This window comes from Rana temporaria, chromosome 3 (assembly GCF_905171775.1).
Source record: "Rana temporaria chromosome 3, aRanTem1.1, whole genome shotgun sequence".
Lineage (NCBI taxonomy): Eukaryota > Metazoa > Chordata > Amphibia > Anura > Ranidae > Rana > Rana temporaria.
The window spans coordinates 373,364,874-373,509,052 of record NC_053491.1 but is presented as its reverse complement, the minus strand read 5'-3'; positions in this window follow the sequence as shown (position 1 = coordinate 373,509,052).

Genomic DNA, 144,179 nt, shown 5'->3' with positions numbered 1-144,179 from the left:
TGGATTACATTTTTTTTTACAAATAAATATCGGAAAAGTGTGGCGTGCATTTGTATTCAGCCCCCCTGAGTCAGTACTTTGTAAAACCACCTTTTGCTGCAATTACAGCTGCAAGTCTTCTTTTTGGGGATGTCTCTACCAGCTTTGCACATCTAGAGATGGACATTTTTGCCCATTCTTCTTTGCAAAATAGCTCAAGCTCTATCAGATTGGATGGATAGTGTCTGTGAACAGCAATTTTCATGTCTTGCCATAGGGTACTGTAATGTTTTCTGGAAGCTATTTATAGTATCCTGCTGTACCTCCAACAGCCATGATCTACTTGCATTGCATAGGGTAGCACAGAGACCCAGTGATGACATCACTGGGTCTAAAATAAAGTATGCAATGAAAATGGTTTTATTTAAAAACTCAACTAGCATGTTGATGAGGGGATTGAGGAGGAATGGGTAAATTTAAGAAATTTAAACAGATTAAACATCAGCTTTAACTATGCCCAGGCAAGAAAAAAATCTGATAATGCAACAGAACTGGGCTGAAGCCCCAGCCATGTTGCCCCCTAAAGCAGCTGCCTCCTCTGCCTGCCCCTTTTCCGGCCCACCTCCCATTCAACAAATCACAAGACAGCATAACCTTGTTTATGAAGCTTGATCCAGCACCGCGTTACTCACCCATACCAAACAGTCCAAGGCTGAGACGAAGCAACAATTTCACTATTATGTCAGTGGATAACCGCCACTTAATACTGATCCCCCTCGTCTAATGTGAGGTCTGTCAGTAACCTGCATCAAATTCCCCGACCCGCCAGGCTGTCTATTACATACATTATAATCACATTACACATGACTGCTGCAAAATTGGAAATGCAAACCATGTGTCGTCGGCTAAATTATCCAAAAATATATGTATTAAAAAAAAATTCCACCAGCCTCAGAAATATGAGCCCGGCAGAAGAGGAGAGTATTAGTAATGTGTTTTTGGTGCTCGGCCGGCGTAATGCAGCCCATCTGGGGTGGAAGGCGATACCAGCAAATGCGCGGTTAATTGTTGCTATTTGCGAAGTGTAAAAACATCGGGTGGGCGTAACGGAATTTTGGTGGCCGAATCATAATATAAAAGAAACTGGCATAGCTGGGGTTAAGGAGAAGAATGTGGGCAACTGTCTGAGGGAGAAGTAGAGGGGAATTGTGATGCTAAAGAAGACCTGTCCCTTTAAAATGGTTTCATGGTTTGACATTAGTTATAACGTTTTTTTATAAACATTATTTGCCATAAATTGCTATTCTCTTTCCATAAAATGTACCCTTCTGACACTTACTCCTCAGTTCATCTGCCACCTGACACTGACACCCCTACAGTTGATTCAACCTAACAGCTGCAGTTCAACTTCTCCACTTATCCCCTTCCTGATATTTCACCTTCAGTCAGGTGAAAAACCTTCTGTGCTACAGCTCCCCCCAGACCCCACCTTTTCTTACCTGGACCCAATCCGATCCAGCGGTGTGCACGAGCGCAGTAGCTCCAGCCGCTGTCTCTCTCCTTATTGGACAAATTGATAGCAGCAGGAGCCACTGGCTCCCTCTGCAGTCAATCAAAGCCAGTAACACTGGAATGGGGGGACAGGGACGAGTCCTGCTGTCTGTGCTAGTGGACATGCAGAAAAAGGGTCGCCCTTGGGACTTTAAATGAGGTGGTCATAGTTTGCCACTGAGTAACAAAAATAGTAACAGTATAAATTTTTTATTAAAATAGATGTACATACATGAATATTACAGCATGGTAGCTCAGCCAATGGATTTGCACATAATAAAAGTTAATTAAAATTGATACAAACGTTATACAATGCAGTATATACAAATGCACGCATTAGAGAACCCGATGCACGTTTCTGTGACACATCTCTTTATCTATTTTAGATACATTCCATCTGCATCCACCCCTGATGAGCGAGCAATGATCTCGCGAAACGTGCGTCGGGTTCTCTGATGCGTGCATTTGTATATACTGCATTGTATAACGTTTGTATCAATTTTAATTACCTTTTATTATGTGCAAATCCATTGGCTGAGCTACCATGCTGTAATATTCATCTATGTACATCTATTTTAATAAAAAATTTATACTGTTACTATTTTTGTTACTCAGTGGCAAACTGTGACCACCTAATTTAAAGTCCCAAGGGCGACTCTTTTTCTGCATATGCATACAGGGATGGAGGTGTATCACCGGTGACAGCAGACCTTTTATCTTTATCTCTGTGCTAGTGGACAGGTGCTCCCAGGGAAAGCAGCACCCGATGAAGAGGAGGAGCCAGGAGCGCTGGCAGGGGACCCCAGAAGAAGAGGATTGGGGCTGCTCTGTGCAAAACGATTACACAGAGCAGGTAAGTATAGGCATGTTTGTTATTTTTGTGAAAATAAAAACAAGGGTTTGCAACCCCTTTAAAAGTCCTTTAAATTCTTTCCTGATTTTGTCTTCTCTACGTATTGTCTGCATTTTTGTGAAATCTTCTCATTTTAAAATGGAAATTCTCCACAAAAAAATGAAAAATTATACGTTGGACCAATAACTGTATATCTGACTCAATCAACCAAAAACGTGTGCAAATTCAGATGCTGAATGTGTTTTAAAAAAGCACTGCATCTTTGGACAGGCATTGGACGGCTGCCCTGTATCTGCCAGAACTGGCACCAGAAAAAGGCTATGTTGCATTTTTTAGCTCCAACCATAAAAAAAAGAAAACTTGTTCTTCAGGTTTAGGGGCCCTTTAAGTTCCAAGTGTAACCGAGGACGTGCAGACATGGCACAACGCAGAGTAAGTGCAGCGAAGGGGCACAGTGTCTGGCAAAGGTTTGGGCTAATGTTGAGCAGCAGGCACAGCATTGCATGTGGGGTGGAGCAGAAGTAAGAGTTAATGTCATAAGGGATGGAGTGGGGTAAGATTTTTTCCATGCCATGCTGGGGCTGTGTGTGTGGTCAGAAGAAGGGAAGGGGGGTGATGTTATTAGAGGAAACATATGCTAAGACTGATTTAAAACACACGAGACCCCATGACCCCTGTAGAGGCACCCTCTCCGAACTGCACCCCCCCAGACTTTGCTACGAGGGGCTCCATCCTGGCAACATCTGCATGTTATTGCTGCCAAAGTCTTGTGGGTGGCCACAGGTGGCAGAACGAGAAAAAAGGAAGGGGGGGTATAATAGAGACAGGAATGGCATGAAACAGGTATGAAGGATTTGAGGTTCAATGCTCGGTGGCACTGGACACAACAATGAACTCATAAACTGGCACTGGGTGCTCAGCCTGTGGGCTGGCTCAGCCATTGCAGGGGCACGACGAGCCCAGAAGACGCCGTTTGTGGGCAGAGTACAGTGGTGTGCTGTGTGTGCCTGAAGGGCGTAGAGGCAGAATGATTATTTGAACAGGTCTGGACCATAAAGAACTGGCTGGGCATAACCCAATGCAGTGAAAATGACAGAGTGGGAGAGACCTGTCTGCCAGTGGGGCCGCTAGCTTGGCTTTGGTCCAACAGAAAGAACCAGCGTCACTAGAGGTGGGCATGGATGTTACCTATGATCATTTTTATAGTGGCCATGTGCATATCGACATAATCTTTCAACCGATCAAAGTGTTGGTGCGAAAAAAAGTATAATCCAGCTTTAAAGGGGTTGTAAAGGTACAATTATTTTCCCTAAATAGCTTCCTTCACCTTAGTGCAGTCCTCCTTCACTTACCTCATCCTTCAATTTTGCTTTTAAATGTCCTTATTTCTTCTGAGAAATCCTCACTTCCTGTTCTTCTGTCTGTAACTACACACAGTAATGCAAGGCTTTCTCCCTGGTGTGGAGTGTCGTGCTCGCCCCCTCCCTTGGACTACAGGAGAGTCAGGACGCTCTACATTGCAGATAGAAAAAGGAGCTGTGTGTTAGTGGGTGACTCTCCCATAGTCCAAGGGAGGGGGCGAGCACGACACTCCACACCAGGGAGAAAGCCTTGCATTACTGTGTGGAGTTACAGACAGAAGAACAGGAAGTGAGGATTTCTCAGAAGAAATAAGGACATTTAAAAGCAAAATGGAAGGATGAGGTAAGTGAAGGAGGACTGCACAGAGGTAAAGGAAGCTATTTAGGAAAAAAAAATGGTACCTTTACAACCCCTTTAAGCAGTTACAGCAAACATTTTAAAGCCCCACGAAAAATTAAAAGTCAGCAGCTACAAATACTGTAGCTGCTGACCTTTACTATTAGGAATCTTACCCGTCCAGGGTTCCCGTGGTGTCGGCACCTTGGGTGCTGCCGCCGCCATTCCTGATAAGGGAGCCTGGCAGTGAAGCCTTTCAGGTTCACAGCTGGTTCCCTACTGCGCATGCGCGAAGCATGCTGCGCTCTATAATTGGCCTGGTGGTGGAGTAAGGAGGAGGGGAGCCAAACTTTTTGAGTGACAGAGCCGCAGCGCCGTCTCCATAAGTGGGGAGGGGGGACCTGTCAAAAACAGGTCCCCATTCCCCCCTGAAAGGTGCCAAATGTGGGGGGGGGGGGGACAGAAAAGCGGAACTTGCACTTTTGAGCAGAACTCTGCTTTAATGTTTTCTTTTGGGATAAAGATTTTACATAAATAAAAAAAGCTGACCATTATAATCACCCCTGTCAGTGGTCAATGGCTTGTCTCAATCCTAACTGCTGCTTCTGCTGGACAGCTTGTTCTGTTGAAAAGTAGAAGACTTACTGGCAGGATCACCAGGTAAAAATGAAAAAGCCTTAAAAAAGAAAACAATTGCAGCCATCACCTCTAAGAAATGGGTAAGCTGCAATATACCGTATTTATCGACGTATACCGCGCACTATTTTGCCCTGATAATCAGGGCAAAATCGTGGGTGCGCGGTATACGCCGATACCCGTTTTCCCGCCACTAGTTTGAATACTGCGACGGCATATACTGAGCGCAGTACACTCGTGTATCTTCGGGCAGTCTCGGCGCCTCTCGCACTGACGTCCTGAGCGTACAGGACGTCAGCGCGAGAGTTGCCGAGCCTGCCCGACGATACACGAGTGTACTGCACTCGGTATATGTCTGCGCAGTATTCAATCTCGGCGCGGGAAACGAGCGGGGAGGACGCGAGGACGCCGCAGAAGGACGCTGGACCCGACGAAGAGGACACCCGAAGCCGCAGACGGACACTGGACCCGACGAGGCCGCCGATGGACGCCGCGCAAGACACCAAAACTGTAAGTACAAAACATCTTTTTTCCACAGGAATTCGGGCAACTTTAGGGGTGCGCGCTATACGCGGGAGCGCGCTATACCCCGATAAATACGGTAATACATTTTAGTTTTTGAGTTAATTTCACTTTAACACAATAGTGTGTTAATCCATGATACAACACGCATAAACATGCATGCATTAACACACGCAGAGGAACGGACAAGTGTGAATGGGCCCTAAGTGTGTGGCCTGAGTTAGACTACACAGGATCCAAATTCTAGGTATCTTTACAGAAATCTTTACTCACAAAATCCCTGAAGACAGTAAGATAATCAAAGAGTAAAATACCTCCTAGCGTTCTGTCCATATTTTGTCTTTCTATAGAGACCTCGCAGCAGGCTCTGCAGGGTCTCCGGAGTGCATGGAATGTGCAAGACCTTAACATATGGAATGGGCTCCATGGATACTTCTAGACTCTGTAAGGATATAATGGGACAGTACGTAAGGAATGTTAGTTATAAAGCTTATTTTTTTCCCATACAGTCTGAGGCCCCGTACTCACGACCAAACATGTCTGCTGAAACTGGTCCGCAGACCAGTTTCAGCAGACATGTTTGGCCGTGTGTTGGCCCGAGCGGACCATTTTCGGGCGGATCGGACAGGTTTCCAGCGGACAACTGTTTCCTGGCATTGCTTTAAAACAGTCCGCTGGAAACCTGTCCGCCCGGACATGTACGGTCGTCTGTACAGACCTACCGTACATGTCCTGCCGCCCGCCATCCCTCGCATGCGTCGAATGACTTCGACGCATGCGTGGAAGCATTTTAAAGGCGGGCCGCCCACGTCGCCGCGTCATTGTCGCGGCGACACCGCGGACACGCCCCGCATATTGTTTACGCGCGGACTTCTGTTCGATGGTGTGTATAGCCATCGAACAGAAGTCCCCGGGCAGTCCCCGGCCAGACATGTCCGATGGAAACGGTCTGCAGACCGTTTTCATCGGACATGTCCTGCCGTGAGTACAAGGCCTTAGAAGGTCAACTCAGGTGTATAAAGTTGCACTTACCATTTCAATTATATCTAAAGGCAAACCAATATTATTATTTCTATTAATAATATTACTATTATTCTTTTTTTTGTTTTTGTTTCAGATAGAGTAGAGAATGGTTAATTGGTTTATATCCTGTCTTGAGACACAAGATTGCTCCTAAAGGAGGAATAGACCCACTTAAACAGTTCTCACGAAACAGGTGTTTTATGTAAGATTAGAACATAATGGCTTAAAGTGAAACTTTGCATTTTCCTTCCCATTCTTCTGACAATGGCCATTTTCACTAAGGCCCCTTTCACAAGGGCTTTCCGATCAGGTCTGTGATCTGATCGGAGCTTCCATTAATGCCTATGGAGAGGCGGATGTCAGCGGTGACATGTCCGCTGACACCTGCTGCTATCCGATCCTGTCTGTGAAATCCAGATGGATGGTGACCCTATTTTCCATTCATCTGGCGAATCGGATGGGATTGGATGAAAACTGACAGGAGTTCCGTTTTCATCCAATCTCCCCATAGAGAAGAGAAGGACTCTAAAGGTCCTTCTCTGCACAGTGAGTGGAGAAGGACCTGTCATCCGCCTGCTTAGCGGGGATGAGCAGATCGATCCCCCGTTCGAGCGGATCGCCCTTGTGAAAGAACCCTAAGGGAGATGAGTTCATCTCTTTTTACTTTGTGGAACTCTGTCTAGAACTCTGGATCTGCCTCCTGAAACATGTGACAAAAAATTCCCTCCCATCTTCCATGTCAGGGTTACATCAACAGTACCTCACTTAACCAGGAAGTAGAAAAGAGTAGTGCCTGTTACACACTACGGGCCAGATTCATAAAAGAGATACGACGGCGTATCTCCTGATACGCCGTCGTATCTCTGAGATACGACTGTCGTATCTATGCGCCCAGGGCAGGACTTAGGGTGGTGGGGGCCCCTGGGCTTGAGTGTTGAAGGGGCCCCCTGGAGCCGAGAATTGGGGGGATCAAAGTTGTTGAGCGGGGGGGGCGAATTGAAGTTGTTGAGCGGGGGGGAGCACATTAAAGTTGTTGAGCGGGGGGGGGGGATTTTTCAGTTGTTGAGGGGGGGAGTGCCTCTCACCTGTGCCAACAGCCGGGGCCACAGACTGTCATTAGCCCGGCTGTCGGCTTTCTTCCCTTCAGCAGCCACAGTCCTCCACACACCACTCCGGTTCCTCCTGCTTCCGTGCTGCCTCCTCTTGCAGTGCGGGAAAATTAATTAAATGCGGGAAGAAGCTGTCTGTGCGGGAAAGTCCCACAGAATCCGTGCGTGTTGGGAGGTATGCGCAGGGCCGCCATCAGGAATTTTGGGGCCCCTTGCACAGCTTAAGGCATGGGCCCCCTGAAGCAGAGAACCTAGGGGGGGTGGGGGTGCTGTCGCCTGAAATTGAGAAGGGTGGGGGCTGCCGCAAATTGAGAAGCCTTTACAAAAAAAAGAAGAAATAAAGAAAAAAACAAATATATATATATATATATATATATATATATATATATATATATATATATATATATATATAAAAAAGGGGGGTAGCCATCCGGGGCCCTGGGGACCTCTGGGCCTTTTAATAAAAAGAAAAAATAAACCTCTGGGCCCTTTAATAATAAAAAAAAAACATTTATAAAAAATACATAAAAAAAGGGAGGTTGCCATCCGGGGCCCTGGGGACCTCTGGGCCCCTGGGAACCTCTGGGCATTTTAATAAAAAATAAAAAAATAAACATTTATAAAAAAAATAAAAAAAGGGGGGTTGCCACATGGGGCCCTGGGGACCTCTGAGCCCTTTAATAAAAAAAAAAAAATATATATATATATATATATATATATACAGTGGGGATCGAAAGTTTGGGCACCCCAGGTAAAAATTTGTATTAATGTGCATAACGAAGCCAAGGAAAGATGGAAAAATCTCCAAAAGGCATCAAATTACAGATTAGACATTCTTATAATATGTCAAAAAAAGTTAGATTTTGTTTCCATCATTTACACTTTCAAAATTACAGAAAACAAAAAAATGGCATCTGCAAAAGTTTGGGCACCCTGCAGAGTTAATATCTTGCACTGCCCCCTTTGGCAAGTATCACAGCTCGTAAACGCTTTTTGTAGCCAGCCAAGAGTCTTTCAATTCTTGTTTGAGGGATCTTTGCCCATTCTTCCTTACAAAAGTCTTTCAGTTCTTTGAGATTTCTGGGCTGTCTGTCACGCATTGCTCTTTTAAGGTCTATCCATAGATTTTCAATTATGTTGAGGTCAGGAGATTGTGAAGGCCATGGCAAAACCTTCAGTTTACGCCTCTTGATGTAATCCCCCATGGATTTTCAGGTGTGTTTAGGATCATTATCCATTTGTAGAAGCCATCCTCTCTTTAACTTCAGCTTTTTCACAGATGGCATCAAGTTACCATCCAAAATTTGCTGAAATTTTATTGAATCCATTTTTCCTTCTACTCGTGAAATTTTCCCTGTGCCACTGGCTGCAATACAACCCCAAAGCATGATTGATCCACCCCCATGCTTCACAGTTGGACAGAGGTTCTTTTCATTAAATTCTGTGCTCTTTCTTCTCCAAACGTCCCTTTGCTCATTCCGGACAAAAAATACTATTTTAACCTCATCGGTCCACAGAACTTGTTTCCAAAATGCATCAGGCCTGTCTATATGTTCATTTGCGAAGTTCAAACGCTGATTTTTGTGGTGAGGACGTAGGAGAGGTTTTCTTCTGATGACTCTTCCATGAAGACCATATTTGTACAAGTATCTCTTTATAGTGGAATAGTGTACCACAACTCCAGTGTCTGCCAGATCTTTCTGGAGGGATCCTGCAGTCAAACGTGGGTTTTGAATTGCTTTTCTCACAATCCTGCGAGCTGTTCTGTCTATTTGTCTTGGTCTTCCAGATCTTGCTTTAACTTCCACTGTTCCTGATGACTGCCATTTATTAACTACATTCCGAACAGAGGATATTGACATCTGAAAACGCTTTGCTATCTTCTTATAGCCTTCTCCAGCTTTGTGAGCGTCAACTTTTTTCAGTTTCAATTTTCTAGACAACTGCTTAGAAGAACCCATGGTGCTGATTGTTGGGGCAAGGTCAGATGAGTCTGGGCATTTAAAACATTTGAGATTGACATCACCTGGTCTTCCCAGACGATGATTGAGAACAATCCATGACACTGGCAGATCTCAGTTTTGCAAAGGGGGTGCAGTGCATGCTATAAATTCTGCAGGGTGCCCAAACTTTTGCAGACGCCATTTTTTTGTTTTCTGTAATTTTGAAAGTGTAAATGATGGAAATAAAATATAACTTTTTTTGACATATTATAAGAATGTCTAATCTGTAATTTGATGCCTTTTGGAGATTTATCCATCTTTCCTTGGCCTCGTTATGCACATTAATACAAATTTCTACCTGGGGTGCCCAAACTTTCGATCCCCACTGTATATAAAAAAATAAAAAAGGTGGGTTGCCATCCGGGGGCCGTGGAGACCCCTGAGCCCTTTAATAATAATAATAATAATAATAATATATATATATATATATATATTATTATTATTATTATTATTAAAGGGCCCAGGGGTCTCCAGGGCCCCGGACGGCAACCCCCCTTTTTTTTATTTATTTTTTGTAAAAAAATGTTTTTTTTATATATATTTTTTATTTTTATATATATATATTATTATATATATAAAAATAAAAAATATATAAAAAAAACATTTTTTTACAAAAAATAAATAAATTAAATAAAAAAAAATAAAAAAAAAAATAAAAAAGGGGGGGTTGCCGTCCAGGGCCCTGGGGGGCTCCGGGCCCCTGGGGACCTCTGGACCCCTAAAAAAAAAAAAAAAAAAAAAAAAAAAAATTTTTTTTTTTTTTTTTTTTTTAGGGGGCCCCCTATTGGGTGGGGCCCCTGGGCTTGAGCCCAGTCAAGCCCAATGGTAAGTCCGGCCCTGTATGCGCCTGATTCATAGAATCAGGTTACGCATAGACCTCCCTAAGATCCGACAGGTGTAAGTGACTTACACCGTCGGATCTTAGGCTGCAATTCTAGGCCGGCCGCTAGGTGGCGATTCCATTGCGGTCGGCGTAGAATATGCAAATGACTAGTTACTCCGATTCACGAACTTACGCTTTGCCGTCGCTGTAAATTTACGTAATTTCCGTAGAGATACGCGGCGTAAAGATAAACATGCCCCCTAGGTGGCCTAGCCAATGTTAAGTATGGCCGTCGTTCCCGCGTCGAGAAATTTTAGGGACGGAGCATGCGCAGTACGTTCGGCGCGGGAACGCGCCAAATTTAAATGGTCCCCGCCCCATTTGAATTAGGCGGGCTTGCGCCGGGCGGATTTACGCTATGCCGCCGCAACTTTGCAGGCAAGTGCTTTGTGAATCAAGCACTTGCCCGTAAAACTTGCGGCGTTGTAACGTAAATGTAATACGTTACGCCGCCGCAGAGTAAGCCGATTCTACCTGAATCAGGCCCTACTATTTTATTTTATTCAACCCAGCAGGTTGAATGAAAACAAACTGACAGCTGCGGTTGGAGCCACTGTACTAAACATTCAACATTAGTACATCGATCCCCCCCTCTGAGCAGTTGTGTTCTGACAGGGGTACCACCATTGGCTGAGAGCGCTCATCGGGAGCCGGTCAGATCCTGTTTTTTCAGCATGCTCGTCTGACAGAAGCTTCTGTTGGACCCTTTGCCATTCACTGGTTAAATGTTTTATTGAACTGACTGATGTCAGCATTCGGGCTGTGTGTACGAGGCTTAATTGTAAGTAAAAGCAAAAAATGTTTATGCGTGGGTGCAGTGTGGTGCGGAGGCAATAACGCTCATACAGTTCAGTCGCAAATAGTGGAACTTGTATTGAAGTAAAGGCAAAACAGTTCACAACAACCCCGGAGGGATGAGACCCAACCAGGAGAACTCACAGATGCCAACAGCGTGTAGCAGAGTAGGTATCAACTGAACTGACAGCTTCTGTCTGGAGGGGCAGAATGTGGCCTGGCTATTCCAACCCCAAACGGGAAGATGTCCAAAGAAATTGCAGAACACTAAGCTTTCCCTACTCGTCTGGAACCTTTCCCTGCCGCTATTACGGTCCCTGACAGACGTGTGACCTATCCCTACACTACCCACACACAAATGCACACTAAATTCAGGGCTCAGGGTACCTAAATAGACTCTGCAACACCCAAGATGGCTGCCAAAGTCACATGGGCAGCCAGCATCCAATCGGATCGCTGCCCTATTGACTTAGGAAACCATAGAGGAACCATGTTGCTCTTGACTTCCTCTGCTATGGTTGAGCGCCACCTGCAGTGGGGTCAACAGACTGCACCTGCCTACATGTTTGAATGTAAGATTATTTCGTAACAACATATAGAGCTATACTGTATGTTGCTTTCATTTTTAGTGAAGGGGTAATAGGTAAAGCTGAAGTTTTACCTGCTTATATTTTGTCTTCCCTGGTTCCCCCTTTCCCTTTCATCAACATGCTAATGAAAATTTGAAATAACATCTTTTCACTTTCATTACATAACTTAGATTAGACCTAGTGATGTCACCATTGTTTTTTTTTCTATGCATTGCAAGCAGATCGTGGCAGATTGGAGGGTCCGCAGGGCACTGATCATATCTTCCTGAAAACAGCACCCTGCCTCAAGGGCCCTTGGACCCGAACCAAGCAATAGGCTGGCTCTTTGGAGGAGTTATGCAAATTAAAAAAATGCCTTGATGGGTGGATGTCAGTCTGGAGGACTGGGCATGCTTAGGCAGCCTGTATTTTTATGCAAACCACCCTAGGTAACACCAATATGTTGTCACCAGAACAGGAATGGAGAGGACAAGGAATTTGTAGAGTTTTTATCTTACTTCCTGTTGTGTGTGTCTAGGACAGGATGTCAAGGGTAATCTCCCCAAAGGGACACAGAAATCAAAGTTTTACATATGTAGCGCCCTGCTCCTGTTGAACAGGCGCTGCTCTAAATTTAGTGGGGGTCTGAGCTGTTATTTGGCTCAGACCAGAGTGATTAAGGGCAATTTAGCCTCTGTTCCAGTCAATGCTGTGCTAAGAGTATCCACCATTGCTCGCCTGGGGGTTTCATTACCACCCCAGGCCAAGGGTGGCAGCAGCAAGGTCAAGGTGTATTGAGTGTCCCCCTCAGCAGCGAATCAGTGGGAGTGGTCGCCCCGCTGTGCATGCTGGGGAGGGGTACTTAAGGGACAGACGCCATTGGTGCGGGGTTCCGTCCGTTCGCGCCTCGTGGCCCGCCTGGCCTGAGGTGCGTGCTCTGAATCCTACTCCCAGGACCACGTTGGCCTGGGGCTGTGGCTTCGTCTGGTGGGCCCAGTTGTCTGGCTGGGGTCTGTACAGCAAAGGTGATCTTGTGCTGTCCATCCTGCTGCAGGAAGCCACTTGATGAAGGAAGCCAGGGGAGGATCTATCCTGGAGAGGGCCATGGAGGAGGCTGGTACCTTGGGAGAAGGCCTGGAAACTTCTACGAAGGATGCACCGTACACCGAGAGGCTTGACAGTGTCACCTGTTGGATCTATAAGTTCTAAAGAAATCAAGCTAAAGAGATCCGGGTGCTGAATCCTGTGGCAGAGGATTCCAGACCAAAGTGTTTCATCAAGAAAGGAAAGTCTGTGGCAGAGACTGTACTTTAGTCCGTGTGCCATCCAGGGCCGGTGCAAGGATTTCTGCCTACACAAGCGAAGCTCCATTTTGGCGCCCCCCCCCAACAGCCACCCACCTCCCTTGCAAAAATGTTTCTTTCAATAATTACCCCCCTTCACATATCCCCCCACACAGTATTGCCCCCCTTCACATATCCCCCCACACAGTAATGCCCCCTCCTTTCACATTTCCCCCCACACAGTATTGCCCCCCCCTTCACGTATCCCCCCACACAGTAATGCCCCCCTTCACATATCCCCCCACACAGTATTGCCCCCCCTTCACATATCCCCCCACACAGTAATGCCCCCCTTCACATATCCCCCCACACAGTATTGCCCCCCCTTCACATATCCCCCCACAGTATTGCCCCCCCTTCACATATCCCCCCACACAGTATTGCCCCCCCTTCACATATCCCCCCACACAGTATTGCCCCCCTTCACATATCCCCCCCACACAGTAATGCCCCCTTTCACATATCCCCCCATCACATACCCCCCACACAGTATTTCCCCATCACACATCCCCCCCCCCCCACACACACACAGCACTACCCCCCCCCACACACAGCACTGCCCCCACACACAGCGCTAATCCCCCCCCCCACACAGCACTGCCCCCCACACACACACACACAGCACTGCCCCACACACACAGCACTGTCCCCCCACAGCGTGTGTGTAGTAAATGTACTTACCTGCTCCTCGCCTCGGTGACTTGGTTCCCTACTTGCAGCAGAAGAAGCAACATGTGACGTTCTCCCTCTCTCTGAGTGCCCTGCAGTGCAATCTGGGAGTTGTAGTCACTGCAGAGCACAGGCACCAGAGGGCCAAGTGAAGTCTGTGTGCCTGTGCTCTGTTGGAGAACTACAACTCCCGCCATGCTCTGGGGCTGCCGTCGCCTTCTTTAGGGGAAAGGCTAGGAGGACGGCGCCGCAGCGGTGGAGCCTGCTATTGGATGCAGGCAGCCTGAGCCGTGCCCACCACCACTATGAATGGTAAAGTCTTGTCCCTCGTCCGCCGCCGCGGACCGGACTCTGCGGCTGTGTGCAGCGCGCCCGCCGCTTGCGAGTCCCACACAACATACACCTCTGCTCCGGACAATAAAAAATAAAAAAAAAGTAATCTTTCCGCCCCATCCCAGGCTGCGGACCTGCCCGCCCCAAGCGGCCGCTTGGTCCGCCTGGTGGTTGCGCCGGCCCTGGTGCCATCTTGGCTTCTGGGCCAGTGAGAGGGACCTATCCGGGTGAGCAATACCCACTCTGGCTAGAGTGGCGACGAGAACTGTTTGCTGGAAACAGGAGTGTTTCTCTACTTTGATTATGCACCTGAACTTACCTACCCTTCCACCCTTCATCCTTCTTTTCTACTGAAGTTCTGCAAAAATAAATCCAAGTAAAGAAGTGCATTGTGTGGCCATTGAAATTCTTCAGACTCTCCTTTTACCCTAGAAAGCGAGAACATAGATGTAACGTGCCACCCAAAAATATAACCAGCAGCTCCTGCAGGGGCGTAGTGCTACACATACTCTCTACCCTCCTCAAATCTTGGACTATAGATTTACTCCACTAAAGTATTTTAAATGTGGCCTCTTTTATAGAATTTATTTTGAAAATAACACAATGCATGTTTACCGTGAATGTTTTTTTTTTTTTTTTAAAGAACAGTTAAAAAAAAGCCAAGACTTTTGGAAGAACATAGAACAACATCCTGTACAATCTGTCCAAGGCAGCTCTCAACACCTAGATGATGGTAATAGTGCGCTGAGTTTATACCTGTCTATAAATAGGATTCCTCCAGGGCACTCGTATGTCATCATTAAGTCATTCTGGACTTAAATATTGTGATGTTCTCTCTTCTAAATGGTGCGTTCAATGTATGCTTTTATAACCTCATTGTATGACACGTGGCTTCCGCTCTAATCCCTTTTCCCTCATCCATAATGTAACGTGCCTTAGTAAACCAGGGTTTAACAGGTACTTTGAGAGTTCTGTCTGATGAATTATTAACAATAACGAAATTATTAAAAATGATGTAAATGCAAATTAAAAAATGCCTTACCACTTGTTATTACACATTGCTTGCTGCTTACACATTGTTTATACTGACCTCTGACTCCTGGCCCTGAATAACTAGGCAGCCCATTTGGCCACGTCCATTTACTTGATATGTACAGTGGGGATCGAAAGTTTGGGCACCCCAGGTAAAAATTTGTAATAATGTGCATAACAAAGCCAAGGAAAAATGGAAAAATCTCCAAAAGGCATCAAATTACAGATTAGACATTCTTATATTATGTCAAAAAATTTTTTTCGATTTTATTTCCATCATTTACACTTTTAAAATTACAGAAAACAAAAAAATGGCGTCTGCAAAAGTTTGAATTTATAGCATGCACTGCCCCCTTTGCAAAGCTGAGACCTGCCAGTGTCATGGATTGTTTTCAATCATCATCTGGGAAGACCAGGTGATGTCAATCTCAAAGGTTTTAAATGCCCAGACTCATCTGACCTTGCCCCAACAATCAGCACCATGGGTTCTTCTAAGCAGTTGTCTAGAAAACTGAAACTGAAAATAGTTGACGCTCACAAAGCTGGAGAAGGCTATAAGAAGATAGCAAAGCGTTTTCAGATGTCAATATCCTCTGTTCGGAATGTAATTAAGAAATGGCAGTCATCAGGAACAGTGGAAGTTAAAGCAAGATCTGGAAGACGTTTGACTGCACGATCCCTCCAGAAAGATCTGGCAGACACTGGAGTTGTGGTACACTATTCCACTATAAAGAGATACTTGTACAAATTTGGTCTTCATGGAAGAGTCATCAGAAGAAAACCTCTTCTACGTCCTCAGCACAAAAATCAGCGTTTGAACTTTGCAAATGAACATATAGACAAGCCTGATGCATTTCGGAAACAAGGTCTGTGGACCGATGAGGTTAAAATATAACTTTTTGGCCGGAATAAGCAAAGGTACGTTTGGAGAAGAAAGGGCACAGAATTAATGAAAAGAACCTCTGTCCAACTGTTAAGCATGGGGGTGGATCAATCATGCGTTGGGGTTGTATTGCAGCCAGTGGCACAGGGAACATTTCACGAGTAGAAGGACAAATGGATTCAATAAAATTTCAGCAAATTTTAGATGGTAACTTGATGCCATCTGTGAAAAAGCTGAAGTTAAAGAGAGGATGGCTTCTACAAATGGATAATGATCCTAAACACATCTCAAAATCCACAGGGGATTACATCAACAGGCGTAAACTGAAGGTTTTGCCATGGCCTTTACAACCTCCTGACTTTTGTAAGGAAGAATGGGCAAAGATACCTCAAACCAGAATTGAAAGACTCTTGGCTGGCTACAAAAAGCGTTTACAAGCTGTGATACTTGCCAAAGGGGGCAGTACAAGATATTAGCTCTGCAGGGTGCCCAAACTTTTGCAGACAACATTTTTTTGTTTTCTGTAATTTTGAAAGTGTAAATGATGGAAATAAAATCTAAATTTTTTTGACGTATTATAAGAATGTCTAATCTGTAATTTGATGCCTTTTGGAGATTTTTCCATCTTTCCTTGGCTTCGTTATACACATTAATACAAATTTTTACCTGGGGTGCCCAAACTTTCGATCCCCACTGTATGTGGATGATCCCATAAACATTTACATGCCTACTGCATAAAAATACAGTCAGCATGCAGATTTTTCTTGTTTTGGTTTACACAGCTCAACTCTATAGACCAAAACGCAGCTGTGTGAATGGGCCCACAGGCCACAGCATACAGTACTGCGGGGTTCAGATCCATATAGAAAGGCATTGTGCATCTAAACACTGCATATTATATGCCTGTGCATAAGCCCTCAGTGTCTGTGTTGATAGCCAGATACCGTGTGCTTTTAGGTGTATTGCATTTGATATCAGATTGAGGGTAGGTTCACATCAGGCGCGGTAGGACTGCATTGCAGACATCGCAAGTCTCCCACGAGGTGCTGGAGTCTCCCGTTCCTCAGCTGCGGCTCCCTTAAACCCGCAAGTACCGCGAAATGTTCCGGCTGCAGGGCTGATCCTGGGCGGGTGCGCATTGTGCTCTGCTGCACTGTTTAATTAGTGGCACCGGCGGCTGGCCGTGCCACACTCGGAACTAATTCTCTGTAGTTTTGCTGCTGATGCCTGCTATTACACCTCCTGACCTCTGGATGCGCCGGCCTGAGCTGTGGACTTGGCTTGGGCTGAGGGAGGCTCTGGCTGACAGTGCTTGGTCTCGCTGCTCCGCCTCTGCACCTCTCCAGAGTCCAGACATGTCCTGACTTGTCCAGGCAGAGCCAGCCGCAGCTTCCAGGACAGGAGACAGCAGCGTTGAGAGCAGAGCAGGAGGGAGCGGCCCGCCCACCGACCAGTCCATTTCATTTACATTGACTCCGCCCCCTTACAGTGCTTCCTGCCTTTGGTTGCTGCTTGGGGAGGGAGCACTACACCGCACATCGGCCAAATAAAGCAGAGCTTCACCCAAAAGGAGAAGGAAAAAAGAAGGAGACTCTTTAGGAAATGGCACTTTTTTTTTGGGGGGGGGGCGATCTGGGTCAAAGTTCTCCTCTCCCCCTCCCTCCCCACAGTCATCTGGGACACATCACAGGGCCTACAAGACTGGGGGACCATTCACAATCTGCAGTGTGGCTTGCACATGCACAGTGGGCACCTGGCTGCAGTGGCGTATCTAGGGTATGGCAGCCATGGCAAGAGCCATGGGAGCCATATAAAGGGGGGCGCTCATGAGCAGGGAGGCCAGCATTAAGGTTCTTCACTAAATTTAAAAGTAGAGCTTTTTAAACTTCTCCCCATTCCCACTTGCTTATTTCCTGGGACCCATCAGGTCAAAATAGGGGCCCAGGAAGTGAGCATCAAGGAGGGACTTTTTCTTAATTTTCGGGCACATGTACATCAGTCTGCCCCACTACTCAATTAGTCCCGGCCAGTGGAGTGATTCTCTGCCCTGTTCCTGCTGAGATGCGAGTGCTTCTGACAAGGTCCACACAGATGGCACACACAGATGGCAGTGGAGAGTCTGTCAGTCTGCAGTTGTCCTGGCTGCTGGAGAAAAGTTGTAGAAGTATACCTCCCAACCCGCACGGATTGAGAGGCACCCCTCCCCCCGCTCAACAACTTCAATCCCAATCTGTGGGGCACCCCCCCGCTCAACAACTAACTTAGACCCACGGCACCCCCCCCCCCCGCCCAACAACTTCGATCCGCCCCCCCGCTCAACAACTTTCGATCCGCGCCCCCCCGCTCAACAACTTCAATCCACCGCACCCCTCATTTTGACTGGCATAAAAGGCACATGCATGGGAGGGAAGACGGCAATGGGGAGCTCCGGGGAGTGGCTGCGGTCACAAAACAGGAGTTGTTAGGCCTGAAGACGCTGAGACTGGAAGCATGTTCTAGGCCTGAGCCGGGTCACAGAGAGTGAGTTACTGTCAGGAGACCTGTTACCGGCCTGTGCTAGGCGCTGTGTGTCATTATTGACGCTTGTCTTCTGCCATCAGATTATCTGTGCAGACCCGAGGAGAATGTGTTCAGGATTGACTTCTCTTTCTTCAAGATCCAGGACCTGGTGACTGGCACTGTGCTCTTTGAGATCTCCAAACCCTGCTCATGTACCTGTCATGGAGGGCACCTTTCCTGGGGCAGGTCTCCTTCATACTTCAAGTAGAACTAGAGTTGATGGATGGAATAACAGAGCATTATTGTTCCCAATTTGACATCCATTTGGGTGCGGGTGGATGTCCTTGAATGAACACTGTCTATGCTCGGGGGCATGTTCCTGCACCTAAACGGATATCAAGGTGAGAGCAGGGGCTGTGTTCATACAACTGCTGTGTCCCAATTGATTCGAATTGGTCTGCCTGCCCGTTGATGTACTGAATATCTGTGTGCATCTCATGTAGTGAAAACACAGCCCTGTACACTTAAAATGTTTTGACAGGGGCACAGTTTCAGTGCTTGCCATAGGCGCCATTTTCACTAGATACCCCTGTGAAGCCGCAAGTTGTCACTGCTGGGTGACCACAATTAGAATGACTGTGATGGGGATTGAAGAGGGATAGAGAAAACAGCTCAGGTGAGGTACTGGATCCTAGGACAGGTGAATGTCTGTTTATTAGTTTTTGTAGCTCCTGACTTTTAGAGCCGGTTCACAGGGGCGACTTAGTCGCCTGACAAGTCGCGCTCCGCTCTGTAATATGGAACCGTTCTAATAGGAGCTACTCAAGTCGCTCGGACTTAGAAAAAGGTTCCTGTACTACTTTGGGACGACTTTAGAGCGACTTGCATTGACTTCAATACAGAAGTCATTTTGCAAGTCGCCTCTGAAGTCGTGGGCAGATTGCCTTGCCGAATCGCTCGGCAAGTCGTGCTGCCCCAGTGTGAACCGGCTCTTACTTAAACACAAATATGACCGGAGTTCCTCTTTAATGAAATGTGACTATGAGGTCATACAAAAAAGTGAACAGTGCAATGCGTCATGATCAGAGCATCGGCATTGCTGTCATTCCATAACACAGTAGCTGGTGTGAATGTATCCTGAAACATTTCGGAGATCATGTAGAATTAATTGACAGGTGTGTTTGAGTTGCAGTTGACCTCCTTCTGACACACCAAGACAAACTTTTACTTAGGCCCGGTTTACACTGGTGCGATGCGGGAACACTGCGAATACACTGAGGCTTCCCGCATCGCACCCGACACGTACGGCAGTTCACACTGCCATTTGCGAACTGCTGGGGAGTATCATATGTTCAGCTCGCGTATTGCACTGCGAACTGACAGTTCGGACATGAATCAGATCGCATATGTGTGAACACACATGCGATACGATTCTGGTCCGAACAGAAAAAAGGGTCCTGCGTGTGTTTGGAACGAATGCGGTGCGATATCAGCCATACTATCTGTATGGCTGATATCGCACCGCACTGACTTAGCATGTAATGTGAACAGCAGTGCGCTGCGAATTACATGCAATGTCTGGCATCACACAAGTGTGAACCAGGCCTAACTCTGGCAATGGAAAGTAAATTTGCACCTATAACCTCTTATATTTACATTGTGCTGCTATAACCTGAGAACTGTCCTGAAATTCTGTGTTAATTTTGGCAGCAAATGTCGATTTAGTTTTAGTCTTATGCCGTGTACACACGATCATTTTTCGGCATGAAAAAAACATTGTTTTTAAAAAATGTCTTTTAAAATGATCGTGTGTGGGCTTCACATCATTTTTCAGGTTCTGAAAAACGACAAAATCTTTTTTCGAACATGCTGCATTTTTTAACGTTGTTTTTCCGGTTGTAAAAAATGATCGCGTGTGGGCTAAAACGACGTGAAAAATCCTTGCATGCTCAGAAGCAAGTTATGAGACGGGAGCGCTCGTTCTGGTAAAACTACCGGTCATAATGGAGTAAGCACATTCATCACGCTGTAACAGACAGAAAAGCGCCAATCGTCTTTTACTAACAGCCCAAAGGCGAATGGAACTTCCCCTTTATAGTGCCGTCGTACGTGTTGTACGTCACCAAGCTTTGCTAGAGCATTTTTTAAAAAGGATGGTGTGTGGGCAATGTTGTTTTAATGATGAAGTTGGAAAAACAATGTTTTTTCTACATGCTGAAAACGTTGTTTTTTTTTCATGCCGAAAAATGATCGTGTGTGTACGCGGCATAAGTCTTGGGATTAAAATAGCATTTTAGTTTTAGCCCCATTTTAGTTTTCTGCAATTGTTTTAGTTTTAGTCGTATTTAGTCAACTAAATCTCCAGTACATTTTTAGTCGACTAAAACTCATTTTAGTCGTCTAAAATATAATGGGCCTGATTCCCAAAAGAGATACGCAGACTTAACTGCTGTTCAGTCTGTGCCTAACTTTGGAAACGATTCTCAAAAGGCTTTTTCCAAAGTTAGGCAGAAAATCTGACATGTGTAAGACACTTACACGGTCAGATCTTAGGATGCAGTACCGCATCCGCCACTGGGGGCATTTCTCATGGAAATGCAGCTTTGAGTATGCAAATGAGGACTTAAGCAGATTCTCAAAGCATTTCATCATTGTGATTTCTGCATAAGTTCCGAATTTGCTTGCGCAAAACTAGGGCTGGTTTTACAATGTGTAAAGTTAGTCACACCTTGTAAAGACCCATTCATGCGACGGCATTTGGTATGCATTCCTGAGGGAGAACTCCACGGCAATTTTTTAATTCAAAACCGGCATGGGTTCCCCCCCCCCAGGAGCATACCAGGCCCTTAGGTCTGGTATGGGTTGTAAGGAGACCCCCCCTACATCGAAAAATCGACGTAGGGGGTCCCCCTACAATCCATACCAGACCCGTATCCAAAGCACGCTACCCGGCCGGTCAGGAATGGGAGTGGGGACGAGCAAGCGCCCCCCCCTCCTGAGCCGTGCCAGGCCGCATGCCCTCAACATGGGGGGGTTGGGTGCTCTGGGGCAGGGGGGCGCACTGCGGGCCCCCCCACCCCAGAGCACCCTGTCCCCATGTTGATGAGGACAGGACCTCTTCCCGACAACCCTTGCCGTTGGTTGTCGGGGTCTGCGGGCGGGGGCTTATCGGAATCTGGGAGTCCCCTCAAATAAGGGGGCCCCCAGATACTGGCCCCCCACCCTAAGTGAATGGATATGGGGTACATCATACCCCTACCCATTCACCTGTAGGCAAAAAGTAAAAGTTATTAAACACACAACACAAGGGTTTTTAAAATAATTTATTATTCTGCTCCGGAGGCACCCCCCTGTCTTCTTTATTAGCTCTATTACCAGGGGGGGCTTCTTCTTCCACTCTCCGGGGGTCTTCTTCCACTCTCCGGGGGGGGTTTCTTCTTCCGCTCTCCGGGGGGGGCTTCTCCGCTCTCCGGGGGTCTTCTTCTATCTTCTCCCCTCTTCCGCTGTTGACTCGGCGAACCCCGGTTCTTCTCCAGCTGTCCGGTGCCTTCTTCTTCAGCGCTGGCTGCCTGCTATCTTTGTGTGTTAGCTCAATTTCTAACAGGCAGCCGGCGCGGTCTTCTGTGACGTCAGGGTCTTCTCTTCTGTTCTTCTCCCCTCTTCCGATGTTGCCTCGTCGCCTCTTGTCGCTGTAATGATGGAAGCGCGCCTTGCATCCCATTTATATAGGCATCACCGTCCCATCATGCTCCGGCAGGTACCCACGTGGTGGGTGCCTACCCACGTGCACCCACCACGTGGGTACCTACCGGAGCATGATGGGACGGTGATGCCTATATAAATGGGATGCAAGGCGCGCTTCCATCATTACAGCGACAAGAGGCGACGAGGCAACATCGGAAGAGGGGAGAAGAACAGAAGAGAAGACCCTGACGTCACAGAAGACCGCGCCGGCTGCCTGTTAGAAATTGAGCTAACACACAAAGATAGCAGGCAGCCAGCGCTGAAGAAGAAGGCACCGGACAGCTGGAGAAGAACCGGGGTTCGCCGAGTCAACAGCGGAAGAGGGGAGAAGATAGAAGAAGACCCCCGGAGAGCGGAGAAGCCCCCCCCGGAGAGCGGAAGAAGAAACCCCCCCCCGGAGAGTGGAAGAAGACCCCCGGAGAGTGGAAGAAGACCCCCGGAGAGTGGAAGAAGAAGCCCCCCCTGGTAATAGAGCTAATAAAGAAGACAGGGGGGTGCCTCCGGAGCAGAATAATAAATTATTTTAAAAACCCTTGTGTTGTGTGTTTAATAACTTTTACTTTTTGCCTACAGGTGAATGGGTAGGGGTACGATATCCATATCCATTCACTTAGGGTGGGGGGCCGGTATCTGGGGGCCCCCTTATTTGAGGGGACTCCCAGATTCCGATAAGCCCCCGCCCGCAGACCCCGACAACCAACGGCAAGGGTTGTCGGGAAGAGGTCCTGTCCTCATCAACATGGGGACAGGGTGCTCTGGGGTGGGGGGGCCCGCAGTGCGCCCCCCTGCCCCAGAGCACCCAACCCCCCCATGTTGAGGGCATGCGGCCTGGCACGGCTCAGGAGGGGGGGGGCGCTCGCTCGTCCCCACTCCCATTCCTGACCGGCCGGGTAGCGTGCTTTGGATACGGGTCTGGTATGGATTGTAGGGGGACCCCCTACGTTGATTTTTCGGCGTAGGGGGGGTCTCCTTACAACCCATACCAGACCTAAGGGCCTGGTATGCTCCTGGGGGGGGGGACCCATGCCGTTTTTTTCTTTGAAAATTGGCATGGAGTCCTCCCTCTCAGGAATGCATGCTGAGCGACGCTGTCATTTTTTTTTATAATTATTTGTTTTCCCGGCGCGTATATTTTTTTTCACCCGTCGCAACTTTAGTGTCCCGTCGCAATTCTCAAAGCCGCCCGGCGTCAATTACGTTCGCGCGATGCACGTCGGGAAAATTACGTCACACGCATGCGCAGTACGGCCGGCGCGGGAGCGTGCCTCATTTAAATTTTAAACGCCCCCCGGAGAGGAGGACCGCCTTGCGACGGCGGCACTTAAGTTACACGGCCTGAAATTTCTAGGTAAGTGCTTTGAAGATCGGGCACTTAGGTAGAGATTTTAAGTCAGTGTAACTTAACTGCTGAAAGTTAAGTTAGGCGGGGCGTTTTTGAGAATCAGGCCCAATGGGTGTAATTAAATTGTAATGCATTCATTAACATTTCTCTACAATTTACAAACGCATTATATACTGCTGGAGTGAAAAATCTCATATGTTATTATTTATGATATTGAGGTATAAACATGCACTACAGAACAGAGTTAATTTTGAAGTAAAAATTCAATTTAGTTTTAGAATTAGTCTTTTGACTAAAATGCCATTTTAGTTTTAGTCCCATTTTAGTCTTTTGACTAAAATGCCATTTTTGTTTTAGTCGTATTTTAGTCATCTCAATTAGTCGTATTTTAGTCGACTAAAATAGTATTCATTTAGTCGACTAAAATGTTTTAGTCAACTAAATTAACACACTGCTGAAATTATCAGTTGTTTGCCTGGATTTTGCCTATATTTCCTGGATTTTGCCTAGAAAGCCTTCAGTGTTGCTACCTCTAGTATTTACAGTATCTAGTATATACAACAAACTAAAAAGATTTTTCATGTGACTTTAAAGTGACTGTAAAGTCTTTTTTTATATTAAAATAATAAATATGTTATACTTTCCTGCTCTGTGCGGTGGATTTGCATAGAGCAGCCCAGATCCTCATCTTCACGGGTCCCTCTTCTATGATCCTGGCCCCTCCCTCCTGCCGAATGCCCCCACAGCATGCAGCTTGTTATGGGGGCACCGAGCTGAGTCACAGTTCCCTGTGTCTATTTAGACATGGAGCTCTGGTTTGGCCCAGCTCCCTCTCTCTCCTGATTGGCCATTAGTCTTTGATTGAGAGCAGCAGGATCCAATGGCACAGCTGCTGTGTCTCAGCCAATCAGGAAAGAGAGTCTCGGACCACTGAGACACTTGTGAACATTGCAGGACAGAGATGGGGCTCAGGTAAGTATTAGGGGGACTGAGGGGGGCTGCTGCACATATAATGCATTAAGATAAAAAGCCTTCTGCCTTTACAACATTTTCATAAAAAGATTTATTGAATAATATACGAAAATCTTTTACATTTTTAAAAACAGCAAGCTGATTTGTAAATAGTACTGTGTATCGGCATACATTCAACATAGCATTCATATAATGCTACGTATAAAAAATCTAGGATGACACCTCCACAGGAAAAGTGGTCCCACAGGGACCAGGAGTCATGTCTGGGATGATTGCTGACTCACACATGTACTGCTCCTCAGTTTGCCCATTGGGGTGCCATGACTTCCCCCCACAACTCCCTAGCCAGACACCTGGCAATAGTTTCCATTTGTAAGTGTTATCTTAGATTGCTATATAGCTAATTTATTTTACAATGGGCAGCTTCTCCTGAAGAAGTGAGATTATTGTCACGAAACATGTTGAGCTAAAGGATGTACCCATCATTATGTTTTGTGAAAAACTTGGAAGAGTGGAATTTTTTTAGATGTTGACTGTATGCTGATACACAGTAGCATTTACAAATCAGCTTGCTGTTTATAAAAATCTCCTTATGTAAACAATTTTCATCTATTGCTCAATAAATCTTTTTATGCAAATGTTGTACCTCACTTAAAGTCCCATGAAAAATGTTTTTTAGCTCTTTCTATATGCAAATAGGAGACGGAGGCATGACATTATAAGGCACCAGCACACATTATTATTTATATAATTATCTATCTAGTACAGTGCATCTGGAAAGTATTCAGAGCGCTTCACTTTTTGCACATTTTGTTATATTACAGCCTTATTCCAAAATGTATTAAATTCATTGTTATCCTCAAAATTCTAAAACAATACCCCATAAAGTATATGGCCTGGAGCTGAGTGAAACTAGGAGGAGGGCCAGCAAGAGGCAGAGTATTAGTGGGTGACTTAGAATGATGCAGTATGCTAAGCAGATTGAAGAGTTCAAGGCAAATGGTGTGTCCTGTAGTGGGTAGAAAAGAGGGGGGAATAGTGTCACAGTTCAGTCAGAGCTCATCACATCATCACACAGTTTTCTCCCACCCTCCCTCCATTGTTTGTTTTGCTTTGGGGGAGCCTCCTACTTTCTCAAGGTGCAGGGGTATTTGTAGTTGGTTTTCGGGTTTTATGTTGTTAGCTTACCTTTCAATTTATTGGTCCTTTTATTTTCTTGTCATAGCAGCAGGCATGGGGTCTATAGGGTCTTTGAAGGCGGTGCTGGTTAAATAGTTGAGGAAAATTGTGGTTTGGCCCATCTGAGGTATGGGTGTCCCTTCCTAACATTGGAAAATTGTGGTTTGGGCCCATATGAGGTATGGGTTTTCCTTCCTAACCGTGGAAAATTGTGGTTTGGGCCAATCTGATGTATGGGTGTTCCTTCCTAACTGTGGAAAATTGTGGTTTGGGCCCATCTGAGGTATGGGTGTCCCTTCCTAACTGTGGAAAATTGTGGGTGGGGCCCGACTGAGGTATGGGTGTCCCTTCCTAACTGTGGAAAATTGTGGGTTGGGCCCATCTAAGGTATGGGTGTCCCTTCCTCATTGTGGAAAATGATGGGTTGGGCCCATCTAAGGTATGGGTGTCCCTTCTTAACTGTGGAAAATTGTGGTTTGGGCCCATCTGAGGTATGGGTGTCCCTTCCTAACTGTGGAAAATGATGGGTTGGGCCCATCTGAGGTATGGGTGTCCCTTCCTAACTGTTGGAAATTGTAGGTTGGGCCCATCTGAGGTATGGGTATCCCTTTCTAGCAATAGGTGGTAACATATACCCTTATTAATTAAGTTGCATCTGGTAATACATAAGTGGTTAATTGTCCCTGATCCACTGTAGTTGCAGCTGGGGGCCTTTGATTGGGTGGCAGATACAACCGTTTAATCGTGAGTATATAGGCTTTCAAAGACCTTAGACCTTATTTTCTTTATTGTCATAGCAGCAGGCAGGGAGGGGGTCTATTGGGTCTTTGAAGGAGGTGCTGGTTAAATAATTGTGGAAAATTGTGAGTTGGACCCATATGAGGTATGGGTGTACCTTACGTGGTAACATTGGGGTGTGTAAACGGCGCTTCTCACCGTATTGCGTTCCATACTGGAACGCATATGGCGACCACGCACTGATGTCATTGCCCGGCGCCGCGTACGTTCCAGCGTGGAGTGCGGAAGTGCCGAGCGAAAATCAACGCTCATTTGTTGCACATGTATCCCTCCTATAAACAGGACAACGTTTATAGTACATGCTGTCCTATTATTGTCGGCCGTAGCCGGACCACGCTACATACAAGCTACTGGCATATCCCCTCAACTGAATAGCAGCGCAACCTGGATCCATGACACCTCTTAGTTACCCACTGCCTCCTTCCACGCTACCGATCTTACTGCTGTGGCTGGGGACACCCTAAGATATCCTGCACCAGGAGACCCTCCATGACAGAATCCCATTGCTGCTACAATACTCTGCGTACTCTCATCCTCTGCAAACGGATAAGTACCATTACTACTATGCTGTTTGGCATTACTTGTTGTGCTTTCAAGTAACAGTTGTGGAATACCTTAAAGGCACAAGCACTCTCAGATCATTTAAGCTAAAGTTACTTCTCTCAAGTAATTGCTAATTGCATACAGTATTTTCATATGCTACGTGCTTGACATTTGTTGTTAATTGTATACGGCTTACACCCTAAAATACTGAACATTTTCACTGTACCTTTTCAACGCTAGGGGTTGAAGTCATGTTGTAATACCTCCACCCTTGGTAGCTCAATGCATTCTTATATGTGAAAGAGATGATGTAGTGAACCCCCAAACTCCTGTTCTCTGATTGGAGTGACGCCTGGGGTCCAGTACTGATATTCACATCGCATAGAGAGCTGCATTGAAATCTTTCCTAACCTGCAGCTGTGGTTCACTCACGTTCACAGTAGTTTGTGACAGGGTGTTAATTAGGTTGTATCTGGTAGTACGTAAGTGGTTAATTGTCCCTGAGCCAGTGAGGTTGTGGCTGGGGGCCTTTGATTGGGTGGCAGATACAACTGGTTAATCGTGAGTATATAGGCCTTCAAAGACCTTAGACCGGGCATAAGCTGAGGTTGGTATATTTGTTATGCATTGACTGTATTATATGCATTAAACTTGTTTTCTTGGGAATGTTGTATTTAATGGTTTGTAATAAAAGTCTGCTATGGACATTCGACTCCAAATAAAATGTGTCGTCTGATCATTTTGGAAGGGGGGTTTAGTCAAGTGCTTAATGTTTTATAGATAATCGGAGCCTCTGCGTTCTGCAGGTCCCTCAGTCATGACAATATGAAAAAAGTTTGTCTGAAATCTTTGCATATTTAGTAAAAGTAAGAAAACAAAAAAAATCACACGTACAAAAGTATTCACAGCCTTTGCCATGACACTCAAAATTGAGCTCCTGTTTCCACTGATCATCCTTGAGATGTTTCTACAACTTGATTGGAGTCCACCTGTGGTAAATTCAGTTTGGACATGATTCGGAAAGCACACAACTGTCTATATAAGGTTCCACAGTTAACAGTGCATGTCAGAGCACAAACCAAGCCATGGCAGGATTGTATGAAGACACAGATCTGGGGAAGGGTAAAAGAAAAATGTCTGCAGCATTGAAGATCCCAATGAGCACAGTAGCCTCCATCATTCACAAATGGAATAAACCACCAGGACTCCTCCTAGAGAGGGACGCCCGGCCAAACTGAGCGATCAGGGAGAAGGGTCTTAGTCAGGGAAGTGACCAAGAACCTAATGGTCACTCTAACAGAGCTACAAGATTTCTCTGTGGAGAGAGAACCTTTAAGAAGAACAACCATCTCTGCAGCACTCTACCAATCAGGCCTGTATAGAAGAGTGGCCAGACGGAAGCACATGACAGTCCACCTAGAGTTTGCCTAAAGGTACCTGAAGGACTCTCAGACCATGAGAAAGAAAATTCTTTGGACTGATAAAACAAAGATTGAACTCTTTGGCCTGAATGGCAAGCGCTATGTCTGGAGGAAACCAGGCACTGCTCATCACCTGCCCAATACCATCCCTACAGTGCAGCATGGTGGTGGCAACATCATGCTGTGGGGATGTTTTTCAGTGGCAGGAACTAGGAGACTAGTCAGGATCAGGGGAAAGATGAATGCAGCAAAGTCCAGAGACATCCAAAAAACGGATCTTTAGTAATTTTTTCATCTTTCCATCTATTAAATTGTCTGCCCTTGTTGTTTTAACTTTGGATAGTAAAACATTTTTTTTCTGCCAGTAAATACCTTATACAGCTCACTTCCTGTTTCTTGTCTGCTCATTAGTCTAGGCTTATGACATCATGCACAACTCTCTCTCTCTCACCCTTGTGAGAGTTTGCCAGCAAAGGAGGGGGGATGAGTCATAACAGGGCAAAGAGAGCTGCAGAGCTGGAGGTGTGCCACTGCCTCTGTGTGTCTGTGCAAATCCAGGAAGTGAACAGACAGCAGCTTTAGCTGCCCACAGTTAAAATGGCTGTAGCCAGACTCAGTGGAGGGAGATTTCTGCAGCATATTTGGCAAGTACAGAATCGCAGTATATATAAAATAATATGCAAAGTGGTTGGAGGGAAGCTTCAGAACGGCAAAGATGCTTTTATTGCAAATTATGTGAGCAGACTGCAGTTCCTCTTTAATGTAAAACCTGCTCCAGAGCTCTCTAGACCTCAGACTGGGGCAAAGGTTCATCTTCCAACAGGAACACGACCCTAAGCACACAGCCAAGATAATAAAGGAGTGGCTACGGGGCAACTCTGTGAATGCTTGAGTGGCCCAAACAGAGCCCAGACTTGAACCTGATTGAACATCTCTGGAGAGATCTGAAAATGAATGTGAACTGACACTCCCCATCCAACCTGATGGAGCTTGAGAGGTCCTGCAAGGAAGAATGAGAGAAACTGACAACAAATAGGCGTGCCAATCTTGTAGCATTATACTCAAAAAGACTTGAGGCTGTAATTGGTGCCAAAAGTGCTTCAACAAAGTATTGAGCAAAGGCTGTGAATACTTATGTACGCAGGATTATTTTTGTTTTTTATTTTTAATAAATTTGAAAAAGATTGTCATATTGTCATTATGGGGTATTGTTTGTAGAATTTTGGGGAAAATAATGAATTTAATCCATCTTGGAATGCATCTTTTGAGAGAGGCATACAGGCAATGGGGTACGAGTGTTCAGTCTTGTCCCCTCATAATAATAGAATGTGGCCAGGCACTAAAAGTTTAGAAATGGAAATTGGGCACCTAGCACTTAAAAATCCCCCTTTTTTTTATCTTCTTCTTGGGGTGGGGGGGACGGGACGGGGAGAAGAGGGCAAAGGTGGAGGAGAGAGTAAAAGATCAGGAGGAGGCAGGATTGACCCATATTGTTGTGTTATGTGTAGTTGTTTATTGTTGTTATTTATGTGTATGAAATGTTGAACCTATTTTAAAATGTGGAATCTTTTTGTATGCTTATCGATAATGTAATGTAAATTATATATGTGTTTTAAAAAATTGAATAAAAACAAATTGAAAACATCTTGGAATAAGGCTGTAACATAACAAAATAAGGAAAAAGTGAAGCGCTGTGAATACTTTCTGGATGCACTGTGGTAATGCAGGCTTGAATAGTTTGCATCTGTACTTAAATGATCACTAAAGGATTTTTTTTTTTTTTTAGCTAAATAGCTTCCTTTACCTTACTGCAGTACTGGTTTCATGTCCTTATTGTTAGTTTTTGCTTTGAAGTAGCTGTAATTCTGCTGTGATCTCCACACTTCCTGCTTGTCTGGCTCCTTATAACCACAGTACCGGGGAGCTTTTCACGGTGGTCTAAGCTGTCATTACTGTGTGTCTAAAACTCCTCAGAACCAATCAGATTCATTTTAAAAACAAAACACTGCCCTGTATTCGTTTGTTTTTGTTCTGTGGGTCTCTTTACTTCACAGAAACATGAAACCAGTTTAAAACCGAAAGTGAAACTAGAGGCACATTATATGATTGAATTTAATCTATTTTAATCATTTTTAAAAGGAATCAGTTAACTTTTATGTCTCTATACCCTGTAAACAGTCATTTCAGCAAAAAAAATTGTTTCCTTTAGTGACCCTTTAAAGCGGAGGTCCGGTTTAAAAAAATAAAAAAGAAAAGTCAGCAGCTACTAGCACTGTAGCTGCTGTCTTTTAATAAGGAGACTTACCTGTCCAGGGTGCCCGCGATGACGGCAGCCGAAGCCGAGCAAACGCTCGGGTCTCGGCTGCCCCGCCGCCATCTCCGGCCGATTCCCTACTGCGCATGTGCGAACCGCGCGGCGCGAACCGCGCGGCACGACGTGAATGGATGATGTCTCCATTCCCCAGGAGGCAGCCGAGGAGCAGAAGAAAGAAGACGAACCAGGAAGTGGCAGATTAGGACAATCTTCCTAGCAACAGGCAATTCAGGTATGTATAAATATATATATATATATATATTTTATATATATTTGTGGGAAAAAAGGACGTCAATTTTGTTTGGGAACCATGTCGCATGACCGCGCAATTGTCAGTGAATGCGACGAAAGTGCCGAATCACACAAAGTGGCCCGGTCATTTGGCAGCCAAATCCTCGGGCTGAAGTGGGTAACATGTGAAGTAATGCACGTTAAAGCACTTTGTGCTAATGCGCCACAAAAGGTGTAAATGTAAACTTACTGCTATATGCTTCAAACTGTACACCAGACTGAATACACATAACACAACATAACATATCTAACTCAAGCATCGGAGGTCATGAGAAAAAGCGGATAATATCTAAAGGAAATAAATTGTGCGAAGGAAGTTTCTAATACAGTGGTTATCTTTGTATACATACAAGAGAGAATAAGCTGATTATAGCATGGCCTTAACATTAGGGAAAGATTAATTGTAACCTTGATGTCAAGAAATGCTGAGAAAGCCCAATGACTAGGCACAAAATTTAATTTTATAAGTGATGTAAATATGGAATTTACAGTCTGTAATAGAGGCGTTCACGTGTTGAATTATTTCATGAAATGCTGTTGTGTAATTTTTTCTTTATAGAAATAATGTAAGAATGATTTATGGAGTATCATCATTTCACCAAGATACAGACACAAGATAGCAATGGAAATCCTTCATTTAAGAAGCCTGCATAGATACATTTCTGACATGTCACAATATACAGCAACAGTCACATTTTAGGAAAGTTCAAACTTTTATCATTACATAGCTATTCCCTGACCTCCAGTCTGTGATTTTTCCCTTGACTGAGATGATTGTCATCATTGTAACTTTGTAGCAAGGGGGAGGTCTGTATCAGGCATTTGTGAACACAGCCAAGAATTGCACAGGCATTGGGATTTACATGATTGTGTCATTTCTGATCTTTCTTTCAAGCGGACCTTCAGTCATTTTTTCAACTTTCCACTTGTTGTTTTAACTTTGGATAGTAAAACATTTTTTTTCTGCCAGTAAATACCTTATACAGCCCACTTCCTGTTTAATTTATGGTCATTAGCCTAGGCTTATGACATCATGCACAACTCTCTCTTTCCAGGAAGGAAGGAAGGAAGGGGGGGATGAGTCATAAGAGGGCCAATCAGAGCTGGAGGTATGCCTTTGTGTGTCTGTGTAAATCCAGGAAGTGAACAGGCAGCAGCTTCAGCTGCCCACAGTTAACCTCCCTGGCGGTATGATTCTTTCAGAAAAAAGGTGCTGAAAGCGGTACCATTATTTGCAAGGAAATTTGGTGATTTGTACTGTAGGCCTGTAATTCTTACGAATAACTCACTTAAATCTGACCAAACAAGAGTCTAGTAGACATCCCAGGTATGACATTTTTTAAAAAACAAAATGATAAATTATAATATAATAAATAATTATAAATAATTATAACAAATAATAATATAATTATAATAAAAATGATTCAATAATGTAATCAAATCAAAATCACTGAAATTTGCTCAGTTGCAGAATTGTCGCTGTCATTACTTTTACATTTTTTTATGACGAATTTCCCCAGAAATCACTATCGCACAATTCTGCAAGTGATTATAATTTATTATCGCTGTTTTCTAGCTGCTCTAAAATCATTTTTGACATAAAGGGACACTTTTGGTTGTTATGGACAATCTACAGTTTGCAGGGAGAAAGAACAGTTTTTATTTTATAAAAGTACATGTAGGGCACTGGGCAGACCACTAGGGACAAGGGGGGTGTGTATTTTTTACATACAGTACTGTAATCTATAAGATTACAGTATACTGTATGTATAGTGTTTGTTTACCTTTTTGAATTTGGCGCCGTTCTCCGCTCCCGTGCGTCGTAACGTCGCAGGGAACGGAGATCGGCGGCACAGGAGGACACTGTGTGAATCGAGTGAGGTCCCGCTTGCTCACACAGCGTGGTGGCATCGCTGGATCCAGGGACAAGGTAAGTAACTTTGTCTGTGGCTGCAGCGAGGCGAGCCCGAGTCTGACTCGGGGTTACCGATCGTAGCCAAAAAATCGGGAACACCGCCAGGGGGGTTAAAATGGTTGCAGCCAGCCCCAGTGGAGGGAGATTACTGCAGCATATTAGGCAAATACAGAATCACAGTATATATAAAATAATATGCAAAGTGGTTGGAGGGAAGCTTCAGAATGGCAAAGAAGTTTTTATTACAAATTATGTGAGCAGACTGCAGTTCCTCTTTAACAAATATTATTTATCTGTAGTGGTGGAATTTTGCAATTCCTTGAATCAATCAAGATTTTTTGCAAGCAATTTTTTAATATAAGATAACCAAAGAATCTCAGTGGGGAAGATCTCGATGCAGATATAAGAAAGAAGGATTTATATATTATAGATTTATTCTAGAAGAATTGGCATGGGAAACATTTAGGCCCCTTTCACACAGGCGGACCGTTTATGGAGCGGCAGATGGAAACACTATTTTCCATCCGTCTGGCGGATCGGATCGGATGAAAACAGACTCTACGGTCCGTTTTCATCCGATCCCCCATAGAGGAGAGCGGAGCTCTGACAGGTCGGTCCCTGCACATTGTGCAGAGACAGGCCTGTCATCTGCCTGCTCAGCGGGGATCGAGAGAGCGATCCCTGCTGAGCAAAACGGAGCCTGTACACGGACATGTCCGTGTGAAAGGGCACATAGAGGGGAATTGATAAACAGTGTCGTAGGTCTTTAGAACTCCAATGCACTAAAAAAAATTGTTGGAGCTTGCAGCTGAAAAATAGGGCTGTGACACTCGGCTTGGTCCGGAGCCGGCTGAGACCATCCAAGTGCCTGCTAAAGTGTGATCAGGCAGCTCTGGCGGAGGCGGTGCCTGAGCATGTCATGTGATGTCATGGTGCAATGGAGCCAAGCAGAGTGGCCAGAGCCTCGTGTGTGTCTGCAAAATGGGGGCAAGGCAGGCTGGGTCCGGGACCGTCAGTGCTGTTTAGACTGGAGTAGACTGGAGGGACCACTTGGCATGGAGAGAGACTGTCACTGTGACTCAGGAGGGAACATGTTGTCTCAGTGAGGTCTCATCATCATCTGTGCTGCTGCACACTGCTGTCAGTGTCAGTGTGAGAGTCAATTTTATGTGTGTGTGCCGCCCATAGTCTAGTTCTAGTTTCTTGCCCTGAGTACTGTCCCTAAGCTACTTACTTACTATATCAAAAGTAATATAAGTGTAGCACTACCCCCGGAGGAGCTGCTGGTATTAACATAAAAATGACTCTGCAAGGGCCCTTTGCAAGAGTCAGCAAATAAAGAAAGAAAATCTAAACTAAAAGTAATATTGTTACGTATAAGTTAGTCTAGGCAGTCTATGCTCGCAAACTCCCCCTAGCGGGCAGTCCTGCAGAACAGCTAATGCAAAGAACCTTTTTGCCAGGCCTGGCTCAAACAGCTCCCAAATGCCTCCTAAGGACAAAGTCTATGTTGCAACCATTGGTGCACTTTTAAATTGTAATCCAAAAGGGTAAAAGAGGGAATAAACTCAGTCAAAAAGGGTATGATGAACACCAATGCTGATGAACTGATCTCCAGTCGGCATCAGTCAACTATGCTGGTATAACTCTCAACTTGTTAGGCCTCTCTGATTCAGTCAGAGATCAAACACGTGGCTCCGGTTTATGGAGTAAAACTAAGTTATACGCTGAAGTGGGATTTGAAGCTTGGGCATGTGCCCTCTCACCCGAGCAGGCCCGATCCGCCTGAGTCCTTCACAAAGACGCGCCAATCAGTCACTGCTCCGCAACACATGGTCTCCGGTATCAGACTCTCCACTGCTACGATCGTCAGCTGGCGAGCTTCTCTGGTCTCCTGGAACACGAGTTGGACACCCTTGGTCTTGCTTCCCTCCTGATGGTTGGTCTTCCGGTGGATCCAGGCCCAGGCTTCAGGCCTAGCAGCTTGGCTGTGGTTCTCTCTACAGCTCCGCAGAGGAGAAGATGCAGGTCCCAAGAGAGCGAAGTCAGTTCCTCCTTGCCCTTAAATAACCTTCCCCATAAGTCTGTGCGCAGGTGTCATGTGCTCCAATAAGGCAGGGCATTGTGGGAAGTATAGTCTGTTCCTACTAAATGTCAATGGAGTCCATATCTCCTGGTGCTTCTGATCCCACAATGCATTGCTTTTAAAAAGATATCAACGTGTATGTACAAATGTAACTGGAGCTCCGGTGGGGATTCAGGCTATCAGTAGTCCATGATAGTGTGACCCCGCTACATAAAGTTGAAGAAGAAAGGAGAACAGCAGATTCAGGTGTGATGGTAGGGGAACAGTCCTGCTCCCAAGCGTAACACTTCTCTGCGCCACTCCTGCCTGAGTGAGTTTAGTGTACCCGGAGAGGCCTCTCTCACTGACCTGGCAGCCGTAGTATCACTCAAACATTTGTAGGATAGAGTCTCTGCCACAGACCCTCCTTAGTGAACTTGAATTTGAGCAAAAGTCTCTGCCACAGACCCTCCTTGGTGAACTTCAGGGAGACACCTCTGCCACAGACCCTCTCTGATTTGTAGTTACGGAGATAATCCTCCTTAGGTGAATTACACCTGGATCTCCTTCAACTTGTCGCCCAGGTTCCGACTGACAGGTGATCAATCCTTTAGTGTCCGGCTACCTTGATCCCCAGTGGTTTGTCGAGGCCCTTTTGAATCGCCAGCCTCTCAATGGCGCTCCTCAGACAGACGGACTCCCCATCGAATAGCAATACAGCTTGGGATCCTCAAAGGTGGGAACCCAGTCGCTCACTGGGTCCCCGCCGCAGTTCAGATGCTCCAACATGGTCCCGGAACCAGGAACACCACGTGGCACGCACACCCTGGCCAGGTAGGCCATATCGCCGGGGGGGCCGTGATGTGGTCACCCTAAAGGTGGGTGCCACACTCGAAGAAGAAGACCCAGAACCAATGGCATCTGCCGCATAAATACCCCTCCCCAGCATGCACAGCAAGGCCAAACCCTCCTGATTGGCTGCTGGGAAAGAGCACCCAAACCTTGACTCCACTGCTGCCACCTGCAGCACCGGGGTTGGAAGAACACCCCAATGCAACCGAATAAGCCCAGAGCACAGCCAAGCTGAGACAGAGACCCTGTTTTGCACATAACAATTTGGATCAGAGTTTAACTACACTCTGATCTCCCTTGAAATTTAACTAGCACCGGTACTATAAAGTACCCAGGCGCTACATAAGAAATATGTTTTTTGCCTTATTGTGTACCTTAAATCATATTGCTAATTGCATATTGTATTTGTTTGTAGCCTAAACACTTTTGCACCTAAAACTGTAATTTTGTAACTTTTGGAAATGCTGGTAAAAACTTGCCTGTGCCAGTAAATTGTAGGTGTTGTGTCAGTAAATTTAAGTCTGGTAGGTTGGCAACACTGTCTTGTGCTATCTATACATATGTGTACTGAAATAAGCACATCCAGCATGAGGTTTCTGACAGGAGTGGGCATTCCAAGGCGGGCTGTTTGCATGCAGCTCACCCCTGATATCACCCACGTGTGATGCTGAGCACCCATGTTTGAAACTGAAATCCAGTGAATGAAAGGGGAGGGCCTAGGGTTGCCACCTTTTCTTCAAGCCAACCCTGAACACGTTAGCAGCCTGGAAGACCTTTGGGTGTCCCAAGGAGAGTAGTAATGCAGTCCTCATAGCCTGCCACAGAAAACAGTGGGTGTGGCCAAATTGCTCTTGCTGACATCATCACCCTGCCCCCCCCCCCCCCCAGTGATGGCGAACCTGCGCCCAGATGGCTGCCCGCAGCTCCCAGACAGATACAAATATGTGTGTGACTATCTTGGTTACTTGAGGAGCCACAGCCTGGTTTGAATAATGTATCCGGCTTTCAGTCCGCCTGAAACCCAGGCACATGATTCAAAACCCGGACTGTCCAGGTGAATCCTGGACAGGTGGCAACCCTAGGTGTGCCAGAGACAGTCTCACTGTGGAAAAAACATCTAGATTATGGTGAATGTCCTTCAGCCAGGAAATGAGGTGGACGCTATCTGACATGCTGCAGCTTCTAATGCACATTGTGACAAGCTTACAGTGTACAGTGAAATCAGAATCAATTTCAGTGCAGGAGAGGAGACTGTACAACTGTGCAAGACAGAAGGGGAGGCTGAAGTACAACTTGGTATATACAGGTGGGTGGACTTTAAAGTTAAGATAAAATTCTGTAATTCAGCTTTAAGGTAGAAAAATAATTGGTTTTGGAAGGTGAAATCCATTCTCTGTTGTGCCCTGCTGTGTGGTCGGCAGCACGGCTTCTGTCAGTTTCATCAACTCATTTAATGGGCAGCAGGAATTTCATTGTGTATGGCGGCTGTTTTATAGCCAGTAGTGGCATCCCAGTTCAGGTTGTTCCTGGAACGATGCTGGCCCAGCTCCAGGTCACTTTCCAGCATTGTCCTGGCATTGTCCTGGTCAGCATAAGCTTTGTAACAAAACCTTCCACAAATCTGCTGCTGAGATCACCGCTAAATGGACTCAGGTGCGGGAGGTTTATTTTGTTACATTTCGAAGGTTTTACTGGGAGTTTAAAGAGCAGAGTGACACTTCATAAAGAGCCATTCTCACTGCTAGAACTATTAGGACTTATTAAACATTAGCAAAACAAACTCTTCAAACCGTTCACTCTGCGCTTTTTAGAGAGTTCAGCTCTGAGTCACCTTTTTGTGTGTACCAGATTTGTTGCTTCAAGCACATGAAAACCCAATCACTTCAATTTTACATAATCTTTAACAAGTTAGACCTCATGTACACTGTTGCTGGTATACGGGCGTTTAGGAGCAGTTGGGTGTTTTTTTTTCAGATGCCCCTGAACTCTCCTCTATGTTATCTTATCACTACATGTACACAGGGTTGTTTATAGTCGTTTCTAGGCAGTTGAGTTTAGAAGCATTTTTTGGAAAGCAAAAAAATGCATTCCGGACGGACGTTCAGAGGCATTTGAAACGGCAAATGCCTGTAACAGCTTGTAAACGATGTAACTTGCGTTTAGAGGCGTTTTGTTTAGAGGCGTTTTTCATGGAGGTAAATTTTTTACTGTTTTAAAAAAAAAACACTCAACGTGGCATGTAAACGTGGCAAAAAGGACGTTTTTAAACATTGGTTACTATATGTCAAGTTAAATCGGAGTCTATGGGAGAAATCAAAAGTGTTAATTTTCAAGGTTAATATGCTAGTTTTTGTCCTAAAAAGTGTTTGGGGACCTGAGTCCTGCCCCAGGGGACATGTATCAATGCTTTTTTTATTTTTTAAAACGGCCGTTTTTTCGGGAGCAGTGAATTTAACAATGCTTAAAATGCAACAATAAAAGTGAAATATTCCTTTACATTTCGTACCTAGGGGAGGGGTGTAAAGTAAGCATGTGAAAAAGTGCTTGTTTCCCGTACTTAGAACTGTCTCTGCACAAAATGACATTCTGAAGGAAAAAAAGTCATTTAAAACCGGACTCGCGGCTATAATGAATTGTCGGCTCCCGGCAATTCAGAGCAAATTCATTCATAAAAGAAAAAAAAAAAGGGTGGGGTCCCCCACAAATTCCATTACCCGGCCCTTTAGGTCTGGTATGGATATTAAGGGGAACCCCGCCGTAAAAAATTACGTGGGATACCCCCCAAATATCCATACCAGGCCCTTCAGGTCTGGTATGGATTTTAAGGGGAACCCCACCCCAAATAAAAAAAAAAATTAGTTCCCCCAAAAATCCACACCAGACCCCTTATCCGAGCACGTAACCTGGCCGGCCACAGAAAAGAGGGGGGGACAGAGTGCGGCCCCCCCCTCCTGAACCATACCAGGCCACATGCCCTCAACATAGGGAGGGTGCTGATGGGGACAAGGGCCTCATCCCCACACCCTGGCCGGTGGTTGTGGGGGTCTGCGGACGGGGGGCTTATCGGAATCTGGAAGACCCCTTTAACAAAGGGGACCCCCAGATCCCGCCCCCCCCTCCTGTGTGAAATGGTAATGGGGTACATTATACCTCTACTATTTTACAAAAAAAAGTGTGAAAAATGTAAAAAAGGACAATAGCCGGTTTTTGACAATTCCTTTATTAATGTCTTCTTTCCGCACTTCTTCTTCTTTTCTGCTTTCATTCGGGTTTCTTCCTCCATCTTCTTCTTCCTCTGCTTCTTTCTTGGGTCTTCTCGTCCGCATCTTGCTTCTTCTTCCCCGGACTATCCGCTTCCAATTGAAATTCCCGCTGTGTGACGCTCCTGTGACCCCGCTCCCCTCTGATGCCACGGGGAAAGTCCCTGTGTGGTACATGTGCGTCAGAGGGGGGCGGGTCACAGGAGTGACACAGCGGGAACTTCAATTGGAAGCGGATCGTCCGGGGAAGAAGAAGCCGTGCAAGAAACCGCTTCCAATTGAATAAACATGGGAGGGGGAGGGGAAACAGGAGGGAGGAAGGGACAAAGTGTAAAAGTGTATCAGCATAAAAAACAGCATAACATTGGGTCTGTAAATGAGACCACAGCTAGTAGTATATACCATGGTCTCTATCCCCAATGCTTATAAAAAAGAGAAGGCATACATAAGGGGAACGGAAAAAGGGGGAGGGGAGGGTAGACGGGAAAGAGAAGGAATGGGAATTGTAGGACTTTAACGTGAAACACACCACCGGAATATAATGGATCAATTAATAGGATAAAATAACATTTATTGGATACAATAGAGCATACCAAACAGTGAACATACATCACAGTAAATAATATACAGAGAATGATAGGCATGATTGGTGAATCAAGAAATACATAATATAACATAATAATACCTATGGTGTAACATAGTATGCATCACTTTATCCAAATGGATATATAGGCTATAAAATAAAGAATAGGTAGACCTAGTCACCAAAACACATGATGGACAAGATCATAGTTAGCAAGATATAAATTAATTGATTCATAATTCCCGGAGATAGAAATCACATGATATGGTAAAATTGCTGTGACATAACATCAGTAAGAGGCTCGACGCGCTTCACAGGGTAAACCTCCACTCATCAGGAGCAAGTATGACCTGGGTATATCTGTAAATATAATAAAATATAATACACAAATTCACTAAATGGTAGTTTAGTGGGTATGACAGAAAGAGGAGGGGGCATATAATATAGTCCCAACACTCTTACCTATGAGTAGATTGACAGTTAAAAATAATAACTGGTAACTGACGATATTGGCATCTAGGGGCTTTGTGGAGAGTAGGATCCCCAAGGGGAACTGAGGTGGTGGCGATGCGGCAGCAACCCGGCAAGAACCACTGATAAATGGACAATAGGTAGAAATGGAATCCCCAGTCAGTAAACATAGTTGTGAGCAATGTGCGTTAGCAGTCCATGAAGTTCCTGCTGTGTGACGCTCCTGTGACCACGCCCCCCTCTGACGCACATGTACCACATGGGGACTTTCTTATGACTTTCCCCATGGCGTAAGAGGGGGGCGGGGTCACAGGAGCGTCACACAGCGGGAACTTCAATTGCAAGCGTATCGTCCAGGGAAGAAGAAGCAAGATGCGGATGAGAAGGCCGACGGAAGGAGAAGAAGATGGAGGAAGAAGCCGGTGCAAGATGGGGACGAGAAGACCCAAGAAAGAAGCAGAGGAAGAAGAAAATGGAGGAAGAAACCTGAATGAAAGCAGAAAAGAAGAAGGTAGAAGAAGAAGCGCGGAAAGAAGACATTAATAAAGGAATTGTCAAAAACCGGCTATTGTTTTTATTTACATTTTTTACACTTTTTTTTGGTGAAATGGTAGAGGTACAATGTACTCCATTACCATTTCACACAGGGGGGGCGGGATCTGGGGGTCCCCCTTGTTAAAGGGGTCTTCCAGATTCCGATAAGCCCCCTACCCGCAGACTCCCACAACCACCGGCCAGGGTTGTGGGGATGAGGCCCTTGTCCCCATCAACATGGGGACAAGGTGCTTTGGGGGGGACCCCAAAGCACAATCCCCATGTTAAGGGCATGTGGCCTGGTACGGTCCAGGAGAGGGGGGCGCTCTCGTCCCCCCCTCTTTTCTGCGGCTGGCCAGGTTGCATGCTCGGATAAGGGGTCTGGTGTGGATTTTTTGGGGGAACTCCACGCCATTTTTTTTTTACATTTGGGGTGGAGTTCCCCTTAAAATCTATACCAGACCTGAAGGGCCTGGTATGGATATTGGGGGAACACTCTAGTATCTTTGACACATAGTGATATGGTACAAATAAAATGAATTCACATGGAACAAGTGATTTGCCCCATAGGTGAGATAAATTATCCCAATGGTTACAAATAATATATAAACCAAAAGTAAAAGGTGAAAAATAAGTCTGTTTTTTAAACACAAAAAAGTGCATCTGATGATATTTGATAGCAGTAAAATATCGTTCTCCTTCTAGCAGATATTGACATCAATGCAAGAAAACCTCAGAATAGTGCATGGATAGACAAGACACCTCCACCTTTCAATCACACTGCCCCTTACCAGAGGGGAAGATCCCAACCAGAGATCTTCTGACGGCAGATGGCTTACTCCCCAGCCAAGGGCTTGTGTGGCAGGATATCCGAGAGCCGAAATTTCTCCCACAGTGGACCAATGATCAGTGTTGTTTAAAACCAATATGGAGAAGGAAAATAGCTGACATAGTGTGAACCCATATAGCAATTTATTGTAAAAAATTAAAATCACACTTACAAAAATGGCCGGCTATATATATTCACAAGTGAATTTTATCTACATTTTTGTAAGTGTGATTTTATTTTTTTACAATACATTTTCAGCGTAAGCTGAAAATGATTCGGGAATTCACGTGCCCTGCTTCAACCGCGCAAAGGCAGCTACGCCGCTTGGTATTTACCAAGATTTTGCCGGCGTAGTGGAGCGGCGTGCGTGAATGACCCAAATTGCCGCACTCGCATGCGCAGTACACAAATAAACCTCCAGCAGGTTTACATGTATTTGCCGGCGTACGCGCTCGTCTTCGGCCCGTAAATGTTAAACAAACACATTTTACTACACTTCGCCACGTAGATCGCCGCCATTACTAGTAAAAAATTAAATAATAATAAAAATGCCATAAATCCATTCCCTATTTTGTAGACGCTATAACATTTGTGCAAACCAATCAATATACGCTCATTTTTTATTTTTCCAAAAAATACATATCGGCCTAAACTGTGGAAGAAATTTATTTTTTCAAAAAGTTTTAAAAATTTTGTTTATAGCGCAAAAATAAAAACCGCAGAGGTGATCAAATACCACAAAAAGAAAGCTCAATTTGTGGGGGAATTTTTTTTTTTCAATTTTGTTAGGGTACAACGACGCACGACCGTGCAATTGTCGGCTAAATTGACACAGTACAGAGTCACAAAAAATGCTCTGGTCAGGAAGAGGGTAAATCCTTCCGGGGCTGAAGTGGTTAATGAACTCACTGCAACACACACAGATAGATACTTCACATCTTTGAGCTGTGTGTATTACAATGCACGTGTGATGGTGTACTTTCAAAATGAGTGGCATCCAACACACTACAGTACACACTATGCTGTGCATGTGTGATAATTCTTGGTAAAATGTGCATTTTACACTATTCTTACGCAGTGCACCAGTGAACAGGCCTTATGGGTAATTTTTCCAAATTAAAATTTGGACACAAAAAGGATGTGTGCACTATTATATCACCAATCCAGATGCCTCCTCCCCACTCTCACCTAGAATTGCCTCTCACACTTTATGTGTCTCCTTCTGCGTCTGCCAGCCAAGGGGAGCATCACTGAACACAATGTTCGGATGTAATGAAAACACCATAGAAATGTTCTTATATTAGAGAAATCTAAATCTATTATTTATGCTTGTTAATCATGGTGGAATATAAATATTAGGAGTATTTTATCTTTCAGAATGACAAATGTCTGTTCTGTTAACATGTGTGTTCTTGATATTTACGGATAACCTATATTTTTTGAAAGGTCTAGCTCAAATGGACCTAGCAGCATGTACAGTATATGTATGAGGGGTGGACAGAGGCCATGCTTCCTCCTGCCTGCAGCAGACTGATGACGTCACCCTAGCTTAGGGTGAGCATTTTATTTAAAAAAGAAAGACAAAAAAAAATACTTTCTTAAAATAAATGATACTGTTACTGTATTTTGGGGCATGTCAGAACATTGATAATACACATTTAGAAAGATACTAGAATGTCTAATCCTGCCTTTTTTACGGCCCCAGAAAAGGTTTTAGGCAGGTGTGAAGAAATGCTGTAAAGTAAGAATGCTTTCAAAAAATCTATATTTTAATTGTTTATATTTATCAATTTACAAAATGCAAAGTGAGAGAACAGAAGAAAAATCTAAATCGAATCAATGATTGGTGTATTGGTGGATTTTGTAGGCTTAAGCCTCGTACACACAATCAGATTTTTGGACAACCGTTTGTCCGTTTTTTTGGTGCATGTTAGTCTCATGTCAAAAGTGAAGAGGTTACTCACCATCACTCGTACGACAGAATACAGCTTTAGAAGTGACATAATGTGTTGACTAGTTTTGTATGTATTCTTTCATTTCTGAGTATGCATAGTTTTTTTCTTACGAAAACAGTACTAATTAAAATGAAAATCGGACGTTGAGTTCACGTACGACAAAAATGTTATAGTCTGCACATCCAGCTTTTGTCTGACGGAAAACTGGAATCGGCTGTCGAAAGCACCATACTAACGATTTGAAAATCGTCAGATCGTTCGTCAGACGAAATTTTACTTCCGATTTTCGTATAGCTTGTATGGGCCTTAAGAGACAGGTGTATGATTAAAACCAGTGGGACCCAGGTTCACCCATCTACTGTGCTGAGAAGTCTGGCCAGAAGTGGGCTTCATGGAAGAAAAGCTCAAATATGACTCAAGTGACTTAAAGCGGAGCTCCACCCTGAATTTAACTTAATGTCAATATTAATAATGGTACAAATCAATGCTAAATCGGATAGTTTTAGATAAAAAAGCTTTCCGGTCTGCAGCCACTCGGGTTTCCGACGGGTTTTCTCTGGTTTCCTGTCCCGCGCTGTGTCTTCTGGGAGCTTGTCTCGTAGCTCCCTAATTATCATATTTGGCCCTGTGAAAGCAAACATTGCGCGACTTCGTGTAGCAGGAAGTGACGCGGATGTAAACAAAGGAAGGAGGGTGGGCGTTTTGAACAATCTCCATTACACAGATCCATTACACAGATAGCTCGTGTGCATGCGCGAGATCGAGCGGTGGATGCTGGGACATCAGCATCCACCGGAACAAGGAAGTGCCGGGCTGTGGGCTTATGCCCACAGTTAAAATGGAGAAGAAACCGGACGGAGGAATATAAGTTTTTATTTGAGACTGTATAGCAGCGGAGCGGCCGGGGGAGACAGGACACGTGAGTTGCACAAATTAGGGTAATTTAACTTTTAAATAGCCATAGCCATTAAGAAAACATTTTTTTTTGGCGTGGGAGATCCGCTTTAACTATGCACCAAAACATAGGAACTGGGGTGGCAGCAGGTGCTCTGGACTGGTGAGTCAAAATGTGAACAATTTGGCTGGAGCAGGAGGCAGTTTGTTTGCGAAGGGCTGGAGAGAGGCACAATAATGAGTGCCTGGAAGCAACAGTATAGCATGGTGGAGGTTCCTTTCTGTTTCAATCGTTTTTATTAATTATTTTGAAAAGAACAAAGAGAAAAGATCACTTGGCAGAGCAGAGAACCTTCCTCACATACTCCGTACATGTAACAGAAGTAGCACACAAGTATGAGGTGAAGAAGGAATGGAAGAAGACCATAACAACTAAGTTAGGTCTTCCATATGGCACCATGGAGATACATAAACTTGTAAAGAAAGGACGGACAAAGACTAACTATAAACTGCATATAAAGTGCAAAGACATCATGAACTATAAGGCAGCCATCTAACTGACCACCTAGCGAATCATATTTATGCAAAACATGAGGATCACAAGTTCAAAACATACTGTAACCACTTTAAATTGGTCTAGGTGGTGATAGAGCCTCTACCCTGTATTGTACGATTTCTAAGGCACTTCCCACTACCAGACACCATAACTATCCCATATGGGGGACCTCATTCCCCCAAATATGTGCAGGAGTATCTAGTTGGGAAAATAAACAAGAAGGCTGCAGAGATATGATGCTAAGATTGACAAGAATCAAAAGAACGAGAGGAAAGTTAGAGAAAGGAAAAGAAGAAAGGGTGGATCCATCCGGGGATCCTCCATCGGTCATCCGTGGAGTCAACTCCGTACATCAGGGACCTGTAGGTAAGCAAGACAGGGGGACCATATTTTATTGAAAAGGGATTGTTTGTCTCGCAGGACACTCAAAATGTTTTCATTCAGCAAGATCCATGCGAGTTTATGTTTCATTAATGCTATGCCTATAACAGGGCTTTTCCACGCAGTCGCGATAGCGATTTTGACCACTAGGAACATAAAGTATATTAACCTCCCTGGCGTTATGATTATGTCTGAAATTTTGTACCAAAAAGCGGTACATTTTTTTGCATGGAAATTTGGCGTTTTATATGGTAGGCCTTCAATTCTTAGGAATAACTCACTTAAATCTGTCCAAACAAGAGTCTAGTAGACATTCCGGGTATGATAAAGTTTGAATCACAAAATCATAAATTATAATATAATAAATAACTACTGTATAAATAATTATTACAAATAATAATATAATTATAGTAAAAATTATTCAATAATGTAATGAAATCAAAAACACTGAAATTTGCACAAATCGCTATCGCTCAATTCTGCAAGTGATTATAATTTATTATCGCTGTTTTCTAGCTGGTCTAAAAGCACTTTTGATGTAAAGGGACACTTTTTGGTTGCTATGGACAATCTCCAGTTTCCAGGCAGAAAGAACAGTTTTTATTATATAAAACTGCATGCAGGACACTGGGCAGACCACTAGGGACAAGGGGTGTGTGTATTTATTTCATACAGTCTACTGTATGTGTATTGTGTTTTTCACTTTTTGAATTTGGCGCCGAACTCCGTCCCCGTGTGTCGTAACGTCGCAGGGAAAGGAGCTCGGCGGCACTCTTAATCGAGCGAGGAGACACAGCGGAGGAGCCCGCACACACAGCGGGGACACATCGCAGGATGCAGGGACAAGGTAAGTAACTTCCCCCTGTATCCTGCAATGTAATCCAGAGTCTGGCTCGGGGATACCGCTTTTGGTATAAAAAATTCACCCCGAGCCTGACTCAGGATTACCGCTAAGGAGGTTAAGGTCGAGGTATGTTGTGGAACATTTTTGACTGGCTGGTGGAGGTTCCTTTCAAGTTTGGTGCTGGATTTCTGCAAATTGAGTTGGAGATTTGGTCAGAATCAATGGTATCTTGGGTGCTGAGAAATACATGCAGATACTTATACATCTTGCCATACCATCAGGGAGGCCCAAAATGTATCCAAAATTTAACATGCAGCCAATATCATTAAGAACTATCTTCAGTGTAAAGAAAAACAAAGATTCCTGGAAGTGATGGTTTGGCCCCCACAGAGCCCTGATTTCAACATCATTGAGTCTGTCTGGGTTTACATGAAGAAACAGAAGTATTTGGTGAAGCATTCATCCACAGAAGATCTGTGGTTAGTTTTTCAAGATGTTTGGAACAACCTACCTGCCGAGTTCCTTCATAAACTGTGTGACAGTGTTCCTAGAAGAATTGATGCTGTTTTGGGGGCAAAAGGAGGTCACACCAAATATTGATTTGATTTGGATTTCTCTACTGTTCGCTTACTTTCCATTTTGTTAACTGATAAAAATAAACTATTAACACTTCTGTTTATGAAAGCAATTTCATTTCCAGCATTTTTTCACACCTGCCTAAAACTTTTGCACAGTACTGTAAGTGGACCTTGTTTCTTCATTGACAGAGAGTCTAACATTAGAAGTGAAAGCAGATTCTAATTTGCTGAATTAATCACAGAACAGATTTGAGCAAATCTCCTCATTACCTGGTGACTGACCCATGTGAGAAACTATCTGCGTAAAACCTTACTGACAGACAGATTCCCGACTGAAAATGAGACAGCCAGGCAATTGGGGTCCAGCAGGGCTTGTGATTGGGAAAATGTGAAAGTAGAACTGTCTGCGATACCCCTAACAGCCTAACAGGCGACACAGAGTCCTGTGTTCAGACACTGAACACGTTTGTGATTTGTATTTTCCGTGACCCCCCTCCAGGCAAACTGCTGGCCTCATCCGCTCGCTCAGTGTTGGCTCGAGTCTTTTCCCATTTGGAAAGATAACATTTGTAGTTTTGAAGGGAGATAATCCTGCATTTAACATTCTGCACACCCAGCAGAACTGCGCCTTTTAAGAATAAGCAAAAACAGTTTTAAACACTGTAACATAACAGAGTTTTTTATGAGTGAGCATAATCAGCATTTTGAATGAAAATAAATGGTTTTATAGAAGCATTATAGATGGACATTTAATGGTGAGGGCGTTAATATTAATCGCTGTAATTACTTCCAGTGTGCTTTGGCCTGGAGCCCTGATTACAGGTCAGGCTCTATGAAACGAAACACAAAAAATACATATCTTCTTGTCTTGTTTTACACCTCTTGTATGTGCTGTTTTTTCGCTGACAACGCTAAGCTACTGCCTCTCAATTAGTTGCAGCGTTGTCAGCCTGCCATGTGAGCTCCTTTAGTTGCCAATTGGAGTTTTTTTTAAACTGTATACAATGAAGCATAATTCCAATTGTACTGAAACATAGATTTAGGCCCGGATTCACAATGGAGTTACTACGGCGTATCTCCGAAAGAGTTGCGTGGTCGTATCTATGCGCCTGATTCATAGAATCAGTTACGCATAGATTTCTATTAGATCCAACCGGCGTAAGTCTCTTACGCCGTCGGATCTTAACTGCATATTTACGCTGGCTGCTAGGGGCGTGTACGCTGATTTACACCTAGAAATATGTAAATCAGCTAGATACGCGAATTCACGAACGTACGCCCGGCCGACGCAGTACAGATACGCCGTTTACATTAGGTTTTTCCCAGCGTAAAGTTACCCCTGCTATATGGTGGCGTACATGCGGCGTACCAATGTTAAGTATGGACGTCGTTCCCGCGTCGAATTTTGAATATTTTACGTCGTTTGTGTAAGTCGTCCGTGAATGGGGCTGGACGTCATTTACGTTCACGTCGAAACCAATACGTCCTTGCGGCGTACTTTGGAGCAATGCACACTGGGATATTGCACGGGCGGCGCAAGCGCCGTTCGTGAAAAACGTCAATCACGGCGGGTCACATAACATTTACATAAAACACGCCCCCCTGTTCCACATTTGAATTAGGCGGGCTTACGCCAGCCTATTTACGCTACGCCGCCGCAACTTACGGAGCAAGTGCTTTGAGAATACAGCACTTGCCCGTCTAAGTTGCGGAGGCGTAGCGTAAATAGGATACGCTACGCCGGAACAAAGATACGCTGATCTACGAGAATCTGGCCCTTAGGCTTTAAATACTGTGTACTTTAATCTGGGCTCATGATAGCCCCTCCCATATGTTTGTTCTTGCCAGGAAATCCAATTTATTCTTATTTGGCGAGCTGGAAATGGGCTTTAAAGCTGGGTCTTTCTTTCAGTCTTACATAGTTGTACAGGCTCTTTTTTTGTTTTGAAATTGCTTACTCTGGGGGGCGTGGCCAGCACGAGCACCGGATGGCAGCCTAGGAGCCAAGCTTCGGAGCGATCAGGGCTAACAACAGCACTCAGGGGACATGATCACCACCAGCATAACTCCCGCACCAGCCCGACACCCTCTGGCACACCACAGTGATGTCTATAAAATGGAAGGATGACAGGTGCCCTCAGAAGCTAACAGCCTTTTTCCTTCAGCTAGCGCGAGGAGGCCGACAAGATGGAGCTGCCACTATGGCCCCTGCCTTCTCCCCTCTTAACTCAGGCCACTACACTGATTTACCCAACAATCAGCCTGTACCTGAAGGAACTTGCAGTGAAAGCTCTTCACCATCCTTTCATCACCTGGTCAATTCTGCGCCAGCCCAGCCAAGGCTAGAATGAGACTGGATGACAGCCTGCAGGACAACAACTTGAGCCATGCTGAAGCTGAGCACACATTACACTCTCCCCACTGCTCCTCCATAGACTCATTCCCTACCAATGATCTGCCTGTGATGGATACACTCTTAAAAGATATGCTCCTCTCACTGCAGAACTCCCTCTATGCTGATTTTGCCTGACCCACAGGTTCAATTAAACTCACTTGTTGAAAGAGTAAACCACATAGAAAACGCAAAGGGAGAAATAACTACCACAATAAATGATTTGGTGGATGCCCATAATGACAACTTGGAGGATAAGCAGTAAATGAAAGCAAAAATTGCAGATCTTGAGGATAGGTCACAGCGGAATAATTTATAGCTGTGGGGAGTCCCAGTTTTCCCTCTACCCGGTGACCTCATGCGCTACGCCAAAGAAATGTTCAGCACTTTACTACCTGAAACAACTGCTCTATACCTGACTGTGACGGTATCGGTATGATATCCCCGTCAAAGATTCCCTTCTTCCATAAGAACATCACCCCAATATTCCACGAGGAGGAATATTCCTGAGATCGCCCATTAAGCCACACATGAGTCCAGGCTTACTGCTTGAACAAGACAGAGTTTAATGTTATAACACACAGCTTATATGTCATTTCCAAAACTGTTACAATGACAAATCTCCGCCCCCTCACACTGGGGCTTCCATACAGATGATTAGGCAGACACGACGGAGCCGATGCTGAAAACACATTTTCTTTAGACAATGACATCAAGGACGCTGATTACTAGTTGTACTGAATACATTAACTAGACCGCTCGACCCCGCATATAGAGAGATAATTACCACAATGGAGCAATCAGAATAATTAACACAAGCCACTTAAACACAGATCTCCTTCACACAACACAATAGATCAATTAACCTTTAGAAATAGTGAGGGGACATTAGCACGTCAATAACCTGTTAGCCGAGGACTGAATCACACAGGGCAAGCAGGGAGAATTAGACTGAGACATATAGGCAATTGCATCACAATGGCCCCCCTTTTTCTCCCTGCTACGGCAAACCCGGTTGGACCTTCCCTGGTCCAGTAGGGTTGACGGGTTTAGAGCTTTTAGTCCGAGGTTAACTCCGTTTGGCGTGACTGACCTCCCTTGGCAACTGCTTCAGACTCAGGTATGCCACCGGGTCGTCAGATCACACGCCGATCAGTCCCCAAGTCTTTGTGCGATCTGCAAAGTCACCAGAAGTCCGTGTGAAGACGGCGAATGGGTCTGTGCGCCGCCATCTAGGTGTCCCGCTATGGGAGGGGCAGGTTATGGCTCTGAAGTGACAGTCACAGGAGATTCATAAAAAGAAAAAGTTATATTTGTTGAAATGCTGTAGCACTGGTGCTCATAGTCCGGGGGGGGGAGGGGAATCAGAGCCCCATAAGGTCAGCCACCCTCTGCTCCCTCCGCACCTGCCAGTTCTCCTCTTTGAGCTTCTCCAGCTCCATCTCCAGTTCATGGAGCCTGGGGGGGTCAGCCTGCTGTGACCTCAGGTGGTTGTTCTCCTCCTCCATGCGGCTTATGCACTCCTCCAGCTCCATGTACTCACGGATCAGCTCCTGCTTGCTCATGTCCTGCAGGCTCTCCACGTGGTCCTTCATCATCAGGAACTGGGTGGTGGTGTAAGGGGCCACCGGTGGGCCCTTGGCGAACATCTCGGCCCGCATCTGGGACGCCCGCTGCGACTCCCTCTCCTCCAGTCGCTTCTTCTCCTCCCAGGTCAGCTTGTTATATGGCTTCCAGGACCTCTTCTTCTTGGGGGGTAGCCGGCGGTGCCTCTTTCTGCCCCGCTCCCTCCAGGGCCCCTCCGGCTCATGGCTGTCGCCCATGACCAGCTGACAATGGTGTTCCCTGTTGTCCGTAATACCAGATTGTACCGTGAGGACTTCGTAAATGGTGTCCAATGGTTCTTCCGGACCCAGCTCCTGGAGATCCCAAGCCGCGTCTACACAATGGGCTGCTGCTGGTGGGCGGTACCCAGGTTGAGACCAATTTGACCTGGTGTTGTCCTTCATGGGGCAATTCTGCTTGAAGTGACCCAGCTGTTTGCACCGGAAGCAGCGTTGTTCGTTGTCCTCCTGGCGTGGATAGCGAGGGCTAGATGTCATCGGTCTGTTAGGCGGTTGGTATCTAGCGGCTGGTGGGTGTGAGGGCGCCGTTGGTCGTGGAGGTTGTACCCGTGGTGTGACCTGGTTTGTCTTGCGAGTATCCGCATATTCATCTGCCAACTTCGCGGCCTCTGGTAGAGTCATGGGCCTGCGATCTCTCACCCAATCTTTGACATCCGTCTGGATGTGATTGTAAAATTGCTCCAGGAGCATTAGTTGCAAAATGTCCTCTGCGGTGGTGGCCTGGCTGCTGTTAACCCAGTTAGAGGCTGACAGGGACAACTGGCATGCCCATTCCGCGTAAGAGTCTTTCGTGGTTTTGCGTGAGTCCCTGAACTTCTGTCGGTGGGACTCTGGGGTTACTGCATAACGAGCCAGGAGCGCTTCTTTAACCCGGGCGTAGCTATGGATATCCTGATCTGGCACGGTCCGGAAAGCATCAGAAGCTTTGCCTGACAGTTTGCCTGACAATATTGCAACCCACTCTCCTCTAGCTATTCGGTGCAGGTTACATTGTCGCTCAAAATCTGCCAGGTAGTTATCAATCTCACAGTCCTTTTCATCAAAAGCTTTAAAAGCGCTAAACGGGATCTTCCTAGTGTCTGCTGTGCTGTACTCACTGTTTGGAGAATGTGCGGCTGCTTGTTGGACTGCTGCCAGTTTTAACTGTAGCTCTGCGTCTCTTATTTGTTTAGCCTTCTGTAGTTCTGCGTCTCTTATTTGTTTAGCCTCCTGTAGTTCTGCGTCTCTTATTTGTTTAGCCTCCTTCGCTAACAGGTCCATCACTTTCAGCACCACATCCGTCGTTGGGTTCGGGCCGAACCATGCTAGCTTCTCTCTTATTAGCTTGTTGGCTGGCGATTCCTCCTCCTGAATCACTGGTGTCTCCATCTCTTGTACTGCTGGCGTTGCTGCAATCCCGTTCTCCTGGTCTATCTCCATTGATTCTGCTATGATGACCCGCTTGGTTTTGTTGCTAGCAATCCTTCCACGAACTTCCAGTAGTTCTTCCAGTGTCTGCTTGGAATCCGGGTGTAAAGGGGAATAGAAGGGAAAATCCCACCAATTGTGACGGTATCGGTATGATATCCCCGTCAAAGATTCCCTTCTTCCATAAGAACATCACCCCAATATTCCACGAGGAGGAATATTCCTGAGATCACCCATTAAGCCACACATGAGTCCAGGCTTACTGCTAGAACAAGACAGAGTTTAATGTTATAACACACAGCTTATATGTCATTTCCAAAACTGTTACAATGACAAATCTCCGCCCCCTCACACTGGGGCTTCCATACAGATGATTAGGCAGACACGACGGAGCCGATGCTGAAAACACATTTTCTTTAGACAATGACATCAAGGACGCTGATTACTAGTTGTACTGAATACATTAACTAGACCGCTCGACCCCGCATATAGAGAGATAATTACCACAATGGAGCAATCAGAATAATTAACACAAGCCACTTAAACACAGATCTCCTTCACACAACACAATAGATCAATTAACCTTTAGAAATAGTGAGGGGACATTAGCACGTCAATAACCTGTTAGCCGAGGACTGAATCACACAGGGCAAGCAGGGAGAATTAGACTGAGACACATAGGCAATTGCATCACACTGACCATTGACCGCATCCATCACCTACCCAAGCCACCGCACCTACCAGAAAACATCCCACGTGATGTTATCATGCGTATCTATTTCTACCACATAAAAGAGCAGATTCTCGCTAGATCCAGATCACTAGGTCAACTTCCAGCTCCCTATGCGAATATCCAAATGTACGCAAATCTCTCCAAATATATCCTAGATATGAGGAGACAACTCACCACCGTGACAAAAGCTTGCCGCAACCATATTTCCTACAAATGGGGCAACCCCACCAAGCTTGTTATTGAAAAAATTGGAGTGTCACATAATGTGACATCTGTGAATAAAGGCAAGACTCTCCTTCACTTCTGGGGCATCATCCCTGAACCACCACCCCAAGAGACCACACATAAGCCTCCTAGGAAAGTATCGCCCCCTGGCACAAAACCTCCACCATACCTCAGGGCAGGAACAGATAATCTAGCGGTGGGTCCCCACACCATCATTAGCATCAACCATAACAGACCTTGGCTCCAGATGATGCCGTTAAGTGCTTTCGTCTTTTCCCCAGTTGGTTATCGACAGTGGTATGGTTAAAGCATATGCCACCACTGTGTTTATTTCTCTTGTTCAGTTACAGTTTTTTCGGACTTTCTTCTCCTTTCTTGAGTTCTTACTGAAGATGTCACACCAATTCGACGTAACGCGTATAGGGGGGTAAGGAGTCGCAGTGGCTACGTCATCCCACGAGCATCTTGTCGTTTCTATGCATTCTGAGCCCGCACTGCTTAAGTGCTACGTTTGTGAGTAATGTTTTAAAGTTTTAATGAGCATATAAACCTTTTTGAAATTCAGAGAGCTGAACTAGATTTTGCCCTTTCTATTCCTATGTGCACCGGACCCCATTGAGGGAATCTGTACTGGCTAGTATCCATCTAATTAGCCGGAGGCAGCACGGACGGAATAGGAGCTCCATGACCAGCTGAGTCGTTTATATCCCTGCTTTTTCTGACCTTCTGGTGAAACAGGGGTCAGAACGTGAGGTGAGAGGCTAGGATATAGTGGTGGAGGAGAACACTTGCATTTTCAACATTCAGGCACTAGTGGTGTGTTGTGCGTTTTTATGCAGAAGACTCTGAGGACTATATTTGTGCATTTGGACTCTTTCTTTTGAGTGTGTGGACTTTATTGCATTGTTGTTCACTATTCCCATTCAGGGAACACGTATTTTTCATTATTGTTTTGGTTCACTATTCCCAGTCAGGGAACACGAATATTTGATTATGCACTCAGTTAATCACTTATTCTCATTTAAGGATTGTTGGGGAGTTATTTTATATTTAGGAAGCACTGTTTTGTTTTGTATATTCTACATGTGAAGTGAACACATTTTCTGTGTGTGCAGCAGCCAGGTGGGAGGGTATTTAAAAAAAATAAAAATAAAAATTATTTTATTTTTTGGGGTGGGATTTTGTTATATTAACCACTACACATATCACTATTTAATAATTAAGGATATTATTATTTGCTAAATGTCATATTCTTGACCTTAACATTGATGGAACGACATGAAATTGGTTGCAACTAACCTATCCTTATGTATGGAATGACACGCAGTGCTGTGTTTTGGCCTAGGCTGTGTCAGGGAAATGGCCATGCCGTGAGCAATTCTGCCAGTAACCATCCTGGTGGCGCCAGACGTGTTTCCGCCAGGCGCATGGGCGCGCGCCAACGCACGTGCACGCCGTGACAATTGTAGGCGCACCCCTCGGCCTATTTAAACCTGCCACTGACACTTCAAGCTTGCTGGATTATCGTCGTGTTCCTGTGCCTGTTTACCTTGAAACCCCTGGCTTGACCTCTGCTTCTGGCTTTACCTGTGTTCCTGATTATCTCCTCGCTCTGACCTTGGCTTGGCTGACTATTCTTCAATCCACTGCCCACTGTTTATGACCCAGCTTGCTCCTGTTTGTTCTTGGACTGTCTGCCGGTATATGACCTCTGGCCTGGCTGCGAACCCTGTTCCTGGTTTATTCTGCAACCGCCTACTCAGCACTTCTTCTTGCACGGCTACTGACATCGCTACCCATCGCACCCCAGCCACGTCCTGCTTACCAGCCTGTTCGCAGAATTACTGACAACCCATGCACCTTTGAGCACCGTATCCCCTGTATCACTCCCAGGGGAGCGCTGCACTCAGCCGCAAGGGGCACCCTCTCTGCCACCCGGCCTCACATCAGAGACTTGACAGGCTGATAAGGCCCAGGCCTAGGGCAGCACTTTGCAGTGGGCGGCAAAACCCCCCCCCCCCCAAAAAGGCACCCACGCCCTCCTACCGACTCCCACACGCAGGGCCACCATCAGAGGAGTAGAGTGCAGTGACATTGCGGGTGTGGTGAGGGCCAGGAAGCAGTTTTAGTAGGAGACATCAAGCCCCCCCCTCCCGGGTAAATCTGTGATTCTTTCTCTTCCTCTGCTGTGGGCAATCATGGGGAGGGAAACAGTGGGCAGGAAGCTGGGCCGTGGCACGGCGAACCCAATTAGAGACACTCTCTCTCTCTCTCTTTGTCTGACAGAAAGGGGAGGGCGCGAGCGGGGGAGATACATAGACAACCTGCAGCTCTCCTTTCCCTGTCACAGCGTTGCTGCCAAGTTCTCTGGCAAATGGAGCAGCAGCTCTGTGACAGGGAGAGGAGAGCTGCGGGCTGTCTGTGTATCTTCCAGAAAAAAGCAGAGGAATTGGGTGTTACAGGAGGAGAAAAAAAGAGTACTGTGATGGGGAAGCCAGACAGGGAGCCACGCTGTACCCGCACCTCCGGAGAGGAAGCCACCCTGTACCTGCACCACCAGAGAGGAAGCCACGCTGTACCCGCACCACCAGAGAGGGAGCCACGCTGTTCCCGTGCCACTGCCAGGGTACAGACATGCTACACTACTGCCTAGAGTCAGCCTGGGGAGCCTAGAGTCAGCCTGGGGAGCCCAGAGTCAGTGAACGTCCAGTCGGAGGATCACTGTGCGGTTTCACTGGGTCTGGTAAGAGGGCCTGTTGGCCATTATCCATTACTTTTCCCAGGGACTGAGCAATTAGGAATTGCATAACCTGATATCCTCTAGGCCAGTGGTTCTCAACCTGGGGGTCGGGACCCCCTCGGGGGTCAAATGATGATTTGCCAGGGGTCACCAGATCCTGGGCTGTTCCTGATGCCCGCACTGTTCACCCAGGAAGGGAGATACGAGGGGGAGGAACAGAGAAAAAGGGAGAGAAAGGAAAAAAATAGAGAGCAAAAAGACAGTTAGAGGGAAAGATGGGGAAAAAAACAAGGAATTAGGATAGAGAGAGATGAAAGGGAAAGAAAGGAGAACAAAGAGGAAGGGTGGTACATCCTAAAATGTACCATAAGGGGTCTTAATACTTTACGAGTGGAAGGCACTCAAGGAGCACTAAATGTCCGGGTTAGGGGCGCAAATTACTTGCCTTGGGTGCTTTCAACTCATGCTATGAAAATAATTTTACTGTTAGGGGTCCCCACAACTTGGGAAATTTTATCAAGGGGTCACGGCACTAGAAGGTTGAGAACCACTGCTCTAGGCCTTATTGACCGCCACAATGAGCTCCAACGATGGGCACTGGGTGACACCAGCCCTAGTGACGCCACTGTCCAGGAGCCTAGTGCCACAAGTTCCCGCACTGAGCTTTGGTAACTGGCCAGACAGGGTTGAGCTAGCATGGGCACCCAGGATATCTGCCACCCACAGTTCCACAAGCAGCGATCAGCTTTCCGTAGCAGCTGACACCTCTCTCCCTACTGTCAGCCACACACACTCCTCGGCTCCAATGTTCTAGTGTACACAGCCAGAAGGAGGCGGCGCCACAGAGGAGGGACACAACTTCAGTGCAAGACCCACGCTGCTTGAAAAAATAGCACGCAGGTCTGTTCCCTGACTCACGCACGCTCTGAAACGCGTTGTGGTCCCCCTCGGCCCCCATCCAGCTGACGTCATACGCCAGCATACAAGATTCCAGCCCAGCAGCATTCCATCACCACGGACACAGTCGGCTCCCCCCGGCTCCGAGCGGCTGCTGATATCTGGTTAGACGATAACATCTCTCGATCCTGGCTCCACTGGTCGTCATTAAAGTTCTACACCAGTATCCCGGACTTCACCATTGCCTTTTATGATGTAAGTGCTGGATACTTTTGATTATAAATATTAAATACAGATTACTCAGAGGCGCTTTTCCTCTTGTTTTTTCTTCTGCTGCTGGTCTGAGGTCTGTGTATAATTTACAGTGGAGGGGGACACAGTAACCGGGAAGGGGGGACAGATAACAGATGCACACATGGAGTGATGGAGAGGGGGTAAGGGGCTATGTGCTGGGTACTTTGGGAGGAGAGAGGATATGTGCTAGTTGGGGGCCTGATCCTCCCCCCACCACTAGCACATGTCCTCTGCCCTCCGAAAGCACCCAGCACATATCCCCTTACCCCCATATAAAAAGCTGCCGCACCCCTCTTTGTCCTCCTCCTGCGCTGTCCCTCTCTGTCCTCCTCCTGCGATGTCTCTCTCTGTCCTAATCCTATACCCATGATGACATGGGTATAGGATACCTAGGCATCACCTTGACCAAGACTAGCAAAGGACTGTTCAAGAAAAATGTTATACCCTTTTAGATTAAAACTCACACGAGACCTAGATAAGTTTGCAAACTTCGAATTCTCCTGGGCTGGTCGCCTTGGGCCTTGTCCTCACGGTCGGACCAAACCGATGTGACTGGTCCGTTGGACCGTTTTCATCGGTTCACCGCTGAAGTGGCCTGATGGTCTGATGTGAGTATACACCATCGTTCCAAAAACCGATCGGGTCAGAACGCGGTGACGTCAAACACACGACGTGCTGAATAAAACAAAGTTCAATGCTTCCAAGCATGCGCCGACTTGATTCTGAGCATGCGCGGGTTTTGAACCGATGCTTTTCTGTACTAACCATCGGTTTGGACCGATCGGGCAGCGGTCCATCGGTTCGGTTTTGAAGCATGTTTTAAAATTTTGGACCGAAGGAAAACAGACCGATGGCCTATACATACGGTCGATTTGGTCCGATGAAACTGAACTTCGGTTCATTCTCATCGGTTTGGTCCAACCGTGTGTACGGGGCCTAACAGCGTTCAAAATGAATCTGCTTCCCCAGAACCTGTATCTCTTTTCTCTCTCCAAAGGATTCTAAATTCATTTATTTGGCAGGAGAAGAAACCCAGAAGTGCACACAACATTCTTATTAAGCACAGATTGGCAGGTGGATCGGGGATGGTGCATATCAGACTACTACTATTCCACAATTTTAGCACAGATGAGAAGCTGGTTTAATCCATCACTGGTGGGCCCTTGAACAATCTATGGTGGAAATTCCTAGCCTTTTGTTGGAAGCAAATCCCTTACAACTTCATTATTCATACCCACCTCAGTCATTAGTCTTCTAATTACAGATATTTACCTTCCAACCCCCCTAATGGACACCAATAGGTCCTTAACTGACTTATATGTTAAAGGTAAACTGAAATCTTTCCCTAGGATGCAGCAGGAGCAACTATTGGCCTCCTCAGACCTATATCAATTTCTACAAATCAGTCACTGTTTAGCCAAACAACCGCATCTCATCCAGAAGATGACAAAAAGGGGATCTCTCTCTTTTACAATCTTCTCAATGAAAACAAATGTTTAAAAACGTCACCCCTTTACCAAATGGGAAAGAGACATTGGCACCCAGTTCAACCAGCTCAGTGCAACATGCTTTTAAATCAATATAAAGAACATCTCTATGGGAACTGACCCCCAAAAAATCCCAAATAGAGATACTTAACCCCACTAAAGTTAATGGAATTTAACTCACACCTCTCGCCTCTCTGTTGGAGAGGATCATGCGGGGAAGATGGTTCCATCTTCCACACTCTACGGAGCTGTCATAAGCTAAGCAACTTCTGGAACGAGACATTCAGCCTCATTTCAGAAATATCTTAAAAGTTCTCCCGATCCTGGTCTAGCTATACCCAATCTTTGTATTTAAAATGTTCCTCCACATTTGCGTACAGTTATAACCTACATCTTATTGGCCGCAGGACTATCAATCACCAGATTATGGAAATCTACCACTTCCACATCACTGCAGATACATGAACAGGAGACAGAGGTCCTGTCTATTTATAATCTGAAGCATAGTAAAGAGAGTTTACTATGTTTCAGTTATGAATTACATTTGGTATGGATCCCTGACACTGTTCATTCAGACAAGAAAGGGGCCAGTAATAGACTTTCAGATTCCCCCTGCTGCAGAAGGTACCAGAAGCCAATTATTGAGGCCCCCTACTGACCCGGGCCCTTGGGAAGTGCCCTAGTGTTTGAATAAACAGTCCACACCTGCTGGGCCTATATTAAGTTAGGGGCCTGGAGCTGCAGTTTCAATAGCCCCTACCTTAATCTGGCCCTGACCCTCCTGGCCACTAGCCATGATCTGCTTGCATTGCACAGAGAAGAACAAAGACTCAGTGATGAGTGATGAGTGAATGCTGTCCAGCGCACGACGATATACGTCAGCACAATGGCACGGCTGCGCAAATGGTCGTACAGGTATGTCCCCTTTAACCACTTGCCTGCAGGGCACTTTCACCCCCTTCCTGCCCATGGCTCTTTTCAGCTTCAGCGCTGTTACACTTTGAATGACAATTGCGCAGTCATGGTTTTTATTTATTGCGCTATAAACAAAAGAAGAGGGACAAGTTTAAAAAAAAACACAATGGGCCAGATTCTTGTAGGAGAGCGTATCTTTAGTTGGGCGTAGCGTATCCTATTTACGCTACGCCGCCGCAACTTAGACAGGCAAGTGTAATATTCACAAAGCACTTGCTCCGTAAGTTGCGGCGGCGTAGCGTAAATCGGCCGGCGTAAGCCCGCCTAATTCAAATGTGGAAGAGGTGGGCGTGTTTTATTAAAATGAGCCGTGACCCCATGCAAATGAAGCGCCGATCGTACGGCGCATGCGCGCGCATGCTCAGTATAACGTTGAATTTACTCTCTAAGATACGCCGGCTCAATGCCTGTGACGTGAACGTAACCTACGCACATCCCCATTCACGTACGACTTACGTAAACGACGTAAAAAGATACTCCTGTTCCGACGTCCATACTTTGCATTGGCTGCGCCTCATATAGCAGGGGTAACTTTACGCCGGACGTAAGCCTAACGTAAACAGCGTAGCGGGCGCAAGTACGTTCGTGAATCGGCGTATCTACCTAATTTACATATTTAACGCGTAAATCTACGGAAGCGCCCCTTGCGGCCAGCGTAAATATGCACCCAAGATACGACGGCGTAGGAGACTTACGCCACGCATATCTTGGCCAAATTCATGCGTAACTGATTCTAAGAATCAGGCTCATAGATACGACGGCTCGCATTCGGACTTACGACGGCGTACGTGGAGATACGTCGTCGTAAGTCCTTTGAGATTCTGGCCCAATATTTTTTACTTTTTGCTATAATAAATATCAATTTTTTTTTTTAACTATTTTTTTCTCAGTTTAGGCCGATATGTATTCTTCTACATATTTTTGGTAAAAAAAAATCGCAATAAGCGTATATTGATTGGTTTGCACAAAAGTTATAGGGTCTACAAAATAGGGGATAGATTTATAGCATTTTTATTATTATTTTTTTTAAAATAGTAATGGCGACGATCATTTTATCGTGACTGCGGTATTGCGGCGGACACATCGGACACTTTTGACAAATTTTTGGGACCATTCGAATTTATACAGCGATCCCTGCTATAAAAATGCATTGATTACTGTATAAATGTGACTGGCAGGGAAGGGGTTAACACTAGGGGGCGATCAAGGGGTTAATGTATTCCCTAGGGAGTGATTCTTACTGTGGGGGGAGGGGAGTGACTGGGGGAGGTGACCGATGGTTGTCACTATGTACAAGGGACACACCATCGGTCCCCTCTCCCTGACAGGACGTGGATCTGTGTGTTTACCACAGTTCTGCTCAGTTACTGGGCAATCGTGGGTGCCCGCCATCATTTGACGGCGGCCGGTGGAGAAGTGGTTAAATAGTGGCATTGTGGGTGCGTGCATGCTGCCGGCGGGGCAGACGCGCGCACCCGCCGCGTGCTCCGTGACCGTGCTTGCGGGACCTGCAGACTCGATTTCCGCCGGTGTCCAGCGATCATGTCACGGATAGGCAGAATGGGGAGATGCCTATGCAAACAAGTCATTTCCCTGCCCTGCCTAGTGACAGGACACTGATCTACTGCTCCCTGAGATTGGGAGCAGTTATCTCTGTCATGTCACTTGTAGCCCAGCCCCCCCACAGTTAGAATCACTCCCTAGGACACACTTAACGCCTTCATCACCCCCTAGTGTTTAACCCCTTCCCTACCAGTGTCATTTACACAGTAATCAGTGCATTTTTATAGCACTGTTCGCTGTATAAATGACAATGGTCTCAAAATAGTGTCAAAAGTGTCCGATGTCTCCCCCATTATGTTGGAGTCCCGATAAAAATTGCAGATCGCCGCCATTACTAAAAAAATAGAGTAATAATAAAAATGCCATAAAACTATCCCCTATTTTGTAGACGCTATAACTTTTGCGCAAACCAATCAATATACGCTTATTGTGATTTTTTTTACCAAAAATATGTAGAAGAATACGTATCGGCCTAAACTGAGGGGAAAATAGTTTTTTTAATATATTTTTGGGGGATATTTTTTATAGCAAAAAGTAAAAAATATTGTTGTTTTTTTTAAATTGACGCTCTTTTTTTGTTTATAGCGCAAAAAAAAAAAAAACGCAGAGACGATCACATACCACTAAAAGAAAGCTCTATTTCTGGGGTAAAATGGACGTCAATTTTGTTTGGGAGCAACGTCGCATGACCGGGCAATTGTCAGTTAAAGCGACGCACTGCCGTATCGCAAAAAATGGCCCGGTCATTGGGCAGCCAAATCTTCCGGGGGTTAAGTGATTAAAATTGAATTAGCATGTTGACGAACCGGGCCTAGCACCAGTTACAGAGTCACAGTAGAAAAGACATATACTGTATAATGATAAGCTTTAAGAAGATAGGGGAACAAAATAACCAATTCACTACCGGGAAAGGGAAGGGTCTCTCATTTTTCAAATATAAATAAAAAGTAGGTAAAAGGAAATGGCTTGGATTGGAAACATTCAACCATACCATCTTTACAAGATCTCTACTTTCACCTTGTTTGGTAGAACAATGGTGGAGATCAGACCTTTGTCATCTCACATCCATAGATTATGGGCCCTTAAAGTAAGGTGACCAGATTTTCAAAATGAAATCCAGGGACATATTTTTTTTTTTTACTAGTAATGGCGGCAATCAGCAACTCTCTGCCCGTCGCCGCCGCCACCCTCCTCACAGCCTGTCAAGTCTTACTCTCCGGGCCCCGGCTACTATTGGGTGGGGAGCGTGGGAATAAATTAGGCATGTGCAAAAGGGAAAAATTTGTTTCGTTTTGTTACGTTTTAATTCGTTATTTAATTAATTTCGTTAAGTTAGATTCGTTACATGTGTTAAATTCGTTTTCGGAATTCGTTCGTTTTCGACCAAATTCAAAAAACCCTGTCAAACTCAAAAATATTTCGACCGGATTCGATAATATTTCAATCGGATTCGAAAATATTTCAACAGAATTCAATAATATTTCATCCGCTATCGTTAATATTTCAACCAAATACGATGATATTTCAAATATTAGAATAGAGTAGAATATTATATATATATATATATATATATATATATATATATATATATATATATATATATAATTATTCTACTCTTCTAATATTTTTCTATTTGAATTTGAGTTCATTCTATATGAATTTCGAATTTCAGAAAATGGAAGATAGATAGAAGAAGCCAGGTCATATTCTATTGTATTCTATTGTATTTGATTACATTCTATTAAATTCCATTCTGTTCTTTACTATTCTTTGATTTTCTTTGATTTTCATTCTATTGTTTTATTATTTTATATTCTATTTTATTGTATTCTTTTTTAGAAATCGATTTATATTTTTTAGATTTTGATTCAAATTTGCTTTCAATTTTCATTCGAATTTGTTTTCGAATCGAATTGTTTTTGAATTCGGTTCGAATAGAATTTGTTTTCTAATTCGATTCGAATTTCGTCCGCGGGTTTTCGATTCGAAAACGTTCGTTCAGATTCGGTTAAATTCGTTAATATTACAATTCGGGAATTCGCATGCATCCGAATGTCCGAATAATGAACAATTCGTCCGAGTTTCGATTCGGAACGAAACGAAATGCACATGCCTAGAATAAATTACTCTGCTTGGGAAGGCTAGGAGATAAGCAAGCAGGCAGGCGGCTGGCCGGGACTTGAGCCAAGGCAGAAGAACATGCGAGCGGAGCTGAATGGGCATGCACCCGAAACTGAAGAATTATTCAGTTTCGGGTGATAATAGAAATAATAGAAATTAAATTCTGCACTGACTGTCTTTGAAATTGCCCCAGCCTCTGTTCAAATCCAATCCGGGGACAAAACCGGGGACAGACTTGGTCCAGGGACAGTGTGCTCAATCCGAGGACTGTCCCCGGAAACCAGGGATGTCTGGTCACCCTACCTTAAAGAATACAGATAAGGGTTCAGTCCCCATTTGCAGCTCAGTGCTGGGATTAACATGTGAGTCTGGCAACCAATTTGTCCCCTACATGTGATCTTATTTTAGTTTGTTATTGTTTGTGTTTATGGTCATTAGAAAGCATCTCGTGACAATAGCTATGACAGCATCTTGTTTCCATTCCATCTTTTGGGCCTTCCGGCTAAAAGGTTTACAGCTTCCCTCACCTCGTAAACTGATCTGCTACTCCCAAGCTTTCTGTGACAGCTACAGAGGAAAAATCATTTGTAGATCTTACAACTTCAGTAAGTTAAAGGAACATTACAATCAAATGAAATAAAAAAAAATGCTTTATACAACCTACCTAGTGGCTATAGTTTGCAATTATCATAAGAAGCTGACAACATAGATGCACAGGGAAAAAGCATTGTCACCCCCATAACAGGAAGTGCCTAAAGAAGGCAGGATCACAAGGTATTCTTTTAATGCAGAAAACAAACAACTAAAAAGGTGACGCTAAACAAAGAGGGGCAGATCCACAAAGATCTGCCCCGGCGCAGCGTATCTAAGATACGCTACGCCGCCGTAACTTACTTTTTTTGGTTTGAATCCTGAAAGAATTTGCGCCGTAAGTTACGGCGTAGTGTATCTCTTGCAGCGTAAGGGCGCGGAATTCAAATTGGGCGGGTAGGGGGCGTGTTTCATTTAAATGAAGCGCGTCCCCGCGCCGAATGAACTGCGCATGCGCCGTCCCTAAATTTTCCGCCGTGCATTGCGCTAAATGACGTCGCAAGGACGTCATTGTTTTGACGTGGACGTAAATTACGTCCATCCTGATTCACGGACGACTTACGCAAACGAAAAAAAAAATTCAAGTTAAACGCGGGAACGACGGCCATACTTAACATAGCAGGTTTAACTATACGCCACCAAATAGCAGGTTTAACCACTTTAGCCCCGGGCCTGTTTTTCAGAGTCGGTGTTTACGAGACAAAACCATTTTTTTTTGCTAGAAAATTACTTAAAACCCCCAAACATTATATATATATTTTTTTCTAACACCCTAGAGAATAAAATGGCAGTCATTGCAATACTTTTTGTCACACCGTATTTGCGCAGCGGTCTTACAAGCGCACTTTTTTTGGAAAAAATTCACTTTTTTAAATTAAAAAATAAGACATTAAATTTGGCCCAATTTTTTTATATATTGTTAAAGATAATGTTACGCCGAGTAAAATGATACCCATCATGTCACGCTTAAAAATTGCGCCCGCTCGTGGCATGGCGTCAAACTTTTACCCTTAAAAATCTTCATAGGCGACGTTTAAAAAATTCTACAGGTTGCATTTTTTGAGTTACAGAGTAGGCCTAAGGCTAAAATTATTGCTCTCGCTCTAACGATCGCGGCGATACCTCACTTGTGTGGTTTGAATACCGTTTTCATATGTCGGCGCTACTCGCGTATACGTTCGCTTCTACGCGCGAGCTCGTCGGGACGGGGCGCTTTAAAACATTTTTTTTTTGCTTTTCGCATTTATTTTTATTTATTTTAGAATTTTTAACACTGAAAAAAAAAAATATCACTTTTATTCCTATTACAAGGAATGTAAACATCCCTTGTAATAGAAAAAAGCATGACAGGTCCTCTTAAATATGAGATCTGGGGTCAAAAAGACCTCAGATCTCATATTTGGGCTTAAATGCAAAAAAAAAAATTGGAAATGTCATTTTTTCAAATGACAAAAAAAAAAAATTTCTTTAAGACGCTGGGCGGGACTGACGTTTTGACGTCACTTCCGCCCAGCAGAGCTATGGGGACGGGCGAAGGAGATTTTTCCTTCAGTCTCGTCCCCGCTCAGCTGCCGGATGGTCGCGATCCCTTCCGCCGCTACCGACGGCTACGGTAAGCGGCGGAGGGCGCGGGAGAGCGGCGGGAGGGGGGCCCCTCTCCCGCCACCGATAACGGCGATCTCGCGGCGAATCCGCCGCGGAGACCGCCATTATCGTTAACACGGCCGCCCACAGAAGAGATGAATATCTCGATTGTGGCAGCAGCTGCTGCCGTTACCGAGAGAATTCATCTCTAAAGTGAGGACGTATAACGACGGTGGGCGGTCTGTAAGTAGTTAACTATACGCCAAAAAAAGCCGACTAGAGACGACATAAAAGAATGCGACAGCCGCTAGTACGTTCGTGGATCGTCGGAAATAGCTAATTTGCATACTCGACGTGGAAAACGACAGGAACGCCACCCAGCGGACGCCGAAGAATTGCATCTTAGATCCGAAGGCGTACGAAGACGTACGCCTGTCGGATCTAACCCAGATGAGGATTCAAAACAAAGATACGACGCGGGAAATTTTTGTGGATCTGCCCCAAAGTTCTTATAACGTGTTAAACTAAAATGTGATCTCAATATGTATTTTTATGCGAGTCCAGAAGGAAAGTCCATATGTTGAAAAAATAAAATAAATATAAAAAAAGGAAAAGATAAAGTCTCTTTTCACTGTGTTAATAATAACAATTCCTCTATCTGGCGATCCCTTGGTGTAAAATTGTTCACTCACCGGAAACCAGGGCTTTTTTTCTCAGACAATAGGTTCAGGAACTCCCCTTTTCCGAGTCACTTGTTTTCTCTGCTCCTACTCACCTCCGAGCAACATCCCTTGGTTCCATCCCCTACCCACCTCCCAGTACCACCCCTTTTAGACAATACAGAACCAAGTATCATTTCGTTGTACTAAGTCAATTGTATGGAATTTGGTTTCCCCTTCAGCCAGCAACAATAGATCCCCCTAACAATGTACCACCCACAACAAAATTCCCCATCAACAGATCTCCGCACAGCCAGCATTAATAGACTCTCTGGCAGCCATCAACAGAAGACCCCTCTCCCAACAGTAGATCTCCTTCAGAAACAACTGACCCCCCAGCAACAATAGGTCCCCACCAGCAACACTAGACCTCCTCAGCAACAATAGACCCCCTGCAAAAATAGATGCCCTCCAGCTAGAAAAGATCCATTAGCAGTGAGCATCAATACCCTACAGCACACCCCAGTACCCATTGACATTACATACAGTCAGTCCAGAAGGTGCCGGAACTGCGTTCCCCCTGCGTTCCCGCTGAAAAAAATCCCTGTCGGAAACAGTTGACCCCTAAATTATATGGAGGTCAAATAGTGCTTCAAACATATGGTATCCACAACCTGGATGTCACCATAACTTTATAGGACCCCGACTGCTCAGGTGTAATTCAAACGCCACTTCTCTCCATCCGGTCAAGCATAAACAACCCAAAGAAAAAAAACTCATAGTATAATAAATGTTATTTTGTCACATCAGATATGCACCTAACAAAATGCACTTACATTTATAAAGTGTCTGCATGCAAACCAATGTGCAAAGAAGTGCTCAACTGTGACAGGTCTTCTTTGTGCAAAACCCTCAGTGTAGAGTGCTCACTCACCAGAAGTATTGGACCTTTAATAAACAGTATAAAGGCCATAATAGCTCTTTAGATTAAATGCTCCACTTCAACTCAGTCTTCTCCTCTATAATTCCCATAATAAGTCAAATAGTGTAGTATTTATTAAAGTAACTTACAAACTTGCTAATTAAAAAAACCCACATTCTTATGGTACCTCTGTGGTACCAACAAAATTAGCCCATGCTATGCATTCTAAGGGCAGTGCTGCCGCTCCACTCACATCAGCCTGCAGTCCAGTTAACGGAAATGTCGACCCAGACATGCTGTCGCCAATTTTGTCATGTAGTATAAAGTCTCCTAGAAGTAGACGGCCATGGAACTTCCTGATGATGCCTATTGGTGAAACACGTTGAGGCGGAGTACACAGTTGTCACTTCCGGTCTTTTATGATGTCACATCCAGGCCAACATTTCCGGGTAACTGGAGCGGATGCCGGCTCTAAAGTGAGCAGAGCGGCAGCACTTCCATAGGACAGGCTGATTTTGTTGGTACCACAACATTTGCTATCATAAGAATGTGAGTTTAATTTAACATATTTCAAGTTTTTAACCACTTTCCACAAAATCACATACCTGTAGGTCATTTTGCTGAAGTGGTTGTACCACAGTGATGCCTACAGCTGATTCAGCGGATTCGGCTATAATCAGGTCTCCGATAGAGAAACCCGGAAGCGACTTCAAGTCTTGCTTACTTGGAAGCCAACAGCGGCAGTTTTAAAAAAATCCCAGATTTTGGCTTTTCGAATACTTTTAAGTGCAGAGGAGAGGTTTGGGGTCTTTTAGACCCCAGATCCCTCCATAAAGAGTACCTGTCACTGCCTTGTCACAAGGGATGTTTACATTCCTTGTGACAGCAATAAAAGTGATCAGAATTTTTTTTTAAAGGGACTGTGTAAATAAAAAAAATATATATATATATGTTTTTAAAGCGCCCCATCCCTCTGTGCTCGCACGCCACAGAAAGCTCATACGTAAGTCACGCCTGCAAATGCAAACAGTGTTCAAATCACACATGTGAGGTATCGCCGCGATCATTAAAGCCAGAGCAATAATTCTACTGCAAGACCTTGTTTGTAACTCTGAATTGGTAACCATTAAAAATGTATAAAGTGTCGCCTATGGAGATTTTTAAGTACCGTAGTTTGTTGCCATTCCAAAGCGTGACATGTTAGGTATCTATTTACTCAGCGTAACATCAACTTTCACATTATACAAAAAAAAGTTTACTAACGTTACTGTTTAGTTTTTTAATTGAAGTGTATTTTTTCCAAACAAATGTGTGTTTGAAAGACCACTGCGCAAATACAGTGTGACAAAAAATATTGCAACGACTGCCATTTTTTTCTATAGTGTCTCCACTAAAAAATATATATAATGTTTGGGGGTTCTAAGTAGTTTTCTAGCAAAAAAATACTGATTTCAACTTGTACACAATTGTCAGAAATAGGCCTGTCTTGAAGTTACTTTAATAAATACTACACTGTGAGGTTTTATATTTGGATTATTTGTGACTGGCTTGGTGATATGAGATGGAATGTGGACTGGCAGACTTCTTATGGGAATTATAGAGTAGAAGACTCCTCTATAGATGAAGGTGAAGGAGAGAAACATTTCACCTAAAGAGCCAATATGGTCTTTATACTGTATACTAAAGGTCCAATAGTTCTGGTGAGTGAGCACTTTACACTGAAGCCCCATACACACTATCAGTTTTCCTTCAGGTTTTTCTCTTCAGGTTTACCAAAACCATCTAATAGGAGGTCAAACCTTAAAAGTTTCAATTTGTATGCAATCAGGCAGGCCCTTGCACTACATGGTTTTGGTAAACTGATAGTGTGCATGGGGCTTGAAGGTTAACTTTTGACAGTTGAGCAGTTCTTTGCACTTTGGTTTGCATGCAGACACTTTGTAAATGTGAGTGCATTTTGTTAGTTGCATGTCTGATGAGTTATACGTTTATTACACTATTATTTTTTTCTTGTGGTTGTCGGATAGAGAGAATTTGGCATTTGAAACACTTCTAAGCAGTCGGTGTCCTATAAAGTGATGGTAAAATTCAGGTTGAGGTTATCATATTTTTGAAGCGCTATTTGGCCTCCTTATAATTTAGGGGTCAACTGTTTCTGGTGAGTGAGCAATTTTACACCAAGAGATCACTTTATAGAAGAATTGCTATTATTAACACAGTGAAGAGAGACTTTATTGTTATTAAACTTTTTTTTCAACATATGGTCTTTCTTTATGGACTCACATAAAATACATATTGCGATCACATTCTAGTTTGTCATATTATAGGAACTTTTTGTTTAGCGCCACCTTTTTAGTTGTATGTATTCCGTTTAAAGAAAGTGTACTTCATAAAGGGGCAGGCAAACCTTATTTATTTACTTTTTTTTTTTTGTTTTTCTTCTTGGTCGTTGTAAGTACCGCCTTTTCTGATTACGTTATTCTTTTAATGCAAGCTACAGGTAACAAAAAAAAAAAAAAAAAGATTAAAAAGCTGTTAAAGCTTCCTTGTTATTTTAGTAATTGGGTTTACCTCTACTTTACTGTGAAAGTATGGAGGAAAGCTCCACCAAGAGCTACCTCAGTAATGTTAGACGGTGCCAAGACATTAGAACTAAAAGAACTTCCATTCAGCAGCCCATTTTGGGATTGAGTGGAGGAATATGTTGGTTTTCCTGTGGATTAATCTATGAAGGACCACAGTGTGAATACACACCGGTTATAGCAGTGATATAAACTCCCAACTTCCATCCTTGATGGCAGACAGAACAAATCTCAGCTGATTGATGATGTATAAACACCAAAGCTAATCAGGGAGGCATTTTAGGTAGGACCCTCCCCAGACGTTGTCCAGTCTAAGAGCCACCAGCACCAAGGCTAAGTGCTCATAGCTTCTGTAAAGCTACGTCCATACATTTGATTTATATTTGGTCAGAAATAGGAAACGACTGATGAAATCAATCATGAAAGATTTCTAGTCCTGTGCAGCTGTTTTTTTTTATTTTTTGCACACTGTGTATCTAGCAGGATGACATCACTATAGGGGTCACCTTTCCCCCTCCAGTCTGCACACTGGAATATAAAAGAGCCTATTCTTACTCTTGAGGTCCTTCATGTGGTTCCTCCCAGGGCCTGAAACATGTTATGCCTTGTACACACAATCGGTTTTCCCGGCGGTAAAAAGTCTGCTGGGAAAACCAAGAACCTGCTCGGTAGCTTTTTCCCCCTACACACGGCCGGTATTCCTGGCAGCAAAACTGCAATGAGAGCTTTTGGTCGGGAAACTCGGCCGTGCGTATGCTCCACTGCAGGTTTTCCCCATAGGGAAATTGCCGGCCTAAAAAACGTTGGGAACTCTTTTTACCCGGCGGTTTTCCTGTCGGAAAAAGTGCGATGAAGCATACACACGCCCGGGATTCCCGGCCAAAAGCTCTCATTGCAGTTTTCCTGCCACGAAAATTGGTCGTGTGTATGAGGCATGAGAGTGAGAGTGTTGTGTTCAGCAGTAGATCTTGAGTGACTTACAAGTATGCCTTTACTTACTAGTATGATTTATGCTGTGCAGGAATTGTGCAAGTATATTAATAGATAAGTCTTGGCCACTCATTCTAGCAGTATTTTAACACACATTTGTTATTGTTGTTTTGTTCTACCCCTTCCCACCTACCCTGGCATCTCTTTAAAAGGTTCTGGATTCAGGGGGGTGGAAAGGATCAGTGATCATGTGACCACTGTCATTGGCTGTCTACGCTTCAGTCTGATCGTGTGATTCAAGTCCCTCCTCTGTTCCCCCCGCCCCGCTGTCTTCTGGGAGACACACAGATCCCAGATGACAGCAGGGACCAGTGCAACTCGCGCATCCTCAGTAGGGAACCAGGAAGTGAAGCCGCAAGGCTTCACTTCCTGATTCCCTTACCGAAGATGGTGGCGCCTCCACCCGAGAGCCGAGGGACAGATCGGCTTCAGGTGCCAACATCACGGTGCCCTGGCCAGGTAAGTGTACATATATTAAAGTCAGCAGCTGCAGTATATGTAGCTGCTGACTTTTCTCCTTTTTTTTTTTTCGCAGAACTTCAAAGTTCATGCACTACTAGTCCGACTTTCATGCAACTTGAAGGCCATGGACTTCAATGTTTACCCTCAAAAGTTGCATGAAAGTCGTACCTGAATGTTATACAAGTGCAAGTGTTGTGCAACAGTCCATTATAACTGGTCAAAGCCAAAGTTGCATCCAAGTCGCACCCTTCCAAAGTTGCGTAAAAGTGGCACCAAAGTTGCACTCCAAAATCGGCACAACTTTGGAGTTGGAAAAGTGTGAATGGAGCCTTAAAGTCACAGCGACTTTAAAGTACTTCATGGCCTACTTTGGTCCAACTTTTATGCAACTTGAGGGCCATAGACTTCAATGTTAACCCTCAAAAGTTTCATGAAAGTGCAGCAGTGGTGCAACAGTGGGTCCGACTTTGACAACAAGTCACATCCAAGTCGCACCAATCCAAAGTTGCACTCCAAATTCAAGCAACTTTGAAATGGTACAAATGTGAATGGAGCCTTCGATGGGAAGTCAGTTACCACAGTTCAATGAACCCCTAGAAACCTCTGAAGGAACCCTGGTTGAGAATGCCTGCTCTATATCATGATCAATAAGCATGCTTACAACTTGCTGAAATCCTCCACTGTCCTGTCTTCAACTGAAATTTTCCTACCTCTGCTTTCCTCCTGCTCTGCCATCTTGGTTTGTAGCCGGCCAGTTATAATATAGACCTTTCTGCTCCTCTGTTTTTTTTTTTTGGACCAATATTAACAGACCTATGAAACATTAAAGGTCACTTCACCCACATCCATGTATCTGGCCTGACTTTATAGTCACCTGTGAGAAAAAAAAGAGCTTAAAAAAATATATCAACCAAAGCCTTCAGAATCCCACCAGCTAAAGAGCACACTCCCGTCCATAAATAATTACAGATCAGTTTTTTTTCCAGACAACAGAGGAACCCAGCTAAGACTTCTGGAAGACACCAAAAGATAAACTAATAAATTCCCAGCGTGAACTGTAAGGCATTTATTTGTCACGGCTTCTGAGTGTCTTGTTCTGCATAGTTTAGGAATTCCAGGACATACCGTAGCTAAAAGTCTGGAAGATATATATAGAACAAGGATTGCATCAAAAAAGCCTTGCACCACGAGACCCACTTGTGGCCAGGAAATGGGACAAGGGTACAGCTAAAGCACTATTGTTCTACTTACAGTTTAATGTGTAACTAGTTGATTGCCATTTTAAATTTAACCTATTGTTAGATTTATCTTTACATAGCAAGTCCAGAATGCTAGATGGTTTTTAAAGTAATTTATTAAGACAGTTCTGGCGTCTTATCCGATTTCTTCTCCCCTCTCCAGCTCTTCTGCCTCCTCCGCTGATGTCTTCTGCCTCTGCTGGTTGTTCTCCCCTCTCCGGGTCTTCTCAGCTGATGTGTTCTAGCTCTTTCCGGTTCTTCTCCCTCGGTCCACTGTCTTCTGCCTCTGCCAGTCTTGCCTTCTCGCACATCCCCCAATGTTGAGGGCATGCGGCCCGGTGCGCTTAAGGGGGGGACTCGCTCGTCCCCACTCCCTTTCCTGACCTGTCGGGCTGTGGGCTCGGATAAGGATCTGGCATGGATTTTTTTCAGCGTGGGGGTTCCCCTTAAAATCCATGCCAGACCGAAAGGCCTGGTATGGTCTTGGATGGGGAACCCATGACGTTTTTTTTTTTTATTTGCTGTGTAGTTCCCCCTAAAGATTCATACCAGACACAAAGTGCCTGCATTGTCAGGATCAAAGTTGGATCCCTGTTCATTAAAGTCGGACGGATGTCAGACTTCAAGTCACAGGGCAAAGTCAGATCCACAGTCGTACAACTGTCGTACCTGTGTAACCCCGGCTTGAGGAAATGCTTCTTCTTCTCTCTCTCTGACTTCTCTCCGTCTGACCTTCACCCAATACAGGATACAGTACAGAGAAAGAGGTCATTATGAGGAACTAGTAAATGCTTCAGGCTACCCAGGAGACTGATGCCGCGTACGCGCGATAATTTTTCGGCATTAAAAAAAATTTGTTTTTAAAAAATGTTATTTAAAATTATCGTGTGTGGGCTTCACATCATTTTTCGGGTTCTGAAAAACGAAAAAATCTTTTTCGAGCATGCTGCATTTTTTAACATTGTTTTAAACAATGTCGTTTTTCAGTTTGTAAAAAATGATCGTGTGTGGGCTAAAACGACGTTAAAAACCCACGCATGCTCAGAAGCAAGTTATGAGACGGGAACGCTCGTTTTGGTAAAACTACCATTCATAATGAAGTAAGCACATTCATCACGCTGTAACAGACAGAAAAGCGCGAATCGTCTTTTACTAACACGGAATCAGCTAAAGCAGCCCAAAGGCGAATGGAACTTCCCCTTTATAGTGCCGTCGTACGTGTTGTACGTCACCGAGCTTTGCTAGAGCATTTTTTTTAAACGATGGTGTGTGGGCAACGTCGTTTTAATGATGAAGTTGGAAAAACTATGTTTTTTCTACATGTTGAAAAACGTCGTTTTTTTTCATGCCGAAAAATGATCGTGTGTACGTGGCATTACACTTCGGAAGTGTCGGTTTCTTCTGAATTTTACCAAAAGATTTCTTGGGTTTGGAGTGGTGAACAGTGGCATAGGCAGCAGGAAAGTTGACTATTCACACTGTTATTTTACAGTGTAATATAGTGACAGGGTCAGTTTGAGTGAACTTTGTGAGTTTATTATATTCACCTTGCATATTAAATTTGAGCTGTAACCCATAAGTTTATTTTATTTTGGGTGGAGTGAAAAAACATTTGATCCCCAACTGGATGTTGATTGCGCTTGTTGACCCTGGTATGAAGATCACTTTACAGGGCTACTTTGAGATGGACTTCCTCTTTCCCTTTGTTACCTTCCTTCTTTCTATATCCACTGGGGGACCAATGACATTTATAATATCAGAATGATGGTGTCCCCAGCACCTTAGGCCCCGTACACACGAGAGGATCCATCCGCTGAAAAATCTCAGCGGATCGGTTTCAGCGGATAGATCCCCTGGTGTGTACGTTCCAGCGGATATTTATCCGCGGATATTTCCGATTTCCAGCAGATAAAAATTTGTAAGCATGCTAACAAATCTATCCGCTGGAATCGGCTCCAGCAGATCGATCCGGTGGTCTGTACAGACTCACCGGATCGATCCGTCCGAACCCGTCCCTCGCATGCGTCGTAATGATTTGACACATGCGTGGATTTCCTTATATGACAGCGTCGCGCACGTTGCCGCGTCATCATCGCGGCGACGGCGCGACACGTCACCGCGGTTGAATTCCGCGCAGATTTGGATCCGATGGTGAGTACATGCCAACGGATCCAAATCCGCCAGAAGATTTATCCGCGGATACGGTCCGGAGGACCGTATCCGCGGATCAATCCTATCGTGTGTACCAGGCCTTAGTGTATCCTTCTTGGGAATATATGGACAAAGCCTTCTGTAGAGATGGGAGCCATCAAAGTTCTTTTGCTATAGGGCTCTACTTGTCACTGTAGATCCAGGGGCAAAGGGATATCTGTCCATCAAGGGTAGCAGAGGAGACCTGGACAGGGACCAAACCTTGCCTTGTTCCACTCAAAGCTAAAATAAAATTCCACTTGAAGTTCCACTTTAAATACATCTTATAGTTGGGACTGTAAGCCCATCTATCAAGTTCTGTTAATATAACTTCCACAGACCTATTTACATTGTAGCACATTGTGGTTTGGGAGAAAAGAAGCTCAATGTCTGCTTGGTTCTAGATGGGACCACTCAAGTTGAATGGCGAGTAGTTTTCAGACATGGAAAGGCGTATAAATTAATTTTAGCTTAATAGTATAAGAGGATGTCTGTTGTGGAATTTGTCTGGATGGGGAATTTCTCCTCTGTGTTGACACTCTGGTTCTTCAACACACCTGGTCCTGATAATTATATGTGTCTTTATTTACTGAGTGTGTGAGCGTGTAGCAGCTGAAATGTCACACAAAGCAGATGTTTTTGTTGCCCTGTGGTTATATCCAAGTACAAGTAATGGGTATGCTTTGTCAGAATGGCACACTCATGGGGAAATACTCTCATCTAAAAGAAAGCAGACTATTTCATTTGAACGTTGGGTATCCTGTCAATATGTTTTTCTTTTTTTTTTGCTAACAGATAAATAGTTTGGGTAATACTTCTACCCAAATATGCAGCATATAGCATATAGCATTTAATGCTGAGCACCAGCGTATTTTTTTTTTAAAGTTGTGAAGGTTAAAAAGGTGAAGGTTAAAAAAACTGTGTGATTCCCCCCACAGCCCCCACAGTACCCCTAATACTCACCTGAGCTCCTTCTTGATCCAGTGATGTGCACAAGAGCCTCAGCTGTCCCAGGACCCCCCGCTCCTCATTGGCCGAGACAGGAGCCAAACCCATTGGCTCCCACTGCTGTCAATTACAGCCAGTGAGCCAATGAGGAGAGAGTGTTGGGGGCAGAGCTCTATGTATATTATAGCAAGTGGCCTGCTGTTGGGGGCACTGGTCAAGGGGGGAGGAACCATGAGCGTCAGTGGGGGACCCGAGAAGAAGAGAATTGGGGCTGCTCTGTGCAAAACCACTGCACAGAGCAGGCAAGTAAACATGTTTGTGTTTTATTTATTTTTAAAGCGGAAAAGAAAATCAAAAGAAAAAAACCTGTAAGACAAAGGCATAATGAGCTGGTATGCATCGCATACTAGCTCATTATGAAATACTTACCTTAGAGCGAAGCCCTCCAGCGGCACCTGCACACCACTGAGGCAGTTGATATCTTCCCTGGAGTTTCTTCCGGCGCTCTGAGAGCCGTGATGAGGTCACTCCCGCACATGCGCGTGGGAGCCGCACTTTACGGCACACGATCTAAAGGTCCTGCACGGTAAGCCGGACCTTAAGAGTGCATGTGCCAATGACCTTATCGACTGCATGCACCCTGAATATCTCGTCACACCGCGGGGGAATTCAATTTCAAGCGCGCCGCCCGGAGAACAAGATGCCGCCGCTTCCAATTGAAGTTCCCGCCGTGTCACACTCATGTGACCCCGCCCCCCTCTGACGCACATATGCCACACGCGGACTTTCATATGAGTTTACCTGTGGCGTCAGAGGGGGGCGGGTCCCAGGAGCGGGAACACGGTGGCCAAATCAAATTCAAACGCTGGGTCCGGGGAAGAAAAAGATGTGGACGAGAAGGCTGGCGGACGGACGGAGAAGAAGACAGGAGAAGACAACGGGCAAGATGCAGGACCAGAAGGCTGAAGGACGGACGGAGAAGATAGAAGAACACGTCGGGCAAGATGTGGACGAGAAGACCCAAGAAAGAAGCAGCGGAAGAAACCCGAAGGAAAGAAGAAAAGAAGATTTTATTAAAAGATTTGTCAAAAACCGGCTACTGTCATTTTTAACACTTTTGACATTTTTACCCCATTACCATTTCACATAGGGGGGGGCAGGATCTGGGGGTCCCCTTTGTTAAAGGGGTCTTCCAGATTCTGATAAGCCCCCCGCCCGCAGACCCCCACAACCACCGGGCAAGGGTTGTGGGGATGAGGCCCTTGTCCCCATCAACATGGGGACATCCTCCCCATGTTGAGGGCATGTGGCCTGGTGCGGTTCAGGAGAGGGGGGGGCCGCACTCTGTCCCCCCCTCTTTTCTGCGGCCGGCCAGGTCAACGTGCTCGGATAAGGGTCTGGTGTGGATTTTTAGGGGGACTCCACGCCATTTTTTTTCAATTTGGGGTGGATTTTTCCTTAAAATCCACACCAGACCTGAAGGGCCTGGTATGGATATTTGGGGGGACCCCACGCCATTTTTTTGGGGGGTTCTTACGGCGGGGTTCCCCTTAATATGCATTCCAGACCTGAAGGGCCTGGTAATTTAATTTGGAGGGACCCCCATTGTTTTTTTTTTTTTATTATTATTTTTAATGAGCAATGACTGTATTCTTTATAGCCATGAGTACTTTAAACTTCCTTTTTTTTGTTTCACTTCAGAAATGACATCTTGTACAGGGACAGTTCTAAGCACGGGAAACATGCGTGTAAACCCCCTCCCCCCCTGTATGAAATTTAAAGGAATATTTCACTTTTATTATTTCACTTTAACCACTTCCATACCGCGCCTATTCTGGCACTTCTCTCCTTCATGTAAAAATTATATTTTGTTCCTGGGAAATTAATCAGGACCCCCAAACATTATATATAATTTTTTAGCAGAAACCCTAGGGAATAAAGTGGCGGTCATTTTTTATTTGATTTCCAATGGTATTTGCGCAATAATTTTTCTAACGCCTTTTTTTTTTGGCCCAAAAAAAAAACACGGTTCATGAATTAAAAAAAAAAAAAACAGTAAAGTTAGCCCAATTTTTATGGATAATGTTAAAGATGATGTTACACCGAGTAAATAGATACCTAACTTGTCACGCTTTAATATTGTACACACTCAGGGAATGGCGCCAAACTTCGGGACATAAAAATATCCATAGGCGATGCTTGTTTTTTTTTTTTACAGGTGACCAGTTCAGAGTTACAGAGGAGGTCTAGGGCTAGAATTATTGCTCTCGCTCTAACGCACGCGTCAATACCTCACATGTGTGGTTTGAATGGTGTTTACATATGTGGGCGGGACTTACATGCATATTCGCTTCTGAGTGCGAGCTTCTAGGGACAGGGGCATTATTTTATTTATTTATTTATTTATTTTTACCTCATATTTTGCTTCTTGCACTTTTTTGTCACTTTTTTTGATTTTGGATCACTTTTCTTCCTATTACAAGGAATGTAAACATCCCTTGTAATAGGACTAGTGTGTGACAGGTCCTCTTTATGGAGAGAGGCGGGGTCAATAAGGCTGGAAAGCATGAAAAAAAAAGATCTCATGCTTTCAGCTGCAATCATGTTCGTTCAGCACAGTGGTGTAGTGTATAGCACTTTGACCTAGCAGCAAAAGGGTCGCTGGTTCGAATCCAGCCCGTGACACCATCTGCATGGAGTTTGCATGTTCTCCCTGTGCCTGCGTGGGTTTCCTCCCACAATATAAAAACACGCTGTAAATCGGATCCGGTCTAAATAAGCCCTAATATGCTGTAGTATATTTAGGTTTTGTTTTGCCCTAGGCCTGACTACATATCTGCACCTCCTAATAGAAAAATGACCCACCCCTTCCTGTCAAGGTCACACCCTGTTTTTGTATGACCCGCCCAGGAATTTTCAGGGGACCCACACACTAGTTCTGGGGGGGGAGGGGGGCACTGGATTCCCTTAACCACTTCCATACCAGGCACTTACACACCTTCCCGCCCAAGCCAATTTTCAGCTTTCAGCACTGTCGCACTTTGAATGGCAATTGCGCGGTCATACAACACTGTACCCAAACAAAATTGGCGTCCTTTTTCCCCCACAAATAGAGCTTTCTTTTGTGGGTATTTGATCACCTCTGCAATTTTTTTTTTGCGCAACAACTAAAAAAAGACTGCAAATTTTGAAAAAAAAAAACGTTTTTATTTTTTTCTGTTAATTTTTTTGTAAATACGTTTTTCTCTTTCAATTACAGGCACTGATATGGCGGCACTGATGGGCACCGATGAGATGGCACTGATGGACATCGATGAGGTAGTACTGACGGGCACAGATGAGGTGGCATTGATTGGCGGCGCTGGTATGCGGCACTGATGGGCACTCATAGGCGGCACTGACGGGCACTCATGGGCGGCACAGATGGGCACTCATGGGCGGCACTTATGGGTGGCACTGATGGATACTTATGGGTGGCACAGGTGGGCACTGATAGGTGGGCACTGTGCATGGATGGGCACTGTGGGGTGGCACTGATGGACACTGTGGGGTGGCACTGATGGACACTGTGGGGTGGCACTGATTTTCCCAGGTTGCCAGTCAGTGCCCATTTGTGGGAACTGATTGGCATCTTTTTTCTTTTTTTTTAATGCTTTTTTTTTTTTTTCCATTATTTTAATTTTTTTTGCCCACCCTGGTGGTCCAGGGTGGGCATCCCTGGTGGTCCAGTGTGGTGATCCGAGGGGGGGCTGCGCTGATAAACAATCCGCGCGAACGCCCCCTGTCAGGAGAGCCGCCGATCGGCTCTCCTATACTCGCGTCTGTCAGACGCGAGTGAGGAAGAGCCATCGATGGCTCTTCCTGTTTACATCGTGATCAGCCGTGATTGGACACGGCTGATCACGTGGTAAAGAGTCTCCGTCTCCGTGAGAGACTCTTTACCGAGATCGGAGATGCAGGGTGTCAGACTGACACCCCGCATCACCGATCGCCGCGCTGCGTGCCCCCACAGGCGCGCGCGGCATGAAATCCTGCAGGACGTCCTGTCAGGATTGTGTAACCACTTCCCGGACGTAAATCAGCCATAGGCTGGGCGGGAAGTGGTTAATTTGCATAGTTTTTCTCTCACTTCCTGTTTGGCTATGGGGCAGGAAGTGAAGGCAAATCTCCCCAATTGGACACAGATAATACAAAATAAACTGACAGGGCCTATAACCACCCTCCCTCACTCTATCCAAAATTAAAGAAAATAAAACGTGTTGATTATAGTTCTAGTCAGGGGCGGACTGACCATTGAGTCACTCGGGCACTGCCCGAGGGCCCCATGCCACTAGGGGGCCCCATCCGGGTTGCCAGGCTCAGTAAAACCAGGGACAGTATGTAAAAATCTGTGTTTTTTTAGATCTGTCCCTGATATGTCCGAAAATGACATGCTTTTAATGTGAATATCGCAAGATTTTAGCTGCCCGCCTCTGCACTACCTCCTGGCGTGGTGGCCATCTGTAAGCCAGAGGGGCCCCATACTCTTCTATTGCCCCGGGGGCCCCATGAGTTGTCAGTCCGCCCCTGGTTCTAGTTTAAGCACAAATTTCATAGAGTTTTATTGAGAGGCCTAAGAAAATATAACCATGCCAATAGGCCAGGATACAGCGTGGCTAATATGTATGAATGTGTGTGTTAGAGCACCCCACCCAATGTTAACTAAAAAATTATTAATTTGCAAATAAGTATTATCTGCTTATTTTTTGGGGATGTCTGCACCCCTGATAGTGAGAACATTTGTGAGGTGTCTTCACCCTTTCTAATTCATTCACTTCCTGTCACATAGCCAAACAGGAAGTGAGGGTAAAACCTTACTAATATCTTTTCTTGGGGACACAGAGATCAATCTAAATAGTTTCCCATTATGTAAATTGCACTCTAGCATTTTGCTGTGTACACCCCAAATTATTAGGGATCTTGGACTTTGGGGTCCATTTACTAAAGGCAAATCCACTTTGCACTACAAGTGGACAAGCAAGGAAGAAAACAAAACAACTTTGCTTCTACAGGATTGGATGTTAAAACCATCAGTGCTTCCTCTCTGATTTTCAGCAACTATGCTTGTACTGCAGAGTGGCTTTGCCTTTACTAAACCCCAAACTAAATAATCATTTGGGGCAGGGATCCTCAAACTACGGCCCTCCAGCTGTTGTAGAACTACACATCCCATGATGCCTTGTAATGCACTGACATTCACAGACATGACTAGGCATGATGGGAATTGTAGTTCCTGAACAACTGGAGGGCCGTAGTTTGAAGACCCATGATTTGGGGTGTACACAGCAGTGCTGGAGTGCAATTTGCTTAATGGGGAAACTAGTTAGATTGACCTGTGTCCCCAAGAAAAGACACTGGTAGGGTTTTAACCTCACTTCCTGTTCAGCTGTGTGACAGGAAGTGAAGCCAATTTTAAGAAAAGGGACACAAAGCTCAACCCAAAAAAAATAAACACAAGCAGGGGTTCTAATACTCACTTGGCTTCCCTCAAACACCCACAATTGGAATAGGATTGCCTTGCGCTAGATTTAAGCACAGTGCTGTAAATCAGCACTTCAAGCCTGTCCACCAATAGCAACCCCCCCCCCCCCCCACAGGTCATGTTTGCAGGTTTTCCTTCGTCTTGCACATGTGCTTTAAAAGACAGTCTGGACAGCAATTCTTGATAAGAGAAATCCACAAAACATGTCCTGTCGGGGGTACTTGAGGGCTGAGGACCACTACAGTTAAAAGAAAATACTTACCACTTTGTCTTTAAAGTCATGGAGAATAAACATGGCAAACATTTCATGCCTACACACCAGGAAAGAAGCTTAGACAAAAATCACACCTAATTTGTTAGGCCCAAACCTATTTCAGCTGCAGCTGTCAAAATATGTTGCATGAAAAAGTAACAAAAAACAAAACTTCAAAATTTTAAAGTAATTTTTATTGGTCAACAAAACAAGGAAAGAAAAAAACAAACAAACACACACAAACAAAAATACATTTCAAAACTCAAAATAAACAGATTTAAAGTCACAACATCTTCACAATTTTTTCATAAAATAAGGCAGCAGAGACAAATACATCAAAGTGAACATCATTTTAAAATAAACAAAAACCATTGGCAAAATAAAAACCCATGCAACAAACCACATTTGTGTTCCGCAACAGCATTTCTGCCTGCCCCTATGAGGGCAGCTGAGGACTGATCGATGCACGGTTTTTATAACATGTGCTAGTAATGAAGCAATTGAAATCACATGAACAAATTGCAGTCTCTAGTGTGGGTGAGCTAACACCTGGTTAATTAACCCAACCCACGCTCTATGACCATCCAAGTGATTTTCACCTTTTAAAAAGAAAGGATTTTTTCTAAGTGTTTGAGCAGACTCAGTTCATCACACATGTAGGAACCAAGCTGCAATGGCATGAGATTTTTTATTTTTTTTTACCCTGATCTCATGCTTTCCAGCCTGGCCCGGTCATTGACCAGCAATATGGTCCAGGGCTCAAGTGGTTAAAAATTAACAAAACACTAAAGTTTGCCTAGACCTTCTTTGTAACTATAAACTGGTAACCTGGAAAAAAAAGAAAAAGGTCGCCTATGGGGATATTCACGGAATGAATTTTGGCCCCATTGCAGGAGTGTTTCCAATAGTAAAGCGTGACATGTAAGGTATCTATTTACTCGGTGTAACATCATCTTTCACATTATCCCCAAAAATTGGGCTAACTTTAGTGTTTTGTTAATTTTTAACCACTTGAGCCCCGGACCATATTGCTGGTCAATGACCGGGCCAGTTTTTGTGATTCGGCACGGCGTCGCTTTAACTGACAATTGCGCAGTCGTGCGACGTGGCTACCAAACAAAATTGGCAACCTTTTTTTTTCCCCCACAAAGAGAGCTTTATTTTGGTGGTATTTGATCACTTCTGCGTTTTTTTTTTTTTTAGAGCTCTAACCAAAAATAGAGCGACAATTTTAAAAAATAAAGAATTGTTTTTACTTTTTGCTATAATAAATATCCCCAAAAATATATATTCAAAAAAATAAAAAAAACTCAGTTTAGGCCAATACATATTCTACATCTTTTTGGTTCCAAAAAATCGCAAATAGCGTTTAGTGTTTGGTTTTGGCAAAAGTTATAGCGTCTACAAAATATGGCTTTTTTTTGTTTTAACTAGTTATTGCGGCGATCAGCGATTTTTATCGGTACTGCGACATTATGGCGGACACATCGGACACTTTTTTGGAACCATTGGCATTTTTCTAGCGATCAGTGCTGTAAAAATGCATTGCTTACTATAAAAATGCCACTGGCAGGGAAGGGGTTAACACTAGGTGCGAGGGAGGGGTTAAATATGTTCCCTGGGTGTGTTCTAACTGAAGGGGGGGTGGGACTGACATGTGTAAATGACAGATCACTGTTCATGAAGGGGAACTCCAGACCCCCAAAAAAAAATAACGTGGGTTCCCTCCAGGTGCATACCAGGCTCTTAGGCTTGGTCTGGAACATAAGGGGTTAAACCCGTGCAAAAAAAACAGCGTGGGGTCGTCCCCCCAAGATCCAGACCAAGCTCTTATCCCAGGCACGCAGTCTGGCCAGACAGGAATGGGGGTGGGGACGAGCGAGCGCCCCCCCCCTCCTGAGCCGTACCAGACCACATGCCCTCAACATGGGGGAGTGTGTGCTGTGGGAGAGGGGGGCACTGCCCCCCCACCCCAAAGCACTCTTGTCCCCATGTCGATAGGGACAAGAGCCTCTTCCCGACAACCCTGGCCGTTGGTTGTCGGGGTATGCGGGCGGAGGGCTTATCAGAATCTGAGAGGCCCCTTTATTAAAGGGGCCCCCAGATTCCGGCCCCCCACCCTATGTGAATGAGTATGGGGTACATTGTACCCCTACCCATTCACCTGGGGGGAAAAAATGGAAAAAAATAATACACCACACACATTTAAAAATTAATTTATTAGTCAGCCAGGGGTCTTCTGCCGGGGCCCCCCACCACCACCCCATTAGGCCCCGGGCTTCGCCATCTTCTGCCGGAACCCCCTTCACCAGTGAGGCTCCTGCCTTTGGGGGAGGGTCCCGGGCTTCGACGGTTTCTGCGGGGGGGTGCACTTGCACCCCACCCCCGTCTTCAGCGCCGTAATTCACTGGGACCCCCTTCACCAGTGAGGCTCCTGCCTTTGGGGGAGGGTCCCGGGCTTCGACGGTTTCTGCGGGGGGGGTGCACTGGCACCCCACCCCCGTCTTCAGCGCCGTAATTCACCGGGACCCCCTTCACCAGTGAGGCTCCTGCCTTTGGGGGAGGGTCCCGGGCTTCTACGGTGTTTTCCGCCGGGGGGCGACACCCGCGGGCTTCTGCGATGCCTTCCGCTTCTGCCTGTCTCCTCCGAGGAGCGCAGGGCTTGTCTCCGCTGTCTTCTCCCTTCTCTTCCATTCGATGTTGACACGACGAGGTCCGGCGCTGGAATGCCGTCTGAGCAGCGGGCATGGACTTATATAGGGCAATGCCACCATGTGACCTCAACCCATGTGACATCACATTCCCATCATGCCCAGGGAATGTGATGTCACATGGGTTGAGGTCACATGGTGGCATTGCCCTATATAAGTCCATGCCCGCCGCTGACACGGCATGTCAGCGCGGAACCTCGTCGTGTCAACATCCTATGGAAGAGAAGGAAGAAGACAGCGCAGACAAGCCCTGTGCTCCCGGAGGAGACAGGCAGAAGAAGGAAGAGAGAAGAAAGAAGATGGAAGAAAGCCCTGGCTCCGCGGGGGAGCCAGGCAGAAGAGGGAGCAGAGAAGACAGAAGAGAAAAGACCGCGGAGTTGGCGCACCCCCGGCAGAAGACCAGGAAGACCGGAACCCTGGCGGAAGGCACCGGAAAGAGCGGGGGATAGGCGCCATCCCCCGGCAGAAGACCCCGAAGTCCGGATGCCCCCCTCTAATGTAAAAGAGCTTAAATGGGGTGGGGGCATCCGGAGAGGACCGAGGGATGGCGCCCTCCCCCGGCATAAATCACCGAAGCCCAGGGTCCCGGCAGAAGATCGGGAGAGAAGAAACCCCCCCTTGTAAGAGAGCTAAAGAAGAAAGGGGGGGCTCCGGAGCAGATTAATAAAATATTTTATTGTGTGGTGTTTTATTTTACTTTACATTTTCCCCCATGTGAATGGGTAGAGGTACGATGTACCCCATACTCATTCACATAGGGTGGGGGGCCGGAATCTGGGGGCCCCCTTATTAAAGGGAGCTCGCAGATTCCGATTAGCCCCGCCCGCATACCCCGACAACCAATGGCAAGGGTTGTCGGGAAGAGGCTCTTGTCCCTATCGACATGGGGGCAAGAGTGCTGTGGGGTGGGGGGGGCAGTGCCCCCTCCCCCACAGCACACACTCCCCCATGTTGAGGGCATGCGGTCTGGTACGGCTCAGGAGGGGGGGTGGCGCTCGCTCGTCCCCACCCCCATTCCTGTCCGGGCCAGACTGCGTGCTTGGGATGAGGGCTTGGTTTGGATCTGGGGGGGGAACCCCGCGCCGAATCGGCGCGGGTTTAACCCCTCACGTTCCGGACCAAGCCTAAGAGCCTAATGTAGCCCTGAAGGGGGACCCGCGCCGATTTCAAGTTTGAAATTTGGTGCGGAGTTCCCCTTCATGGCTGAAAACAGCTCGGAGATTCCCGTGCGCCGCGTCACACAGCGCATTCACGGGTACGCCGCTTGGTATTTACCAAGATTCTCACGGCGTACTGACAAGGCGCACGGGAATCCCTGACTTTTCTCTCTACGCATGCCCAGTATGCAAATTAACCTCCCGAGGTTCAGGCGCACTGTGCAAGCGTACGGGGATCTGTTTTCAAAAAACACTTTCCCTTTCAATTCGGCCCGCCAAACACATTCAAACACATGTCACTTCACTTCCCCTGCATCCCCCCACCTCCCCCCCTAATAAACTCCCGCCCAAACCCCCGCAATTTACATTTCAATGTGCCGTGCGCCAGGTCTGTACTGGTGCACAATGCACCCTCTCCTGGGCGCACGGAGCACATTAGTAACTAGGGAAATACACTGCACTAGCAGCGTATTTCTTTAGTAAATGTCAAAACGGCTGCTACTCCTGCTTTTACTCCATGAGTCATGGAGTAAAGGCTTGGTAAATCAGCCCCAGGATGTAATCAGCACAGGTGCCATTCAGAGAATCATGCAAAGCATTCTGTGATTGGATTCTCTGAATGGCACCTGTACTGAGTGGCGGTGATCCTGTGTTCACAATGCAGCAGGGTAGCTTTTCGGCATGGGACCTGGAAGCAGATGGAGACCACTGGAGTAGCGGTGTATACTGCACTAAAGTTCCAGCTTCCAGGGGGATCAACCAGGTATGGTAAATACTTGTTATATTGGTCCAAACTGGATCAATGTAACTATGTGTAGGGATGTAGTTATTTTCTTAAATTCTTTTTGCTGTGTATTGTGATCTGTTAGTGTAGTATTAGTCAGCTTAGCAGTATGCTGGCTGTGCATTCGTGTCCAGTAATTATTCTCAGTCACATGCTGTGTGAGTTTTCTCCAGCAGGGTGTGCTAGAGATATGACTGCACATTATAGATATTTAATACCTGGCCAATCAGCAGGCCTGGGGAGCTTGCTGTGCATGCTGGGAGAACTATTAAATATCTGAGTCACTTCCTTGCTCTTTCTCTTTGCCTCCAGGGATTTCCCTTGAGAGGGATGTCTGTGTGATCCACTTATCTAGGCCTCAGGCCTTAGGGCCTAGAGGTATGGAGTGCTGAGGGATCTCCTGTCATGGGAGGTGACCCTAAGCTGCTGGATGAGATGAAGTGCTACTGGCCGTTTGGGGAAGCAAAGCTGCAGTTGTCCTACCACAGGGATGAGTGAAGCCTCGTACACGCGACCGAGGAACTCGACGGGCGAAACACACAGTTTTCCTCGTCGAGTTCCTTGTTAGGCTGTCGAAGGAACTCGACAAGGCAAGTTTCTCCATTCCCGTCGAGGAAATAGAGAACTTGCTCTCTTTTTGGCTCGTCGAGTTTCTCGACAGTTTCCTCGACGAAAATGTACACACGACCGGTTTCCTCAGCAAAAAAATATCTCCCAGCAAGTTTCTTGCTGGTTTTTGCCGAGAAACTCGGTCGTGTGTATGAGGCCTGACCGAGTTTCTGGGAAGCACCACATGAACCTTCCCACTGTTGTCCTGCCTTGCATCCTAAGACTGAGAATACACAGGAACCTCAGTTGACAGGGTGCTTCATTTATGAGTTGTATTCCATCCAGCACAGTTCTGTTACAGAAGGATTGCTATTAGTGAGAAGACCATGTACAATTGCAATAAAAAGTATGTGAACCCTTTTGGAATGATATGGATTTCTGCACAAATTGGTCATAAAATGCGATCTGATCTTCATCTAAGTCACAACAATAGACAATCACAGTTTGCTTAAACTAATAACACACAAAGAATTAAATGTCACCATGTTTTTATTGAACACACCATGTAAACATTCACAGTGCAGGTGGAAAAAGTATGTGAACCCTTGGATTTAATAACTGGTTGAACCTCCTTTGGCAGCAATAACTTCAACCAAACGTTTCCTGTAGTTGCAGATCAGACGTGCACAACGGTCAGGAGTAGTTCTTGACCATTCCTCTTTACAGAACTGTTTCAGTTCAGCAATATTCTTGGGATGTCTGGTGTGAATCGCTTTCTTGAGGTCGTGCCACAGCATTTCAATCGGGTTGAGGTCAGGACTCTGACTGGGCCACTCCAAAAGGCGTATTTTCTTCTGTTTAAGCCTTTCTGTTGTTGATTTACTTCTATGCTTTGGGTCGTTGTCCTGTTGCAACACCCATCTTCTGTTGAGCTTCAGCTGGTGGACAGATGGCCTTAAGTTCTCCTGCAAAATGTCTTGATAAACTCGGGAATTCATTTTCCTTCGATGATAGTGTAGCGCTACCCCCGAAGGAGCCGTTGATTTGTTGTTGGGATCGGCATATTAAGTTACCTTGATGTGGTCCAGGGGTGCAGATGTTGAATCAAAGTAGTGAGCGAAGGTCCAGACAGTGAATAAGGGTTTTTCCAATGCTTTATTTCCAGGCCAACACCAACATCAAATGGGAAGAAAAGGGTGATGAAGAGAAAGGGAGAACCTTGCGGTATCAGGCCTAGATATGAACCGAGCAGTCCTGCTCTCAGTAGTATCAAATTGTGAATTCTGAGTGGGTGAAGTGCCCCCGGACAGACCCCTCTCACAAGCCCAGCAGCCGAGGTGTCACTTTGGATTGCTGGGAGGAACCGATCTCTCTCACAGACCTGTCTCTAGGGCCTCTGCCACAGGCCTATTACTTTAAGTGAGCTAGATGGATGAATGGAGCGAATCCTCCCAGTAGTTTTTTTTAGAATAGGTCACCGGATGACAGCAAAGCGTACCTGTCAGCATTCAGGTCACCAGATCCCCAATTGGTTCGTTCAAGCCCTGTTGGACAACCTGCCTCCGGGTTCCCCTCAAGCCGACCCCCCAATCGTACGGCACCCAGCCTGGGATCCTCTCAACAGAACTGGGGACCCAGTAAGTCACTGGAGTCCCTTTTTACCTCCGAATGAGGTTCCGTGTAGTCTGCAATTGTGGCCAGGTGGGCCGCGTCGGCGGGGTCCATGGATGCGCGTACCCTGAAGGTGGATGCCGCACCTGGAACTGGGACCCCGCAAAGACTGTTTAGCACATGACACCTGTCACAGATATACTCTCCCCCAGCATGCCCCGCGAGGGAAAACTCCTCTAATTGGCTGCTGGGGAAAACTTGCTCTGCCAGAACCCCTCTGGTGACAACTGCTGGCCAGGGATGGCACAGCATCCCTGGAGTACAGGCTGACCCAGTGGACATTTCTGGAATGACAGAAAGTCCCAATTTAGTAAATTGTGAATGGGAGCAAACTAACTCTCCCATTCCCCACTAACTTTAGCGTAGTGCCCATACTGAAAGTAAGGGGGCGCTACAATAGCAATACGTCCAGGCCCTGACGCAGCAAAGCAGCCCCAAACCTTAATGCCCCACCACCATACTTCACAGTTGGGATGAGGTTTTGATGTTGGTGTGCTGTGCCTCTTTTTCTCTACACATAGTGTTGTGTGTTTCTTCCAAACAACTCAACTTTGGTTTCATCTGTCCACAGAATATTTTGCCAGTACTGCTGTGGAACATCCAGGTGCTCTTGTGCAAACTGTAAACGTGCAGCAATGTTTTTTTTTGGACAGCAGTGGCTTCCTCTATGGTATTCTCCCATGAAATCCATTCTTGTTTAGTGTTTTACGTATCGTAGATTCGCTAACAGGGATGTTGGCATATGCCAGAGATTTTTGTAAGTCTTTAGCTGACACTCTAGGATTCTTCTTCACCTCATTGAGCAGTCTGCCCTGTGCTCTTGTAGTCATCTTTACAGGACGGCCACTCCTAGGGAGAGTAGCAGCAGTGCTGAACTTTCTCCATTTATAGACAGTTTGTCTTACCGTGAACAGCAAGGCTTTTGGAGATACTTTTAAAACCCTTTCCAACTTTATGCAAGTCAACAATTCTTAATCGTAGGTCTTCTGAGAGCTCTTTTGTGCAAGTCATCATTCACATCAGGAAATGCTTCTTGTGAAAAGCAAACCCAGAACTGGTGTGTGTTTTTTATAGGGCAGGGCAGCTGTAACCAACAACTCTAATCTCATCTCATTGATTGGACTCCAGTTGGCTGACACCTCACTCCAATTAGCTCTTGGAGATGTCATTAGTCTAGGGGTTCACATACTTTTTGCACATGCACTGTGAATGTTTACATGGTGTGTTCAATAAAAACATGGTAACATTTAATTCTTTGTGTGTTATTAGTTTAAGCAGACTGTGATTGTCTATTGTTGTGACTTAGATGAAGATCAGATCACATTTTTTGACCAATTTGTGCAGAAATCCATATCATTCCAAGGAGTTCACATACTTTTTATTGCAACTGTATGAGATCAGAGACTGTGTATTGCTAATGGAACCCCTCAGGTATCCTGTGTTCCCTTCACCCTCCTTCCCACTCTTCATGCATGTTCATTATTAAAATATCTAAAACCTATTCAAAGTTACTGGCGCCCTCAATTAATCCACCACCACCCGGAAAAAGGACTTTCACCCTGAGAAGGAATGTGCCTGGAACATTTATCACCAAGTAAGTGAGTCTGGGACATTCGCATGTACCTATTGGGCATCAGTAGAGCCAAATGTGCCAGGACTGGTTTCCGCTAGCGTTACATATGTAAAAAATATTCATACCTGGAATTCTTCTTTAACAACTGCTGAGACGACATATCAGCCACACAGGGAATGCACTGTTTGCAAACATGATCCCAACTCATAGACTTTTATTGTAAGATTGAGAAGTAAAGCACAACAGTTTGTGTAATACTGCAAAGCAGGAAATGCAAAGGTAATGCGCAAATGACCGTCCCTTTGTACATATACAGTATAATTACATTCATGAAACCTAGAAGCATGTTTATGTAGATTTGATAATAGAATTGACAGAAGAATGGAGCTACGGAGGTAAGAGGGGCTTTTGGTAAATTTTACTCTTGACTCTTGAAATAGTTTAATGTTATGGCGCCAAGACAGTGGAAGAGAGCCAGTAAACATGATGGTAATTCAAGAATGTGGAACAAAACATTATGCTGTTAATGTCATACTTTATTTAGTGTTAGACTTGGTGACTTAATTGCATAATTATCCAACAGGCATGATACTAAAAGAATAATCTTTTCTGGTTATAAGTGAGCTGTTGTTTATAACAGTGACGATACTTATATGGTCATAGCTCAGACACATCTCTCTCCACGTTCCATGATAAAAGAAAAGTCCTCGTCCTATACACAAGTTGCGTCTATGTCAAGGTATTTCTCTGTTATTCTCAGTGAACATTTTATTATGTGTAATAGTTGGGGTAATAGATTAATTTACTGGGTTCCTTTAATGCCACTGTCCCTAGCAGGTCTCTTCACAGATTTTTTTTTATATATATATATATATATATATATATATATATATATATATATATATATTTTTTTTTTTAAAGGTAAACTGCAAATTTGCTAAAAAACAAAACAAAAAAAACAATCACATTTAAAGTGTTACTAAACCCAGGACCCTGCATTCACTATATCTGGTCTCCCACAGTACACAGAACATGGAAATGCAATTATTTTAGTAAATATAAACGGCTACATACCTTTTCTCATCAGCAGAATATAGCAATCTTGTGACTTCTATCAGCACTGGTAAAGCTTGTAGAAGGAGTTCTCATTCTCCCTCGATTGTTCTATGAGACTGCAAGTCCCCTGACCCTCTGTCTGGACAGTGCTGATTGGCCATGTGCTGTTTACATGCACCCTCCCAAAAAATAAATAAAAAACTCTCTAGCAATAAACGCCAAACTAAGCATGTGCAGAGTGCCCCTAAAGGCTCTGTTCTATCAGGAGATTGGGGACTGTGGAAAAAGGGGAGGATCAGAGAAGACAGGATCAAACAGCCTTTTACAAAATGCAGAGGATGAACCCCTTAGGTTCCACAGTGAGTATAACATGCATGCTTTACTGCATATAGAGACTGATTTTACTGTTGTGGGTTTAGTAACACTTTAAATCTCAAAAGAAGTTACAAAATAGGAAATAAAATCAGATAGACTGTGTGCTATCAGTCTCCCCCCCCCCTTGCATGTTACAGAAATTGTGTAGAGTTTTTACATGCAGTCCAATACGCACCAGAAATAGACCCAGTGCAACCAGTAATTTCATATTGACACCAATACATTTTACTAAAATTTAAATGCAAATTCAAAAACTGTAAATTTCACTCATCTCTGTGGGTGAGAGACTTGCAAAGAGGGTTTCATATTTAAAACGATGCTGTCGATTTTTTTTTTGACACTAGAAATTATAATGTGATTACACCAAAGCCCACTCCCATCAATCATTTCAATAAGTGTTTATAAATGGCCAACCTCAATACCTACAATACAGATTTAGGCAAACAGTTGGCTCCCTAGATTATTTGCAGTTTTTATGGACGATGTCAAAGGGTTTTGCAACATATAGCACTGAGGATGTCATCTTGTATCTTTTTCTAAAAATACTATTTGCCTGGCTGTCTCTGACTTCCATTTTTTTTTACGAGTCACAAATTCAGAACAAGCATACGAATGTAAACATAATAGTTAAGACTGGGGGCCAGATTCACGAACAATTACAGCGGCGTAACGTATCCCCTTTACGTTACTCCGCCGCAAGTGCTTGATTCACAAAGCACTTGCGTGAAAACTTGCGGCGGCGTAGCGTAAAGCCGTCCGGCGCAAGGCCGCCTAATTCAAATGGAGCGTGTACCATTTCAATTAGGCACGTTCCCGCGCCGAATGTTCTGCGCATGCTCCGTTAGGAAATTTCCCGCCGTGCTTTGCGCGAAATTACAGCGCCCCGACGTGTTTTTTGAACGGCGACGTGCAGTATATCCTTTCGTATTCCCGGACGTCTTACGCAAAAAATTTTTTGAAATTCGACGTGGGAACGACGGCCATACTTTAACATGGCTGGTCTAAAATTAAGCCATGAAATAACAGGCTTAAGTTTGCAACGGGAAAAACCCACTAGCGACGACGTAAGAGAATGCGACAAACGCGTGTGCCTTCGTGGATCGCCTTAAACAGCTAATTTGCATACCCAACGCGGAAAACGACGCAAACTCCACCCAGCGGTCGCCGAAGTATTGCATCCTAAGATCCGAAGGCATACAAAGCCGTACGCCTGTCGGATCTTAGCCAAAAGCCGTTGTATCTTTGTTTGTGAATTACAAATAAAGATACGACGCGGCAAATTTGAAAGTACGCCGGAGTATCAGCAGATACTCCGGCGTACTTTTTCTGTGAATCTGGCCCAGGATTGCTAATCTGTATGTGTTCCAGGTCGGTGCCTCCGAATATATTGAAGCCATTGGATCTGCATGACCGCCAGGTAAGAAGCCTTTTCATATACAGAAGACAGAAATAGCAGCCTTTATGTTATTTCAGTTTCCTTAAAGCAGCAGCTTGCTAAGGTTCTGTTTAGCCCCTCTATAACATCTGGCTAACACCTTGCTGAATGGAGCATATGTAAAGGAAAATGCAAAGGATACAAAACACAGCAAGAAAATAAACAGAAATGCTAAGAAGCATTACAAGTCATAATACAGTATGTTAACGTGGGAGGAAGTAGATAAAACGGAACATTATATATCAAATACTTACCGCAATTTTCCTTTCCTGACAAGCTCAATGTCACCCTACCCCATGCAATCAGGACCTAACTCATAAAAATGACCCCTACCCCCTGAACGGCGTTATGTAACTAGAACTTTGTCCATAGGGTGGGAGTCTGTGCTGACATTGAGCTTGTCAGGAAAGGAAAATTGCGGTAAGTATTTGATATACAATTTTCCGTTTTCATGACAGCTCCATGTCACCCACCACTGGGAAATAACTAGATACAAGGGTGGGATGCTGCTAAATTAGTTTAATTATGGCTACCGGCCACAAAATTATAGTTTTGGCAAAATTGGCTGTGGTTAACATTGTGGGTCAATGCGGTAGTGAGAGACAAACATGTGCATGGATGACCAGGTTGCTGACTTGCATATGAGTTCTGGAGATATGATGTTGAAACGCTCCTCATGGAGTGAGCTGTTATTCTCTTTGGAGGTGCCAACCCCTTATCCTTGTATGAAGTGGTGATTGTCTTTACAAACCAGGTGGCGATGTTCCTGCTGGAGGCCTTATATCCATATATATATTTTCCATTGGGAATTACGAACAGGGAGTCCGAGATTCTGATGCTAGAGCTTGCTTCAAGGTACACTTTCAATGTTCTGCCCACATTCAGTGGGCTGATTTCTTGTCCATCCTCCCGGAAATAGGTGGGTAGCACTATCTCCTGACTTAGGTGAAACTTGGTGGCTACCTTATTAATGAAGTCTGGCATTGGCCTTAGAATGACCCTACCTGCCCTGAAGGACGCGTGGGGATCTTTAGCCCCCAAAGCCACCATTTCTGATACTCTCCTTGCCGAGGATATTGGAATGATTCTCTTTCATCGTCAAGTCCCGCAGCGACACTCCCTGGTCAAACCTGGGTGAGGCCAGGATATTCAGAACTAGTGACAGGTTCCACTTGGAAAGTGAAGGTGCTCTGGGAGGCCTTAGTTTCACTACAGTCATAAAGAACTGGATGATTAGTTTGTTAGAGGCCCACTGAATTCACGTGATTGTGGAAATGGCTGACACTTGGGGCCTGATTTACTAAGCTATGTGCGCTGCGCTGGTTCATGCATTAATTAGTACTCCGGGTGGAGGCTTAATTGGGCGCATGAACCAGCGTAGCAGCCGGCGCATTGAAACTAATATGTAAAGCCGCGCCGAACTCCCTATAGAAGTCTATGGGAGAAATCAAAAGTGTTCATTTTAAAGGCTAATCTGCAAGTTTTGTCCTAAAAAGTGTTTGGGGACCTCAGTCCTGCCCCAGGGAACATGTATCAATGCTTTTTTTATTTTTTAAAACGGCCGTTTTTTCGGGAGCAGTGAAATTAATAATTCTTAAAGTGAAACAATAAAAGTGAAATATTCCTTTAAATTTCGTACCTAGGGGGGGTGTAATGTCAGCATGTGAAATAGCGCATTTTTCCCGCACTTAGAACTCCCCCTGCACAAAGTGACATTCAGAAGGAAAAAAGTCATTTAAAAATTCACACGCGGCTATAATGAATTGTCGGCTCTGACAATTCTAAAGGGATTCATTCATAAAACAAACAAAAAAATGTGTAGGGGTTCCCCCAAATTAAATTACCAGGCCCTTCAGGTCTGGAATGGATATTAAGGGGAACCCCGCCGTAAAAACCAAAAAAAAAAAAGACGTGCGGTTCCCGGCAAATATCCATTCCAGACCCTTCAGGTCTGGTGTGGATTTTAAGGGGAACTCCACCCCAAATTGAAAAAAAAAATGGCGTGGAGTCCCCCTAAAAATCCACACCAGACCCTTATCCGAGCACGTTGACCTGGCCGGCCGCAGAAAAGAGGGGGGGACAGAGTGCGGCCCCCCCCCTCTCCTGAACCGCACCAGGCCACATGCCCTCAACATGGGGAGGATGTCCCCATGTTGATGGGGACAAGGGTCTCATCCCCACAACCCTTGCCCGGTGGTTGTGGGGGTATGCGGGCGGGAGGCTTATCAGAATCTGGAAGACCCCTTTAACAAAGGGGACCCCCAGATCCTGACCCCCCCCCCCTGTGTGAAATGGTAATGGGGTACATTGTACCTCTACCATTTCACCCCAAAAAAATGTCAAAGTGTTAAAAATGACAGTAGCCGGTTTTTGACAAATCTTTTAATAAAATCTTCTTTTCTTCTTTCCTTCGAGTTTCTTCCGCTGCTTCTTTCTTCTCGTCAACATCTTGCCCGACGTCTTCTTCTATCTTCTCCGTCCGTCCTTCCGCCTTCTGGTCCCGCATCTTGCCCGTTGTCTTCTCCGTCCGCCTCCTCGTCCGCATCTTGGGTCTTCTGCGGTCTTCTTCTCGGTCCGCCGCCTTCTCGTCCCCTGCGTTTGAATTTGATTTGGCCGCCGTTTTCCCGCTCCTGGGACCCGCCCCCCTCTGACGCCACAAGTAAACTCCTTAGAAGGTCATGTGCGTCAGAGGGGGGCGGGGTCGCAGAGCGTCACACAGCGGGGGAATTCAATTTCAATCGCGCCGCCCGGAGAAGAAGTTCCCGCCGTGTCACACTCATGTGACCCCGCCCCCCTCTGACGCACATGACCTTCTAAGGAGTTTACTTGTGGCGTCAGAGGGGGGCGGGGTCACATGAGTGTGACACGGCGGGAACTTCTTCTCCGGGCGGCGCGATTGAAATTGAATTCCCCCGCTGTGTGACGCTCTGCGACCCCGCCCCCCTCTGACGCACATGACCTTCTAAGGAGTTTACTTGTGGCGTCAGAGGGGGGCGGGTCCCAGGAGCGGGAAAACGGCGGCCAAATCAAATTCAAACGCAGGGGACGAGAAGGCGGCGGACCGAGAAGAAGACCGCAGAAGACCCAAGATGCGGACGAGGAGGCGGACGGAGAAGACAACGGGCAAGATGCGGGACCAGAAGGCTGAAGGACGGACGGAGAAGATAGAAGAACACGTCGGGCAAGATGTTGACGAGAAGAAAGAAGCAGCGGAAGAAACTCGAAGGAAAGAAGAAAAGAAGATTTTATTAAAAGATTTGTCAAAAACCGGCTACTGTCATTTTTAACACTTTGACATTTTTTTTGGGGTGAAATGGTAGAGGTACAATGTACCCCATTACCATTTCACATAGGGGGGGGGCCAGGATCTGGGGGTCCCCTTTGTTAAAGGGGTCTTCCAGATTCTGATAAGCCCCCCGCCCGCATACCCCCACAACCACCGGGCAAGGGTTGTGGGGATGAGACCCTTGTCCCCATCAACATGGGGACATCCTCCCCATGTTGAGGGCATGTGGCCTGGTGCGGTTCAGGAGAGGGGGGGGGCCGCACTCTGTCCCCCCCTCTTTTCTGCGGCCGGCCAGGTCAACGTGCTCGGATAAGGGTCTGGTGTGGATTTTTAGGGGGACTCCACGCCATTTTTTTTTTCAATTTGGGGTGGAGTTCCCCTTAAAATCCACACCAGACCTGAAGGGTCTGGAATGGATATTTGCCGGGAACCGCACGTCTTTTTGTTTTTGGGTTTTTACGGCGGGGTTCCCCTTAATATCCATTCCAGACCTGAAGGGCCTGGTAATTTAATTTGGAGGGACCCCCTTTTTTTTTTTTTTTTAATGAGCAATGACTCTATTCTTTATAGCCATGAGTACTTTAACCACTTGCCCACCGGGTTAATTCTGGCACTTCTCTCCTTCATGTGAAAATCACAATTTTTTGGCTAGAAAATTAATCAGAACCCCCAAACATTATATATTTTTTTTTAGCAAACATCCTAGGGAATAAAATGGCAGTCATTGCAATACTTTTTGTCACACCGTATTTGCGCAGCGGTCTTACAAGCGCACTTTTTTTGGATAAAAATCACTTTTTTGAATTAAAAAATAAGACAACAATACATTTTGCCCAATTTTTTTCTATATTGTGAAAGATAATGTTACGCCGAGTAAAATGATACCCAACATGTCACGCTTAAAAATTGCGCCCGCTCGTGGCATGGCGTCAAACTTTTACCCTTTAAAAAACTCGATAGGCGACGTTTAAAAAATTCTACAGGTTGCATTTTTTGAGTTGCAGAGTAGGTCTAGGGCTAGAATTATTGCTCTCACTCTAACGATCGCGGCGATACCTCACTTGTGTGGTTTGAATATTGTTTTCATATGCGGGCGCTACTCGCGTATGCGTTTGCTTCTGTGCGCGAGCTCGTCGCGACGGGGCGCTTTAAAATTTTTTTTTGGGGTGTTCTTATTTATTTTTATTTAGTTTTATAATGTTTTACACTGAAATAAAAAAATAAAAAAAAAATGATCAGTTTTCTTCCTATTACAAGGAATGTAAACATCCCTTGTAATAGGACTAGTGTGTGACAGGTCCTCTTTATGGAGAGAGGCGGGGTCAATAAGGCTGGAAAGCATGGTATTGAAAAAAAAAAAAAAAGATCTCATGCTTTCAGCTGCAATCATGTTCGTTCACCACAGTGGTGTAGTGTATAGCACTTTGACCTAGCAGCAAAAGAGTCGTTGGTTCGAATCCCGCCCGTGACAGCATCTGCATGGAGTTTGCATGTTCTCCCTGTGCCTGCGTGGGTTTCCTCCCACAATATAAAAACACGCTGTAAATCGGTTCCGGTCTAAATAAGCCCTAATATGCAGTAGTATATTAAGGTTTGGTTCTGCCCTAGGCCTGACTACATATCTGCACCTCCTAATAGAAAAATGACCCACCCCTTCCTGTCAAGGTCACACCCTGTTTTTGTATAACCCCGCCCAGTAATTTTCAGGGGACCCACACACTAGTTCTGGGGGGGCACTGGATTCCCTTAACCACTTCCATACCAGGCACTTACGCACCTTCCCGCCCAAGCCAATTTTCAGCTTTCAACACTGTCGCACTTTGAATGGCAATTGCGCGGTCATACAACACTGTACCCAAACAAAATTGGCGTCCTTTTTTCCCCACAAATAGAGCTTTCTTTTGTTGTTATTTGATCACCTCTGCGGTTTTTTTTTTGCGCAACAACTAAAAAAAGACTGCAAATTTTGAAACAAAAAAACCTTTTTCTTTTTTTAGGTTAATTTTTTTGTAAATAAGTTTTTCTCTTTCAATTACGGGCACTGATATGGCGGCACTGATGGGCACCGATGAGATGGCACTGATGGACATCGATGAGGTAGTACTGACGACACAGATGAGGTGGCATTGATTGGCGGCGCTGCTATGCGGCACTGATGGGCACTCATAGGCGGCACTGATGGGCACTCATGGGCGGCACAGATGGGCGGCACTTATGGGTGGCACTGATGGATACTTATGGGCGGCACTTATGGGTGGCACTGATGGATACTTATGGGTGGCACAGGTGGGCACTGATAGGTGGGCACTGTGCATGGATGGGCACTGTGGGGTGGCACTGATTTTCCCAGTCAGTGCCCATTTGTGGGCACTGATTGGCATCTTTTTTCTTATTTTTTAATGCTTTTTGTTTTTTTGTTCTATATTTTTTTTGTTTTTGCACACCCTGTTGGTCCAGGGTGGGCATCTCTGGTGGTCCAGTGTGGTGATCCGAGGGGGGGCTGCGCTGATAAACAATCAGCGCGAACGCCCCCTGTCAGGAGAGCCGCCGATCGGCTCTCCTATACTCGCGTCTGTAAGACGCGAGTGAGGAAGAGCCATCGATGGCTCTTCCTGTTTACATCGTGATCAGCCGTGATTGGACACGGCTGATCACGTGGTAAAGAGTCTCCGTCTCCGTGAGAGACTCTTTACCGAGATCGGAGATGCAGGGTGTCAGACTGACACCCCGCATCACCGATCGCCGCGCTGCGTGCCCCCACAGGCGCGTGCGGCATGAAATCCTGCAGGACGTCCTGTCAGGATTGTGTAACCACTTCCCGGACGTAAATCGGCCATAGGCTGGGCGGGAAGTGGTTAATTTGCATAGTTTTTCTCTCACTTCCTGTTTGGCTATGGGGCAGGAAGTGAAGGCAAATCTCCCCAATTGGACACAGATAATACAAAATAAACTGACAGGGCCTATAACCCTCCCTCACTCTATCCAAAATGAAAGAAAATAAAACTTGTTGATTATAGTTCTTGTCAGGGGCGGACTGACCATTGAGTCACTCGGGCACTGCCCGAGGGCCCCATGCCACTAGGGGGCCCCATCCGGGTTGCCAGGCTCAGTAAAACCAGGGACAGAATGTAAAAATCTGTGTTTTTTTTAGATCTGTCCCTGATATGTCCGAAAATGACATGCTTTTAATGTGAATATCCCAAGATTTTAGCTGCCCGCCTCTGCACTACCTCCTGGCGTGGTGGTCATCTGTAAGCCAGAGGGGCCCCATAATCTTCTATTGCCCAGGGGCCCCATGAGTTGTCAGTCCGCCCCTGGTTCTATTTTAAGCACAAATTTTATATAGAGTTTTATTGAGAGCCCTAAGAAAATATAACCATGCCAATAGGCCAGGATAGAGCGTTGCTAATATGTAGGAATGTGTGTGTTAGAGCACCCCACCCAATGTTAACTAAAAAATTATTAATTTGCAAATAAGTATTATCTGCTCATTTTTTTGGGGATGTCTGCACCCCTGATAGTGACAACATTTGTGAGGTGTCTTCACCCTTTCTAATTCACTCACTTCCTGTCACATAGCCAAACAGGAAGTGAGGGTAAAACCTTACTAATATATTTTCTTGTGGACACAGAGATCAATCTAAATAGTTTCCCATTATGTAAATTGCACTCTAGCATTTTGCTGTGTACACCCCAAATTATTAGGGATCTTGGACTTTGGGGTCCATTTACTAAAGGCAAATCCACTCCTACAAGTGCAAAGCAAGGAAGAAAACAAAACAACTTTGCTTCTACAGGATTGGATGTTAAAACCATCAGTGCTTCCTCTCTGATTTTCAGCAACTATGCTTGTACTGCAGAGTGGCTTTGCCTTTACTAAACCCCAAACTAAATAATCATTTGGGGCAGGGATCCTCAAACTACGGCCCTCCAGCTGTTGTAGAACTACACATCCCATGAGGCCTTGTAATGCACTGACATTCACAGACATGACTAGGCATGATGGGAATTGTAGTTCCTGAACAACTGGAGGGCCGTAGTTTGAAGACCCATGATTTGGGGTGTACACAGCAGTGCTGGAGTGCAATTTGCTTAATGGGGACACTAGTTAGATTGACCGGTGTCCCCAAGAAATGACACTGGTAGGGTTTTAACCTCACTTCCTGTTCAGCTGTGTGACAGGAAGTGAAGCCAATTTTAAGAAAAGGGACACAAAGCTCAACACAAAAATAAAAAAACACAAAGCAGGGGTTCTAACACTCACTTGGCTTCCCTCAAACACCCACAATTTGAATAGGATTGCCTTGCGCTAGATTTAAGCACAGTGCTGTAAATCAGCACGTCAAGCCTGTCCACCAATAGAAACCCCCCCCCCCCCCCCCCACAGGCCATGTTTGCAGGTTTTCCTTCATCTTGCACATGTGCTTTAAAATAGTCTGGACAGCAATTCTTGATAAGAGAAATCCCCAAAACATGTCCTGTCGGGGGTACTTGAGGGCTGAGGACCACTGCAGAATAAATAAAATACTTACCAGTTTTTGTCTTTAAAGTCAGGGAGAATAAACATGGCAAACATTTCATGATTACACACCAGGAAAGAAGCTTAGACAAAAATCACACATAATTTGTTAGGCCCAAACCTAGTTCAGCTGCAGCTGTCAACATATGTAGCATGAAAAAGTAACAAAAGACAAACTTAACAATTTTAAAGTAATTTTTATTGGTCAACAAAACAAGGAAAGCAAAAAAAGACAAACAAACAAACACAAACAAAAATACATTTCAAAATTCTAAACAACCATAGCTTCACACATTTTTCATAAAATAAGGCCACATAGACAAATACATCAAAGTGAACATCATTTAAAAATAAACCAAAACCATTGGCAAAATAAAACAAAACCCATGCAACAAACCACATTTGTGTTTAGCAACAGCATTTCTGCCAGCCTGCCCCTTCTGAGGGCAGCTGAGGACTGATCGATCCAAGCTTTTTATAACAGTGCTAGTAATGAAGCAATTGGAATCACATGAACAAATTGCAGTCTCTAGTTTGGGTGAGCTTGTAATTGGGCACACCTGCAATTAATCCAAACCACGCTCTATGAGCATCCAATGAGTGTTTTTCACCTTTTAAAAAGAAAGGATAATTTTTTTCTAAGTGTTTGAGCATGCTCAGTTCATCACACATGTAGGAACCAAGCTGCAATGGAATGAGAGCTTTTTTTTTTTTGTTTCCCCTGATCTGATGCTTTCCAGCCTGAAGGGGAGGTGTTAAAGACAGAAGTAAACACGCACATTTAATAATCTATTTGTGTGAAAAAAAAGGTTGCCAATTTTGTTTGGGAGCCACGTCGCACGACTGCGCAATTGTCAGTTAAAGCGACGCCGTGCCGAATCCCAAAAACTTGCCCGGTCATTGACCAGAAATATGGTCCGGGCTCAAGTGGTTAAAAATTAACAAAACACAAAAGTGAGCCCAATTTTTGGGGATAATGTGAAAGATGATGTTACACTGAGTAAATAGATACCTTACATGTCACGCTTTACTATTGGAAACACTCCTGCAATGGGGCCAAAATGAATTCCGTGAATATCCCCATAGGCGACCTTTTTCTTTTTTTTCCAGGTTACCAGTTTATAGTTACAAAGAAGGTCTAGTGGTAAAAGTATTGCTCTCGCTCTAACGCACGCGTCAATACCTCACATGTGTGGTTTGAACGATGTTTATATATGTGGGCGGGACTTGCGTAAGTCCCGCCCACATATGTAAAAATTATTTTTACTTTTTGCTATAATAAATATCCCCAAAAATATATATTGAAAAAACTAAAAAACCCCTCAGTTTAGGCCGATACGTATTCTACATCTTTTTGGTTCCAAAAAATCGCAAATAGCGTTTAGTGTTTGGTTTTTGCAAAAGTTATAGCGTCTACAAATTTTTTTTTTTTGTTGTTTTAACTAGTTATTGGGGCGATCAGCGATTTTTATCGGTACTGCGACATTATGGCGGACACATCGAACACTTTTTTGGAACCATTGGCATTTTTCTAGCGATCAGTGCTGTAAAAAATGCATTGCTTACTCAAAAAATGCCACTGGCAGGGAAGGGGTTAACACTAGGTGCGAGGGAGGGGTTAAATATGTTCCCTGGGTGTGTTCTAACTGTAGGGGGGGGGGACTGACATGTGTAAATGACAGATCGCTGTTCATGAAGGGGAACTCCAGACCCCCGAAAAAAATATAAGGTGGGTTCCCTCCAGGTGCATACCAGGCTCTTAGGCTTGGTCTGGAACATAAGGGGTTAAACCCGCGCAAAAAAAATAGCGTGGGGTCCCCCCCAAGATCCAAACCAAGCCATTATCCCAGGCACGCAGTCTGGTCAGACAGGAATGGGGGTGGGGACGAGCGAGCGCCCCCCTCCCTCCTGAGCCATACCAGACCACATGCCCTCAACATGGGGGAGTGTGTGCTGTGGGGGAGGGGGGCACTGCCCCCCCAACCCAAAGCACTCTTGTCCCCATGTCGATAGGGACAAGAGCCTCTTCCCGACAACCCTGGCCGTTGGTTGTCGGGGTATGCGGGCGGAGGGCTTATCAGAATCTGAGAGACCCCTTTAATAAAGGGGTCCCCAGATTCCGGCCCCCCACCCTATGTGAATGAGTATGGGGGTACATTGTACCCCTACCCATTCACCTGGGGAAAAAAATGGAAAAAAATAATACACCACACATGAATAAATTAATTTATTAGTCAGCCGGGGGTCTTCTGCCGGGGCCCCCACCACCACCCCATTAGGCCCCGGGGGGAGGGTCCCGGGCTTCCACGACGGTTTCTGCGGGGGGGGTGCACTGGCACCCCACCCCCGTCTTCAGCGACGTAATTCACCGGGACCCCCTTCACCAGGGAGGCTCCTGCCTTTGGGGGAGGGTCCCGGGCTTCCACGACGGTTTCTGCGGGGGGGGTGCACTGGCACCCCACCCCCGTCTTCAGCGACGTAATTCACCGGGACCCCCTTCACCAGGGAGGCTCCTGCCTTTGGGGGAGGGTCCCGGGCTTCCACGACGGTTTCTGCGGGGGGGGTGCACTGGCACCCCACCCCCGTCTTCAGCGACGTAATTCACCGGGACCCCCTTCACCAGGGAGGCTCCTGCCTTTGGGGGAGGGTCCCGGGCTTCCACGACGGTTTCTGCGGGGGGGGTGCACTGGCACCCCACCCCCGTCTTCAGCGACGTAATTCACCGGGACCCCCTTCACCAGGGAGGCTCCTGCCTTTGGGGGAGGGTCCCGGGCTTCCACGACGGTTTCTGCGGGGGGGGGGTGCACTGGCACCCCACCCCCGTCTTCAGCGACGTAATTCACCGGGACCCCCTTCACCAGGGAGGCTCCTGCCTTTGGGGGAGGGTCCCGGGCTTCCACGACGGTTTCTGCGGGGGGGGGTGCACTGGCACCCCACCCCCGTCTTCAGCGACGTAATTCACCGGGACCCCCTTCACCAGGGAGGCTCCTGCCTTTGGGGGAGGGTCCCGGGCTTCCACGACGGTTTCTGCGGGGGGGGGTGCACTGGCACCCCACCCCCGTCTTCAGCGACGTAATTCACCGGGACCCCCTTCACCAGGGAGGCTCCTGCCTTTGGGGGAGGGTCCCGGGCTTGTACGGTGTCTTCCGCCGGAGGGCGCCACTCTCCGGGCTTCTGCGATGCCTTCCGCTTCTGCCTGTCTCCTCCGCGGAGCACAGGGCTTGTCTCCGCTGTCTTCTCCCTTCTCTTCCATTCGATGTTGACACGACGAGGTCCGGCGCTGGAATGCCGTCTGAGCAGTGGGCATGGACTTATATAGGGCAATGCCACCATGTGACCTCAACCCATGTGACATCACATTCCCATCATGCCCAGGGAATGTGATGTCACATGGGTTGAGGTCACATGGTGGCATTGCCCTATATAAGTCCATGCCCGCCGCTGACACGGCATGTCAGCGCGGAACCTCGTCGTGTCAACATCCAATGGAAGAGAAGGGAGAGGACAGCGCAGACAAGCCCTGTGCTCCCGGAGGAGACAGGCAGAAGAAGGAAGAGAGAAGAAAGAAGACGGAAGAAAGCCCTGGCTCCGCGGGGGAGCCAGGCAGAAGAGGGAGCAGAGAAAAGACCGGGGAGTTGGCGCACCCCCGGCAGAAGACCAGGAAGACCGGAACCCTGGCGGAAGGCACCGGAAAGACCGGGGGATAGGCGCCATCCCCCGGCAGAAGACCCCGAAGTCCGGATGCCCCTCCCTAATGAAAAAGAGCTTAAATGGGGTGGGGGCATCCGGCGGAAGGCTCCGGAGAGGACCGAGGGATGGCGCCCTCCCCCGGCAGAAATCACCGAAGCCCAGGGTCCCGGCAGAAGATCGGGAGAGAAGAAACCCCCCCTTCTAAGAGAGCTAAAGAAGAAAGGGGGGGCTCCGGAGCAGATTAATAAAATATTTTATTGTGTGTGGTGTTTTATTTTACTTTACATTTCCCCCATGTGAATGGGTAGAGGTACGATGTACCCCATACTCATTCACATAGGGTGGGGGGCCGGCATCTGGGGGCTCCCTTATTAAAGGGAGCTCGCAGATTCCGATTAGCCCCGCCCGCATACCCCGACAACCAATGGCAAGGGTTGTCGGGAAGAGGCTCTTGTCCCTATCGACATGGGGGCAAGAGTGCTGTGGGGTGGGGGGGCAGTGCCCCCCTCCCCCACAGCACACACTCCCCCATGTTGAGGGCATGCGGTCTGGTACGGCTCAGGAGGGGGGGGGCCGCTCGCTCGTCCCCGCCCCCATTCCTGTCCGGGCCAGACTGCATGCTTGGGATGAGGGCTTGGTTTGGATCTGGGGGGGACCCCCGCGCCGAATCGGCGCGGGTTTAACCCCTCACGTTCCGGACCAAGCCTAAGAGCCTAATGTAGCCCTGGAGGGGGACCCGCGCCGATTTCAAGTTTGAAATTTGGCGCCGAGTTCCCCTTCAGGGCTGAAAACAGCTCGGAGATTCCCGTGCGCCGCGTCACGCAGCGCATTCACGGGTACGCCGCTTGGTATTTACCAAGATTTTCACGGCGTACTGACAAGGCGCACGGGAATCCCTGACTTTTCTCTCTGCGCATGCCCAGTATGCAAATGAACCTCCCGAGGTTCAGGCGCACTGTGCAAGCGTACGGGGATCTGTTTTCAAAAAACACTTTCCCTTTCAATTCGGCCCGCCAAACACTTCAAAACACATGTCACTTCACTTCCCCTGCATCCCCCCACCTCCCCCCCTAATAAACTCCCGCCCAAACCCCCGCAATTTACAGTTTAATGTGCCGTGCGCCAGGTCTGTACTGGTGCACAATGCACCCTCTCCTGGGCGCACGGAGCACATTAGTAACTAGGGAAATACACTGCACTAGCAGCGTATTTCTTTAGTAAATGGCAAAACGGCTGCTACTCCTGCTTTTACTCCATGAGTCATGGAGTAAAGGCTTGGTAAATCAGCCCCTTGGCCTTTGAGCGTACTTTCAGTTAGTCCTATTTCTAGGCACTTCTGCAGGAACTCAAGGATGTGACAGGCTAGTAGTTCCTCCATCACAAGACTGGATGATGCTGCATCCATACAGCAGTTTAACAGGACAGGTTCCACTCAGAACAGGCCTCACCATGGTCAACGAAAGAAGTTCAGTGCACGTGTTCAGCGTCATATCCAGAGGTTGTCTTTGGGAAATAGCCGTATGAGTGCTACCAGCATTGCTGCAGATGTTGAAGGGATGGGGGGGTCAGCCTGTCAGTGCTCAGACTATATGCCACACACTGCATCAAATTGGTCTGCATGGCTGTCATCCCAGAAGGAAGCCTCTTCTAAAGATGATGCATGTTTTACACATCACTTCCAGATCAGTAAAAGCTTGCTAGTGTAATCTCTGTGAAAGGTAAAAAATAACCACCCATTTTATTACCTTATCAAATGAGGGAAACCAACAAGTGGCTGAATTTTAGAATTGAAGAAGTAGACATTTACAAAAAATAATTCAACAAGTGGCAGGATTTCAGGCTAGAAGAAGCAGCAATTTACTGGACTTGGATAGGTACTGGGTCCTAACGTAGCTCTCTAAGTTGTAAACTCATGATCTGCTGACAGGTGTTCTTAAATTATGCAACTACTAAAAAAGATGTTCTCCCCCACCACACATGAAAGTGATATTAAAGATATATATATATATTTTTTTTTTTAAAACAAAAATGTTATGCTTACCTGCTCTGTGTAATGTTTTTGCACAGAGCAGTCAGATGGGCTGCATCGCTGAATGGAGAGGAGCTGGGAGGCTTAGGCCACCAAAGGCGAGAGTAAAAGTCCATTTACTGCAGGGGAATTTGATCTTCATTTATTTGTAACCTCATAGAATAGTTTTAGGTAAGTAACATGAGCATTAATGTAGACATATTTCTCTCCATGTTGGCATTGTTAAATAAGTGGTAAGATAGAGCAGACTCTGAACTCAGCTCTGTACAGTCTTCTGTGACACGACACATGCTGCTCTGGACAAAAAGCCCAAAGCATCGCTCACTTGTTGGACATGAAACAACTTGGAGCGCTTCTTGCTTGTCCCACAAAGCAGTAAATACCAGTGTTAATACCATTTAGGTTGATTGCATCATAAAAGTAAAAACAAGCAGAGGAAGCCTCCCAGATATTTTCCAAAGCGGTTCTCAATTGTGACTTTAGTTTGTAATTTATGGGCCTGTGCATCCTCAGACTTTCCTAACATAAGTTAGGGCTGTCAGGATGCCAGAGAAAGGTCAGGAACGGCTCTCGTCTTTTCCCTCCTTCTTTATTTTCAGTTGGCTCATGCTGTATTGAGAATTTTTAGAGCACATATGTGATGGACTTTGAGCTGGGATGTGTGATTAGTGTGTGCTAATAGATGGGCAAAGGCTTTAAACCCATGAGACAGAGGAAGTCATGTTGTAGGCCTTTGCATATGTTTGTTTTTTATAATTAAACTTTATTAAAAAAAAAAATCTTTACATATAACATTTAACATGCCTTGACACTTAAAAGGCAGCTCGATACTACCTTCCTTTACTATATGGTTTGCATACTTTCCAACTTTTTGAGATGGGAATGAGGGACACCTATCAGCAAAAGTATGCAGGCATAGGACACACCCCTTGACACGCCCCCTTAAAGGAGAATTGTACAAAAAAGCAAGATTGGTTAAACCCACAAGTGCTTTTTTTTACCACTACTACGCCTGAAAGGTGCCAAATGTGACACCGGAGGAGGGGAGGGTTTCGAAAAGTGGAAGTTCCATTTTTGGGTGGAACTCCACTTTAAGTCAAGCAGGCCTACAAATATTTGGTGCACAATTTACCAATTACTTAAAGGATGATAGGCAGATGAGAAGGACAGACTGATGCCAATGAGAGAGCAGAATGTTTTTCAAAATCTAGATACAAACTGTGTGCTGTTGTTAAAGACAATGTTCTGGGGCACACCATGGAGTATTTTGCATACAAGCAAGGTAAATCAGCAACTTAGGAGAGGGAAATTGTAGCAAAGGCATGATGTTGGTAATTTTATCAAAGCAATCCATGATATCCCAAATGACAATGTTTCCGCTTGAGTCCATAACCAAATGTGTCTAATGCCATGTACACACGGTCGAAATTTCCGACAACAAATATTCGATGTGAGCTTGTTGTCAGAAAATCCAACCGTGTGTATGCTCCATCTGACATTTGCTGTCGAAATTTCCGACAACAAATGTTTGAGAACTGGTTCTCAATTTTTCCGGTTCTCAATTTTTCCGGACAGCCGTTAGCTATGACTAAGCACTAGCTAATAGTGCGAAACGCGTCAGCTGTTCATCCCTGTATTTTGTGCTGTGATTTGTAGTGTATTTTTCCTTTTTAAATAAAGACAACCATCAAGGTTTTTTGGAGTGCAGCTGTCCATATTTCCTTTTTCTACTTGTTGCCTTGTGCATTGCCAGCACCCTTGATTTCCTGAGAGGACATTGATCATCCTAACACAATCCACCTGGAGCGGTAACTTTTTTTTCTAACAAAAGTTCTTGTCGGAAATTCCGATCGTCTGTCGCTAATTCTGACGCACAAAAATCCTACGCATGCTCAAAATCAATTTGACGCATGCTCGGAATCATTGAACTTTATTTTTCTCGGCTCGCCGTAGTGTTGTACGTGACCGCGTTCTTGTTTGGAATTTCTGACAACATTTGTGTGACGGTGTGTGTGCAAGACAAGTTTGAGCGAACAATGTGTTGAAAAAAAATCCACGGTTTTGATGTCAGAATGTCCGATCGTGTGTAAGCGGCATAAGGTTGCTTAGGAACTGGTAGAGGAAGGAGCAACCTACAGGGTTTGGACCTAGAGGGCACATGTTTCACAAGTTTTAACAAGTAAATGGATGTTCCTGCAAAGGGTAGGCCACCAGAGGTTATGATAAACTAAAAATAGGTTTTAGTGATTCCTGGATGTATAGATAACTTGGTGTCATGAGCTTTTGATAGGACCTTAAGCTGGAGGTGGAGTGGAACAAATAACTTTCCCATGGGATGATTGACAGGAGCATGGGGTTGTGCTTTGCATATAGAAACATACAGGTCAAGGGAAAGAACAGCCAAGACCTGAGCAAGAGGTAAAATGCAGTGGGACTCCAAGGACTCTTTGGAGCAAGGCTTCTGCTAGGCTCTTTCTCTTGACAGTCCATGTCAGCCTGTGTGCCCACACCTCTATGGGAGACCAGACTGGTGGGGCGAGACCTTGAGGCCTGTGAACAGTGTTTGGTACCAGTGTGTCGGAGGGCGAAAGGCCCGGAAGTGTCACCACTGGAGTGATACCACTATTGCCACAGTCATTCTGCACAGATTCAAGGGACCGTTGTAAATTGGGAGATTGCACCTGATAATACATGCAGAGTCATTGATACTATATTTAAGTGCACTAACTTAAGTCTGGACCCCAGCGCTAGCCGGCTGAAGAGTAGGTGTTCTGCCTCTCCAATCTAAGCATTAAAAGTGTGATCTCTGTAACTTACAGTTCTGATGAGATAGTGATAACCCAACCTTAGCTGAATTAGCAGACAGTGACTCAATCCAGAGGACAGCTTGAAGATCTTGAGAAGTTTAATACATAAACTGTGAAAAGATCATAATGTGATCCACTCCACATGAGGGTGAGATGCATTACTGGAAACATTAACAAAGGGGTGGAGCTATCTATACAGAATAAAACTGAGCTAAGGGGAGGAGCCAGGGGCAGAAGACTACATCTAACATTTAGAGGCATATGTGAAACATGACAGTAGGGAAGAGGACTGTTTCTTTAAAGCTGTTCCACTAAGGCTCGCGTCACTGACTAGATAGAGGGTAGCACCTTACAGCAGTGTTGCCAACTGTCCGTATTTTTATGGACAGTTCGTAAAAACGGGCACTTTTTTCCCTCGTTCGTAAATGTCCGTGGTTGTGGGAATGTGCCAGTAAAAATAGTCGAGATCGGTTCGGCTTGAAACTGCGCATGGAGATTGGAGGCAAGGGGTGATGGTGGCACCACAGAGGGGGATGGAGGCATGGGGCAATGGAGGCAGGGGGTGTTAGCGGCAGGGGCTGATTGGAGGCAGGGGGTGTTGGTGGCACCGCAGAGGGGGATGGTGGCACCGCAGAGGGTGGGGGATGGAGACAGGGGTTGTTGGTGGCACCGCAGAGGAGATGGAGGCAGGGGACAATGGAGGCAGGGGGTGATTGGAGGCTGGGGGAGATTGGAGGCAGGGGGAGATTGGAGGCAGAGGGAGATTGGAGGCAGAGGGAGATTGGAGGCAGGGGGAGATTGTGGCACCGCAGAGGGGGGTGAAAGCAGGGGGTGTTGGTGGCAGAGGGGGATGGAGGCAGGGGGTGATGTGACTAAATAATTTGCCCTTATATTAATATTAGCAACAATATGTTTTTTTACCTTAACCACTTAAGACCCGGACCAAAATGCAGCTAAAGGACCCGGACAGGTTTTGCGATTCGGCACTGCGTCGCTTTAACAGACAATTGCGCGGTCGTGCGACTTGGCTCCCAAACAAAATTGGCGCCCTTTTTTTCCCACAAATAGAGCTTTCTTTTGGTGGTATTTGATCGCCTCTGCGGTTTTTATTTTTTGTGCACGTGCACGTGGGTAGGCACCCACCACGTGGGTACCTACCGGAGCATGATGGGACGGTGATGCCTATATAAATGGGATGCAAGGCGCGCTTCCATCATTACAGCGACAACAGGCGACGAGGCAACATCGGAAGAACAGAAGACCAGAAGACCCTGACGCCACAGAAGACCGCGCTGGCTGCCTGTTTGAAATCGAGCTAACACACAAACATAGCAGGCAGCCAGCGCTGAAGAAGAAGGCACCGGAGAGCTGCAGAAGAACCGGGGTTCACCGAGTCAAGAGCGGAAGAGGGGAGAAGATGGAAGAAGCGCCCCGGAGTCCGGAGAAGCCCCCCCGGAGTCCGGAGAAGCCCCCCCGGAGAGCGGAAGACCCCCGGAGAGTGGAAGAAGAAGCCCCCCCTGGTAAAAGAGCTAATAACGAAGACAGGGGGGGCGTCCGGAGCAGAATAATAAAATATTTTAAAAAGCCTTGTGTTGTGTGTTTATTAACTTTTACTTTTTGCCTCCAGGTGAATGGATAGGGGTACGATGTACCCCATATCCATTCACTTAGGGTGGGGGGCCGGTATCTGGGGGCCCCCTTATTAAAGGGGACTCCCAGATTCCGATAAGCCTCCGCCCGCAGACCCCGACAACCAATGGCAAGGGTTGTCAGGAAGAGGTCCTGTCCTCATCAACATGGGGACAGGGTGCTCTGGGGTGGGGGGGCCCGCAGTGCGCCCCCCTGCCCCAGAGCACCCAACCCCCCCATGTTGAGGGCACGCGGCCTGGCATGGCTCAGGAGGGGGGGGGGGCGCTCGCTCGTCCCCACTCCCTTCCTGGCCGGCCGGGTAGCGTGCTTTGGATACGGGTCTGGTATGGATTGTAGGGGGACCCCCTACGTAAATTTTTCGGCGTGGGGGGGTCTCCTTACAACCCATGCCAGACCTAAGGGCCTGGTATGCTCCTGGGGGGGGAACCCATGCCGGTTTTTTCTTTGAAAATTGGCATGGAGTTCTCCCTCAGGAATGCATGCCGCTGTCATTTTTTTTTTCCCCGACGCAACTTTAAGCCGTCGCGATCCTCAAAACTCGGCGTAACGTAACTTCGCGCATGCGCAGTACGGCCGGCGCGGGAGCGCGCCTCATTTAAATGGGACTCGCCCCATTTGAATAGGAACGCCTTGCGCCGGCGGAATTTTAGTTACACAGCCTGAAATTTCTAGATAAGTGCTTTGTGGATCAGGCACTTAGGTAGAAACTTTAAGGCAGTGTAACTTAAATTGGATTTTTTAAGTTACGTCAGGTTTTTGTGGATCTGGCCCAAAGTGCCCCAGAGCAGTTTGAACTGGCAGGACTTTCCTCTGTAAACATCTTAAACTTCTCCCAATCTCCTAGAAACTGACCACACTTTATAGGTAGAGTCTTCCTCAACATCTCCTGGTCTTTGGCATGCACATCCCAAACAGAGGTCCAATCAACTAAGTCGCCATTTGACTCCTAATCATCTGCTGTAGAGATATCGAGCAGTTCTCAAATAACCCCAATGCTGTAGGCTAGGAAAACATGTCTGGCACAGATTCTGATCCACCTCTTATGTAGTCTATCAGCCACATTTCAGAAAAGTCACTTGATCTTTAATTACTGTAGCCATAGTTCTCACAGCCCCAATGCCAGGACCAGGAAGCTTTTCCCATTCACTGTCCTCAGTAGCAGAACCAATACTGGACATTTAGATACAACATCAGCTCCAGTGTTCTTTGTGCCTCGTTTGTACTTCAGAGTGACTTGATTGGATAAGGCAGCCAGCCAGCAATATCCTGTGGCATCAAGTTTGACTGTGGTTGGGACATAAGATAAATGATTATTATATTTTCTTACTTTAAACATACAGTAGCTCTATACAGATAATCATGTAACTAATCAACAATGACCCATTTAAGCTAAGGTGACCAGATTTTTTAAATGAAATCCGGGGACATATTTTTTATTTACTAGTAATGGCAACAATCAGCGACTCTCTGCCCATTGCCGCCCGCCTCACAGCCTCTCAAGTCTTACTCTTCGGGCCCCGGCTACTACTGGATGGGGAGTAGAGGAAGATCAATCCAGGTGGCTGGCCAGGATTTGAGCCAAGGTAGAAGAACATGCGAGTGAAGCTGAATGGGCATGCGCCCAAAACTGAAGAAATATTCCCTCCGCTCCGACCAGCACATGATCATCAGAAGGGGGCACAGATAATGGGAAAAATACAACCCCCCCTATGCTAGTAGGCATGGCGGAGCGGGGGTGTGTAATTCAATTTTTTTTATTTTAATTCTGCACTGACTGTCTTTGAAATTGCCCCTGTCCCTATTAAATCCAATCTGGGGACAAAACCAGGGACAGACTTGGTCCGGGGACAGTGTCCTCAATCAGGGGACTGTCATCTGAAACTGGGGATGTCTGGTCACCCTAATTTAAGCACCAGGGACTCCAACTTGTAGACTGGGTAGTTGTGCTTACTCAGAATTAGGCTATGGCTGAGAAAGGCTATTGGTTGTAACCCAGCGAATTGTGCGAATCGCTGTACATCGCTTTGTGTGATACAGTGCCACCCGCGATCACTCCACAAAGAGCCAGAACTGGGATATGTTAATGTAAACAAACAGTGTTCTGTCAGGGGAGTAGAGAGAGATCGTCTGTTCCTAGTGATCAGGAACAGTGATCTCTCTCCTCCTCCTGTCAGTCCCCTCCCCCCACATTTAGAAACACCTCCCAGGGAACACATTGTATAAATGTCACTGGTCCCAAAAAAACGTCAAATGTGTCCAATCTGTCCACCACAATGTCGCAGTCCCACTGAAAAATCTCTGATCACCGCCATTGCTAGTAGAAAAAAATAATAATAAGAAAAAAGCTGTAAATCTTTCCCTATTTTGTAGACGCTATAACTTTTGCGCAAACCAATCTATATACTGTACGCTTATTGCAAATGTTTTACCAAAAATATGTGAAAGAATACATATTGACCTAAACTGATGAAGAAATTTGATTTTTGGATATTTATTATAGCAAAAAGTAAGAAATATGTTTATTTATTTTTCTAAATTGTCGCTCTTTTTTTGTTTATAGCGCAAAAAATAGAAACTGCAGAGGTGATCAAATACCACCAAAATAAAGCTCTATTTCTGGGATAAAAAGGACATACATTTTGTTTGGGTACAGTGTCGTAAGACCGCACAATTGTCAGTTAAAGCGAGGCAGTGTCGTATCCAAAAAATGGCCTGGTCATTAAGGGGGTTAATCTTTCCGGTCCTTAAGTGGTTAACAACCAGCCCATTTCAGAATGAAACAAAACGAATGCCAAAGATAGAAAACAAATTCCAAAATTCATTAACAAATGCATCCATAAACGTATTCTTCAATTAAAACAGAAGTATGGTAAGTATCTATTTTTCCCTAAATAGACTTACCTCGGTGGATGCAGCATCAGACCGATGCTGCATCTGTCACCCAACATCTCTGCACTGAGAACCGAGCCACCGAACACTACCGACGGCTCGCTTCTTACTCCTCCTTGAGCAAAGCGATGCTGACTGTCAGTCAGCATCCCATCTGCTCTACTTCCCACTCATTGGAGTGCTGAGCAGCGGAGGGGCAGGGAGCAGCCGTCTCAGCAGCAAGGCAGCTGGCGGATCCCGACTTGGAAGTCGTGATATGGCGCTGCCTCGACTGATGGCAGTAATTTTAAAGGCTAATATGCAAGTTATTGTCATAAAAAGTGTTTGGAGACCTGGGTCCTGCCCCAGGGGACATGTATCAATGCAAAAAAAAGTTTTAAAAACTAAAGGTTTTTTTGGGAGAAGTGTCTGGAAAGCATTCTCCCAATGTTGAGGGCATGTGGCCTGGTACGGTTCAGGAGGGGCGCTCTCTGCCCCCCCTCTTTTCCTGCGGCCTGCCAGGTTGCGTGTTCGGATAAAGGGTCTGGTGTGGATTTTTGGGGGGAACCCCACGTAATTTTTTTAATTTGACGCAGGGTTCCCCTTAATATCCATACCAGACCTGAAGAGCCTGGTAATTGAATTTGGGGGGACCTCCACGCTTTTTTTTATTTTTATGAATGACTTTTCTCTGTATTGCCGGGAGCCGACAATTCATTATAGCTGCGAGTGATTGTAAATGACTTTTTATCCTGTCCTTCCTGACAGTTCTAAGCACGGGAAACAAGCGCTACTTCACAGGCATATTATACACCCCCCAGGTACGATATTTAACCCTCCTGGCGGTATTCCAGAGTCTGGCTCGGGGTAAGATTTTTGTACCAAGAGTGGTATCCCCGAGCCAGACTCGGGCTCGCCTCGCTGCAGCCAGAGACAAAGTTACTTACCTTGTCCCTGGATCCTGCGATGCCGCCGCGCTGTGTGAGTGAGCGGGTCCTCGCTCGATTCACACAGTGTCCCTGTGTGCCGCTGATCTCCGCTCCCTGCAACGTTACGACGCACAGGGGCGGAGAACGGCGCCAAATTAAAAAAACTAAACAAACACATTACATACAGTATACTGTAGTCTTATAGATTACAGTACTGTATATAAAAAATACACACCCCCTTTGTCCCTAGTGGTCTGCCCAGTGCCCTACATGTACTTTTGTATAATAAAAACTGTTCTTTCTGCCTGCAAACTGGAGATTGTCCATAGCAACCAAAAGTGTCCCTTTATGTCAAAAGTGGTTTTAGAGCAGCTAAAAAATGAGCGATAATAAATTATAATCACTTGCAGAATTGAGCGATAGCGATTTGTGGGGTAATTCGTCATAAAAAAAATAAAAGTAATGACAGTGACAATTCTGCAACTGAGTAAATTTCAGTGATTTTGAGTTGATTACATTATTGAAGAATTTTCATTATAATTATATTATTATTTGTTATAATTATTTATAATTATTTATTATATTATCATTTATAATTTTGTTTTTCCAACTTTTTCATACCCGGGATGTCTACTAGACTCTTGTTTGGACAGATTTAAGTGATTTATTCCTAAGAATTACAGGCCTACAGTATAAAACGCCAAATTTCCTTGCAAAATAATGGTACCACTTTCAGCACCTAAAATCTGAAATAATCATACCGCCAGGGAGGTTAACCACTTAAGGACCACCGCATGTACATATACGTCCACAATATGGCACGTACAGGCACATGGGCGTATAGGTACGTCCTCGCCTATTAGCGGGTGGGGGGTCCGATCGGGACCCCCCCCGCTACATGCGGTGGTCGGGTCCGCTCGGGAGCGATCCGGGACCACGGCGCGGCTATTTGTTTATAGCCGCTCCGTCGCGATCGCTCCCCGGAGCTGAAGAACGAGGAGAGCCGTGTGTAAACACGGCTTCCCCGTCCTTCACTATGGCGGCGCATCGATCGCGTCATTCCCTTTATAGGGAAGACACGATCGATGACGTCATTCCTACAGCCACACCCCCAAACAGTTGTAAACACATACTAGGTGCACCCTAACTCCTACAGCGCCACCTGTGGTTAACTCCCAAACTGCAACTGTCATTTTCACAATAAAGAATGCAATTTAAATGCATTTTTTGCTGTGAAAATGACAATGGTCCCAAAAATGTGTCAAAATTGTCCGAAGTGTCCGCCATAATGTCGCAGTCACGAAAAAAATTGCTGATCGCCGCCATTAGTAGTAAAAAAAAAATAAAAAATAAAAATGCAATAAAACTATCCCCTATTTTGTAAACACTATAAATTTTGCGCAAACCAATCGATAAACGCTTATTGCGATTTTTTTTACTAAAAATAGGTAGAAGAATACGTATCGGCCTAAACTGAGGAAAAAAAATGTTTTTATATATGTTTTTGGGGGATATTTATTACAGCAAAAAGTAAAAAATATTGCTTTTTTTTCAAAATTGTCGCTCTATTTTTGTTTATAGCGCAAAAACTAAAAACCGCAGATGTGATCAAATACCACCAAAAGAAAGCTCTATTTGTGGGGAAAAAAGGACGCCAATTTTGTTTGGGAGCCACGTCGCACGACCGCGCAATTGTCTGTTAAAGCGTCGCAGTCCCGAACTGTAAAAACACCTTGGGTCTTTAGGCTGCATATTGGTCCGGGGCTTAAGTGGTTAAAGGAATATTTCACTTTTATTGTTTCACTTTATGCACTATTAAAATCACTGCTCCTGAAAAAAACTTCCGGTTTTAAAACTTTTTTTGCATCGACACATGTCCCCTGGGGCAGGACCCAGGTCCCCAAACAGTTTTATGGACAATAACTTGCATATTAGCCTTTAAAATTAGCACTTTAGATTTCAAACGTTCGAGTCCCATAGACTTTAACAGGGTTCTAAAGTTCACACAAACTTTTGGTCTGTTCGCAGGTTCTGGTGCGAATCGAACAGGGGGGGTGTTCGGCTCATCCCTAATCTATATAGATATATATAAAATGCACTTTTTAGCCCTCAAAAAGTGTTTCCCGGTGCTAAACCTTTCATCCAATTTCAAAATGGCTGCATTTGTAAATTCCAAAAGCCAATATAAAGGAATAGTAATGGTAAAAAAAAGCACTTGTGGGTTTAACCAATCTTGTTTTTTGTACAATTCTCCTTTAAGAGGGCGTGGCAAGGAGATGTGTCCTATGCCTGCATACTTTTACTGATAGGTGTCCCTCATCCCTGTCTCAAAAAGTTGGGAGGTATGCAAGTTGAAGATAAGTACATGCTACTTATTTAGAATGTACAGGAACAGGAATAGTACCAGTTTAAAAAGAATACTCAAGTTTTATTCACATGAACGATTAATCGGGTGATAATATGTTCATTACAGGAAGTGACGGGAATAGTTTAACCCCTGGCAGTCACCAGTAGAACCATGCCAAGTATTCTGTGAAATGTACACTATGGAAAGCTGCCATGGCACTTCAGGAAGTATAAAAGAAAAGATTATAGTTGGGAAGCATTTAAAATCCACTATAAGTATCCCATAGAGAGGAGCAAATCAGAAGTCTCCTCACATGTCAGCACGGTTCCAGGCACATGGGAGGTAAATCACTAGAATTATTGGAAGGAGGAGAGTCTGCCAATGCATAGGGAAAAGTACATTGGATTGTGACAGATTTACATGATTTGTCAGCGATAAACAACACGCCATGTTATGTAGACGCATGAAATGGCTCACTCAGGCTTGCTTCCCATCCTGTCTGCAGGTTTATTACACATATCAGGTTTATACAAGTTCATGCCAGTACACTTTATTGACATAAAGGAGAGGAAAAAGGCTAGAAAAAAAAAAAAGCAAGACTTAATACACTTCAGCATGTACTACTTTTTTCCACATACACATCGTCCTAAAAGCTGTCTCCTTCTGTCAGACTTGCTTTCAGCTCTCAGGTGCCCTTATTACACTAACACACCAGAGCCATCCGTAGCTGAAAAGTGCAACATTTTAATACAGGAATAGATCAAAGGATTTTTATTAATATGGATCTCATTTTTTTGGGCAGTAATATCAGTACAACATTTTTAGGAGAAGATACACTTTATGGTCTGACCATCACAACTCTATACATTTTTGAAAATCCTGTTCTAAAATCACAGGCACTAATATGGCGTTAGTCCCCCTTTACTGCTATGACAGCCTCCACTCATCTAGGAAGGCTTTTCACAAGATGTTGGATTGTGCTTGTGGGATCTGTGCCTATTTAGCCCAATGTATGTGTGAGGTCAGGTACCCGATGTTGCATGAAAAGATTTGGCCATGACAAAAATTGTTCTATCAAGTCACAGCAATATTTTTGGACCAGTGCTAAACACACTATATGGGCAAACATTTATGAACATCTTACCTACATAGCATAAAAAAGAATGCAGTTAAAAACTCATTCAATTTGCATATATGTGAACCCAGCCTTATACTAAGTCAAACTCAGGTACTTACACTGCTTGCACTAAACAAAAAAAAACATTTAATGATGTTTACTGATTACAGATCTACGGTAGATTCATCTATGTCTTTTATATCTGCCTGGGGCCAGATTCACGTAGCGCAGCGGATCTAATAGATCCGCTCGTTCTACGTGAATTAAGATCCGCTCCCGCAAGTTTAGGAGGCAAGTGGCTAATTCACAAACCACTTACCTCCAAACTTGCGACGGCGGATCCTAAATCCCCCAGCGGAATTCAAATTCCGCGGCTAGGGGAGTGTCATATTTAAATCAGGCGCGCTCCCGCGCCGATTTAAATACGCATGCGTCGTCCGGGGAATTTCCCGGCGTGCATTGCTCCCACTGACGTCAATAGGACGTCAGTGGTTGCGACGGGAGCTAGACTTGCGACGCGCGTGTTCGTGAATCGGCGTACGCAAACGACGTAGGAAATTTCAAACTCGACGCGGGAACGACGGCTATACTTAACAATACTTACCCCTGCTTTTAGCAGGGGTAAGTATACGACGGGTACCGCGCTACGGAAACGACGTAAGAACACTGCGTCGGGTCCGCGTACGGTCGTGAATTTCGCGTATCTCGCTGATTTACATATTATTCAGTGTAAATCAGCGGGAACGCCCCCGGCGCCATTTTTAATTCAAAAAAAAGATCCGACAGTGTAACACAGTGTAACACTGTCGGATCTCAGCCCTATCTATGCGTAACTGGTTCTATGAATCAGGCGCATAGATAGGACCTGAAAAAAGCTGAGATACGATGGTGTATCTGAGATACACCGTCGTATCTGCTTCGTGAATCTGGCCCCTGGAGTTTAACTTTAAAGCTGAATTTCAAGTTTAATGGTGTTTTTTTGTTGTTGCATAATTACATCAAAAATAGTTGTCGTTTTATTGTTCTCTCTCTCTCTATTCTCTCTCTATTGTTCTTCTCTTTTTACTGTATTCTTTTCTGCAGTTTTTTTATTGTTATGTTTTATCATGTTTGCTTTTTAGGAATGTCATTTTTTTATACTTTACTGTTTACTGTGTTTTATTGTTAATCATTTTTTTGTTTTCAGGTTTTCAGCTGCAGCGCTGATTTATTTATCTTGACAGCAGCAGCATTTTATTTTTTACTATGTTTTTTTTGTATTTGCTTTGCAGGTATGGTATGTCTTATTGTTATAATGTAATGTTACTTTGTTTTATTATTAATCATCATTTGCTTTTTTACGCTATTCAGTTGCAGTGCAGATTTATTTATTCAAGAAACTTTTGTACGCTGGAAACCTGTCCGCTAGGCCAGGAAACCTGTCCGCTAGGCCGTACACACGACCGAACATGTCCGATGAAACTGGTCCGCGAACCAGTTTCATCGGACATGTTTGGTCGTGTGTACGGGGCCTAAAGGCTTTTAAAATGTATGTAGTTACCGGCTGAGATCCTCCGCAGCGGAGCGCAAGCGCTTTTTCACCCAGCAGGCCTACTACGAGGAGGGGGAAAAGACGGGTCGCTTGCTGGCTAGAATTGCCCATTCGCAACAGTCGTCCCCCGCCATAGGAGCGATCCGGGGTGCTGGGGGACGGCTGGTGAACGAACCGGAGCTCATCCTGTCAGAGTTAGCTACTTTCTATTCAGACCTATACAAATCGAGAGATGGGTTTACTGACGGGGAGCTGCAGGGTTACATTAACACTGTGGCTCTCCCGGTCCTAAGTGACACGGCTAGGGCTGAGCTGGAGAAGCCGCTTACCCTGGAGGAACTCCGGGAGGCGGTGGCCTCCTTCCCTACATGTAAGGCGCCAGGGGATGATGGTATACCCATTGAGGTGTACACTCAGTATGGGGAGGTGATGTTGCCTAAGCTACTTGAGGTGTTCAACTTCTCGTTTGATTCGGGGAACTTGCCCCCCTCAATGACGAGGGCAAACATTATTCTACTACTCAAGGCGGGCAAAGACCCACTGGATCCTGGGTCATATAGGCCCATCTCTCTCCTGCAAAGCGACGTGAAAATACTGGCGAAAATTCTGGCCATGCGGGTGAACAAATTCATTCTGTCTATTATACATAATGACCAGGCGGGGTTTATGCCCGGAAAGTCAACTGCGACGAACCTTCGGCGGCTCTATTTGAACATGCAGACTCCCTCAGACTCCGTCGGCAATAGGGCACTGTTGTCGCTAGATGCCAACAAGGCCTTCGACAGTGTCGGCTGGCGGTACCTCTGGGCGGTGTTATCTAAATTTGGCTTCGGCCCTAGATTCCTGAGGTGGGTGAGACTGTTGTACGCCACACCAAAGGCGGCAATACGAATGGCGGATAGGATGTCCCATGCTTTCGCTCTGGGCAGGGGGACCAGGCAGGGTTGTCCCCTGTCCCCCCTGCTCTTTGCCTTGGCCATCGAGCCCCTTGCGGCCCTGGTGAGGGACTGCGAGGCGGTCCGGGGGTTTCGATACGGAGACATGCATGAAAAAATCATGCTATATGCAGACGATATGCTCCTCTGTCTGGAGGATGCAGAGGGATCCCTGCGACAAGTTATGTCCATCCTTACGAACTTTGGCCGGTTCTCGGGGCTGACCATTAACTGGACAAAATCGGCCCTGATGTTCCTTGATGGGGGGTTGGCGCCCGGAAGTAGCTTGCTCTGCTCTGTCCCTGTAGTGCCCTCCTTCAAATACTTGGGAGTATGGATATCCCCAACAATAACAGATTATTGCAAACTTAATGTATACCCTTTGCTGTCCAATTTTCGGGACAAGATCCAAATCTGGAACAAATTGAAAATGTCCCTAGCGGGTAAAACGAACCTAATAAAAATGATACTGATGCCACAACTGCTATACTTTCTCCACAATACGCCTATAGTCATTACCCTTAAAATATTTCGAGTAGTCAATTCCCTCTTTAGACAATTGTTGTGGCACACCAAAACCCCTAGGATAAAGTTGGAACAACTGCAGCGCCCGAAGGAGGGAGGGGGCCTAGCTTTACCAAATCCCTGGTTGTATTACCTAGCAGCACAGCTTCAGCATCTAATAGGGGTGGTGGGGCCATCACCCGGATCCTCTGCGGCCAGGCTTATGCTGCGGGGCTCGGGGGTGGCCACGATACCTGAGGGGTTGGAGGCTCGTAGATTTCAGAAACCTAACAAGTGTATGCCCACATTTGCCTTGGTCCAGAAGATCTGGAATAAGGTTCGACAGCTTCAAAACGTGGAGGGGTTCACCGAATTCAGCCCCCTGTGGGAGAATGATTCCTATGGGGAGCTGGCTAAGCTCGACCAGGGTCGTAGGTGGGGGACGTTGGGGGTTACTCACCTTAGACATGTCTTCAGAGGAGGGGCGCTGCTTCCTTTTAGTGAGCTTAAAGCCAGATTCAATTTACCAAACAACATGCAATTTTACTACATGCAACTGCAGCATGCAATAAGGGCGCAGGGAGCGGATGTGGACTGGGCTCTGTCCCCCACGCCGATCTTCCGAGTGGTGAGCTCTGCACGGGACACTAAGGGCATGATCTCACAGTGCTACAACATGCTCCTGACTTCGTTTCTGGAGGGGCACCCCATGAGAATTGCGGAGCAATGGGAGACGGACCTGGGGCCCATTGAGGGAGAAAGGTGGGAGGAAGCATTGCTGGCCGTAAACGTATGCTCGCTAAACGTTTCACAAAGGGTCTCTCAACTTTATATCCTGCTAAGGGTTCACTTCACACCAGCTAGACTTTTTAAAATGGGCAGGGCTCCAGATCCACTCTGTGGACGCTGCAGGGCGGCACAGGGGGACCTGATCCACCTACTCTGGCGGTGCCCCAAGCTCCATAGGTATTGGACGGAGGTCCTGGCTACGCTGAATTCGGTGTTCCAGACCAGCGTTCCATTGGACCCACTGTGCTGCCTGCTCGGCATTCTTGAGGGGGCAATAACGGAGGAGACCGTCAGAGTAGCAGTGGCTAGGGCACTGTTTCAGGCAAGAAAGCTCATTCTCATACAGTGGAAGTCGAGGGAGCCTCCCTCGTCCAAGACATGGGTGCAACACATGGGTAGGACACTCCGGATGGAAAAATACATCTACCAACACAGAGGGACTGCAGGGAAGTTCTTCAAACTATGGGATCCATGGCTCGAGACACCGGGACTAAGCCCCCTGGAGCTAGTGCAAGAAAGGCTATTAGGAGGATTGTAGGGGGGGAGAGGGCAGACTGGGTCACCTTTTTGGTCACTGAGTATGGTATAGATCGGAGGGAGTGCGAAGGGCGGACTGGGAAGAGAGGTATGCAAGAAAGGTCTAATGGGAAGAAATGGTGTAATATGTATGTGAATAGATGTCACGCTATACTGCTGTTATCGGAAATATATGCCTGTACAGTATTGATGATGCAATCCACGGTGTACAATGTCAGTATATGGTTTCAGTTTTCTTGATTGTCTGTTATGTGAGCAATAAAAACCTTTTTGATTAAAAAAAAAAAAATGTATGTAGTTTGTTGCCGCTGCACGTTTGTGCGCAATTTTAAAGCATGTCATGTTTGGTATCCATGTACTCGACCTAAGATCATCTTAATTATTCTATAAAAACATTTGGGCAATATAGTGTGTTTTAGTGCATTAAAATGTAAAAAAAAGTGTGTTTTTTCCCAAAAAAATGCTTTTGAAAAATTGCTGTGCAAATACTGTGTGGAAAAAATGCAACACTCACCATTTTAATCTGTAGGGCCTTTGCTTTAAAAAAATATTAATTTGCACTTTTCACTATCTTATTAATTCCACATACACGTTGAGACCTGCGCAGTATAATTCCACAATTTTGCACATTTAAAAAAAATATATAATATTTCGGGGTTCAAAGTAATTTTCTTGCAAAAAACATATTTGTTCATGTAAACAAAAAGTGTCAGAAAGAGCTTTGTCTTCAAGTGGTTAAAAGAGTGGGTGATGTGTGACATAAGCTTCTAAATGTTGTGCATAAAATGCCAGAACAGTTTAAAACCCCCGTAAATGAACCCATTTTGGAAAGTAGACACCCCAAGCTATTTGCTGAGAAGCATGTCCGTGGAATATTTTATATTTTGACACAAGTTGCGGAAAAAATATATATTTTTTTTTTACAGAAAGTTGTCACTAAATGATATATTGCTTCAAACATGCCATGGGCATATGTGGAATTACACCTCAAAATACATTCTGTTGCTTCTCCTGAGTATGGGGATACCACATGTGTGAGACTTTTTGGGAGCCTAGCTGCGTACATGACCCCAAAACTAAGCACTCAGGAGTAGCAGCAGAATGTATTTTGGGGTGTAATTCCACATATAACCATGGCAATGTGTGAGCAATATATAATTTAGTGTCAACTTTTTATTTTGTTGTCATTTTTCAATCACTTTGGACAAAAAATGTAATATTCAACGGGCTCAACATGCCTATCAGCAATTTCCTTGGGGTGTCTACTTTCCAAAATGGGGTCATTTAGGGGCGGTTTCTACTGCCCTGACATTTTAGTACCTCAAGAAATTATATGGGCAGTCATAAACGAAAAGTTGCATAAATTCCAGAAAATGTACCCTAGTTTGTAAACACTATGGGCCTGATCCACAAAAGGGATACGCCGGCGTATCTACTGATACGCCGTCATATCCCTGTTTCTATCTATGGAACTGATCCACAGAATCAGTTTCTCATAGATTAGGCAGAAGATCCGACATGTGTAAGGGACTTACACTTTCGGATCTTAGGATGCAGTACCGCAGCCGCCGCTGGGGGCATTTCTCGTCAAAATCCAGCGTCGGGTATGCAAATTAGCACTTACGGAGATCCACGAAGCTTTTAAGCTTAGTTTTTTCTCCGTAAGTATTAGTTTGCCGTCGCAAAATTAGGGCTGCTTTTACAAGGTGTAAAGTTAGTACACCATGTAAAAGTAGACCCTTCTTTCCCGCGACGCTGTCAATTTTTTTTTTCTCTTCTTTTTCCAGACGCAACTTTTTTTACCCGGCGCGATTCACAAAACTCGGCGTAACGTAATTTCGCGCAATGCACGTTGGGAAAATCGCGTCGGGAGCATGCGCAGTACGTCCGACGCGGGAGCGCGCCTAATTTAAATGGGACTCGCCCCCTTAAGATTAGGAACGCCTTGCGCCGGACGGATTTAAGTTACACCGCTCAAAATTTCTAGGTAAGTGCTTTGTGGATCGGGCACTTAGGTAGAGATTTTGCGGCGGTGTAACTTAAATAGGAAAATTTAAGTTACGCCCGCTTTCGTGGATCAGGCCCTATAACTTTTGCGCAAACCAATAAACATAAGCTTATTGACATTTGTTTTTACCAAAGACATGTGGCTGAATACATTTTGGCCTAAATGTATGACTAAAATTTAGTTTATTGTATTTTACAAAAAGTAGAAAATATAATTTTTTTCAAAATTTTCGGTCTTATTCGTGTATATCGCAAAAAATAAAAATCGCAGAGGCAATCAAATACCATAAAAGGAAAGCTTTATTTGTGGGGAAAAAAAAGGATGCAAATTTTGTTTGGGTACAACATCGCATGACCGCAGAATTACCAGTTAAAGCAGCGGAGTGCCAAATTGTAAAAAGTCCTCTGGTCTTTAGGCAGCCAAATGGTCCAGGGCTGAAGTGGTTAAAAGGTCCCTCTTTGTGTTGTATGTCTTTTTTTTGTTTTTTAAGTGACTTAATGGCAGTGCCAAATGACCAGTATTTAATTGCAGGAAATTACCCTTCATAGAACTTACCGTAAATAGAATTCCCTACAAAGTTTAAGTTCACACAATGTCGAACCAGACTCCTGAACCCTCAGTGAACAGAACCTGGGCAGATTCGCCAAACACCATCCAGAAGTCCAACCTGCAACCTTTCCACACAATCTATTCCAAAAGATAAGGATACTGCTAGACATAGGGGCTTAGCCATTATGCCAACTGGCTAGAGAATATAGAACATTGAAACGCTGCAAGGCAAGGAGCCCCAGACAGCTGAATTTACTGCAAGATCAATATTTTGCTGCTGCCTTTGGATTTAAAGAAATACTTGGCATCTCAAACATAATGAAGATGGTATTCAGCCCAAGACAAACACAGTGAGATGTATTGGTGCTAATTAAAAGTTGACCCATGAAATTGGATAATTTAGCACGATGTCTCTTCTTCTCTGTAGATTCCATTTGCGGTGCGCAGGCAAGAATTGCCTTGGCAGCCAAACCTGGGATATTTCACCATGCCTCTTGCTTTATTTGTTCTTCGTTTATTTTTAACTTTTTATTTTTGGGGGGGTTGAGAATTTGGAATATCCACATTCCTGGAACTTAAAATCCGAAGCAACAACCGATGGAAATGTGTTGTTGCTGCTTCATTTGACATGACAGGTTTTCACATGTGCTGACCCTGAAAACGATGCATTTATTGACATTACTTTCGATAGTTGGCCTAAATATGGTACATGGAAGGAATGCACTTTTTCTTCTATACCAGGGCTGTATTTTTACAATAATGACATTCATGAGCCAGTATGTAAGGCAGCATGGTAAAGGGGGGCAATGACACGCCTCCAAATCTACAGACCATGATAAATTCTTCCTTTCCATAATTTGTTTCATTCTCCTGTTTTCCTTCAACACTTTGTAGTTCAACAAAAAAAACTAAGGTGAAAAGAGGAATACAAGAGCTGTTGAGAATTAGGAAACTCTTTATATATGTCATGCTCAAACTAAGGCCCACTATTTCCTGTTCTCCTGGCACAATTATTGACATCAATGGCTGATAGATAGGGAGGCAAGTGGCTCAAAAGTGGGCTGGACAACAGTGTGATCATGTGGATATCGTGCTCAAACTAAGGCCCACTACTTTCTGTTCTCCTGGCACAATGATTGGCCTAAATGGCTGATAGATAGGGAGGCAAGTGGTGCAGAAATGGGCTAGACAACAATGTGATTACGTGGATTCTGGTCACTGTTGGTCTATTAATTAGTGCACATGGAGGTCTTCATAGAGCCCACAGATCTGCTTTAAGGGAATACTGTCTGGAATTAATACATCAGACAGGAAAGCAGCAAAGAAAGGAGGAGTTAATCCCAACCAACTTTCAGGGTATTTATGCTACTAGCCAGAATCTTTTAGTTATATGGAGATACACTATATGGCCAAAATATTGTGGGCACCAGACTATCACACTTATATGCGCTTGTTGGAATCCAATTCCAAAACTTGGGCATCATCATGGAGTTTCCCCACCCCTAGTTGGCTATAACATGCTCCACTCTTCCAAAAAAGGCTTTTTACAAGATTTTGTCCCATGTGTCTGGAAATTCATGTCCATTCGGCCGAAATAGCTTTGAAAGCTCAGGTTCTGATGTTGGACAAGAAAACCTAGCTCATAATCGGATTTCCAAGTATGTTTAATAGGGTTAAGATCAGGGCTCTGTGAAGGTGATTTTAGTTTTTCCACACCAAACTAGTTAAACTATACCTTTAATTTAAGCTCAATCATTTGGAAGGACATTCACATTTCCTTCTTTGGTTGATACAAAAGTCAAATTATTTTTGAGCCCCGCTATTGCTTTCTTATACTTATGTGTCCGTTTTCTGTGTGTCAAGCTGGCAGGTCCATAGAATGAAGGAAAACTGACACGCAGAGGGAAAGTGGCAACTTTTGTATTTGTAATTTAGCAACAAACAGCGATAGAATAAGCCATATGGTGGGGTATCTGCCAAGGAGAGCTAGGGGCTTTGACAAAGAGCACCACTCTCTTCTTTACTCAGCTGACGGTAGAACATTTTATATAAACAATGAACAGACTGTTCCATGTTCTAATGTAAAAAACAACCACTGTTAAATGATCCCAGGGATTTTCCAACATGCAGGAAAATCCCTGTGTGATTACAGGTACCTGAACACTCACAAGCAATCATTATCACTCAGAAATTAAAGTATGTCATAAGCCAAAACCTTTTTAATGTTTTGTATTAAAGTAGTTGTAAAGGCAGAAGTTTTTTTATCTTAATGCATTCTATGCAATAAGATAAAAAACCTTCTGTGTGTAGCACCCCCTAATTACCTACCTGAGCCCCTTCTTTCTCCAGAGATGTCCACAATCCCCTCAGCCATCCAGGACACTTCTCCTGATTGTCTGAGTCTGAGCAGCGGTGTCAATCAAAGTCAGTCAGCCAATCAGGGACGAGAGGGGGTGGGGCCAGGTCAGGGCTCTGTGTCTGAATGGATACACATAGATCTGACTCAGCTTGGGTGCCCCCTGTGCTAGTTTAGGGGTACTCAAAAGAGGGAGGGGCTAGGAGCAGTGAAGAGGGACCCGAAAAGAGGAGGATCCAGGCTGCTCTGTGCAAAACCAAAGCGAGGTAAGTTTAACATGTTTGTTATTTAAAAAAAAAAAACAAGACTTTACAATCACTTTAAGTATGGGAATATTTTAACTTCAGGCTTCCACAGTTTTACAAACACCTCTCCTGTAAAGAAATCGATTTCTCTAATTTCACTGTAAACCTCATCGATGTGTGTTAAAGGTTAGGGCAAGTCAGATAGAGTCTACTTCATTTTCTTTATGGAGGACATTCAGTATTATCTAGCTCTTTTCTCCTTAGCCTTACTGTCCCTGGCCAGCCACTTTCAGTCACTGGATTTTCATTTTTTCAATTGTGTAAACTCTTTAAAAGTGGGTGTTGTGACAGAACCGGTCCCACACTCCACTTGAGTGCTTCCGTCAGTATACCACTTCCTCCAGTCTGAGCATAGATATTATAGCCGCCTATTGAAACCAAGAACTAGGCAGTACTCGTTTGACTGCAAAACTGAAACTCTCTTTATTGAACAAACTTACAGATAATACACAGTATACATCAAAAGAGGACCACACCCCCTTCCTGTTTATATTACCCTAACAATACAACCTGTACACAGGAATATAATTACAACAACCATACATTAATTAGCCACCTGGAGGTCTCATTCCAGGTCAGACTTGCTGGCTTCGAGCTCACATGGTACAATACACATTATTAAAAGTATAAAAACATCCAAGTTTGCTAGCAGACAAGAGGTGAATTAATTAGCACAATTAGCAATACAAATAGTGATCACCCCCCTCTTCAGCCTAGTAGACAACAGGAGACCCAGGGCTTTCCAGATCTCATTAACCAGTTTTCTTTTCACATACATCTGTCCACTGAGTTCCAAGCTGGCAGAGACCATCATGGTCTCCTTAATAATGTCATTTTGCATTACATAACAGAACATCTTCCTAAATGCTTGTAGCTCCCTCAAATTCCACCTAGGACAGTCTGCATTTAACTACAGCCTGTCATGGAACGTCCATTCCTCTAAACCAGTGGTCTCCAAACTGTGGGCCAGGGACCAGATGCGGCCCTTCGCTTGCATTTATCTGGCCCTTGGGGCACTATTTCATCCACTGGCACCAATGAAGAGGAACAATTCCTCCCAATGACACTAACAATGAGGCTTAATGACATCATTGATTTGCCACAGTTCTTTCAAATGACGAACAACAATGAAGCCCAATCAACCCATGGATGGGGCACAATTCCACTCATTGACACCAAAGATAGGGCATTGTTTACTCCCACTAATGCTGGGACATTTTCTACTCCCGATGGTCCCAGCTAGGTCCCCACAAAGTCTGAAGGACAATAAACTGGCCCTTTGTTTAGAAATTTTGGAGACCCCTGCTCTAGACTGATATGTACCCATCAAGACAATTTGAAATTTGTATAACTCCTCCCAAGAGACAGTTCACTGTTTGCATTAGGGCTGAGGGCTCTTGGCACAAGTACAGGTGGCCCCCTAGTTACAAACATCCGACTTACAAACAAATCCTACTTACAAATGGAAGGACACAAGAGGAAGTCAGAGGAATTCTACCTGTAGGAAGCGAAATTACGGGAAAAAGATAGCTCCATTGATGCTTTATCACCAAGGCTTGTTTTCGCAACAACCCAAAATTTTCTAAATCCAATTGTCATTGGGACAGAAAGTGAAATCTTCTGAACAGGGGCACAGACAGCAAAACACACATTACAGGGGTGCTAACCCTTCCATAAGCTATCCAAAAAGCTTAAAAATGTTTTTATGGCTGGAGCTACACTTAAAAAATATACCTGTCCGACTTACAAATAGATTCAACGTAAGAACAAACCTACAGACCCTTTCTGGTTTGTAACTCGGGGACTGCCTGTACTTAAGCAAGGTGCTGTGATGCTTTCAGGAAGCAATGTACAGCATTCTACTGGCCCATCCCACCAGCCACGATCTTCCACCAGTCCTGATCTGCCTGCCTTAAATCACTGCCTGCCTTAAATCACTGATGTAATAAAAAAATTTAATGTTAATATTGCGGGTTGGAAGAACTAGAAAGGGCAAAATATAAGTGGAAGTTAACCTGTATGTTACCCCAATATTTCATATTTCTGATATACAGTGCCTTGCGTAGGTATTCGGCCCCCTTGAACTTTGCGACCTTTTGCCACATTTCAGGCTTCAAACATAAAGATATAAAACTGTAATTTTTTTTTGAAGAATCAACAACAAGTGGGACACAATCATGAAGTGGAACGAAATTTATTGGATATTTCAAACTTTTTTAACAAATAAAAAACTGAAAAATTGGGAGTGCAAAATTATTCAGCCCCCTTAAGTTAATACTTTGTAGCACCACCTTTTGCTGCGATTACAGCTGTAAGTCGCTTGGGGTATGTCTCTATCAGTTTTGCACATCGAGAGACTGACATTTTTGCCCATTCCTCCTTGCAAAACAGCTCGAGCTCAGTGAGGTTGGATGGAGAGCGTTTGTGAACAGCAGTTTTCAGTTCTTTCCACAGATTCTCGATTGGATTCAGGTCTGGACTTTGACTTGGCCATTCTAACACCTGGATATGTTTATTTGTGAACCATTCCATTGTAGATTTTGCTTTATGTTTTGGATCATTGTCTTGTTGGAAGACAAATCTCCGTCCCAGTCTCAGGTCTTTTGCAGACTCCATCAGGTTTTCTTCCAGAATGGTCCTGTATTTGGCTCCATCCATCTTCCCATCAATTTTAACCATCTTCCCTGCCCCTGCTGAAGAAAAGCAGGCCCAAACCATGATGCTGCCACCACCATGTTTGACAGTGGGGATGGTGTGTTCAGGGTGATGAGCTGTGTTGCTTTTACACCAAACATAACGTTTTGCATTGTTGCCAAAAAGTTCGATTTTGGTTTCATCTGACCCTGACCAGAGCACCTTCTTCCACATGTTTGGTGTGTCTCCCAGGTGGCTTGTGGCAAACTTTAAATGACACTTTTTATGAATATCTTTAAGAAATGGCTTTCTTCTTGCCACTCTTCCATAAAGGCCAGATTTGTGCAGTATACAACTGATTGTTGTCCTATGGACAGAGTCTCCCACCTCAGCTGTAGATCTCTGCAGTTCATCCAGAGTGATCATGGGCCCCTTGGCTGCATCTCTGATCAGTCTTCTCCCTGTATGAGCTGAAAGTTTAGAGGGACGACCAGGTCCCTGATTTGCAGTGGTCTGATACTCCTTACATTTCAATATTATCACTTGCACAGTGCTCCTTGGGATGTTTAAAGCTTGGGAAATCTTTTTGTATCCAAATCCGGCTTTAAATTTCACAACAGTATCTCGGACCTGCCTGGTGTGTTCCTTGTTCTTCATGATGCTCTCGGCGCTTTAAACGGACCTCTGAGGCCGCGTACACACGGTCGATCCAAACCGATTTCCATCGGTTCACCGCTGAAGTGGCCTGACGGTCTGATGTGCGTACACACCATCGTTCCAAAAACCGATCGGGTCAGAACGCGGTGACGTAAAACACACAACGTGCTGAAAAAAACGAAGTTCAATGCTTCTAAGCATGCGTCGACTTGATTCTGAGCATGCGCGGGTTTTGAACCGATGCTTTTCTGTACTAACCAACGGTTTGGATTGATCGGTCAACGGTCCATCGGTTCGATTTTAAAGCATGGTTTAAAATTTTGGACCGAAGGACAACAGACCGATGGGCCATACACACGGTCGGTTTGGACCGATGAAACTGAACTTCGGTCCATTCTCATCGGTTTGGAACGACCGTGTGTACGCGGCCTGAGACTATCACAGTGCAGGTGCATTTATACGGAGACTTGATTACACACAGGTGGATTCTATTTATCATCATTAGTCATTTAGGTCAACATTGGATCATTCAGAGATCCTCACTGAACTTCTGGAGAAAGTTTGCTGCACTGAAATTTTGCACGCCCAATTTTTCAGTTTTTTATTTGTTAAAAAAGTTTGAAATATCCAATAAATTTTGTTTCAATTCAAGACTCTGTCCCACTTGTTGTTGATTCTTCAAAAAAATTACAGTTTTATATCTTTATGTTTGAAGCCTGAAATGTGGCAAAAGGTTGCAAAGTTCAAGGAGGCCGAATACTTTCGCAAGGCACTGTATGTCTGTGGTACTATGTGTTTGCTTTAAAAAGTATACTGTTCTAATTGTTCTTGTACCTTTTTTTATCTTATTAAAAAGTATCCTGTACCCTGTTCTCTTTGTATTGTTTCCTTTGTGTGAAATACCTAGTTATCCTGCCAGTCCCCCTGCTTTCCTATTTCAAAGTCAAACCTTTGGGGCCGCGCACACACGGTCGTTCCAAACCGATGAGAATGGTCCGACGGGCCATTTCCATCAGTTTACCGCTGAAGTCACCTGATGGTCTGATGTGCGTACACACCATCGTTCCAAAAACCGATCGGGTCAGAACGCGGTGACGTCAAACACACGACGTGCTGAATAAAACAAAGTTCAATGCTTCCAAGCATGCGTCGACTTGATTCTGAGCATGCGCGGGTTTTGAACCGATGCTTTCTGTACTAACCATCGGTTTGGACCGATCGGGCAGCGGGCCATCGGTTCGATTTTAAAGCATGTTTTTAAATTTTGGACCGAAGGACAACAGACCGATGGGCTATACACACGGTCGGTTTGGACCGATGAAACTGAACCTCGGTCTATTCTCATCGGTTTTGTCCGACCGTGTGTACGCGGCCTTAGTGTGCTTCACTTTGTCAGACACCTTCTATTTATGTGATTTCTTGATTCAACAGGTCTGGCAGTAATCGGGCCTGGGTGTGGCAAGTGAAATTTAACTTGGCTTTCCAAAAAATTGTGGCTAATCACAGTTCATTCATGATTCAGCATGAGAGGGGGCAATGGCAATTGCTTTTTCAGGCAGGTTTGAACAGCTTTTTTCCCTTAATAAATGATATAATAATTTAAAAACTGCATCTTGGATTTACTCGGGTTATCTTTGTGTAATATTATAATTTTTTCGATGATCTGAATCATTTAAGTGTGAGAATTATGCAAAAAAAAAAAAAAAAGAATTTGCCTTGCATTTTAATTTTAAACTGAATATGTTGTTTTACCGGGTAATTTACACTTCAGCTTTAAAACCCCTGCCGGTTTGCTTTGAATTTTCCAATACTTTCCACTCTAATTTCATTGGTCACCTGGTCAAACTGAACAAACAGGGACACCTCCCTACTTTATCGACAATACTGCAAAAGCAGACTGGCTTTAAATATACTTATAGGTGCACTTCTCAATAAAAATATATATTCTTACAGCATAATCAACACGCGATCCAGTTATCTCTGCAGAGTAAATTTTTTAATTTGGTATTTTTATGGGAAAAACCTTGCTCTGTTTGTCCTGGGCTCCTAAATCAATTTGGCATTCAGAGAATGTCAAAATCTGCAACAGTCTAAGTGCAGCAGAAATCCTATTGTGCTGGTCATGATGACATAACTAATATTTCTACTTCATAGACCAGGAGAGGGAGAAGCTACAGTACTGGTCTGTCTGACCATTCTGGAGATTCAAATAAAGCATTTTTTTTTAACGTAGAGTGAAAAATAGCATCATTATACAGAGCATGAGACTCCTAGTCAAGGGTAAGCAAGTAAAGATCTAGGGGCAGATCCACATACATCTGCGCCGGGCGCAGCATATGTAAGATACACTACGCCGCTGTAACTTACTTTGCTTTGGTTTGAATCCTCAACAAATTCGCTCCGTAAGTTACGGCAGCGTAGTGTATCTCTCGCGGCGTAAGGGTGCGGAATTCAAATGGATCTAATGGGGGCATGTTTTATACTAATACGTTGTGACCCGACGTAAACAACGTTTTTTTGGAACTGCGCATGCAGTTCCCAGTGCGCATGCTCGAAATTATACCGGAACCCGCCAATGCTTCCGACGGTGATGTCATTCTACGCAAATTCCTATTCGCGAACGACTTACGCAAACGACGTAAAAAATTCAAAATTGTACACGGGAAGGACGGCCATACTTAACATTGAGTACGCCTCAGTATAGCAGCTTTAACTATACGCCGGAAAAAGCCGAACGCAAACGACGTAAAAAAAAAGCGACGGGCCGACGTACGTTCGTGGATTGCCGTAAATAGCTAATTTGCATACTTGACGCGGATTACGACGGGAACGCCACCTAGTGGCTGACGAAAAATTGCATCTTAGATCCGACGGCGTACGAAGATGTACGCCTGTCGGATCTAGCCGAGATGCCGTTGCATCTTGTTTTGAGGATTCAAAACAAAGATACGACGCGGGAATTTTGAAATTATGCTGGCGTATCAATAGATACGCCGGCGTAATTTCTTTGTGAATCTACCCCCTGGTATTTTTGCATGTAAACTTCAATTGGTACATCACATGCACATTTTTAGGCTGTGCATGCCCACCCTTACCTAGAGCATTATAATAGCTAGGTGGTTATTAGTAACCCTGGTTTACAGTGCCGGGATTCTGGTTTGGTGCACTCACAGGCACCGTGTGGATGGAGTTTGTGTGATGTCCCTGTGTTTGTGTGGCTTTTTATTATGTGCTAAAGGTTGTTCTCACAACTCAAAAATAGTGTTGAGTGAATGGTTCGGGCCGAGCAAAAGTTTGACCCGAATATCGCTCGTTCGGTGAACACCTGAAGTTTCTGTGCGCTTGGTGGGATGTTTGCCGATGAGCGCACAGTCAATATGTTGTTAGGAGTGGGGCGGCTGACAGCTGAAATAAAATAAACTACCGGAAATACAAAAAAAAACTGCCGTGAGCCCCCAATACACCGGTTGGTGACGTCACAAGAGAGTGGGACCACCAGGTAACATCACCAGGTGGCTCTGCCCCTTACCTATATACATCATACCCCATATCCCCAGCACCCTACTCTTACCTATATACATCATACTCATTCACATAGTGGGGAAGCCGAGATCTGGGGACCCCTTGTCAAAGGGGCTTCCAGATTCTGATAAGCCCCCTGCCCGCAAACCCCAAATCCACAGACCAGGGTTGTTGGGAAGAGGCCCCTGTCCCCATCAACAATTTAAAGGATTTTTTCAGTTCTATTGTTTCACTTTAAGCAACATAAAAATCCCTGTTCCTTTAAAAACTATCATTTAAAAAAAAAAATGTTGCATTGATACATGTCCCCTAGGGCAGTCCCCTAGGGCAGTACCCAGGCCCTAGGGGACAATAATACCGTGCATATACGCCTTCAAAATTGAGTTTTTAGATTTTTCAAGTTCAAATCTTATAGACTTGAACGGAGATCGGTGTTCGCGTCCAAACTTTTTGTGATGTTCGGCAGTTCTGATGCGAACCAAACCGGGAGGTGTTCGACCCATCTCTACACATGAACTTAAAGTGTTAAGTCGCTTCTCTCCGCTCTGCCCATCCAGTGCTCACTGGAGTGCCAGGCTGGGGAGGGGACAGGAGCGGATAACTCCACCTTTCAGCTGTACACTGAGAAGTGGAGCTAGCTGTCAATCAGGCATTAGGGTGGATCCCAACAATATTCTTTGGGCTGCTTACCAAGCCTGGAGGGGCTCTGCTGATAACGAGCCATAGCTGACTTTGGGTCACAGGAGGACAAAAGCAATTGTGCTCCTGTAACCCAAAAAAGAAGTATGTCCTAAAAAGTGTTGACCATACTTCTCTTTTAATGACATGGCATTGCCTACACCCATGGAAGCAGTTGTGTATTGTAGTGTTAGTAATACCGTCTTATGTTCAGAAAAATCCTTAAGCTCATTCCTAGTTCTGATGCATCATGGTAAGATAAACAGTATCTGACCAAGTTGGCCCTACTGGGTGTTTTTGAAATTACAGTGTAAGCTACTGGGTGTTGCTGAAATTACAGTGTAAGCTCCTCTGGGGCATGGACCATAGTAAATGGTTGTGTGTAGGGATGAGCTTTGTGTTCGAGTCAAATCTATGTTCGACTCGAACATCGTATGTTTGCCTGTTCGTCGAAATACGAACATTACGGGCCGTTCGCGCCAAATTCGAGTGGCGTGTCACGGCCCATAATTCACTGCGGCATCGCAGTGCATTGCTGGCTGATGATTGGCCAAGCATGCACTATGACCCGCATGCTTGGCCAATCACAGCTTGCAAAAAACGGAGAGCCATAATTGGCCAAAGCCAGGGTGGCTTTGGCCAATTATGGCTCAGCGGGTTTAGTACACGCCCCACACTATAAAAGGCCGCCTGGAAGTCAGCCTTGTGTAGTGTGTTGCGGTGGTTAAGAGGAGACAGAGAGAGAGAGTGTCATTTTTTGCAGTTAAATACAGCAGGCAGGCTAGTCAGTTAGAGTTACAGTGTGTAGAGGATATATATGCATCCCAGGTGTTGTATATATATTTATACACTGTATTGAGTTTAGCGAGATCCGCTCTTCCTAATATACTGACAGGCAGGAAGGTGATTGTGCTAGCTGCAGTATTCTCATGTGGTGTACTGTCTGTGTCCTCTGCACAGTGTGCACCTAAAGCTATGTGGTGTGTGTACTGTCTGTGTCCTCTGCACATTGTGCACCTAAAGCTACATAAAGCTGGTGTTTCTCATATTTATTCCTAGAGGCAGGGATCTGCTCATATTAATACCACAGGCAAGTACTTTCACGTGGTGTGCTGTCTGTGTCCTCTGTAGTGTGTACCTAAAGCTACGTTGTGTGTGTACTGTCTTTGTCCTCTGCACATTGTGCAACTTTTTTTTTTTTCACGTTAAGCATCATTAAAATCACTGCTCCAGAAAAAAAATCATTTTTTAAAACTTTTTTTTCCATTGATACATGTTCCCTCGGGCAAGACCCGGGTTCTAAAACACGTTTTACGACAATAACTTGCATATTAGCCTTTAAAATGAGCACTTTTGAATTTGAACGTTCAAATCCCATAGACTTCAATGAGGTTCTAAAAGTTTGTGCGAACGTTGGGTCCGTTCGAAGATTCTGGTGCAAACCGAACGGGGGAGTGTTTGGCTCATCCCTAGCTGTGTGCACTTTGGTAGGCTAAACAGCATCTGGCCAAGTTGTCCCTATTGGTTGTGTAATACTGTCATAGGTACATTGACATTTAAACTCCCCAAGCGTGGGGACTGTTGTAAATGGTTCTTTGCATTGTTATGCCGCTTACACTCGGTCTGAATTTCCGACAACAAATGTTCGATATGAGCTTTTGGTCGGATATTCCATCGGACATTTGCTGTCGGAATTTTCCGACAACTAAAGTTCTTGTCGAAAATTCCAATCGTCTTTATGCAATTAATTTGACGTCTGCTCGGCGTTCGGAATTTCCGATAACATTTGTGTGACCATGAGTATGCAAGACAAGTTTGAGCAAATAATCCATCGGAAAAAAATCCATGGTTTTGTTATCGGAATGTCCGATTGTGTGTACGCGGCATTAGTCTGACAAGGCTGGGTCAGATGTGTATTTCTGTGGAAACATTAACGTGTGCACTCGTCTGGCGCTAGGACTTTCGGTAAACGTACTATGCATTCTGCAAGGAGCTATGTAATATTTCAGTGCTTCTTACAAGGAGAAAATAAAACAATATTGCTTTTATTTGCTGTTCTTCTGTGCTTCAATGAGGAAAAATCCTCAGCTTTTGATTCTTTTACATATAATTCTTCTTAAATTCCAAAAAGTGAGCCAGTTGCTAAATTAATTTTCTTGATGTCCCATGTTAGTTCCTGGTCAACCCAAGACAGCCACAAAATGTCAATATTTCCTTTTTGGATAGCTACAGAATTGTGTCTCACTGGACCTCCAATGTGTGGCTTCCACTAAAGATGCAGAGACGACACCCAATGTGTTTCATTACTGAATGTCATACGCGTGTATTGTTTTCATCTGCTCATTAGCTCACATTCTGTAATGTACACCGCCCATGGTTCATGCTGGCCGCACTCCATCATATTGGAAAGTAATTTCATGTATGAATAATTTGATTTATATTTATTATCTATTCCAGTTTTTTCTGGTTCATTTTCCAAATGTATATGGTATACTATGGTACAGTATAAATGTACAAGCTGCTTACAAATTCCAGCTCATACTTCAAATCTCTGGCTTCCCAGTCTGCAGCTTAGTGATCTGAAGTTCCACTTGCCACAGCTGGTGATGCTGTTCCCCTCTATTTGTGTTTTTCTAGACATGTTTTTATAGGCTTGCTAAAATAAAATTGATTTTACTAGACATGCGGCTGATTTTACTAGATGTGCGGCCAACCAGAATTCTTTTTTGCTCATTGGAATCTGTGATGGATGGGACAAGCACCTGGTCTGTGTGATAGTGGAGGTGGAAATGGGAGACGTTCCACTTAAACTTAAGTGTTATGCCGCGTACACACGCTCGTAATTTCCGACAACAAATATTCGATGGGAGCTTGTTGTCGGAAATTTCGACCGTGTGTAGGCTCCATCAGACATTTGCTGTCGGAATTTCCGACAACAAAAATTTGAGAGCTGGTTCTCAAATTTTTTCGACAACAAAAGTTGTTTGTCCGGCATGTGTACGTAATTCCGACGCACAAAATTTCAAGCATGCTCAGAATCAAGCAGAAGAGCCGCTTTGGCTATTGAACTTCATTTTTCTCGGTCGTACGTGCTGTACGTCACCGCGTTCTTGACGTTTGCAATTTCAGAAAACATTTGTGTTACAGTCTGTATGCATGACAAGTTTGAGCCAACATCCGTCGGGAAAAAAAATCCACGGTTTTGTTGTCGGAATGTCCGATCGTCTGTAAACAGCATTAGTGTGTGTTTTTGGAAGGAAATTTAGTTGTCACACTGTAGTCAGTATGGCTGTATTTTTGGATAAGGTAAAAGCATAGATTCCCTCACGTTATACTCACTGAGCTGTGATTGTTTGGCTGGGTGTGCTCTGTGTGTGTTCTGCTGCTGCTAGTCTGCTTGATAACTTTCTCTGTATCCAGGTAACTTGAAAAGTTTCTTGATGATAGATGTTGAGTTATGCAGATGGAAGCATGAATATAGAGGCAGCTCCAGGCCTATACTAGAGAGGGAAGCTCTGAATGCATGCTGGGAGACTGTACTTATTCTGGGAGCACACAGAGCTCTGGGTCTTGTTCCAGAGTGGAGGAGTCCAGCCTAGGGGGCATGCTGCCCTCCCAGGCCGAAGCTGCTGTTAGAGAGGCCTCAGGTGGGCGGCCTGAGGGGAGGAATGCTAAGACCCAGGTGCTTAGAAGAAGCTATGGGGAGCTGCCTGACAAAGATCTGTCTGGTATCACTGGAGGATATCACTTGGAAGATTGGAAGGAGGCTACCATCTGTCCTTGGGCCTTATGATTACAGACACTGAGAATTCCTGTCTCTAGCTACCCCTCTCTGCCTTATAGTCAGCTGTGGGTCTGTTAAAGGGGACACCGGCTGGTGTCCTGAAGAGCTCTGTCCAGATAATTTCCTATTTTGCTCTTGTGGCTCTAACTATTACTACTTAGGCTGAAGTCTACTGGTTGTTTCAAACCTTTATTAAAGCTTTCTCAGAAAGGGTCCTCAAGTTCTACATCTTATCTTTGGAGTATCCCAACCCTATCCAAGTTCTGCAAAAATAAAAAAACACTAAAACAACATCCCTTAGACTGGTTGTTAGAGAAAGAATGAATGAGCCTGTTGTGTGCCTGGCTGTGGGGCAGAAGTTTGGGAAGACCTGGACAGTAATCCTCTCTCAAAAATATTCCAATTGCACACCTTCCTGGAGAGCGGCCAATAAGAAAAGAGGGTGCTGAAGCGATCACCAGCTGGGAACTGGAAAAGCGATCATGTAGATATATTCGCCAACACACCGAGGATCATTTAGAAAAACTTCCAAAAAAAATGTATGCATAGAAACGATCACAAAAATACAACGTTTCGAAGTCGCACAGGACCTCTTCGTCAGGCAAGTGATGGACAGTAATCCAGCGGGTCCTATGGGAGTAGCGCTACACATGTCTTTCTGAAGCTGGGCTGTGCACAGGGATACAGTCATACTTAAACGGAAAAGAGCCTTCTCCAAGAAGCCGGACGGGGAGTCGGCTCTATACGGCGCCTGCGCACCGACGTTCGGCTTCTTTCGGCAACTCGTGACGTGCTGTATGCACCGGTCGGAAGGTTGTCAATCAATTAGGAACGCCCAGTCCCGCAGATTACATACCCGGAAGCGGCAGTGAAAGTACGGTATGTACGGCAAAAAAATTAAAAAAAACAGCTGATTACATTCAGCCGAGTTGTCAGGATGACAATGTTAAAAAAAAAAAATTTGGGTGAACCCCCGCTTTAAATATCATAATTGTTAGGCCTGTGTCACAAATTGCATGTAAGACCTGGAGCCAAAGCAGAGCGGGGAAGTAGACCCCTTTTCCCTTTTCTTGATATGCCGTTTTTGTTTGAAGATGGAGACTAAGTTAGGGTGACCAGCAGGGCAGGACTTAGGGTGGTGGGGGCCCCTGGGCTTGAGTGTTGAAGGGGCCCCCTGGAGCCGAGAATTGGGGGGATCAAAGTTGTTGAGCGGGGGGGGCGAATTGAAGTTGTTGAGCGGGGGGGAGCACATTAAAGTTGTTGAGCGGGGGGGGGGGGATTTTTCAGTTGTTGAGGGGGGGAGTGCCTCTCACCTGTGCCAACAGCCGGGGCCACAGACTGTCATTAGCCCGGCTGTCGGCTTTCTTCCCTTCAGCAGCCACAGTCCTCCACACACCACTCCGGTTCCTCCTGCTTCCGTGCTGCCTCCTCTTGCAGTGCGGGAAAATTAATTAAATGCGGGAAGAAGCTGTCTGTGCGGGAAAGTCCCACAGAATCCGTGCGTGTTGGGAGGTATGCGCAGGGCCGCCATCAGGAATTTTGGGGCCCCTTGCACAGCTTAAGGCATGGGCCCCCTGAAGCAGAGAACCTAGGGGGGGTGGGGGTGCTGTCGCCTGAAATTGAGAAGGGTGGGGGCTGCCGCAAATTGAGAAGCCTTTACAAAAAAAAGAAGAAATAAAGAAAAAAACAAATATATATATATATATATATATATATATATATATATATATATATATATATATATATATATATATATATATAAAAAAGGGGGGTAGCCATCCGGGGCCCTGGGGACCTCTGGGCCTTTTAATAAAAAGAAAAAATAAACCTCTGGGCCCTTTAATAATAAAAAAAAAACATTTATAAAAAATACATAAAAAAAGGGAGGTTGCCATCCGGGGCCCTGGGGACCTCTGGGCCCCTGGGAACCTCTGGGCATTTTAATAAAAAATAAAAAAATAAACATTTATAAAAAAAATAAAAAAAGGGGGGTTGCCACATGGGGCCCTGGGGACCTCTGAGCCCTTTAATAAAAAAAAAAAAAAATATATATATATATATATATATATACAGTGGGGATCGAAAGTTTGGGCACCCCAGGTAAAAATTTGTATTAATGTGCATAACGAAGCCAAGGAAAGATGGAAAAATCTCCAAAAGGCATCAAATTACAGATTAGACATTCTTATAATATGTCAAAAAAAGTTAGATTTTGTTTCCATCATTTACACTTTCAAAATTACAGAAAACAAAAAAATGGCATCTGCAAAAGTTTGGGCACCCTGCAGAGTTAATATCTTGCACTGCCCCCTTTGGCAAGTATCACAGCTCGTAAACGCTTTTTGTAGCCAGCCAAGAGTCTTTCAATTCTTGTTTGAGGGATCTTTGCCCATTCTTCCTTACAAAAGTCTTTCAGTTCTTTGAGATTTCTGGGCTGTCTGTCACGCATTGCTCTTTTAAGGTCTATCCATAGATTTTCAATTATGTTGAGGTCAGGAGATTGTGAAGGCCATGGCAAAACCTTCAGTTTACGCCTCTTGATGTAATCCCCCATGGATTTTCAGGTGTGTTTAGGATCATTATCCATTTGTAGAAGCCATCCTCTCTTTAACTTCAGCTTTTTCACAGATGGCATCAAGTTACCATCCAAAATTTGCTGAAATTTTATTGAATCCATTTTTCCTTCTACTCGTGAAATTTTCCCTGTGCCACTGGCTGCAATACAACCCCAAAGCATGATTGATCCACCCCCATGCTTCACAGTTGGACAGAGGTTCTTTTCATTAAATTCTGTGCTCTTTCTTCTCCAAACGTCCCTTTGCTCATTCCGGACAAAAAATACTATTTTAACCTCATCGGTCCACAGAACTTGTTTCCAAAATGCATCAGGCCTGTCTATATGTTCATTTGCGAAGTTCAAACGCTGATTTTTGTGGTGAGGACGTAGGAGAGGTTTTCTTCTGATGACTCTTCCATGAAGACCATATTTGTACAAGTATCTCTTTATAGTGGAATAGTGTACCACAACTCCAGTGTCTGCCAGATCTTTCTGGAGGGATCCTGCAGTCAAACGTGGGTTTTGAATTGCTTTTCTCACAATCCTGCGAGCTGTTCTGTCTATTTGTCTTGGTCTTCCAGATCTTGCTTTAACTTCCACTGTTCCTGATGACTGCCATTTATTAACTACATTCCGAACAGAGGATATTGACATCTGAAAACGCTTTGCTATCTTCTTATAGCCTTCTCCAGCTTTGTGAGCGTCAACTTTTTTCAGTTTCAATTTTCTAGACAACTGCTTAGAAGAACCCATGGTGCTGATTGTTGGGGCAAGGTCAGATGAGTCTGGGCATTTAAAACATTTGAGATTGACATCACCTGGTCTTCCCAGACGATGATTGAGAACAATCCATGACACTGGCAGATCTCAGTTTTGCAAAGGGGGTGCAGTGCATGCTATAAATTCTGCAGGGTGCCCAAACTTTTGCAGACGCCATTTTTTTGTTTTCTGTAATTTTGAAAGTGTAAATGATGGAAATAAAATATAACTTTTTTTGACATATTATAAGAATGTCTAATCTGTAATTTGATGCCTTTTGGAGATTTATCCATCTTTCCTTGGCCTCGTTATGCACATTAATACAAATTTCTACCTGGGGTGCCCAAACTTTCGATCCCCACTGTATATAAAAAAATAAAAAAGGTGGGTTGCCATCCGGGGGCCGTGGAGACCCCTGAGCCCTTTAATAATAATAATAATAATAATAATATATATATATATATATATATTATTATTATTATTATTATTAAAGGGCCCAGGGGTCTCCAGGGCCCCGGACGGCAACCCCCCTTTTTTTTATTTATTTTTTGTAAAAAAATGTTTTTTTTTATATATATTTTTTATTTTTATATATATATATTATTATATATATAAAAATAAAAAATATATAAAAAAAACATTTTTTTACAAAAAATAAATAAATTAAATAAAAAAAAAAAAAAAAAAAAAATAAAAAAGGGGGGGTTGCCGTCCAGGGCCCTGGGGGGCTCCGGGCCCCTGGGGACCTCTGGACCCCTAAAAAAAAAAAAAAAAAAAAAAAAAAAAATTTTTTTTTTTTTTTTTTTTTTAGGGGGCCCCCTATTGGGTGGGGCCCCTGGGCTTGAGCCCAGTCAAGCCCAATGGTAAGTCCGGCCCTGGTGACCAGACATCCCCGGATTGAGGACACTGTCCCCGGACCAAGTCTGTCCCCGGTTTTTCCCCGGATTGGATTTGAACAGAATAGAATAAAACAGAATAAAAAAAATCTGAATTACACACCCCCGTTTAGCCGCTCCTGCGAGCTTAGGGGGTGTATTTTTTATCTGTGCCCCTTTCTGATGATCATGTGCTGGTTGGAGTGGAGAAAATATTTCTTAAGTTTTGGGTGCATGCCCATTCAGCTCCGCTCGCATGTTCTTCTGCCTTGGCTCAAGTCCCAGCCAGCCACCTGCCTTCTTATCTCCTTGCCTTCCCTGGCGGAGTGATCTTCCTCCACCCAGTAGTAGCCGAGGCCCGGAGAGTAAGACTTGACAGGCTGTGAGGCGGGTGGCGACGGGCATTGAGTCGCTGATTGCCGCTATTACTAGTAAAAAAAAAAATATGTCCCTGGATTAAATTTTAAAAATCTGGTCACCTTAGGCTAAGTGATAGTTAGCCGGTGTTCCACCTGCGACTTCCTCACAGGAACTTGGACTTTGCTTTCAGGTCATCCAATAGGTCATTCACAAACATGGATAGATGTACAGCAGGTTGAAGATCTGGCTGCTTGAAACAGGAACTGGGAGTACTGAAAATATTACAAGTAGTGGCACTAAACTGTAAACTAGACTAGCAAAGTAATGCCGCTTACACATGATCGGTCCATCCGATGAGAACGGACCGATGGACCGTTTTCATCGGTTAACCGATGAAGCTGACTGATGGTCCGTCGCGCCTACACACCATCGGTTAAACAAACGATCGTGTCAGAACGCAGTGACGTTAAACACAACGACGTGCAGGGGCGGACTGACCATTGAGTCACTCGGGCACTGCACATTGCTTTTGATGTGAAGATCCCGAGATTTTAGCTGCCCCGTCTCTGGACTGCCTCCTGGCGTGGTGGCCATCTGTAAGTCCAGGGGCCCCATAATCTTCTATTGCCTGGGGGCCCCATGAGTTGTCAGTCCGCCCCTGACGACATGCTGAAGAAAATAAAGTTCAATGCTTCCAAGCATGCGTCCACTTGATTCTGAGCATTAAAGCGGTTAAATTTAAAACAAGATTGCTTTTTTTTAACCTATGGATAAATAACCGATGGGGCCCACACATGATCGGTTTTGACCGATGAAAACGGTCCATCAGACCATTCTCAACTGTTTAACTGATCGTGTGTACGCGGCATAACAGATTAGACCATAGTGCATTGGATTGTAATGACTCAACTGCAGCAGGCTCTAATGCAGTGACTTCAGTAGACTGAACTGTAGGGACCATACTGAGGGAAATGTACCTGTCAGGACAGCTTCAGGAGAAGATCTGCAAATGCACCAATAGGCAGAACAAGAATCGTTGCTAGCAGATTATATCGGCACACGTGTTTGCATGAAAATGCATGAGAACACATTGTACAAATTTCTGCATGTGCAGATTACACACTTGGCCCCAATCAGCATATTTAAAATGGAGTGCTGAAGCATGAGGTTGCTGAATGGTCTTCAG